The sequence below is a fragment of the Manihot esculenta genome, chromosome 9 (genome assembly GCF_001659605.2).
Source record: "Manihot esculenta cultivar AM560-2 chromosome 9, M.esculenta_v8, whole genome shotgun sequence".
NCBI classification, from domain to species: Eukaryota; Viridiplantae; Streptophyta; class Magnoliopsida; order Malpighiales; family Euphorbiaceae; genus Manihot; species Manihot esculenta.
This window is the reverse complement of record NC_035169.2, coordinates 6213340-6320464: the sequence shown is the minus strand read 5'-3', so window position 1 is coordinate 6320464 and position 107125 is coordinate 6213340. Positions and strand designations below refer to the sequence as shown.

At 28.8% G+C, this 107125-nt stretch overlaps 10 protein-coding genes across 15 annotated transcripts; 6 read left to right on the top strand and 4 right to left on the bottom strand.

Annotated features, from left to right (window-relative positions):
* Nucleotides 1-11111: 11111 nt before the first annotated feature.
* Nucleotides 11112-16254, top strand: LOC110622715 (transcription factor bHLH48). Of its 3 annotated transcripts, XM_043959875.1 has the most exons (7): nt 11112-12016; nt 12132-12260; nt 12366-12431; nt 14118-14186; nt 14746-14817; nt 15400-15607; nt 15839-16254. In XM_043959875.1, the coding sequence occupies exons 1-7, from the start codon at nt 11471-11473 to the stop codon at nt 15874-15876; spliced, it is 1128 nt and encodes a 375-aa protein (XP_043815810.1). In that variant the 5' UTR covers nt 11112-11470; the 3' UTR covers nt 15877-16254. The 3 variants fall into 3 exon arrangements, 2 of the variants coding, with proteins under 2 accessions (XP_043815810.1, XP_043815811.1); XM_043959876.1 differs by lacking the exon at nt 14746-14817; XR_006352016.1 differs by lacking the exons at nt 14746-14817; nt 15400-15607; nt 15839-16254 and adding an exon at nt 13626-14029 and having other exon boundaries at nt 14118-14158.
* A 1665-nt stretch (nt 16255-17919) lies between these two features.
* LOC110621915 lies at nt 17920-18595 on the top strand. Its single transcript, XM_021766210.2, has one exon. It carries the CDS (start codon nt 18009-18011, stop codon nt 18363-18365), a length of 357 nt encoding a protein of 118 aa, XP_021621902.1. The 5' UTR covers nt 17920-18008; the 3' UTR covers nt 18366-18595.
* Nucleotides 18596-22838: 4243 nt separating this feature from the next.
* LOC110621913 (putative pentatricopeptide repeat-containing protein At3g13770, mitochondrial) lies at nt 22839-25827 on the top strand. The gene is made up of 2 exons (XM_021766209.2): nt 22839-23689; nt 23795-25827. The coding sequence occupies exons 1-2, from the start codon at nt 23305-23307 to the stop codon at nt 25237-25239; spliced, it is 1830 nt and encodes a 609-aa protein (XP_021621901.1). The 5' UTR covers nt 22839-23304; the 3' UTR covers nt 25240-25827.
* Nucleotides 25828-37548: 11721 nt separating this feature from the next.
* Nucleotides 37549-43037, top strand: LOC110622744. Of its 2 annotated transcripts, none has more exons than XM_021767353.2 (8): nt 37549-37698; nt 39273-40406; nt 40499-40790; nt 41085-41294; nt 41489-41662; nt 41904-42101; nt 42210-42323; nt 42445-43037. In XM_021767353.2, the coding sequence occupies exons 2-8, from the start codon at nt 39328-39330 to the stop codon at nt 42790-42792; spliced, it is 2415 nt and encodes an 804-aa protein (XP_021623045.1). In that variant the 5' UTR covers nt 37549-37698; nt 39273-39327; the 3' UTR covers nt 42793-43037. The 2 variants fall into 2 exon arrangements, with proteins under 2 accessions (XP_021623045.1, XP_021623046.1); XM_021767354.2 differs by lacking the exon at nt 37549-37698 and adding an exon at nt 37761-38050.
* An 8785-nt stretch (nt 43038-51822) lies between these two features.
* LOC110622195 (probably inactive leucine-rich repeat receptor-like protein kinase At5g06940) lies at nt 51823-55081 on the bottom strand. The gene is made up of 2 exons (XM_021766617.2): nt 52687-55081; nt 51823-52409 (listed from the first exon to the last, which is right to left on the bottom strand). Exons 1-2 carry the CDS (start codon nt 54974-54976, stop codon nt 52039-52041), a joined length of 2661 nt encoding a protein of 886 aa, XP_021622309.1. The 5' UTR covers nt 54977-55081; the 3' UTR covers nt 51823-52038.
* A 6840-nt stretch (nt 55082-61921) lies between these two features.
* On the top strand, nt 61922-67500 carry LOC110622199 (chaperone protein dnaJ 6). Of its 3 annotated transcripts, none has more exons than XM_021766625.2 (9): nt 61922-62193; nt 64926-65024; nt 65116-65217; nt 65569-65628; nt 65723-65829; nt 65899-65981; nt 66336-66423; nt 66514-66758; nt 66904-67500. In XM_021766625.2, the coding sequence occupies exons 1-8, from the start codon at nt 62077-62079 to the stop codon at nt 66716-66718; spliced, it is 861 nt and encodes a 286-aa protein (XP_021622317.1). In that variant the 5' UTR covers nt 61922-62076; the 3' UTR covers nt 66719-66758; nt 66904-67500. The 3 variants fall into 3 exon arrangements, with proteins under 3 accessions (XP_021622317.1, XP_021622316.1, XP_021622315.1); XM_021766624.2 differs by having other exon boundaries at nt 66865-67500; XM_021766623.2 differs by lacking the exon at nt 66904-67500 and having other exon boundaries at nt 66514-66859.
* Nucleotides 67501-67957: 457 nt separating this feature from the next.
* Nucleotides 67958-73416, top strand: LOC110622196 (serine/threonine-protein kinase Nek6). Its single transcript, XM_021766619.2, has 13 exons — nt 67958-68638; nt 68992-69058; nt 69772-69837; nt 69949-69995; nt 70813-70858; nt 70945-71025; nt 71108-71150; nt 71246-71295; nt 71409-71490; nt 71569-71618; nt 71740-71813; nt 71928-71979; nt 72057-73416. The coding sequence occupies exons 1-13, from the start codon at nt 68493-68495 to the stop codon at nt 73227-73229; spliced, it is 1977 nt and encodes a 658-aa protein (XP_021622311.1). The 5' UTR covers nt 67958-68492; the 3' UTR covers nt 73230-73416.
* A 497-nt stretch (nt 73417-73913) lies between these two features.
* LOC110622200 (arabinogalactan protein 23) lies at nt 73914-74491 on the bottom strand. The gene has a single exon (XM_021766626.2). The coding sequence runs from the start codon at nt 74452-74454 to the stop codon at nt 74197-74199; it is 258 nt and encodes an 85-aa protein (XP_021622318.1). The 5' UTR covers nt 74455-74491; the 3' UTR covers nt 73914-74196.
* Nucleotides 74492-80502: 6011 nt separating this feature from the next.
* LOC110622197 (carboxyl-terminal-processing peptidase 3, chloroplastic) lies at nt 80503-89848 on the bottom strand. Its single transcript, XM_021766621.2, has 12 exons — nt 89431-89848; nt 89178-89259; nt 88863-88993; nt 88120-88206; nt 87314-87392; nt 86242-86330; nt 85459-85494; nt 82824-82943; nt 82604-82690; nt 82354-82503; nt 81744-81851; nt 80503-81298 (listed from the first exon to the last, which is right to left on the bottom strand). The coding sequence occupies exons 1-12, from the start codon at nt 89767-89769 to the stop codon at nt 81065-81067; spliced, it is 1542 nt and encodes a 513-aa protein (XP_021622313.1). The 5' UTR covers nt 89770-89848; the 3' UTR covers nt 80503-81064.
* A 9647-nt stretch (nt 89849-99495) lies between these two features.
* On the bottom strand, nt 99496-102222 carry LOC110622198 (zinc finger protein WIP2). Its single transcript, XM_021766622.2, has 2 exons — nt 101394-102222; nt 99496-100210 (listed from the first exon to the last, which is right to left on the bottom strand). Exons 1-2 carry the CDS (start codon nt 102009-102011, stop codon nt 99773-99775), a joined length of 1056 nt encoding a protein of 351 aa, XP_021622314.1. The 5' UTR covers nt 102012-102222; the 3' UTR covers nt 99496-99772.
* Nucleotides 102223-107125: the final 4903 nt, after the last annotated feature.

Here is a 107125-nt window from a genome sequence, read left to right as displayed (position 1 = left end):
AACGTCGTGGTTCGCAAATGATGCCCGGTCCCAACTCCTTTCCTTTTCCGCTCATTCTCAAATGAGCCCAACTTGCAATTGAACATGCGGGTCAATCTGCAGAGGTACTGGACTACTTGGTGGAACCAGCTCAAGGTTTTGGATGCAAATGGGATGATCTGGAAGGAATTTGATGGGCCTGGTTCTCTCTGGAAAACTCACAAGCATACCATAAATCAAGACAGACAGTGAGAAATAGTAAAAAAGAAAGATCTTTATCAAGTTGTTCTTTTCACTCACAGTTGGGCCTGAAAATGACCAGGCCATAAAAAGTACTGGGCCCACTTTATCTTCCCACTCCAGCAAATGTCATATATCCGACAGCTTAGCAGACCCGACAGACTGTAGGCAGCTTGACAACAGCTTGCCTTTCATTATACAAAAATTTTTTTTTTAAATAAAAAAACTAATGGAAAAATAGGGCCTACATAAGAACATCAGAAGGCCCATGGGGCCCACTTATTTCATCTTTCTGAGTAAGAGGGGTCCAAGCTCCTGATGGAAAATTTTTAACCACTTGATGTGGTTGTCAAACCAATAGGTCTGCGGCCTTTAGTGGGGATGTTGGGTTGTTTTCAGGGCCTGAACTTGACTGCAGTTGTCTTGCGTATTTTCCCAATGTGGACCCACCAGCATCATCAAAGCTCTCTGGTTTCTCGATACGAAAAAAGTGGGTATTTTTATTCTTGTTGGGGTCACCATCATTGGTTTTTTGGACGATATCTGGCCGTGCGATCTATCCGTATAATTTAATCCTTGAGGACCTTTTGGGAAACTGATGAAATGATAAGGGGCGGTGGAGCCCACTTTTTCTTATCTTCTGTCTTCTGTCTTCTGTCTTTTGCTGTTGGCGCAGGATTGTGCCGTTCTGGTTTCAGTTCCAAAGTCTGCCAATTAATTGATATTTTGATTTCGTTTTGATTTATTTTAAATATTTTTTAATTATATTATCATTAAATATAGAATATAAATAATTAAAAGTAAAAAAAATATTTAATATTTATGATATAAAAAAAAGTATTTATTAGTATTTTAATTTTAAAAATATATTAAAATATTTTAAAATTTAAAAATCTATTAATTAATTTTCAATTAATTTTAACAATTAAATATAAAGAATATTTAAAAATATTTTTAATATAAAATCATTAATTAATAAAATATTTTAAAATTTTCAAAACGTTTTAATATACTATCAATTATTATTAAAATTTTTTATATTATAAAAATTATAATAATAAATGTGACAATTAATTGAAAAATTAATTAATAAATTTTTTAAAATATTAAATATATTTTAATATATTTTTTAAAATAAATAAATTAATCATGAATTTCTCATACTATAAATAGTAAATAATAATTTTCATTTAAAAATAGTGAAACAAATAGTGGAATACGTATCCGTCCTACGATAATTGTCATTTTACAGATTTTTTTCTAAATTATTTGTTAATTTGAAATTTTCAAGATAGTATTAATTTGTATTTTTAAAATATATTTTTACTAGTATTTAAATTATTCAATACTGAAAAAACATGACTATTTAAAAATATTTTAAATAATTATTATAAATTATTTTAAAATTAAATCTATTGATTAATTTTATTTATTTGAATAAACAAACTTTTAAATCACCGTCCGACAGAGGAACCGTGTAATAATAGTTTATAGACTCATAAGCTTTACTTCATTTATGCTGAAGTCATTTTTCAGTGTTGGGAGCTCTTAAACTGAAAATCAATTCAATTCAGAACCAATTGTATTTGAAAAAATATATATATATATGGAAATATATAAAAATTTTAATAATTTATTATTTAGTATAATTAAATTATTTTCAAATCAATATCGAAATTAAATTCTATTAGTATCGAGAAGTAAAAAATATTCTTAGTGAGTTTTTAACCTTATTTGAAGAAAAATAGTGTCAAATCATTCATTTCAACACTCATTGATAATAATTTATTTTTTTCATAACATTTATATTAAATGTCATAATCAAACGGTCTAATTTTCAAATGAGACATAAGTCGATCAAGTTACGTTACTTACTAAGACATAGTCTTATTCTATATCTTAATTCTGTCTCAAATTCTTAATATTAGATGCTGAATATTAGGTGGTTTCCATCTAAGATAGTCCTAATCAATTTTCATGAAAATAAACCCTGTCCAAAAGATTTAAATCACATACACATATGTTGTTGCTATCACCAATGACATAAAATCTTTCATTGATGTTCAATGCCTTAATGCATCATTATCATAACAAACTTGTTCCTTCTCCATCTTCATCGTTGAAAATGAAATGCAATATCTTGCCCTTTAAGCTTATTTTATATCCTTTTTACAATGATTTCTCCTTCTTTATGTATAAATTAAGTTTTTATTTTTATTAAGAATGTCTTATAATATATTTTGGTTTAAAACATCGATATTATATAATAATAGTTTAAAAAAATTGTTCTATTACTCAAAAATAAGAGTCTGATTGAATTAGATGATATTTAATTCCACCGAGAAAAAAGAATACCCGAATATTTTAAGTCTATCTTAGTTTAATTCAATTTGTCAAACCTCACCCTCTCAGCTACAGGGTAAAACTCTATAGGAAGGTACTGCAGATAACTACAATCTGCTGATTCCTTTACATCTATAATCACTGGAATTTTCAATCAATTAGCCAATGAGATCGCTTATCAATAAACTGGCCACATCATTGTCGATTTTAAAAAAAAATACTATAATTAACCCCTCTTTTTTACAGTATAAATACTAATGATTATAAAAATAAATATACGCAATCTTATATTACTACTTTTAAGTTCAGAATATTATATTACATTTGCTTTTCTTTTCAGTTGAATGATTTAAATTTCGAAGTGACTACGGTAAGCGTCAACCGCTCTACGTTTTTTTTCTTAAAAAATTGACCAATCGCATTATAGTTTCATTTTGACTGCTTCATACACTTCTTTTTATTTTTAAATTTTCATAATTTAAAGTTTAAGAATAGCAAATATATTAAAAAGAATGGCAAATATATTAAAAAGTTTAGAGTCATCTTAAGCTAATTTAATTTCTTGAATTATGATACTGATTACATGATTTTTATTTGGCCTCTGTTTGTTTTATAGAAAGTGTTTTCATTGTTTTCTAATATTTAGTCATTAAATAAAAATTGATTAATGAAAAATATTTTTTTATTAAAAAAATAATATTATTTTTAAGAAACAATCATCTAATTAGCATGATCTAATCTAGTCTATTATAATATGTATATGAAATTGATAACTTTTCATCCAATCAACAATTAATACCTATCATGGAAATACATTCATAATTTAAGATATATCATATATATATATATAATAAGGGTAGATATTAATTTCTTAGCCAAATGGGTATCTTTCAAATTTAACACATCATTTTCAAAGTTTTGTTTGGGTGTGAAAAATAATGAAAGGAAAATTCATTGGTGACAATATGAAGAGATAGCCATACAATTACCTAACACTAAAAAATGAGCATTACTTTAGATCATATGGGGAGGGGAAGAGGAGGGGAAGGGAAGGGGAAAGGGTAGGGGAAGGGGCAGCCACCCAATCTCTCTGCCATTGCTTACCTCCAAATATGCATTTTGGAATGTGTTGTTCACTTCTATCCCCAACTTGGGAAAGTTGGAAAATGACCTGTTTGCTATGGTCCCTCAAATCTGAATAGGACACTTGTCCCTACTCATACAATAATTATATAATGAAATTATGACACCATATAAATAAATAATATAATGAAGATATTTATATAAATGTTGATTTTTTTATTATAAAATAATTATTAGTTATTATAGACATCTGGGTGTTGAAATAATATTTTTTTTATCTATATATCTAATTTATAAATTCAACATTAAATAATATTATAAAAAAAATTTCATAGTCTATTCAATCATTAAATATTATTTTTTTACACTACTTTAAAATTATTATCCACAAGAGCCTTTCTCCCACCCAACACGTATTGATATTCTATTCACACAAATCTTAAATTTCATAACTCCCCAGCCGTAAGAAAAATATTATTAAAAATAGGAAAATAAATTTATGGGTTTTATTTATTAGGGAAGATAAAATATCCATATGGACCATGATCACGTGGTTGGCACGATTATTTTGACCCACATTATACAAGTGGATATTCTTCTAGTCCTCGTCATCTGGATTTTGGGGCTTCAGGAAAATCTTTTGTGGTCCGATTTTGTATTAAAGTTTTATTTTTTTCATTTTTTTCCAACTTCATAATCATAATATATATGAAGAAATTGATGTCCATAACTTTTTTTTTTCTGCAAATATTTCAATCTTGAGTTCATTTTTATATGATGTCTGTAATATTAGACTTCTTCACAAATTTTTACCAATAACATTTAGTCAATATAAAATAATAAAGATAAGAGGGCTAAAAATTAAAAATTTTTATTAAAAATTTTAAAAAATTAAAAAATATTTTAATTATTTTAAATAATTAAGAAAAAATTATTTATAATAAAAAAATTTTTAATATGTAAAATTATAAAAACATATAAAAATAATCATTAAAATATAAAATTAATCTTTTAAACAGTAAAATTTTTTTACTTGAATTTTATAGCAGATTTTCGGCTCTCATCACACTTTTAAACTTTGTGTGTTTCGAAATTTTCCTTTCGAAAAGTTAGTATAAATTTCCATCAAATCTCGATAGCAAAACTTAAGTTAATAATAAATTCTTATATGTATCTGATTTCACGTATATTCGATTAATACATAAATAATAAATTAATTAAATATAATAAATCTTGTATTTAAATTTAAAATAATAATATGTTATTAACCGGATGTGTGTAAGAAATTTTGATATTAATAACATCCTTGTAGGATGTTTCACATCCTAACAAAGACATGATATGCAACCTACAACCTTAATTAATGGGAAACAACAAAAATTCATCCGATCATTTATCTCAATACTAATTAATTTTATTTTAAAAGTCTTAATTATCTTAAGCAACAAAGACAAATAAAAAGAAAAGGTAGCTAGCATTTCATTTCATAGTACTCCGGTGAAAAAATTGAAGCCCCATGTCCTGTATTTTTCTTGGCAGCCATGGTGATTAGTGAGGGCAAATATTGTCTCTGGTTAAGACCTAAAGCACAAATCATAGATTAAGGTAGGTAGCAGAATGGAGAATGGTCCCCAATGGGTTGCAATTAACAACATAATGAAGGACAAAGGGTATCTTTTAGGTACAAAACTAGTTCAATTATTGTTTAATTATAAGTTTCCTTTGTTCATTTTGGACCAACCCAACTACTACTACTTTAGTTGTTGTGTCTGCTTAATCTAGCAATCGTAACTCTACTCTATCTCTTTGTCTCTATTTGGTAATTATTTATGTCACAAGTTCTCTAGTAAGATACCAGCTTGCCAATGGTTTCAGCTAGAGATTTGGCTCTATCTTTGTCGTGATTACATCAATTCAAATCCCAAGATCGATCTTTTTATTATTTTCTACAACGATATGTGATTAACTCCACCAATTTTATGCGACTTATCAATTTAATACTATAATAATTTATAAAACTTTTGGAGATTTTTTTTTCTTGAAAATAAAAATTAAGAACTGACGAATATTAGGATGAGTGGTTCAACGTTTTTCTTCTAAAATGATATTGAATTGTCGCTAAAAGATTAATTTTAACTAATGTTGTATAACATCCATCCAAAGTAAGCTGTGAGTTATCGCTATTAGAGAGAATACATAGTAAGAATCAAATATATAGGAAATGCAGATCGATGTAAGAAGGAAAAGATACGGACAGTTTATCACTCGAGTCATCATTAGAAAACTCGCTTCTTTTCAATAAGATAAGTCTTAATACGAAATTATTGTTATCATGCATGATCTAGCATATTCCAATTATGCTTGTGATCATGAATTACCTGATGATGTTTTGTATAAAGCAAACAAGCAAATCATTGCCGAATTATCAAAAGAATATCATATTCATCTTTACAGTATAAAACGAGAATAATCAGAAAAATAAAGGGACACTATTCTATAATATAAAAACTCTAAGCAATTCATTATATTTTCTCTGTCTGTCAATGTACTGACTTGAGTGTTAAAGTGACTGCCGCACACCCACCACCACCTCGCACTTTTTTCCACAATGAGCAAATTCGATACTACTACCCGCTTTGAAAAATAATAAAAGACACAACAATCATGCATACAGCAATAGATTAAAAAAATACAAGATAAACACCACATTAATTTCCATATGAATCACTTTAACTTTTAATTTTAATTATAAGCTATAATTAATATGAATTTTTTTAAAAAAATCAACTATCACTAAAAAAAGCTAAATTTTGAATTTTTTCTATTTAATTATATATATATAAATTATTTTTACAGAAGAAACTAAATCGGTAATTAAAAATAAAAGATTATTGACTTTTCAACGAAATAATTATACGTAAGAGTTTCATATTTGAAGTAACAAAAACATGTACGTAGGATCAGAATTACTCCAAAAATTTTATTCTTGAAGATAATCTTATAATTTATAATTTCCAATTAAACAACAAAATTTTTATTTTTTATATTTCCAGTCAACCAAGTTACTCTTCAATGCTAAGCTATCATTGAATTAATATAAATGTAATTTACCCATTAAGTATTTATAAAATAAATATATAATATAATTTTTTTATTCAAAGTAAATACAAAAGTTAAATATAATTAATAAATTATATAATAATTTTTTTTACTATAAATGTGAATATTTCGTAATAAATTGTTAGAAATTTTCTGTCCTTTGAAGTCTGAAATTGAGAGAGAAAATAATTTAGCATATAACAAGTGTGAATAAGTTATGTGGACAAAAGGAATTTCTGAAATTTAGAAAGAGAAGTAAAAAAATTTGGTTGCATATAAATGCAAGAAAAGGACGGGTCATCATCAATGAATAAAAACCATATGTCGGGTTTCGGTTCACGCCCGGTCCCCTCCCTACGGAACGTAAATAGTAACTTGCGGCTCAAGTTCCGTCCATTTCAGAGTTCAGTTAATGCATCTACGGTTAATTAGATAAGGTCCGGTTCCTTTTTTTTTTTAATTTTTAAAATTTCCTTCTAATGGAATTGTGATTTGTACTCGTTGATGAATCATGATTATAATTTAATAATTTATATATATATTGATGGTCGCTGAATTTCACGCGTCTAAATAAAATGTCAGGTCTGCAAAGACTGTTACGGTCCAAAATTTAAGAAGTTTTTCTGTCGGATCGGACTAATTCCTTCGGTCTAGACAGCTCAAAAAAATATTAGAGGTCACGCAGCGTAAAATATATTATTTTAAAATAAAAATTAAATATTAAAATATTTAAAATAAAAATTAAAAAGTTTATGTTGTTTGATATTATGAGATCCATATAATAGAATTTTTAGTACGTGTGTGTAAACTTGAGTATAGGAAAGGTGCCCTTCTCCCTTTATTTTTTTTTTCTTTGTCTGTCTCACAGTTACATACCACCTATCTCTGTCATATAAACCTATACATATAAAAGCGTCAAACGTCTGCCTCACGCCAGACGGTCATTTAATTTCTTTCGACCTGTATATGGACAGGGCTGCAAAGAGATGGAGCTTGCTCGTTTCTCCCTATATCCCATCATCGGGCCAACTTCCTTCTTATCGAGCTCGGGCTTGCAAATGTATCAGCCTATCATTCACGCTAGTCTTCGGGTCGAAACCTCTGGGTAGGCCCATCTAGGAGTGTTCCGATTTTAAGGCCTGATCTATTTTTATGGACCCCGACTCAATTCAGGTAGGTGTGAGGTCCTGTGTTTATTATTATTAAATAAAATATCACTTTTAATTTTATCACTAAAAGAATTGAGAAAAAATTTTCTATTCAAGAAATACCCTTCAACACTCTTTTTTGTTCAAATTCTTCTTCTTCAAATTTTATGAAATTCAATTAAATTTTATGTTTTACTTTTTTATTTAAATAGAAATTAAAATTTAGTTGGAGAAATTCAATTATGTGGCCTCAAATTTTAATTAAATTTGAAATGAATTTCACGGAATTTTAATATTTTATTTCATTTGTTTCATAATTTTTATTATTTATTTTAAAATTATCGTTCATTTTTATTTTTTAAATCATTGCAATATATAAATGGATTATTATAATTCTATTTAATTTTTTTTATTTTTAAAAAGTTTCTTATAACTATTTCTCAAAAATTATTTAATTCTTATATTATAAAAAATTAACAATTAACCCCTTCATTTATCTCTAGTTCTCAACTGTTATTTTGAAATATCTTAAATTTTTATTTTCATTGCATTTTAATTCCTTTGTTAATAATTAAATTGACTCAAAACCAATTGAAGTAATGAACAAAATCAAATATGAAGAAATAACAATATATTTTAGAATATGAAAACCAACAAAATAGTTTTTTTTTTTTTTTTAAATTAAAAACTTAAAATCATTATTGTTAGAGAAATGGCAAAAAAAAAAAAAAGTCAAACCTTCTCGATAATTGTCATTATCAAGTTTACCCTAATTTTAAAAATTATGTTAACTATAAATATATATTTTAAAAATCATTATTTAATTATTTTAATTTTTTTTTTAAATATAAATTGAGGGAGTAAAATCTGAAATATCTCATATTTATTCAGGTATACTTATTATCAAACTAAACCTATAACGTGCATTTCAACTTCATTATTATAATAATTTGATATTTATAGTTTTAATATTTATAATAATTTATTTATATATTTTTAATAGATTTTTAATTTATAATAAATAATTATTTTATTAATAAAATAAAAAAATTAAATTATTTACTACCGAAAAATAAAGTTAATTATTTTATTTAAAGAGATAATTATAAAGAAACTACTATATGTTTGACCTTTTTTGAAATAGAACAGAAATATGGTTTTACTTTATTAATAAAATGAAGTTTTTTATTTAATATTATTAATAAATATTGATGTGATATTTAAAAATAAATTAAAATATTTTTTAATTAAAATAAGTTATATTTTAATTTTTAAAATTTTATAAAACAAACCTAATCCATATATTTATAAATTTAGATATGAAATTTTATTTTATAATAAAATAATACCTTTAATCATAATCATCCATATATTCTTATAAATCAGTTCTTTTAATTATAATTTATTTATATATTTTTAGAAATTTTTATCTCTAAATAATATAATTGCTTATAAATAGATATTTATATTTTTTTAAAATTAATTTCACATATTTATTAAATTTAATATTGTATATTTAATAATAAATTAATAAAATAAAAATTAAATAAAAAATTTTGACAAAATATACATCTAAATTCAATCTAAAAAAATCTATCTGGTCTAATTTTTTTATTTTTAATAATTTATTTTTTATCTAATTAAAACAAAAATAAAAGAACATATTTTTTATTCAATTTTTATTTTATTATTTTTACATATAAAATGTTAAATTTAATATACTTAGAAATTAATTTGTAAAATATAAGAATTTCAATATTTGGGATCAATTTATAAAAATATAAAAATTTAAAAGATAAAATATAAAATTTAAATTAAATAATTAATTTATTAAAAATTTAAAAGATAAAATATAAAAATATAAAAACTAAATATAGTAAAAAAGTTTTATTTTACTGCTGTATAGTCGAATTTTTATTATAAATTAAAGGGTAAACTATAGTTTAATCCCTCTAATTTAATAAAATGTTTACTTTAATTTATGTGTTTTTAAAAATCTATAATTTAATCTTTCACATTTAAAAAAACTATAAAATAGTCCCTACCGTTAAATTTTCAGTTAACCTTTCGTTTATTTTAATAAAAATGACTAAACTACCCTTTAAATAAAAAAATCCAATCAAACACTATTTTTCACTTCCAAATCAGCCAATCTCACTGCCTCTTCTTCTCCCGATCCTTCTTCTTCTTCTTCTCCCGATCCTTCTTCTTCTTCTTCCTTTTTCTCCCGATCCTTCTTCATGCAATTGGAGAAGGGTGAATCAAAGATTCGCCATTAGCAATTAAGGAAGGGTAACATCCACAACTTCCTCTCCAGATTTATCTCCTCCTTTAATAAGAACAGATCGTCTAAGAAAAAAATTACCACAATTTAGAATCAGTAACAACTTAAAATCACAAAGATAGATATAATAGAGTATACCCTGCTTCAATGGGATGGGATTCAAGCCAGAAAAGGTAACTATAGCCACTAATGACAGTGCCCGCCTAGTCGCTTGGATGCGCTGAAGACATCGGCGGTGATTGGAGACTTTCAAGAGCCATAAGGAGTGACCTTATCTTGCATAGCAGCTGATTCTACTGGCTGCACTAAAGAAGCCATGGTTCTGGAGTTATGATGACGTTGATATGCAAGTTGATTCTACTGGCTGCACTAAAGAAGTTATGGTTCTGGAGTTATGCTGACGTTGATTTTTGGGCGAAATGGTAATGGTGATTATATAAATATGGGTAAATTTAAAGAGAGAAGAAGAACAATGATGAGAATAAAATAGAGCAGATAAGCGAATAAGAGTAGCCGCAAATAAGAAGAAGAAGAAGGATGAGGAGGAGAAGAAGGAGAGGATTGGGAAGGGGAGGAAGTGGGATGGAGTGAATAGTGTTTGGTTGAGTTTTTTTATTTAATTTGGTCATTTTTATAAAAATTAACTGCAAGTTAACTTTAATTTTGATGATAGGGACTATTTTATAATTTTTTTAAATGTGAAAGATTAAATTATAGATTTTTAAAAATATAAAGACTAAAGTAAACATTTTATTAAACTAAAAGGATTAAATTATAATTTATCCTAATACCTACCAGGGGTGGAAATTATTTTTAATGTTTTTACTTTTTGACCTGAGTTGATTCTCTGTAAAAGTTATATTTTTTTTGGTGGGCCCCCGTCAACCTTTTCTCTCTCTTTTTTTGTTTTTCCTCTCTCTCATTTACAAGATGCACTGTAGATGGAAAGTCCCCTTCTTCTTCTTCTCTCTCTCTCAAATGCACAGTTTCTCTCTCTAAGAAATTCCCGTATACGTTGCTTTCCTTATACTTCAAATGGCTGATACGTAATCTCTTTATAGAGACAATAACCATATACACACTGCAACCAAACTCCATTACCCTTAACCAAGCTCCACCTTAACAGAAATCATTCACTGCCATTGAAGCTCTCTCAAAAGCTCAACTGCTCACCTGCTTCAACCACCCTTTTCATTCCTCTTTCTGTAACAAATAATCAAAACCCACTTCTCTTTCTCTGTTTTAGACCTGGGTTTTATTCAATTTCCTCATTTTTTCGCTGCTTTTTCTCGTTATGGAGATACCCACCGGACCTGGAGTTAGATCCAGTCCCATGGTACCTCAACCTGACGAGACTGGTCTCGATTCTGTCCAATTCGGTGAAGATATCCAGCACTTAATCTCTGTGCCGCCGGAAAATGCCAGTTCCTTCACTGCCCTTCTCGAGTTGCCGCCTAATCAGGCTGTGGAGCTTCTACACTCGCCTGATTCGACTCTCAGGGCCCGAACCGTTATCGATACCCATCATCATAAACCGTATTTACAGCCGCACTTCAATGGTGCGAGTTTGTCGTTTCCTACTAACAGTGGTTTGATAGAGCGAGCTGCGAGATTCTCGGTGTTCGCCGGTGAGAATTTGAACAACACTAGTAATAATTCGGCGGAGACGAGCTCAGTGCCATCGAATTCCAGTGCGAATCTCGAGAAAGTCGTGAAGAGTGAACCTGCCGAGGCCGAATCCTACCTGAATCCATCACAGCCATTGGTTTCTGATCCGACAACAGTTGAGAACGAGGCGCAGAATCAGAGGCCGGTGAAGAGGAAGGAGCGAGAGAAGAAGGTAGACAAATTTAGGGTTTCAACGGTCTCCCTGTTCAGCAAACCAGCTTAATTTTTCTTAATTTTTTTAACTAATTAATTTTAAATTAGTTGCTAATTAACTGAGGCTATTCTAGGGTAAAGGCTCGACAAAGAAGAGTAAAAGCTCCGGGAATGATAACTCTGAAGATGCTGAGAAGCTTCCTTACGTTCACGTTAGAGCTCGTCGTGGTCAAGCCACAGACAGCCATAGCCTGGCAGAGAGAGTAATCTCATATTTAACAAATTAATTAATATCTAATTAACCTTTAATTAGTTTTTAATTGCCAAAGTTTAAGCTGATTGTGACATGAATATGGGTCGTTTTCTAGGCAAGGAGAGAGAAGATAAATGCAAGGATGAAGCTTCTTCAAGAGCTGGTCCCAGGCTGCAACAAGGTTAGTTGTCATTTGGGTAATTGATTAATTAATCATTAGTTGAGATTTTTGGGGGTTAGATTATGGAGGGTATCTCTCCAAAATTATCATTAAAAAGTTGTAATTATAAGTTTGGATTATGTGGGCTAATTACCTTTAGTGTCACTGTCACCTTTTTCACCAAAGTGGGTCTTGCTTTTCTACCAAGAAAAGTGTCGAGCTTTGTTGTCTAGGTGGGGTGGGTACTATCGTAATTTCCTTATATATGCAGTTTTCCTCCTGATGGAAACTTTTGTTTTAGCCAATAGGTCCTTTTCGAGGTTAGTTTTGTCATTTGGGGTCACCGATGCTGCGGCGCATCTTCTTTCTGTTCAAGTTTTGCCTTGGTAATCTACTGAAATTGCCTTCCTGGTTACAGTTGGAGGTATTGAAATGAAGATTGGTTTTAACCCAGAAAAAAAAAATAGATACCTTGAAAGTTGAAACTGAGGTGGCCAGACTGTTAAAGTGGTTGAACCATTTGTTCCTCCTAAAGTGGATTCATATTTGGACTGGAAATTGTCTGAAAGAATAAAGCATTTGAAGCTTGAAATTCAGTCCAGTTTCTGTAAAATGACGAGAATCCCCTTCATGGGCTAAATATCATGAAGATTGATTTGTGGGGAAGTGCTAGCTGGATGTGTCTTGAGACACTTGCTATCCTGTCTATGTGTTTGATCAAAGTTTGGGGGTCCCATCCCATGAGAAAATTTTGTTCTCAACTGGGAAGGTGCATGGTACCAACTTCTCATGCAAGTTTGGCATCCATCTTTGATGATGAGAAAAGAGGTTGAGGAAAAGAAATTCTCTGAAACAAATTTGTATGTCAAATTCCACGACCTAATTGCAAATTGGGACTATCTGATTGTGATAAACAGATATAAATTGATTTGTGGGAAAACAAAAATCTAATCCTTCGTTTCACCATGTACTTTTAGCTAATTGTAGTAAGAAGATTTATATTCATACGTAGACCTAGACATGTTTAATGTTTTTTTGTTTCTTTCTGCATCATGTGATCCAAGCTAAGAGTGAATTAAAATCATTTTCTTGTATGGGACCTCTAATCATCGTTTTCTGAAGTTTCAGAAGTTGATACATGTGTAACTGTTTACACTTTATTGGTATTAGTTGTTATATAGTTCAGTTTGATTTCATTATGCATTTATTTGATAGGTGGAGCATGTACTACACAGCAGGATAATAGCTGAATATGCGTTTCAAATTATTAGTTTGGTGGCGACCTCCATCTTTTTAAATTGCAGTGCACTAAGCAAATTGAAGCTGTAATTAATTTCATGAAAGTTACACAGGGGAGTCAATAAATGTTATCTAATGTGTACATTTCTAAGAAGGCCTGATTATGGCTTTCCTTACATTTGATCAACTGTCATATTATGTATAGTGTACAGTATAATTTGATGAATCTTATCGAATTATTAAGTACAAATTAGTCTTTTTGTCATCTTAGGAGCTGGCTTATTGTATCTTCACCAGTAATGGGAAGACCCGTATAGTCACAAACCATCCTTATCCTCACTCGGTTAAATAGCTGAGAAATCTTCTATACATGTCTTCCTGTGAGAACTTTTTAATATTGATTAAAACTTGGCTTATGCCTCTACACTATAAGGTAATTCTTTAATCAATGGTTATCTTGCTATGCAGATTTCTGGTACAGCATTGGTACTGGATGAGATCATCAACCATGTACAGTCTCTACAACGCCAAGTGGAGGTTAGACTTGCATATCTGATGCATTTATTTATTTTTATAGAAAAAAGTAAAATTCTTGAATTTGAGAGAAATTTGAATTTTGATTTTTGTTTTTGTTTTTTGTTTTTTTTTTTTTTTTTTTTGGGGGGGGGGGTGGGAGGGGAGGGTTGGGGATTTGAGAAAAATGGTTGGATCAATTATTAAATGGTCATCTCACTTGTATGGAGAAGCGTCTGTTTTCTGCACTTTGTGTTGCAGTTGTACATCAAAATGTTGGTTCAATTATGACTCATGCATGATCATTTTGGACCATATAGTTTGTTTGTTTGTTTGTTGTTGTTTTTATTATTATTATTATTATTTTGTTGCCATGTCTCTTGTGCCATTTCCTGTGAAAAGATACTAGCATCCATTGTTTTCACATCTTTATCCCCTAACAAATAGTGTACAACAAAATTCCCTCTATAATGAAGAAGCAAAACTGCAGGATTAATTTTTGCTAGCTTCAAGTATTTTGTGATTGTAATGTGTTGATTACATGCCAGTGTCTTAATCTGGTCAAATGTTTCTTTGGTTTCAGTTCTTATCAATGCGATTGGCAGCAGTTAACCCAAGAATTGATTTCAATCTTGACAGTATATTAGCTGCAGAAGTAAGGATACTTTTCACTTAAAATGTTGAGGTTTTACCTTTTTCCCAAACTATGCAAAAATCTAGATCTGTTAGGTGCATGATGGATGGGTTGTGTACCTGAAGAGATTGCTCAGTTGCATCTGCTTTAATTACTAATCATGTGTCGACTAGAACATTTGCATATGAAGGTGTGAGACACCTGATTATGTAGGCGGCCAACAACATTTTGTAATCTTTATGGGGTTGCTCTTTGAGAATTCCATCCATTTGCGTGGAAGAAAAGTTTCCTTCCATTGACAAGTCTAAAGCAGTGTGCCCATTTTGGGTCGCACGAAAAGTCACCCTGAAATGGTGGGTGCACCATTTAGTGCCCTTTGGACTGTGCACTATTTCAGCAGCATCTAAACTCGTTGGGCTGTGCTGAGGCAGAAAAAACCAAAAAGAGACTTTTAAAAAACATGTGATGCCATGCGAGCGTAGATATTATAATTTGATTTTTATGGGGACTGTATTTCCCTAATCAATATCAGCGAAGTACCACTTATGGTTAGCGTTTTATCATGCTGCTGATAACTTCTAATTGGGACTTTAAAACTTGCAGGGTGGATCTTTAATTGACAGTAATTTCCCCAGCATGGTTATGCCTTTGATGTGGCCAGAAGTCCAGGTTAATGGCAACAGACAAAATTATCAACAACAATGGCAATTTGATACAGTTAACCAACCTGTTTGGGGAAGAGAAGAAGACGGCTATAACTTCATTACTCCAGAGAACTCCCTTTTGAGTTATGACTCCTCGGCCAATTCAGGTAGATTACAATTAGCTGATTTCTGGCACGATACCTCCCGGAACAAGTTCTTCCATTGGTTACTAGGAAATATCGTTCATATTATCATGCTTTTTAAATCTTATGAATGGAAAAGTAATGTCAACTTTGGATGATGAAATCAAAATACAGAGTTTGATTTTATCATTGATGAATTTTCAGATCATTAATGAGTTTACCTTGTAACTGCAAATTTTTGATGTCATTGTGCAGCCACTCTGCATTCAAATCCATTGAAAATGGAGCTGTGAGAGCGGAATAAATCTGCATTGACTGCGTGTATATATTCAAATATTAGCAATTAGCAGCAAAGTAGAGAGGGAGGCCTCAACATTCATCTCGGGTTTCCACGTGTGGTCGATTTACCAGTGGGTTGGAGACTCGGAATTCTCTCAACTGGAGATGACAAATTTCAACATGTTATTCTCATAAATATATATATTTCTTATAGTTCAGTGCATATATATATATAATATATACTAACTCTCTGAGAGTCATTCAATCAAATACTTGAGCTTGCAAGATGAATGATTGATTGATTGATTGATTGATTCATATTGTAGAAACGCAGAATGATCCATCATCCCATTCCTTGACTATTATGGAAGTACGGCTTCTTTTGTGTTGCATAAACTGTCTACTCTTCTTCAACATTTTTCACTTCATCTCTGCATTTGTGGCCTGCGAATCCAATGCTTTCGCTTGATTAGGCTCTTTACAACTATATATAATTTCATAATCTAAGGCCTATGACCCACAACATGAAGAAACCTAGCACAATAATGAAAAAGATGAATTGGAAGGACATCTTTGTTGCCTAGTAGGCCACCAGTCTCTTGGGATTCATCTGAAAGAGAGCCTCTAGTAGTCCAATAGTAGAGAGTGAATCTATTATTGTCGAAGCTACAAGAAAGAAACCAAATAGAGTGTTCAACCACAAAGGCTTGCATGTGAGAAGTTCGTTGTCCAATCATGCATATTGGTTTAAATTCCATGCACATTGGTTTAAATTCTGATGAGATTTCATGCTACAATTAGTTATATTTGAATTTCAATGAGTTTGACTCTCTCTTCTAACATTTTTTTTTATTCAAAAGGTTAAAATTAAAAAGGTCAATACACAAAAGAGTGCTACATTAAAAATCTCTATTGTTCATTTGAGGAAAAAAATCAACATAAAATTTAAATTCTTAAAACCCTAAAACCTAAATTTGACTCTAATTTAGTAGCACATAAGGCTAAGATAAATAGGAACAGTGCTACATAAAAAATCTCTATTGTTCATATAAAGAAAAAAATCAACATAAAATTCAAATTCTTAAAACTCTAAAAACTTAATTTGAATCTAATTTAGTAGCACAGAAGACTAAGATAAACAGAAACGCTACTTCTTAGACTCATCATCTCTAGTCTGAAGAAATGGTTGGAATCTCCCTCAACAATAAGTTAAAGAACTTTATATTCACTTATTGAAGCGCGAGGAGAGGGAAGAGCACAATAAATTTAAAAAAGCATTAAAAAATAATAAACCTAATAGGAAGCGAGGAGAGGGAATAGCACAATAAATTTAAGAAAGCATTAAAAAATAATAAACCTAATAGGAAGAACGCAATCCAAATCACCATCAAATCAACTAGTATCTACACCCGCTTAGAAAAATTAAATGAGAATTAAGAGCGACATACCAGGCACCAAGTCAAAGACCATTTCTAGTGGGTGGGATTGTCTTTGTAATAAAAACTAAGTTTCTTTTATAAATTAAAGTTTAAGGGTGAACATATATGAAGTTCTAATTTTATATATTATTGATGCAATTATGAAATACGATACAATGAAAAAGAATTAATGATATTTCTAACTTTTATTTGAAATAAAAATTTTATAAAAATTCAATTCGTTTGATTTATTTTTTAATATTTTTTTATTTAATTTTAGAAAAATCACTTCAAAAAAATATAAATCATGAAAATTCCTTTGAAATTTTTTAGCAAAATGATTGATTGCAAGACAAAGATCAAAAGAATGGTGAAGTAATTGGCAAATTAATCAACACAACGATTTAAGGGTTTTACCAAAATTTTCGTACTTACCTTAAAAAATCATAAAACTGTTTTAAAATATCTTTTTTAAAAATTTTTTTAAAAATATTACAAATTATATTTAAGAGATTTCAAGTTTTAATCTTTCTATTACAATGATTTCAAAAAAAAAAATTTTCTCGTGTATCCTCAAAATGGATTAGGAGCGACGTAATTGCAATAAAATGCAAAAACGACGCAGTTTCGTTCGTAAGTTCCTCCCAACACCTACTCTTACACAAAAACGAAGTTCAGTCTCCGCAGCATCTCCCTCTCCCTCCAGACTCCATCTGTAGTTGAGAACCATGCCCTCCCCACAACCCTTCACGACGGCATCTTCCATGCTCCGACAGCGCTTAGCGTCCTCCCTCCGTATACGTGGAGGCGCCGCAGCAGGTCCCAGCCGATGGACATCTCCAGGCCACGAGGAAAGGCCCAAGGGTTATCTATTCAACCGGACCCCACTTCCACCAGGGCAGTCCCGCAAGTGGGAGGACTGGGAGCTTCCTTGCTACATCACCAGCTTCCTAACCATTGTGATTCTTGGTGTTGGGTTGAACGCCAAGCCCGATCTGTCCATCGAGACCTGGGCGCACCAGAAGGCCCTCGAACGCCTCGAGATGGAGAAACTCGGTGCCTCTGGTTCTGGGGAATCTGAGTAGAAGCATGATCTGGGGTATGACATATGACTTTTTCGATCCAAAACTTTTGTGGGTTTTTGGTGGTGAACTTTTTACCTGTTGTTGATAATGTGTAGTTCAATAAAAGATTTTTCACTCCGTTGACATTCCCTTCTTACATGGAGGTTACATTACGCAAAATTTTAGTTGTTAATTTGGATATTATTGATGTTATAAGCTTCAATAAGTTAAAATTTCCTTGTTGCAATTCAGTAGTCTCTTTAGTCATTAGATGGATGTTTAAATTGGATAATCATTGATTTATTAGTTTGATGAAAGGGTCTTAACTGAATTGAAATGCTGTTTGTCTTCAAATATATGATTTTCCTGCTGCAATTTTACTGGTGTCTTTACGTTGTGGATATATAAATTCTGAGGTGGGCAAGCTTTATTGATGCATATTGATTTTAAATTTTACTCCACAATTATTTCTAGTATCAATGTAATGATGTTGGGATCCTTGATTCTATTTGGTTGTTTATTGACTTGAGCTTGATCTATTTGAGCTTGGGACAGCTCATTTTATCTTTGAATCGTTGTCTGGAAAGCTACATGTAGTTTCATTTTTGGGATCTGTTTTATGTGGGTTTGGATTGCATTATGTTTTTGATGCTAGGTGGCTGAATAAGGCTTGTTGAATCCCATACTTTTGCATGCAGGGAACCTGGCATATCATAAGGCATAAGTTTAGCAAGTTTAAATAACCTGTTTATAATTTTTGAACTTTTTGGATTTTCATAGGATTTTGGCTTTTGTTTAGTGTTTAATAGGATTGTTTGTGTGTTTAATTGGATAACCAAACACTAAGTTGCTTGTTCCAATTTGATTAAAGAATCAACGAATTTAGAATTTGGCTATGAAATGTAATTTTCGTGGGTCCTGGAACATTCTTTTTTATCGCATTTGCAGTACTTCAATTATGGTTGTATTTGACCAGGCATTATCTGTGTGGTACTTGCATAAAATGTCTTTCATAGTATTATATGAAAGTAATAACTAATTGGTCATGAATTAGTAGTTATGTTGCAACCTTGGCAAATGTTGGGTAGGAGAGTACATACTACCATGGAAGGGAAATTATGCAAGGCCCCAGGGTAAATGGGATTTAAAATGAAAGGACATTTGAATTGAATGTTGTATTGCCATGTTGTTTGTGTTTTTTCACTTGAAAACGTAAGTTCAGGTCCAGTTTTACTTCAATTGAAAATATATCCGAATGACCTAAGGCATTTGGACCAGATGATTCAAAACGCTGGATGCATATAAGCATTCTCAAACCACTTGGATCTCATCATTTTGAGGTTTATTACCTCATGCTTTTGTTGAAAATCATTGTCTAAAATAGTCCTCTCTCTCTCTCTCTCTCTCTCTATCTCTCTCTCTCTCTCATCGTTTCATTGGAGTTTATTTTGTATTTATTTATGTACAATTTATACATTATCTTTAATCAGTTAATTATTTTGGGTCAAGTAAAACTAAAGCTTTGTAATTTATTTTGATAATATCTACTTTGATATGCATTCAAAGGTTTTTATTAAAACAAAAGTATTAATTAATATCAAGGCTGTTTGGAAGCATATCATGTTGAAGAGTGACTACTAGATTGTGGAAAGTTTCATTTCATTTTAGGAAGATGGACCAATGTTGATTGGTTAGTACAGTTGAATTTTTCACACATGTCATGACATCATTTTATTTGCTGTTATTGCATTTCGGCAAAGTTTTGGGCAATAATTTGTCATTCTTTTCCTTTTTCCTCTTCTTTTGGCAGAAGAGGAATCTTGATGTCTTTAGGCAGTACTGTTTAGGCAAATTACATCTATGATACCCTTCTTTGCACTATGACTTCAGTTTGAGATAGGTGGATTAATATTGATTTGTTGGTACTACTAGAAGCTTTCTTGCATGTGATGATGTTATTTCATCTGTTCGTGTTTTCACCTAGTTAAATTTTTAGGAAAATCCTTTAACCTTTTTTCCTGGTAGAAGAGGAATGTACTTGGGGTAAGTTACACCTATGATAACTGATCTTTGCATTAAGAAGTTAGTTTGATTCATAAAAATTACTAGACTTGACATATAGTTGCAACCAAATTCAAATACTTTAGCCTATATTTCAACCAAAGAAATGTTTCCATTTTTTGAAATGGTTACTTTGTTATACCTCGTTATTCCATTTGACATAATGGATAGAATAGGAATCAAAATATTTATCAGATAATATATATAGCAACTAAGATGGTTTTGTCATGTCCATGTTGAGCTTCAAATGCTACGGTAAGGAAGTGTGATAAGTTAGTGATGGAACGAGCAAGAATGGAAAAGAGGAGGCCTAAAATGACATAAAGAAAAGTAACATCAGAAGGTTTACAATATTTGAATGTTGATATGGAATTTGTTTCAAACGATGTTGAATGGTGAAAAAGATCCATATAGCCAACTCAACTAGTTCAGGATTAAGGTTTAGTTATTGAAATTATATGAGACGTGTTCTCTCTCTCTCCAGGTTTATTTCAAAGTTTGAGGGATAACTTTGTCTGTTCTTTTAAAAGGAAAGTTCTGACTGATGCATCAGCATTATGATCAACACTAATAATGCATTTTCGCCAGGGTGTATCTGTGACCTATTGCAATTATTTGTGATGTTAAATCATTTCTGTGAGTGAATTTGAAGGATAATTGCCATACTGATACGAAGTGCAAACTCTAGTAGCCTTATTGTTAGAATGTCAAATGGAGGCAAAAAAGAAATAGGAGATCTGTGGAGGTGTAGGAATAAGATGGGAGTAAGTTTACTACCTGTCGTTTATTAGTTCATTGAAACATTAGAATTATTGAATGGGGTTTGTTAAAGGCTGAATGATCTGCAATAAATGTCAGAAGAGCAGCACTCATTTTCATCTGATTTTTTTTTTTGTAAATACTATATTTGAAGTCTGGTGCAATTTTTAGTTCCAGTTTACTCTTATTGTGTAGGTTGAGATTTATTTCATGGTTCAAAAGTATAACGATGTAAGTCTGTTAATGGTTAGACGCACCGGTGATATATTTTCAGCTTCTTTACACACATGATCTCTAGACAAGTACATGGTGTTTACATTTGCTGAATTTAGGAGCATGAAAGAGTTCCAATTGCTGAAGTTCAGTACGAGATTGTTTAAGGTTGAATTGTTTCATACAAAAGTTTGAGCTCAGAGTTTAAGAATTAGACTTGAAGTGTTGAAACTTCAACTTCTGGTCTAGCTCGAAAGAATGTTGAACTACAAAACTGAACTAGCTTCAAGTGTGTGGTTAAATTGTGTTGGGCAGCTGATCTTTGGCTTCCTTAGAAGAACTCGGTCAAGTTGAGTTTGAGCCTATATATAAAGATAAAACTTTGCCAATATAAGCTAGATATTACAAAATATTTCATTGTCTCTTAAGCTCCAAGTAACGAAACAACAAATCTAATCCCTTCTTCTTTCTTCTTCCTCTTCTTTCTAAAAATACAAGTGGTGTTCACACTTCACAGCCTGAATGAATGAATTCTTTTGTGCTTTATATTTGCACTAGCTGTTCTTGGCCCTTGGGGCTAGAATGTTATAGTTGGAAATCTGTGGCCCTATGAGGGGATTATTTATGACATGGGCTCATGTGGGTTATGAGAAGGGATCAGAGTCCCACTTCTTGAACATGAACTTTATGGACCCCTTTGTCTCCCATTTTGGCAAATAAAAGTTCACTCTGGGAGTTGTAATGGACCATAACTCATGGGCTTATACCATAAGAAAAAGCAATTCTAAAAGAAGTGATGATACTGCTTTCGCCCTTTATCTTTGGATCTCCCGGGTGTGCCTTTAGCTTGGGCTTGGACCCATTCAAACAAACTGATGGAGATCTTTATTAGATTAAAACAATTTTACCATGAATTATTATTTATTTATTAATAATATAATATAATTTTTATTACAGAAAATTCATTGTTTTATATTTAGAAAGTGTTATAAATTAAAATTTTTATTATAAATAAAAATGGTAGAAACAACCTAAAATTGTTTTTCAAATCTTAGTTAAATTTTAAAAAATTGAAAACTTGCTTTTCAGTTTTACATTTGGAAAATCGGCAATTATAAATATGAAATTCTATGTTTTAAAAATTTATTTTAAAAAATTATTTTAAATTTCTTCGAGTATTCTATCAAGACCTTATGATTATCATAAGGTAAATTACGGTGGTATTTCTGAATTTAACTTAACTAATTAAAATATTTTTCTACTTCCAAAATTATATTAAATAATGCTTATAATTTAATTTCATTAATTAATAAAATTTTTTATTTATTTAGTCATTATTCTCTCATTAATCACTATAGAAAAAAAAAGTTTTAATTATCCTCATTCAAAACTAACTCTCCAAATATTAGGGAAAAAACAATACAAATGAATTCCAAAACCTTATACATTAAAATATTAAAAAAATTTCAAGCTTGGAAGAGCTGCATAAGAAATTCCACTTCTAGTGGACTTGGTCTTCAATTTGTAATTGGTGAACCCATGGCAGCAAGGCTTTGCTTTCCCTTCTTCATGGTTAATCATGTTTACAATAAATGAAATATAATTAGAAAAAGGGCTAAAAATACAATCAAACAAGCAACAATTTAGCTGAGGGCTCGAAATCTAATTTGGTCTTCGACGACATAGAAGCAACTTAAAAAATTTTGGTTTTCTCATCAGATTCCAAAGGTGGCTTATTGAGCAACTTGAGATTTATTCACATGCCGAAGATGACAAAATGTGCTGGTAGATTAAAGACCTGGTTGCCAGGGTTTAGCTGATCTTGTTGCAGTGTGGGTTCTCATGGAACACATGGAAGGCTTCGAGGTTGAGAACGTACCATGAGATGGTCAGATGATCAAGAAGAGCTGTGGTGATCCCCTGGAAAATGCCATTATTGAGACCAACTTTAAACTCTCTATGCACCAAAGGCCACCTGCAAGAGGCCTTACTACAAATGGCTGTTAAAGGTCCTGAAATGTTATTTGATGGTTACAACATGCTGTTGAACGATTGTGTGAACAGAAAGGCCATTAGAGAAGGTCAAAGGGTCCATGCCCACATGATAAAAACATGTTACCTCCCACCTCTTTACCTCAGAAACAGATTGGTTATTCTTTATACAAAGTGTGATTATTTGACCGATGCAAGATATGTATTTGATGAAATGCCTGAAAGGAACGTGGTCTCTTGGACTGCAATGATTTCAGGTTATTCTCAAAGAGGACTTGGCTTTGAAGCGTTGCATCTTTTTGTGCGGATGTTGAGATCAGGTATTCATTTATTTTGAGAGGGTGATTGTAACATTATCAAATTCGATCAAATTTGAGTCATAATGATGCGTTTGTGTTAGTGACGTTGGCAAGCAATTTTTGCAGGTACAGAACCAAATGAGTTCACTTTTGCTACAGTATTAACTTCTTGTACAGGTGCTTCTGGGTTTGAGCTGGGAAGGCAAATTCACTCTCTCATAATCAAGCACAATTATGAATCCCATATATTTGTTGGGAGCTCACTTCTCGACATGTATGCAAAAGCTGGCAAGATCATTGAAGCTCGAGGGGTTTTTGAGAGCTTGCCAGAAAGGGATGTTGTTTCTTGTACTGCAATAGTTTCAGGCTATGCCCAACTAGGTCTTGATGAAGAGGCTTTAGAACTATTCCGGAGGTTGCAAAAAGAAGGAATAAGCGCAAATTATGTTACTTACGCTAGTGTGTTGACTGCATTGTCTGGACTTGCTGCCCTGGACCATGGCAAACAAGTCCACAACCATGTTCTTAGATGTGAATTACCCTTTTATGTGGTTATTCAGAATTCTCTGATTGATATGTACTCAAAATGTGGAAACCTTAATTACTCGAGAAGGATCTTTGATAGGATGCCTGAACGAACTGTTATCTCATGGAATGCAATGCTTGTGGGGTATAGTAAACACGGAAGGGGCAGAGAGGTGGTTGAGCTCTTCAGATTGATGAGAGAAGAAAAAAGAGTTAAACCTGACTGTGTAACTTTTTTGGCTGTTCTGTCTGGCTGTAGCCATGGAAGATTGGAAGATACAGGACTGGAAATATTTGATGAAATGGTGAAAGGGAATAATGGGATTCAGGCAGAGATAGAGCATTATGGGTGTGTTGTTGACTTGCTTGGGCGTGCTGGCCGAGTGGAAGAGGCTTTTGAATTTATCAAAAGGATGCCTTTTAAACCAACAGCTGCCATTTGGGGTTCACTTTTAGGTGCTTGTAGAGTTCACTCAAATATAGATATTGGTGCATTTGTAGGTCAACGACTTGTAGAAATAGAGCCTGAAAATGCGGGAAATTATGTTATTCTTTCTAATTTATATGCTTCTGCAGGGAGATGGGAAGATGTGAGAGAAGTAAGGGAATTAATGATGGACAAGGCTGTAATAAAGGAGCCAGGAAGAAGCTGGATTGAACTCGACCAAACCTTGCACACTTTTCACGCAAGTGATCGCTCCCATCCAAGGAGGGAAGAGGTATTTTGGAAGGTGAAGGAATTATCAATCAAGTTCAAGGAAGCTGGCTATGTCCCTGATTTGAGTTGTGTTTTATATGATGTGGATGAGGAGCAAAAGGAGAAAATACTTCTAGCTCACAGTGAAAAACTAGCTTTGGCTTTTGGACTCATTGTTGCTCCTGAAAAAGTCCCAATACGTGTGATAAAAAACCTCCGGATCTGTGTGGATTGTCACAATTTTGCTAAGCTTATTTCCAAGTTTTATGGAAGAGATGTGTCTCTAAGGGATAAAAGTCGGTTCCATCATATTGTTGGAGGAATCTGTTCTTGTGGTGACTATTGGTAACTTTTTGAGACTTCTTCGTATGTGTGCTTAGTTGTCTCTGTGGAGAATGTGAGGCTTGTTATGACATAGGTTCTGGTTGAAACAAAAAGGAAAGGTGTATTTTCAGTCGTTAGTTAAGATGAATGGGCAACATGATTCAGAAACAAAAGTCATAACTATACTCTTATTTTCCCTTACCAACCGCAATTCAGTTACGGTGAAAGTTGAAGCCTTTTCAAGAACCTGAAACTTCCGATTTGGTTGCACAATGGCTCATTCATCAATGCAGCTGGTGGACATCTCCAGGCCACGAGGAGAGGCCCAAGGATTACCTATTGAATCAGACCCTGCCTCCACATGGGCAGTTCCGCAAGTGGGAGGACCAGTCTTGTGATTCTTGGTGTTGGGTTGAATGCCAAGCCCAATCTGTCCATTGAGACTTGGGTGCACCAGAAGGCCTTGAATGCATCGAGATGGAGAAACTTGATACATCTGGTGCTGGGGAATCGGAGGAGAATAATGATCTGGGGACTCTTTGGCTCCAAAGTTACATGGAGGTTAACACAAATTTGTATGTTTGATATGAACACAAATTAGAATTCAATTTTAGGATTCGAATTCCATTATAATTAAAGTCAATTATTTCAAGTTTTAATAGAATTTAAAATGAATTTTCACAAAATTTATATAATAATATTTTATGAGCTAAAATGCCCAAATCAAAATTTTTTGTCTCAATTATTTTACCAGTTAATTAAATAAATAATTGAAAATTAATAAATTTTAATTTTTATATTATTTTATAAATATTAAATAACAATAATAAATGTTACTAAATAACTATCCCACCTAGCTTAAACCTTCCGATTCTCTTGGATTGGTCTTATGGATAAGAGTACAGACTGAAATCAACTCTTTATTGAGTTTAAAAAAAAAATGCTAAAATCAATTCTCATATTAATTTATTTTTATTTTATCAATATATTATCAGTGAGTTTATAATTATTATTATTATTATTTTATTGTGAATAATAATTCTTTTAATAATATTAAGTTATATAATTTCTTTTTACCGTACAAATTTAATATGAGGTTAATTTATTTGAAAATTTAAATAGATACAAATCAACATATAATCCGTATATAAAATTAAAAGGATATAAATAAATTTTTAAATGGATATAATTAAATTCACAAAATAGATGTATAATTTATTTGTAAAATTAAATGAATACAAATAGATTTATAATTAGACATATAATTCGTTAATTAATTTGTAAAATTAAGTTAATGTAAACAAGATTTACAAATAAATATAAAATATATTTATAAAAAAAATTAAAGTTTTTTTATTTTTTTACAATTACACTTATATTTTTTTTAATTAAAACGTTAACTTTTAAAATTATTTTAATTATATTCTACCGTTATTTTTATCGTTAAAAACTAATGAAATTATCACATCACTTATAAAATTAATAAATTTCAAAATAAAATTAATAATAATTTAAAATTTTAGAGTAGAATTGTAATAAAACTAAAAATATAAAATTTTTTGATATATCTATTTTATTAATAATTTTTTTTAGAAGATAGAGAAATGGAGACCTTAACTTATTGAGACTAGATAAATAAATACTTAACTTATATATTATTAATTTTTTTAAATTCATTCTAAATATTAATATAATTTAGAAAAAAGTAGTGGATTAGTATTACACGTTAAAGTTAAAAAAATAATTAAAAAAATATTTTAATATTTTTAATATTTTTAAATGGAATCATGGTAAATATTATTTTAAATTATTTTTTAATATTTCATAATTAATGTATTTAATAAGGTTATTTTTTTAATGATAGTTTTAAAATAATGCTAAATATAGGAAAAAAAGAGTAATTTTATAATTTTATAATTTTATAATTCTCTAATTATATAAGTGGGTCCATTTGGTCAGATATTAAAAGCATAGAAATTAATTAGTAAAAAACATAAGTATAAGGTGAAATTGTAATAAAGATAAAATATTGAGTTTTTTTAGTGATTAATTCTAAATTTTGTTTATATGGGTAGTGACATGATGAGTGACATGATAATTTTACGTGACAATTTTATTAGTTTTTTAATGGTACAAACTTGTACAGCAAGTACAATTGGAGCAATTTTTAAAAGATTATATTTTAATTGGTATAAAAAAAGTATATAGTGTAATCATTTATATTTTAAAAAAAATATTATTTTAATATTTATTTATAAAAATATTAGAATTACAAATAAATTAAGTATTAATTTGTGAATTACATTTATATCTATAAAAAAATATTATTTTAATATTTATTTATAAAACTATTAGAATTACAAATAAATTAAGTATTAATTTGTAAATTACATTTATATTTTATTAAATTGTGTAAATGACTTTGCAGTAAATTTAGATTTAAAAAAAAAAAAAAAGAATGGAGTGTATCTGAAATTTTTAGTCTATAATATAGTTTTGACAACATTAACAGACAAGGGTATTTGGATGTTTAGCACAAGGATATATAAATTAAATAATTTAAAATTTATAATAGAGTTGAAATCATTAATTTTATTTACTTATAAATATATAATTTGAATTTTAAATAAAATAAATAAGAGAAATAAAAGTATTCATAGACTTAATCTGATGATAAGTATATTTGAGTAAATCTGAGAGGTGAGATGAGTGAATTTTGGATTATGAGAAAGGTCTCTTCGTTTCCTAATGTTATGCTTCCAATCGAATAAAATCTTAAAATTAATGTAGTTAAATTGATTAATCCAATCAAATTTTAATTGAAAATTTAAATTAATAAAAATATTTTATTCACCAAATGAATTTGATTGGCTCAATAAAGCATTAGACAGACAGAAGAAGATTTGTGAGAAACAATGCAATTTGACAAGGAAGCATACATAAATAAAGTTGCTTCCCACTTGGTGAACAGCATTATCCTCCTCCTACAAGATGCCCTCTCAGAAGAACAAATTAGGGCAATTTATAATTGTTTTATGCAAATCTCCAAACTCCAAAAGCATCTCTCATTTGCTTAATTCCAAGGTAGATGACAATGGATCATCCCTTGTTTATGCCTGCAAATCATTCATAACCATCTTAATTCTTTAATCTGGGTCTTGATCTTCTGCTACATGTGCCAGCTGGTGTTACATGTGAATTGATTTTTTAAAATTTATTATTTAATTCTTATAATATAGAAATCAATACTTTAATTTAAAAAAAATAATAATTATCCTTTTTATATAAACTGAATTTTATATATTATTATTTTAAATCCATGAAAAAACCGGATTCATATAAAAAATTTAAACATAAATTAAAATAGACTTGCTCATTTCTTGGATGCTGCTAAGTTCTTTCTTAGTTGTTGCCAATATTTCCCTTGGATGTCCTCCTATAATTTTTATATTATAATGTTTGATATGACTTTTTCACATGGGCATGTCCATGCATGGGATCACCAATCAAACGGTATCAAATGAGACAAGATCCATTCACTTTTTATATGTAATAAATATTTTTTTAATAAACTATTATATTTAAAATTTATTAATTCAATTAATTTAAATTTATATCAGACAAATCTATTAAAAGATCTTTTAAAAATCTGCATAATCAGAATTTAAATTTAAAACCATCCCATTAATTATATATAATAAAATACAACCTTACTTTTGGCTTTTCTTGCAGCTAAAGACTAAAGATGTCATTTTTTGACTTTAATCATTACTTAAAAACTGTAGTTTATGCTTTGGATTCGCTTTAGAACTTAAATAATGATTTTAAAAAAATTACTTCTTGGCGAAAAGTCTACTTTTGTTTATTCAACAATATAAAAATAAATTAAAATTGCACTAGGTTTAGTGATATCTATTTTGGATTTTTTTTTTCTGTTTATTTTGCCTTTTAAAGCTAGTAAAGAATAGTAAAAATCTATTTAATAATTGCAACTCAAAGTGGCAAATCTTGCAATTGAATGAGAAGAATGCTTAATTTATTTTATGTCTTCTTCCTATTAGAGTTGTGATAAGATCTCTTACCATAAACTGATAAATTTGAGTCTGGTCTATCTCGCAAGTTGAAAAGGAATATCTAAAATCTTTATAAGAGTATATAACCTCTATTTTAAATTAATGTGAAATTCAATTATCTCTTATATTCAAATTTATACTGAAATATGATATATTTACGAAATATCTAATATCAATAGAAAATTTTGATAGTATGTAAAGAATGATGAGAGAAATAAATATCACTCATAAATTTTATTATTTCAAAAGTAAAGTGTATATGTACAACGATCAAAAGCTTCTTATATAAAATTAAGAGAAAAAAAAATTTAGACGGTCCGCATAAACTGATAAATATATATAGAAAAAAAAAATTACAGTTTTACAATTAAAAAAAAAATTAAACTTAAATAGGCATTTTTAGAGCATCTTTACATAAGCTTTAAAATAACTAAGTTAGAAATTTAAATACAATAAAATTGAATTAGACATAATATGAAGGAAATTTCATTCCATTTCCTCTTATTTGTTGAAATCATCAATATCTTTGAAGTTTTTCATTTTACATCTTTCAGCTTTCCTTCTCATGGCTTTAATCCAATACTACTCTCTTTGTTATTGGTCCATTTGTCACCTACTTAATAGATGAGTCATACCTGTTTGAAAAAAGGTTGAATCTGACGTTTGCAACTATCTTAATACCCACAAGCAAAGACAATCGTTGCCCTAGTTTAATGGCTGCCCTAAAAGCTAACAAGACTTGAAAAGTAATCATAAGTCTTATAGATAAATTTTTAAGAAAATTAAGAGATGATTTAATTATTAGATTTAAATATAAACGTACAAAATCATAAGAAAACTTCATCTAAAATATTTTAAAAAACCAATTTATTAAATCTGATTGATTAATTATTTTTTTTTTCTTAAAATAGAAATTAAATATTGAGATAGTAGAATTTAAAATTTTTTAGATTTATTCAGATGTATTTACCACTAAATTAAAATGATGATTGCTAATTATATTATTTATGTAATTTTAAAGATTGATAAAAGCATAATTAATTTCTTATATCAAGGCATACATGTTTACAGACATCTAATAATACATTTAAATTATTTAAAAATTGTATTAAAATAATCTTACAGTTCCGATCAATAAGTAGCGTAAATTTTATAAAATATATTTAAATTAATTTAAATTGAGGGTGAAAATTTTTTAAATATAAAAATATAAGATGAGCTTGATATATTTTAAAAATTATTTTTCATATTTTATGAGATTTAAAATATTCAAAAAAATATTTTTTAATAAAAAAATTAAGATATTTAAAAAAATAATTTTTTTATTTTTTTTTAAAAATAATATATTATTTAAAAAAAACTATTTTCTGCGTTTTGATAAGTTTACAAAACTGATATAAAAATATTAATATGTTCTATTTTTTAAATTAAAATTAAACAATAAAAAATAAGTAAATTTTAAAAAATATTTTTTATGAAAATATTTTTTTTCACAAAAAATATTTTATATGAAAATTATTTTTAAATATAAATTATTTTTCATAAATAAATTTAAAAATTTTTACATGGTTTTATTATTATTATATTATTACTATTTTATACTAAAAGTATAAAACTATTTTTTACTTGCAGAAAATAATTTATATTTTAAAAATACTTTTTTATAAAAGAATTTTTTTTATTATTTAATTTTGATTTAAAAATAAAATATATTAATAAATTTATATATAAAAATATTAATAAAAGACTTAAAGTATAGAAAATGACTTTAAATTTTTATTGATTAGAAAAATATTTTTTATTAATTAAATTTTTTAAATATTATAAAATATAAAACATATTTTTTTGCAATAAACTGTAATCGGAAATTATGTATAGAGGTTAAAAACTCTTATTCATGTTAAATTTGAGTTAAATTTAATTTACTCAAAAATTAATTTAAAGGAAAGAAGTTTAGATGAATTTAGATTAAATTTAATTTATTTAAAAATTAATTTAAATTAGAGAAGTGTTTAAAATTAAATATATTATTTCTATTATAAAGTGATGTTTGATTTTAATATTATAAAAAATTTTAATAAAATTTTGAAATGTAAATATATATTAAACCCACTAATATTTGGATTTGTTAAGCATATTAGAATATGGTTTAATGCATCCACCAACTGCCCCCAATAAGACAACTTAAATACCATAACATCATATTTAATACACCCACCTTATTTTCTCAAATCTTCAACCAATATTGCTCTTGTATTTTTCTCAAAATTCATTAGATTTTACTTTCTTTTCTTCTTTTTAATAAGATTGCCTTAAGCTGAAGGTAACCCATATCATACCTATACTGTGTTAAATCTCACTTTCATTAATAAATATGAGACCAAATTTATTTATAATAAATGAATGACAAAAGAAAATTTTAAATTCTATCACAGCACAGTTTATCGGTATTCATTTCAAATAAAAAAAATTAACCTAATTAAATTAATTTAAAAATTCAGTTATGTTTTTTATTTATTTCGATTCGATTCGATTTTTAATTTTAAAAATTTTAATTATTTTATTTTGATTCGATTTTAATCATAAAAAATTAAAAAAATTGAATCGAACCGATTAGTATAATAATATATTATTTTTAATAATATAGAGAGATTATATCATATTAAAATTAAAATATTTCAATTAAATTTTAAAATATTAAAAATAAAATGTAAAAAATAAAAAAATTTATTAAAAATTTAAAATGATTAAACTAAATCGAATTGAACTGAATCAGACTAGTTTAATTCAATTTAATTTTTAATTAAAATTAATTTGATTTCTTACCAAAATAAGTTTGATTGATTTTTATAAATACTAAAATTTTAATTTTCGATTTATTCAATTCGATTCAATATTAAACCGAACGATCCAATACTAACCCTAACCCCAACAACAAATATTAAAATCAGAGTAAAGATTTTTACAACAACTTTAATTTTACTCTCATAAAAATTAACATACAACAATATTATTAATTTATACATAAAAATATATAATAATAATTAAAATTATAGTAATTAATAAAAAAATCTTTTAACCATAATATTTATTATCGGCAATAATTATTTTATAGTATTAATATGCAATAATTTTATAATATTACTTATAATATAAATAATTTTTTTAATAATTAATGGGAACTGGGCAATTTATCTTATTTTTTAATAAAATTATCATCTTAACTATATTAATTTTTCCCCTCAAAAAATGAATATGAGTTCAGACTCACCTCACTCTGATAATTATACAATTGATAATAATTTAGAATATAATTACTAGAAAAGTAAGAAAAATGTATAAAATTTATATTTTTAGTTATTTTCCCATTAAATTCTTATATTTAAATAGCTTTACTCATAATAATAGCAATAAGAGAAAAATGTGGAAAATGCAAATGTTTGTATATAATAAATGATTTTTTGACTTTTATAATTCATCATAGGGAGGCTTCGTTGTAATGTTTGTATTGTTTTGGTTGGTAAGCAGTGAACGTTTGAGCTAATTTTGGCTTCTCGTAAAGGTGACGACAAAGTGTATTTATTTATTTATTTACCCATTCAAAAAAAAAAGTGTATTTATTTATTTATTTACATTAAACAAAGTTTTTTTAATAATATTATATTAATGTAAAAAAACTTTATAATCTTTTCATCTTATAATTCTATTATTTTTTTATTATTTTAAAATTATTATTTTATTTTATTTTAAAGAAATTTTTAAAAATATCATTTAATATTTAATAAAATTTAATTTGATTTAAAATAAATATAATTAATAAAAAAATAATATATATAAATAACAAAATAAATAAAAATTATAAAATTAAAAATAAATATAAATTATAATTCATGAAATTTATTAATTACGTGTATATTACGAAATGCGTACAAAATTTTTCCATCAACAGTTGAAATTATATAAAGAAGAGCAAAAGATAACGTCATTCCAGGTGGTGGCCATTTCCCCTGTGGATATCTGCGTACGAGTCGTTGCCTCTTTCTCCCTCTCCTCCACATTCGCAAGCTGTTCTACATGAATTTTTTTTTAAATGAAAAAATAAAAAAAATAATTTTATCAATTTTTTATTTTAAAATTTATAATTTAATTATATTAAAAAGTAATATTTCATAGTTTCTTATCGATAATAAACAATGGTAATTTATAAACTCTATTTTATTGTGAATTTATATAATAAAGTATTTTTTTTATGTAATCTAAATTTATTATTATATTTTTTTAATTTTTATATGCGATTATAAAATTATTATTTTAATACTCCTAAAATATTAATTTGATATTGATTTAAAATTATTATAAACAAAATTTATCTTTTTTACTATATATAATAATATATTTTAATAAAAATTTTATTTTATATTTAATAAAATTATAATTATAATTATAATTATTTTTTATTTATTATTAAAAAATAAATAAATTATTATTTCATATTCAGCAACAAAAATAAATACTGTAAATTTTAAATTGTTGTTATTAATTTACTGGCTATAATTAAAATATATAGAATAATAATTTTTTGTTATTTTTTAAAAATTATTTTTATAATAATTATTATAGACTTTTAAATAAAATAATGATGAAATTATATGATTTTTTTTATATTTTTTATTTTTTTAATCATATCCGATTGTATTAAAAATTCATGTAAGACATATTGCATTTAAGGAAGAGAAGTTTGATCTTAAAAAACTAGAAATCAAGCCTAATGTTCTTTATAAACTATGCCGTTTTTAATTAGATGATAGGAATATTTCTAGGTAGGAAATTCACTAGTTAATTTTTTAATTTTAAAAAATATATTAAAATATTTAATATTTAAAAAAAATTATTAATTATTTTTTTATTAAATATTTTATTATTTAATTTTTATAATTTTAAAAAATTTATTAATTAATCTATCATATTTGTATAAAGTTTATTAATTAATTTTTATGTATTAAGAGCATTTTAAATTTTTTTTATAATATTTAATGGTTAAAACTAATAGAATTACTAACTATTAAATTTTTTAAAATGTCAAAAATTTTTCAAGAAAAAATACTAATTATTAAATAAATTTTTTAATATATTTTTTAAAATTGATAAATTAAATTAATAAATTTTTTCGTATCATAAATATTAAATAATAATTTCTCCATATTCTCCCATACTTTTAATGCATATAATGATAGGATCTTTCATTTTGGATGTCACAGAGTTTGCTTCTGTTTTAATCTTTCAAGTAATTTTACAAAAAAATTGGTTGGGGTTGGGTGATTTTTGGTTTTTATTTGGTTTTAGCATAAGGTGAGTCTAGAAATTGAAATCAAATTGAATTTTGGGCACAATTTAGTGTTAACTTGTTTAAGATTCTATTTGTTTCTCAAATACTTCCATGTAAAATAAATTTTGTAGAAAATTATTTTTTTTTTAAATTGCTTTTTATTATTTGATTGTGATAGTAAAAAAATACTAATAAATTTATATATAAAAGTTTAAGATTCATAAGAATATACTTGAATACATTTAAGATTATAAAAAAATAAAAACTATATATATATTTTAAGAATCTCGTTAACAATATTAATTATGAATTATTTTGTTTATTAAAAATAATTAAGACTACGATATCAACAATTTTAAAAATATCATCTAGCTTTTATCGAATCTCTTACTGTATTTTGCATTAATTTAATATTTTTATATATATATAATTATAAAATCTTATATTAAAAATTTATTTTTTTCATATTAACAGTTATATTAATTATAAAATTTAATAATTTTATTTTACTAATAATAGCATTTATGTAATGCAGGTAAAATAAAATAAAATAAAAGACTAAAATAAAAAAAAAAAAAAAAGTGAATCTCATGATAAAGGAGCATTAAATATTTCTGAAAAAATCAGATGCTTGAACTCGTCTTTTTGACAGCTTCACCTTCACGTGAAAGGCCAAGATACTCGGCTATTTCCCTATTTCTCCTCAAACCTCTTGCACAAGTACAATTTTGCATTAATGAATAGTCGCATCTTTGGATAAATTACTTTTACTCTCTTAAGATACATCAAAATTAATATTTACATTTTTATTTTGAAAATTTTAATAATTTAATTTTATAAAATTTAAGATTATTCTATTTAATTTTTCATTAATTATCTTTAAAATTATTAAATATATTACTTTTAATATTTAAATTATGTGAAAATTGATGTTTACGTTAAGTATTTTTAAAAATAAATAATTTAGTCTTTATAATTTAATTTTATCAAATTAAAAATAGATATTGTTTCAATGGAATAATCTTCAACCACTTGGCAGATTCTAAACATAAAAATCAAAATATGGAGTTTTTAAAATAAAAAAATATATATGTCAATTTTAAAGTATTTGAGAAGTGTAAAAGTAATTTTTATTTTTTACATTTTTTTGTGAGAAAAAAATTATGATGAAAAATAAAGAATATTCTTTTTATTATTTTTTTAAAAATAATTATCTTTTACTCTACTTATAATAAGAGTTCGATTTCTTTTAAAATATTTATCGATACAAAAATAAAATAAATTGTAATTTATTTAATTTTAAAAAATAAAAATAAAAAACTAAATTGAAGCAATTTAATTTAATTTAATTAATTAATTATTAATCAACCCTGTGGAAGGGTCCATGCGGCTAGAGTGATTAGTCTCAATTATGGCATCATCACGTGTGGATATTATCTAGCCAGAAAACAGCCTGGCACTCCACGACTCATAATACCAAAAATACCCTCCTCAATCCTATTTCTCTTTTATTTATTTTTTTACCGATTGAATTTCATTTAATTTAATATCATTAAAACTCGTATTTATTAATTATTTATTTTTTTAAACTTTCTAATTTCTTACTACATTATAAAATTACACCAATTCCATTGCACAATAAACAGATCTAATAAATATTTTTACATAAATTAAAAAATATAATTAATATAGTCAAAATAATAAATTTTAATTATATTTTTTTAATAATCATTCACACATATTTTACTATTAAATTGTTTTTAAAATTAGTAAATTTTAGGCTTTAATATATATTAAATATAATGTGTTAAAAGTTAATAAATTATAATTTTTAAAATAAAAAGGATATATGATTTGGGATTGATAAAATAAGAACAAGGAAATAATAGCTATAAAATAGACTAATAATCTATTAATAGACGGATTGTTTATTAAAAATTAAGAAACTAAATATAATAATTTATTAAAAATAAATTCATATTTAATTTATTTATCGTAAAAATTTGAATTTTTGGAGGTGACAAGCTCTACCAGTCCTTTTCTAAGGTCCACCACTGCTTTGCCCCCACACTCTATGCATAATTAGTATTTGGCTTTGAACTCTGATCTATCGACCCTCGCCCTCTATTCTCAATATAATTTTTTTTATTTAATTAAGTTTACAATACGAAACTTTTCAGATTTAATTATAATTTGATTAATAAAAAATATATTTAAAATTCAGACCATAATAATAAAGAAAATATCAAATTTTCAAAAAATCAAAATCAAAATGCTATTTACGTTTTTAAATAAAAGTCGGAGAGTTAAAATGAGACATTTAGCAAAAGGCGAGTTTAATATAAATCGGATCTTATATGGAAATTTTAAAAATTATTAAATTGAATATTTACATCGAAATTCATACAAAATTAATAAAAATTTATAATAAATACATGAATTTCCATAAATATTTAATCTTATAAAATTAAAGTATTTATGACGTCAACTACGAGAAAAAGATAAAAATAAGTATGGCACCATTAACGACAAATGACTTGAGGAACATAAATGATGACGTATACACCTACATTGAAGTTGAATCTACACGCATAGTGACCCAGTTCCGAGTTATCACACTCGGTCGATCAAATCCAGAAAACCACCGCCGATGTTTACTCCCCACCTTCCACATATCATCATGCCCTTTCGGTTCCTATAACGGTTTATTTTTAGTAAAACTACAGAAATCGACTTTCCGGTAATTTAATCAACCCAATAATGGCAGTTTAGGTATACCAATAAAAACTTACCCGTAACGCGCTCAAAATTAACCGGCTATTCCCGGTCACAACTTCCTCCCACCGACAGCTTCTTCCGGTCACAACTCCATCCTCTTTCTTCCATCGTACAGAAACCAGTACCTTTTAAATGCCATCATCTTCCCGCACTCTCTGCTCAGAGAAAGAAGGAGGTTTCCACTTCACTTCAGTGTAATTTTAGAGAGAGAAAGAAGTGTTGGTCCCGAAGATTGTCTTCTTCTACTTGCATTTTTCTTTCTTTCAGAAGCTTCATTGGTGTATTCGAAGCAGAGCAAAAAGCTGCAGTGAGTTCACTTTTTGCTTCTTTTATTTTATTTTTTACTGTCGTTTTATTTACTGTTGTTTTGTCGTTTTTTTGCTTCTGTTGTGGCTAAGAAACAGCTAGTGAATTGACAACACGAAGCGAACTGCGATTTTTTGGCTTGTTTTGAGAATTTTTTTTGATCTAAAGATTGGAATCTTTTTCTTTTTGGTGCTAGATTTCATTTGATGAGATCTTGTCTTTCTCTGTTTGAGTTTTCTCTTTCTTTTTGGATTCTGTAATTTGAAAATTTTGTGTATTGCAGTATTCTGGTGGTGTTTGTTTTCTTTCCTTTTGCTTTCTGCTTGAGCTCAATTTTGTTTTTCAGTTTCCAGGTTTGTTTTTAAGCTTCATATTTTGGTTTCAGGTAGATTTTTCAGGTTTTTTTACTTGAATGCTTGGTAACTGCCATTTTTTGATAGATCTGATTTTTGAACCAGTTTCATTTGGTAATTGAGATGCTAAGATTAGAAAGACGGTTTGATTCCCAATGAGAATCCGTTAGATGCTTTTATTTTTCTTTCTTTTTTTTTTTTTAAAAAAAAAAACTGCTTGCAACTATTACCATTTGATTGTACATCCAAAGATTTTGTTAAATGAGCTCCAGCTGTCGCTTAGAAACTGTAGATTTCCATGCTTTTTTCTTAATTTGTAAATTTTTAACATTTATTGTATATCTGCCTCTGGTTTCATGGCTGGCAATTGTATGTGTCCCAGAAGATTTAATAGTAAAACACGTCCTTTGAACTACTTGCTGCTTTTCCACAGTTGACCTTTTTCCTTCCCACTTATATTTGCCTCCACATGATATATTCTCTCTGATTTTATTCCATTTGTAGAGATAGTGTAACCGCTAATCAGCCACCAAGGTTAAGTTGATTTATCTGTTTGTTACTTTTAGTAAGTGGTGTGACTTTTGGTTATTGTCTACTGTAGCGAGCATTTGTTCATGATTCCTGCGACTGTTATTTTGCTCTTGTTTGTCCTGTTTTTATGGCTTCTACATATAGCAGTGAGGGCATCCCATAAATGGTTCTAGGACCATCATCTTTTTTCACCTTGCACTTTAGATTTTAAAAGCTAAAGATCCTTATTGTAAGTGTCACTAGATAAACAGCTCTGAAGTTTTTCAGTTTTCTTGCCATGGTCCTGCCAGATCAACTGTATCCTTTGCTTCCCCTCCCGTAGTTATTTTTCATATAATTTAATGTGTTATGGGCGCTGATGCTGCATATTTCAACAATAAGTGGTTAGTCTTGAAATAGTTCTGAGGCCCGGTTAATGATTGTTACATATTAAGCGTCCTCCTAAAACTACATAAAGTAGAGATAATGCGTTTGGTTTAATTTGTTACCTAGTGCACCAAATTGTGTTTGCACACTCAATCTTGGAACATTTCAATAACAAAGTAAACGGGCAGAACAAGTTTTGTAGAATGTTAAAATTTCAGGTAGTGAGCACTTGATAGGTGAAAATGCATGAACTAGTTCATCTAGTATTGGCATTTATCGGAATTCTAGTGAGGATATCAACTCCTTTTTTTCCTCTTCACAACAGGTTGCATATTCATTTGATTATATTTGGATTTTGGAAGAGGTCAAACAACTGAAGTATGAAAGAGACTGATAAGAGGAGAACTCCAAATAACAGCCAATCAAAGAGATCTGGAAAAACTGAAAAGAGAGACCGCAAACCACATCAAACATTGAGTGGAAAGGAAAATGATTCTAAGCATTTGCATGCTAAATCAGACTCCAGTACTTTAGTAAGTGATCCCAACACGGGCTCAGAGCCCTCTGAAGTTTATGAAAACTTGGTTATACATTATGTGGATGATGTCAACAGGTCTGAGGAGGCACCTCAAGATCCAAAAGCCAATGCCAAGATTGCAAAAGTCAACCAGAATGAGATCTTAGATGATCGTTTGAGTGACCTAGAGAAAGAACCTAAGCAGGGTAAGGAAGAGGAATCAGATACTGAGACAATAAAAGATTCAGTATCATCTCAGGGGGATTCATTGACAGCTGATGATGAGAAAGTAGAAAGAGTTTCAAGAGTACCTAAAAGTGTTAGCAACAAGGATTCCTCAGAAAGTTCTCGTGGATCAAGAGTGAGATCTGATAGTGGAACTGGTAAATCTCAAACCAAAGCAGCAAATAGCACTCCTAAGAAACCTGCAAAATCAAATAAAGCATCATCTAGAGTTGGTAGCAAAAATTCTTTGGATAAAAATTCTAAAGATATGAAAGTTCCTACTAAAGCTTCATCAGATTCTTCTGAAGGAGTTTCTGATGATAAGCCTGTTGAAGATATAAAAGGATTAGATGTTTTGGATGAGGCCTCAAATGGTACTCAGAGTATTGCAAGTGACAATGAAACTGTTGATGCTGAAGAAAATGGTGAACATGAGGATGAGGCAGTTTTAAATCAAAGAATTGAAGAGATGGAAGTGAGAATTGGGAAACTTGAAGAGGAGCTCAGGGAAGTTGCTGCTCTTGAAGTTTCATTATATTCTGTAGTACCAGAGCATGGGAGCTCAGCACATAAGGTGCATACTCCTGCTCGACGCCTTTCTAGACTCTACATTCATGCTTGTAAGAATTGGACTCAAGATAAGCGTGCTACAATTGCAAAAAACAGTGTATCAGGACTTGTTTTGATTGCCAAGTCCTGTGGTAATGATGTTCCGAGGCAAGTAAATTATCATATGTTTTTGACAAAGCTGTTTTATATTGTTGTTCCCAGTTGTTGTAGCCTAAAAATATTATCTTTTGCATGTTAAGGTTAACCTTCTGGTTGTCCAACACCATTGTGCTGAGGGAGATCATTTGTCAGGCATTTGGAAGTTCACGTCACCCAAACCCACTTGCAAGGTTTGCTGAGTCCAATGGAGGTAGCAAGAAAAGTGAAGGAAAGACGATGACACTTAAATGGAAGGGTGGTTCTGGAAGTAAACAGGCTAATGGTTTTTTGCAGCTTGTGGACGATTGGCAAGAGACAGGAACATACACAGCTGCATTAGAAAAAGTTGAATCATGGATATTTTCTCGAATAGTGGAGTCAGTATGGTGGCAGGTAAAGACTAGCTATTATGAGTTACTATTTATTTTGATGCTTTTGAGAACATACATCATCTAGTCAGAGTAATCAGGCAAACCGTCTCTCCAAATTTTTAGTTGGTAAAATTGACTCAAGGCTGTGACTTCATTTTTTTTTCTCTAACTGCAATGCGCCAATTGTTAAAAAAGATACTCTAGTTGATCTAGATCATATTAGTTTTTGTATTTAGTACCATGAAAAGGTTCAGTAAGATTATTGCTTCTAAGTAGTCCTTGTAAAAGTCTTGAATGTGTTTTTTCATGTTTTCAGGCTTTGACTCCACATATGCAATCACCAAGTGGAAATTTGTCCTCCAATAAGTCGTTTGGAAGGTTGTTGGGACCAGCCTTGGGGGATCAGCAGCAAGGAAGCTTTTCTGTCAACCTTTGGAAGAATGCATTTCGAGACGCATTTCAACGGCTTTGCCCTGTTAGAGCAGGAGGCCATGAGTGTGGTTGCTTGCCTATCATAGCACAAATGGTATATGCTCCATATTTTTTCATTTTTTCTACTCACCAGTATATTCAATTTCTGTGGTTACACAGGCATGGCATTGTAATTGTGTCCTGAAATATCCAATGGTAGACAACTATTATTTAGTGGATTCTAATTTGGTAAACTTTCTTATCAACTCTTTGCTTCTGTTAGCTGATTAGATATTATTTCTTGATCAGGTTATGGAGCACTGTGTTGCCAGACTAGATGTAGCAATGTTTAATGCTATATTGCGCGAGTCAGCACATGAGATCCCAACTGATCCTGTCTCAGATCCTATTTTAGATCCAAAGGTTCTGCCTATCCCAGCTGGGGACTTGAGTTTTGGTTCTGGTGCACAATTGAAAAATTCTGTAAGTATTCACAGTGCAAAAAAGTAGTGTAAAAAACAATAAATTTCATGGTCACATATTTCTACTGTTTCTAGGATGTGTAGATTAATAGAATAATTGGCAATGGGAAAGAAGAAAAAATCGATTTTTGGTGCATGTCGCCTTGAGTATTTGCTAATTTACTGATTGCATCTCTGATCCATTTCAAATGACATTGCTACAATGATTCTGGAAATAAAATATGTGAGATATTCTCTTTCAGGTTGGTACTTGGTCCAGATTGCTTTCTGATATGTTTGGCATGGATGCGGATGATTCCTTGAAAGAAGACAAGCACGGCAGTGATGATGATGATGACAGGCAAGATGGTAAACCTAAAGTTTTCCATCTTCTGAACGACTTGAGTGATCTTTTGATGCTTCCAAAAGACATGCTTATGGATCGATCAATAAGAAAGGAGGTTGATTTGAAAATCATGGCATATATCTAGATGAAAAAATACACATTTTTTTTCCCTTCTTAAATAGATTGAATTTCTGACTTGCTTCTCCCTCTTCACATTTCAAAGGTGTGCCCATCAATAAGTCTCTCATTAGTTAAGCGGATTCTCTGCAACTTTACTCCAGACGAATTCTGTCCAGATGCTGTCCCTGGAGATTTATTAGAGGCTCTGAATGCAGAGGTATGATTTTGCTTTGCCCTAAATGGGATCCACATTTGCACACTAAAGAAAACTGTTGCTACTTGAAGAATTGAAGAACTGACGCAAAAATCTATTCTGTTCTGTTCATTGCTTGTTTTAGAGTATTGTGGAGCGGAGATTATCCGGAGAATCTGCACGAAACTTCCCTTATACAGCTGCCCCAGTTATGTACACACCACCATCATCTGCTGATGTAGCAGAAAAAGTTGCAGAGGTAGGATCAAGATCTCAGCTGTCCAGAAATGTATCTGCTGTGCAGAGGAAAGGATATACCAGTGACGAAGAACTGGAAGAACTGGATTCTCCTCTTACATCCATAATCGAAAAATTGCCATCCTCTCCAACTGTCGTTTCAAATGGAAATGGAAAGCACGCGGAACATACAGGGCATGCGATCGCAAATGCAAGGTATGAACTCCTTCGTGAGGTGTGGTCTGCTGGAATGTGAAGAATTGCTCTGTTGTACATTTTTTTAAAAAAAAGAAAAAGTAAATATGAAAAAAGAAAATGAGAAAACTAGGAAAATAATCAGTACAAAATATGTGGAAGTGATTTCACGTCCAGGAATTCCCATATCACTTGAAGACACGAGGCTTCTTTTGTATATTCCACAAGAGCTTGCTATCAAGCAGTATCACGTGAGGAAAAAAGAAATTCTATTTTGTTTAATTAAATATCATTTTGTTTTAGAAATTCTAAATTCTTGGTTTTGACGAGATATTTGAGTGTTGGCACTACAGCATCTGTCACACGGCCTGAGATTTCATAAACTGCATAAAAAAGGATTGTTTTTGAGCTAGGAAAAAAAAAGCTTTTAACAGCAAAAAGGTGGATTAGTCGTTGTCCTTTTTGATTCTGGACTGCGATCAAGCGTCGATGTTCTTGATTTAAGCCATTTCGTTGGAAGCACTGTTTCTTGATTTCAGGATCATAGGTACCCAGCCCATAGAGTGGAGTCTCAAACTTGAATCTATCCTTGTAGGAACACAACGAGAACGATTATCAATGTTTAGACTCAAAACATATCTTTAGTCTCAACCTATATACTGGAGTCCATATTTAGATGGAAACAAATGAGAATTTAAGAATCACAATAATACCTAAATTTTATTTTAAATTAGTTAGGGTTACTCATATGGATCATTTGTTGCCTTTAAATCTTTACGCTATTCAAGTTTATTATACAATCAAGAATTCAGGAATAAAGATACTTTTAAAAAAAGCTTAAATATTTAAAAAATTCAAATCTCTAGCAAGTTTGTCAATTTTAGATAATTTCTTCTCTTTTTTCTTCTATTTGAAATTTTTTTATTTATTTTAGCCAATACTAAAAATTAAACTTAAGCATTTGCAAACATCGTGGCAACTGATATAACATAAATATTATTATTTTATTTATGTTACTAATGTAGTTAAAAGTCTTTTACTAAAAAAATTTATAACTTTTTGATATTTTTCAATTAATCCAATGTCAATTTTTTTTTTAATTATAAGCATTATTTTTTATATAAATTAATCAAAATTGATGTTCTATTGTAACATATATAAGTATATTTATTTATTTTATATATATTGTACCAAGTAAAATAAATACATTAATTTTATCATCGTACAATGCATGATGCATATTGGTATTATTTAATTCTAAAATGCCAACTATTATCAATTTTATTTTTTAATTAAAATATGTATTAATTAATAGTTGCAATTATTCAATTTTTCTAAAAAGTAATAATTCTTTATTAATTTAAATTAAAATTAATCATCTGACTATAATTGAAATAAAATTATAATCGATAAATATTAAAAAGTTTTAATTTTTTTATTATGAAATTTTAAATTAAGTTAATAATAAAATATTAATATTCCTGTCAGTTATTACATTATTAATCTCTAATTTTTATTTTTATAATCAGTTGAAAAATAAAATTATTTAAAATTAATAAATACACTAAAGTTTTAATTTTTTAAACATTTAAATCTTTTAAATAAAAGTGGAAGGATAGAGAATAAAAATATGGAAAAAAGGCAAATAAGTTAAAGTTGGAGGGCAAATATGGTAAAATAATCTAATAATGCACATGAACAAATTAGCATGTTCTTCTGTGCATAAGAGGGGTGTCCACGATTTTGAGGTTCTTGAATGAATCGAATTAAATTTATTTTATGATTTTACTTTGATTTTTATTATTTATTATGAATTGAATCAAAATTGTTTTATAATTATATCATATCCATATCATATCACAACCAAATAAAAAATATATTTTTTATATATATTTTTTAAAAAATTTAGTTATATTATATACTTTGAATATTATAATGTGTTATGGACCATTGTTTTCTGTTATTCATCTAGCTTTTCTGGTTAGATCACTTTATTGTTCTTCACTACTAATTAATGTGCTATTATATTTGTATAATTTATAATATAATATTTGAGATTTAATAAAATTTATAATTTATTTTTACATAATATAGTTATTAAAGTTTTATTACATTAATAAAATAATTATTATATTAAAATTAACCCTTAGATTATATCAATTTAATTATTTAAATTCATTTTTTATAACATTTAATCTCTTTAATCTTAATATTTATAGTAATTTAATCCTTTATAATTTTAATATTTATAATAATTTAATCTCTTCAATTTAGTAGATTATTCAATTTATAGTTAACTCACAGTAAATTTAACAGTATAATTATTTTGTTAATAAAACAAAATTTGAGAGATTAAATTGTTCACCATTAAAAAATATAGAGATTATAATTATAAATTTTGCTAAATCTTAAAGTCTATATAGTAAATTACCTTATTATATTTATAATATATTTAATTATTTGTTACATATATAAACCTATAATTAATATTAATATGATAAGAAGTAATTAAAATATATGTTAAATGAGATGTATTCATTCGTCATTTTTCATATATACTTTTATGTAATTTGTAAGAGTATGTAATTTGTAAGAGTTTGCATATGTATGTATAATTTGTATTAATATTTAAAAATAAAATTAGAAATTGGGGATTGAGAGAGTAAAATCTAAGATCTCTCGGATGCACTTATCACCAGATTAAATCTATGAGTGCTGTGATAACGAACTTTAAATTTAAATAATTATTTAAGTAATATTTTTTTAAAAAAATTACATAAATTTATTTTAAAAATTGAGAATCGAATTAAATGGAAACTATACTATATGAAATTGAAATTAAAATAACAAAAATTCAAATGGAACTGTACAAAAATTTTCATTTTTTTCTAGATTCTAGTTAAACTCCAAACTGAAGATAGAATTAGAATGGAAACTACACACCCTGATACCAACAAGTATGGAAACGTGGAATAGGAACAGAATCCATGTTGTTATAATTATGACCCATTTGTTACTTTCAATTTTACTCACAACCATGATTAGGGTATTAAGCTAAATGTCATAAATTAGAATTAAACTTTCATTTCTTGAAGATTGCTAGCGTTAAGGCTATTGATTCATCAAAACTTGCTAAAAGAACTTTGGTACCTTGATGCAATGTTGCAATCCCCTTCCTCTACGGTTCCAACAAAATTGACAAAATTAAATGCATAGTATCACGTCCCTTGCGAAATTGGCAGCGTAATTGCACCAATTTCTTGGTTGAGGAGAGAGGTCAACTAGCAGGTGTTTTGGGCTTGTGGGTGCCATCTGTGATTGGCAACCTCATTTTTCGCCTGCCACAGGCCTGCGCGCTGTGCACGCCGCATGTCTCAGTGCCTAGAAGCTTCCCCCGTTGAACCTTATTTGCACATGCTACCGTAGCACCGCCTTACTGCTCACACCGCTTTACTGTAAACCATGCGCCATGAACCTCAAACATAATTAAAAGAAAAAAGAAATACAGTTGATACTACTGTATCCCAAAGCATTGCTACAGATTTTGGCAATGTGCAATGCTTAATTGTTTTGTTGTTTATTCAATGGTTTTATTAAAATAATTGGCATATAGCCTAACGATAAAAAAAACCAAATGAATTGGCATTCCCTTTCTTCTGAACGTCGTCGTTTTCGTAAGGCTTGAAAGCGCTTCCGCTGGCATGTTTAAACTTCAATCCTCCTTGAGCTCTCGACCACCATTGCATCCCGTGGCTTTTCTGATCACAAGGCTGCAAGAATGTGCTCTTTCTTCTTTTGTAATTCTCAAGGGGACTAAAACTCGCTTGTCCAGATCTTATAAAAGCAGAAGCTCTCTGCTTTCCTGGGTAGTATCTGAAGGGACTAAAAGCTCCATGCTTGAATCTTGAGGCTGATGCATTGGCTAGCTCTTTTCTTGTCTTCTGAAGAGCCCACATCTTGTAAAGCTTTAGTGCTTCTTTTGATTCTTGATTTTTAGGTTCTTCAAGAGCATGCTGAAGGGCTGTTGGCCTTTTTACGAGGTTTTTGCAGCCGCCAACACCAACGCTTAGGTTTAAGCTGAGAGGATCGAGCCGCTCCTCCTGGGTTTTTGTTCCCGTTTGCATTTGGTTTTTGTTCGAGTCAAGGTAGCTCATCTGTTTCTTTTCTTTCTGCTCTGTGCTTGCAGTGTCAAAAGCAGCTGAAGCTTCCTCTTGTTTGTGTTGATTATCTATGCATTTTATTAACTGGGTGTATTAGTTTCTACAAAAATGGAAAACAACTAAACCTCAATTTCAAACTAATTCAAGTCGGCTTTTGCCATTGAATTCTATTAGATATCAAAGCCACATCAACACCCAGATTCTACAAAAAAATTAGATTTTTTTTTGTTTAAAAGCTAAATTTACCTCTGAAATATAAACTTTTAGGCTAGCTTTATTTCATAAGAAAATATATTTTAAAAAAATATTTTTTATATTTTTTAATATTTAAAGCAGTAAAAAAATATTTAGCCAATCATAAAATTACTAACTATTTAACTGTAAAAATTTATAACTATATTTTTATTTTTTTTAGTATTTGATCTTATTTCGATTTATTTGACTTTCTAATAATACTTCAATAGTAAATTTAGATTAAAAAATAAAATTTATTATTTTTTACTCATTATATAATTCAAATAAATTTGATGATTTTAAAATTTTTCTTAAATTTTTTTTTTTTTTAGTTAGAAGGATGATAGATAACTGACCAAATATTCCCAGGAAGCAATGATCTTCGGCAGGACGATTCCTAGCTTGATACGTCCGAAAATCAGCATGCCTATTATTTCAAAGCTTTTAGCTATGTGCATGTGAGATAGAAGAAGAGAGGGATTCATTAGTATTTCAGTACCTTGCAACTCCAGAATATGCAGATTTGCCTCTTGAAAAGTTTTCGATTGACCTATAGGATCATGAGAAATAAAACAAGGTTAATTGTCATCTTTTGACTCACACTAAAATAAATATTAAAAAATTTTACAGCGATATTACTATAAATTTTAATATATAGTAACAATATGAATAATTGATATTAATGATAAAAATATATAATTACAACGAAAATTAAGTATTATTGAGTGGTAAGTACTGAAGAGCATGAGCATGAGATGGATACTAGTGATGAACATTTACTAATGATATGCATACCTTCTGTTAGAGGCTAGAGCATCTTGATCAGTCCTCTGAGACATCTTCTCCATTGCGTTGGCATAATCATTAATTTGCTATAGTATTGAAGTTTCATTACCAAATTGAATAGTGTCTCAATGTCATATGATAAAAATAAATAAATAATCTACAAACTCAATAAAAAATTAATTTTAAAAAATTCAATTGAAAGTGTTAAATCGTATAAAAAATTTAAATAAATGATGTAGAATTATATTAAATCATATTAAACTAGTTGAATTATATTTAATTATATTAAATAAATAAATTTATATTAAAACGTGTTAAATGAGTATTATCATATTGAATATGATATCGTCCTATTAGATTATTTAATTCGTTCTATTAAAATTAACCTCCTCTAGATTAAGTAATCTCTAAAATGAATTATCTAAAGTTTAAACTTTAACCAAGCCAAACAAACTCAAGAAAAAAAAAAACTTTTGTGTACGAACATACCAGAAGATTTAGCTGTGTATAGGATCTGAAATAGTCGATATAAGCCATATACTGAGCTTTAGCTGCATGTTCTTCTTCCTCAAACCTACCTGCTCAATCATTAAATCATGAATCCTGACTCTGAAATTTTCTTTTTTTTGCAATTAATCACAGAAAAATTTTAATTAATTAATTAATTACTTGTCGGCTGTTGCACGAATCCATTCTCAAATACATTAGCTGCATATGGTGTTCCTTTCTCCTTCATTCTGCATGATCCATTAACAAAGCTTATTCATCAGAATTAACGGTCAAGGACTTGGCTGACAAAATCCAAAAACTAAAGGAGCAAAAGGGAAATATTACTGACCTGTTGAGGAATGGAGATTTTGATGATTTTATAGCATAGGGCATAGCTTGCTGATTTTGTAAACTGAGGTCCAAGCTTGGGTTGATGAAAGGCATCCTTATTTTGTTGCATTAAAAAATTCCTGAGAATTAATCTTTTTAAAAATAATATAAAATAGTTAACATATATATGAATTTTGTTGTATTTATATTTTATACAGATAAATATGACGTCAAATATGCATATTAAAGAAATTAAATAAAATAATTATATATCAAAGAAATTTAAATAAAAAAATAAATAATTTACTAAAAAATGTTGTTTTGAAGTAAAGGCAATAATCTAATTATGGTAGGAAACATAAGACAGCATTCATTGTACAGCCAATTTCTACTAAAGGCTGCTATTATTTGGCTTGTATTGCCATTTTTATTCTATTTGTATTTATTATAGGCTCATTTATTTTGATTAGATGAAAGTATTCCTAAAAAATATTTTTTAATAAAATAATTTATTTTTTATTTTTTAATTTAAAAATAAAATTTATTAAAAAATTTATTATATATGTCAAGATATGAAAAATGGCCTTTTTCTTTTTAAAAAACATTAATTTTCTTAATATGATTTGTTTTTTTAGTTAGAAAAATATTTTTTATTAATTAAATTTTTTAGAAATTTTAAACACTAGAAAATATGAAAAATATTTTTTTATAAAATAAATAGAGCCTAAAACTCTAGATAAAATTTATTAATAAAATTTAATTTTTAAATTAAAAATAAATAATAAAAAATAAATTATTTTACTATAAAAATATTTTCTATAAAAATATTTTTTAAATATAAATTATTTTCCACACACAAACAAACAGTAACTAAGTGAGATATAAAAATTCCATTAATAGATTACATGATGAGAAGTAAATTTTTTAATTCTAAAAAAAAAAAAAATATTTCATACTAAATGAATAGAAAAATTCAAATTTGAAAATTCACTGATTTCCTACCCTTTACGCTATTTCTAATTGCCCAATTGTGAAGACATTTAAAATAATAATAATAATAATAATAATAATAATAATAAATTTTATTTTTGAAAGTGTTAATAAAATTTAAAATTAAAATTTTAAAAAATAATAATAACAAAGATGAGGATGATAATGACTAAGGCTAATATAGCATTTGAATTGTGTTGCCATGTGTGGTGTATTTATATTTATTCAACCTTTTTCCATGCTAAGATCTTATTGGGATGAGAAATAATAATAATAATAAAAAGTCAATCAAATCAAGTATTTAACCGGTTTAATTTAAAATCAATAGATTGAATAAATTAAAAATTAAAATTATAAATATTTATAAAAATTAAAATTGAATTGATTTTAAATATAAATTAATTTAAATTAAATCGATTTAATTTAATATAATTCTATTCCATGGGTTAAATTTTTTAATAAATTTTTTTATTTTTTATACTTTATTTTTAATATTTTAAAATTAATTAAAATATTTTAATTTTAATTATAGTATAATATTTTATATTATTAAAAATAATATATTATTATTATTAATTAATTTAATTTAATTATTAAATTTTTCTTAAAATCAAATTAAAATAATTAAAATTTTAAAAAATAAAAGTAAAATTGAATTAAAAAATAAAAATTTAATTTAATAAATTTTTTATTTTGAATCAAATAGCCCTAACTCTGTTTAGAGGTAGCAAATGGACTAGTTTTAATTATTTTGAATTAATAGTTATCATTTGAATTTTTTTTTTTCTGAAACAAGCTAGGTCAAGTCATTTCAGATCGTATGTATACGTTTTCAAATTATGTTGAAATTCATATTGATATTATTTGTTTTATCCACATAATATGTATGTTTTTTATTATTTTATTTATTAATTATTGATATTGCTGAAATTAAATTAATGATATTAAATTGATGATATAACATAACAAAATTGTGTCATGATTGATTAAACCTATAAGGAAAAAGTCTTAAAGTGGTGGTGGATGTCTACAATAGTCACTCTAACGTTTAAGTCAGTATATCGATGAATAGAGAAAACGTAATGAATTACTCATAGTATTAGTGTTTTATAATACATACTTTGGTCTATACGTTTCTTCTATATTTACACTGTAAGAGGTAGAGATAAATATAGTGTTTTTCTGATAATTTGATCATAATGTGGTTGTCTGCTTGATACGGAACATCGCTAACTATTAGGTGGAAATTCTGGATTCACAAGTGTAATGGAGATATGCCGGACTGCATTTGATAGGTAACTTTGTGCCGAGACTCGTCTTAAAGGGCGAGTCTTTTAGCAATAACTCATGTGTTAGGGTCCATATCTCCCTTATCTCGGAATAGACTGCATCTCCTACTCGCCTAATCCCTTGCCACGTGAACTTGTCTCGTGTTGATAGCTCATGCCTCATTTTGGCAATTGTTATGTAGTATTAAAGGTTTCTCGCTGGTCTTTGATTCTTTAGATTCGAAGGTGATGTTTTAACTTATTGACCATATAGCGTAACTTGACTGTTTGTTCGCTTTGCCCTTCCTTAATCATAAGGGCGCCCTTAACCCTCAAAGGTCTATTCTTTAATTTTCTTTTTTTCAGGGAAAGCAATCCATCATTCCTCTCGTTGCTGAAGTACTTTATCTAAGTAGTTGGAAAATAGAACAAACCTGACTACTAGTCAATAGAAAAAACAAAAGAAAAAAAAAAGGAAAAATCCTAGAATTAAGAGAAAGAGAGAGGTGTCTCTTTACGAATCTCACTCTGGTTTCGGATATTTACAGTAATGAAAAAACATCTTGTTCTTCCGTTGTATATTAATCATAGTACTGTTTCAATATGTAAATTTTTTTTTTTTTTTCTCTTGTGAAAAAATTTCTGAGATTTTTAGTAATATTACACTTTGGTCCTTATTATTATAAATTTTATATTTTAATCCTTTATTAACGACTAGATATTTAATTCTTATTACAGAAATTTCGAATTTAATTGTTTCTAACATCTTAAATTATAGTTACTGGAGTATCAGTTAATTTCAAATCTGCAATACAACAATTACATAGTGTTGCATGTAATCAACCTTATGAACTTTCTTGCATTACCGTCAACCAATTTGGTCCAAAAATCCAAACTTAGAACAGAAAATTCCATTCAAACACTTTTTCTTTCCTCAATCAGAGGATAGCTAAAATATCATATGTGAAATCAAGTTGCAATTTTTTACATATAAAGACATGAAACAAAAAGAGAAAAAAAAAATAAAAAGGGTAATTTATTGTTGAACATTCAAACTGGAACTGAATTCTCCTCCTGCATTGAGAAATCTGAACATGGAAGTTGAGCTTTTGAGCTTAGAGATACAAGTTCTCTAACAACTTCGACCATTGATGGCCGTTTCTCTGGCATTACAGACGTGCAACGAATAGCAATGTCTAGAGCTCCTAGCATCTCTTGTTGGAAAGTGTTTGATATCTTAGAATCTAGAACTTGAATTGCTCCATTTGTTATGTTGATCTTCCTTCGAACCCACTTCACGATATCGAGTGAGTCGGCCGGTTCAGCCTGCTCGACTTGACGCCCGGTTACGAGTTCCAGTAGCACAACACCAAAGCTGTAAACATCCATTTGCTCTGTTGCTTTCTTGCTGTATCCAAGTTCTGTAACCAAGAATAAGTTAAGCAACTCCAATGCATATTGAAAGAACATATGCTCATCAAAGGGAGAAATAACTTTGACTTTCCAGAAAACCAAACAGATGGAATTTTAACACTTTCTCGTAACTTAAAAGCACCTCAGTCGAGTTACTCCAACCAAACAAGATCATAGTTTAGTCAATATTTGATCATGGTAAAGCTTCTTAATTTTATACAAAAACTCAAAGCAATCGACATTTTATATCTAATGCAAATTAATATGCAACTACAAGAAGTTTACCAGGAGCATTGTAACAAGAATCTGCAGATTCTGAAGCAATGGTTGATCGGAATGCAGCTTCGCCAACGAGTCGATCAAGAGCAAAATCAGTGAGCTTTGGTTCAAACTCTGCATCAAGAAGAATATTTTTCGACTTGACATTTCTGTGAAGTAAATGTGGAACATAATCCTTGTGAAGGTATGCTAATCCTTGAGCAACTCCAATGGCAATCCTCAGTCTAACATTCCATTGCAACTGACAATCCGGTTCTCCAATTAAATCCCCTAAGCTTCCCTTTTGCAAGTATTCATAAATTAGAAAGATTGATTCGTCTGAATGGCAAAATCCAAGAACTTTAATGATGTTCTTATGTCTGATCTTGGCTAATGTCTTGACCTCAGCCTTCAGTGCTTTTGAAGTTTGGTTCCCAATATTGACTAGCTTCTTTACAGCAACAAGTTCTCCACTTGGTAAACTTATAATATATACTCTGCCAAAAGCTCCACTACTTCCTGCAGCAGTTTTCTCATCCATTGCCATAACAAGATCATGCTCAGTTACTCTAAGAGGATAGAAAAACACCGAGTTCCAGCCACCCATTTGCGATTTCCACTTCGAGGATCGATGGAAAACGAAGAAACCAGCAGCAACAAGCAAAATGCCAATTCCAACAGCTATAGAGATTAGAGCACATGCCATTGCACTGAGGCCAACTGAACTGCGGTGTCTAGGCAGCTCATCCGAGCACGAATTAGGCAATCCCGGGCCACAAAGGTCAGGATTTCCTTCCAAGAATGAAGCAGGGAGACCCGAGATTAGAGCAGAAGGGACTCTGCCAGAAAGTTTGTTAAAAGATACATTGAAGAGGGCAAGCTTCAAATTTTGAAGCCCTTGAGGGATTGAACCGGTGAGATTGTTATCAGAAAGATCAAGATAAGTTAACACTGGCAAATCAGCAAGGGATGGTGGGATTTCTCCAGTAAGACTATTGTCTGCCAAAGACAATGAAACCAGTTTCCTGCATTTTTTCAGTTCAGGAATTTGACCAGAAAGGGAATTATGGGAGAGATTTATAATACTCATAACTGGAGAATCACAAAAATTAGGAGGCAATTCACCATAGAAACCATTAAGTGATGCAGAGAATCTGTATAAGCTCTTAACCAAACCAAGACCCTTGGGAATTTTACTAGTGAAGCTGTTGTTGTCAATCTGAACTTGCTCTAATTGAGCTGCCATTGATATTGAATCTGGTATTTTACCAGAAAATCTGTTGTTTTCAGCTCTAATGAGCTTTATTTTGCTCAATGACCATAACCCATCTGGGAAATCACCAGAAAACTCATTGTTTTGAACTTGAAACCTCTCGAGGTTCAAGCATTCATTGATTGAGCTGGGTATTGGACCTTTGAAGAAATTAGCATGGAGGCCAAGGTTTCTGAGCCCTTGTGCACCGCATATGCCGTCTGGAAAAGGCCCTGAAAGCTTGTTTTGTGAGATATCGAAAGACACTAGGCTCTTGAGAGAAGCCCCCAGTGTTGGAGGAATCACTCCACTTAGATTGTTCTGAGACAAGTCCAGAATATTTAAACTTTGTAAACCCAAAAAAGAATCAGGAATTTGACCACGAAAACCAGAGCTTTGCAGAAACAGTTTCTCAAGCTTCTTGAGCTTGCCGATATCAGCAGGAATCTCACCCACCAGATATGCATTTTGTGACAAATCAAGAACAAGAAGCTCTGTGAAATTCCCAAAAACAGAAGGAACACTACCTGAAAGCAAGTTGCTTCCCAAGTTGAGAACTTGCAGCTTCACCAACGAGCCAATGCTTTCTGGGATTTTTCCCTCTATATGATTCCTGCTAAAATCAAGAACTCTCAAAGACTCAAACTGCGAAATCTGATCTGGGATAGTACCCCAAATGAGATTATTACTGAGATTCAAAGTCACCAAAGAACTACACTGAGACAAGTGTAGAGGAATAGGCTGGTTAAAAAGATTATCAGAAAGATTCAACAGTGTCAAATTGGTCAGTTCACATAACGTAGAAGAGATTTCACCAGAAAGATTGAGACTTGGAAGATTGAGAGAAGTTACAGTAAGAGAAGATGGGGTAGCACATGAAACTCCAGTCCAGTTACAGTAATGGAGATTTGAGCTGCTGGACCAGCTTGAAAGAGAATCCTTCGGGTCTTCAATGGAAGTCTTGAAAGACAGAAGTATATCAGCTTCAGTCAATGCTGAACAAACAATGAAGAGAGTGAAGCTGAGAGAAAGAAGGAAACTGTATCTGTCGAAAGCAGAAGCCATTGAAGAACCCTCTGAGAGAGAGAGAAAGGAGCTTGGTTATGTTGTATTCAATCTTTTGTATATATGAGTAGAGCTTTGAGACTGAGACAGAGAGAGAGAGAGAGAGAGGGAGAGAGAGAGAGAGGCTCAGAGAAATGGATGGATAGATGATGATGTTGATGGATTGATGGCATCTGACCTTTGTAAACAAGCCATTATAGACTTTTTGGAATTTTTCAGAAAGTTGTATCATTGTACATTGAATTTAGGGTTAATTATAAATTTTCACATTATGCTTTGTTTAAATTACACTTTAAACCCAAAACTATTGATTTCTTAATTACCAGTTTTTTTTTTTTTAGTTTTATTCTATTATTAATGAAATACAAAAAGTTTGACAGAGCAAATTGTCTTTTGCAGTATAAAAGTCAAGGCTTAAAGACTAAGGATAGAGATCAAGTGTGTTTTGTAATTACATAATTAGGGTTTTGCATTTTTCCCCCTAATACAAAGAGAAATAACAACAAAATTTTTTATATTTGTATTTTATTTATTGAATCAAGAACCCTTATTTAGAGTTAAAAATTTTATAAATATTTAATATTTATAAAATTATATTATTTAATTTTAAATTTTATAAAACATTAAAAAAAACTATTAGTTATCCTTTATATAAAAATTGAAAGAAAAAGAAAATATAAATATATTTGGAGTTCTGTGGAGTAGGGGGAGAAAAACGCAGAAGACAGGCTCTGACCTTCTAACCACTAATCAGAGGGAGTAACTACGTTTGCCTCTTCTTTTGTAATTCTGTATTCTGCATTTAATGACTTTGTTTTCCGCTTTCTAGCTATATTTTCCACTTTTTCTAAACCAGCATACAGTGAGGCTTGGGATGGAAACTGCCAGTGTATCTGTGAAAATTGTATGAATTAAAAATTACCTTAAATTATTTAAAACTGATGTTCTGAAATTAAAAAAAAACAATAGCTTTCAAACGAGTGTTTAAATTTAGTTTAAAAAATTATATATTTTTTTTTATTATAGTTTAATTTATTTTTATAATGCAGTCTCATATGTATGAATATATTTATTAGTTCATACTTGTCAGATAATCAATTAATTTTTATTCGGTATGCATACTAGTATAGTCGGAGCGTAGTTGAATCTGTGTGCTAACCTTTTTTTTAAAGAGTCTAGATCTTTTTTTTAAGAGTCGATCTTAAATCAGTCAAATCTTCTTTAATCGTGGTGTTAAGATTCCAATCTTCTTCAATCGTGGTGCTAAGATCTTTTTTAAAGAGTGCAGATCTTAAATTGGTTCAATCTGCTTCAATCATGAGTTGAGTGGTACGCTCTGACTTTTATTGAATTTTATGTCTATTTTTTTCTTCTAAATTCACCCTCGGTCCAAATACTAAAAATTCAGGCTTCATCAAAATCAATTTTAAATATTTTAATTAATAATTTATATAAAAAATATTTTTATTAATAATTTTCGCTTTAAAAGTAATATTAGTAATAATAACAACAACAAAGCATGACAATCTTCAAAAATTTCTTTGTACATGATCAACGGTCATCCACGATCGCAGTTTTTTTTTTACAATTTTAAAAAATATATTTTTTGGTTGGTATAACTGCAAACCTGCCTCTCTTGGCAGCATATTGGGTGCATTAAAAAAAAATATGTCCTTCTCTGAAAATATAAATTATTAAAATTTTCAACTAATATATTTTTTATTTTATTATTTGGATTCTCGTACTGATGTATATTAGATAAAGTATAACATTTTAACTTAAACAAAATTTACTATATAGCCACTAAACTTTATTATAATTAAAGTTTACATCCTCATATTTTAAAATTAAATTATACATAAAGAAAATCATAAGCTAAATTTTTTAAAATAAAAATTATTATTTAGTACTAAAATTCATCACAAACTTTTAATTTTAAAAAATATATTAAAATTTTTTAAAATTTTAAACAGTCTATGAATTTTTTTTATTAATTTTAATTATTAAAAGTGGATTAAAAGTAAAATACACTCAATTTTTTTAAATAAACGGATACTTAATTAGTTTAGAATTTAGAATTAGTTGTTGTATTATTAATAAAGTATTTGGAGGTAATTTTATTTATAGGATATTTTAGTAATTTTTATTTAAATATATAAAAATAAAATAAACGAACATAAACTAGAGAGGTCAGACCTATAATATTTTTTTAAAAATAATAAAAAAATAAAATAAAAGGCACAAAACACCGAGAAAAATAAAAAAAAAATAAAAAGGAAGACTTCTCGTGAGCAAGAGCGAGTAAGGACAAAAATGGTCCGAGAAGAAAGAGACAAAAGTCCACATCGCACGTGCCACACGTGAGAACTCAAAATTTTCTTTTTTTTTTCAACGACATATTTATGTATTATAGATAAAAATAGTAAAATTGTGCAAATATTATTATTATTAATTGAGGCTGTAATTATGTGTGGTCGTTTTCGAGTTACAGTGCCGTAGATTTGGACAATCTTCTTTTTCTCTGTTTATCCCCGTAAAGAGCACCCGCTTTTACCGCTGAGCTTGTTGCTTGCCTATTGGTTCTCTGATATGATCTATTATAATCTAACGGTTCAGATCTTATCAAGTCCTTTTTTGACTGACAGTGGAATCTAATCTTGGTCCCAGTCAAACCTGCCCGTTCACAGATTACAAGGACGCTTTCCCGCTCCATATACTGTCCGTATTTTCTTTTTCCTATTTTTGTAAATTAGGAATAATTGCTTGCTCTGAAATATTCTCAATTTTAAATGCTAAAAACAATTAAATTATTTATATAAAAATCTTTATAAAAAAATATTTTTTATGATTTTTACATTTACAACACTCAAACAAATTAGTTAATGAAAATATTTTTTAATTAAAAAATTAAATCATTTAAAAAAATATAACTTCTATTTTTCTAAAAAAATTATTTTTTACAATTCAATAAATTTAAGTAAATTTTAAGCTAAATAATTATTTAAATCAACTCATAAATTTCTTAAAATATTTTTATCTCTTAAAAACTTGCCATATAGCATCTCATAAAGATAATTTAATTCACCAAATATTAAAATTAATATTTTTTTTAATGTTAAATAAAATTAAAATATAAAAATTATATTTTTTGTTTTAAAAAAATAAAGTGTATAAATATTAATTTGAATATAATTAAGAATTAAAGTATTATTATACATTTAAGAGTGTTATTGTTATTTAAAAAAATTAATAAAAATTTAAATAGAGAGATCTCTATTTTAACGAGTCAAAATAAAAAAAATAAAATATATTAAATTTTAAAGTGAATTTTTACATAACTCATATTCATAAAAATAATTATCTTTGTATAACTATTATATTGTTATTTTTAAAAATTATTATTTAATTTATAAATATTAAAAAATTTATTAATTAATCGTTAAATCATAAAAACTACATTAAAATATATTTTAGATTTCAAAAAATTTATAAATTAGTTTTTTTAATAATTTTAATTATTAAATATTATATATATATATATATATATATTCTATATAGAATGACTAATTAATAATATTTTCATAAAAATGAAAAATTACAGAATAAATTTTTTATATCATAAAAATTAAATAAAAAAATAATGGTTAAAATTAATAGATTACTAATTAATATATATATTTTTAAAATTTTAGAATTATTTTAATTAAAATTGATGAATTAACTAATTAAGTTTTTTATATTATTGAAAATAAATACTTTTTTCATCCATAATTTTTTATTTATTTTTTATTATTTAAAAATTATTATACACTTTTATAAATAAACTATTATACTCTTATTTAATTTTATTTTTAAAAATTTTAAAAAAAATATTTTTTAATATTTAGTAAAATTTAATATTTTTAAAATAATTATAATGAAAAATTAATAAAAAATTAATTTTTTATTTTATAAAAAAAATAAAAATTATGAAACAAATGAAATAATAAATTTTCCATTTGTTTTTAACTATTCCATCCTAATGTCAAAGGCGCCTAAATACTAGTAAGCCCTTTTTGCTCCTTTTTTTTACCACAAACGGTGACTTTTTGCAGCGATAAAAGCTACCACTATTGCCTGTGGAAGGACACTATGTATTCCGTACAGAGTAAAAGATGCAATCAAGCGAGCAGTAAAAAATTTAAAAAAAAAAAGTAATAATAAAAAATTAAAATTAAACAAAAAACAAAGGCCATTGAATTCCAGCTTCGCATTAGTTGACTTTTTGATGTTGGTTTTGACTTAATAACATAACTGGAAAGTGAGAGGACAGCCATTATTGCATCCTCTAAGAAAAGACTGGTGAAAATTTTCACTGTCATTTCTACTTTTTGTATTTTTTTTTTAAGTTTTTGCTCAAAAGCATCCCAAGAATGAAACTTCTTTTTCCAACACAAATCTCTCTTCCCTTTAATCTAATCTTATTTCTCATGCCATTACTAATTACACTAATTAATTGCATGTAATAAAAATCTTTTCAAAGCATGATTATTACATCTTTCTTGATTAGGGCAGGATCTGTCGGTTCCTTTAAGCAATTTTTCAGCCATGTTAGCCCATTATTTTTAATTCCTGTGCTTTAACCTCAAACATTTTTTACTCCTCCGACAATCTTGATTATATATTATTTAAATTTATTTTAATTAAATAATACACACTTCACTATGTGTTTTGCTTTGAAATTGTGATCTTTTAGTAGTTTTTAAATTTGATTTTCATTGAAATTGTTTGGTTTAGAATGTCAAAATATTAGAATGAGTATATTATTGAAGCAATAGGCATGAGCTATAAGAGATTGATTGGGAGTATAAAAAATTATATATGATGCACTTAAGTTTGTTATGTTCAAAAAGTTCTTTTGTTTGCATATTCTCTCATGCTTAATGGTCAAACTTTAAAAATAGCTGAGAGGGGAAAAGTTTGAAGCATCCAAAGACATTGAAAAGGGAAAAATTACACCAATTTTTTATATTTCAATTATATCTGTCACTGATTTATTAGATATAATGAATCGTGTTTGTAACGAGTTGATTCAATAAAAGATGAAGTGCTCGTAGCATGTATTATTGATACTATTCTATATATGAGTATAAATATTGGACTTAAATTTATAAATGAGAGAATTTCAAGTGGTTAGTTATAGACAGTTAAGTCACGAAGTGATTTATAATAAATTTTAAAATAAAAATTAAAAAATATATTTAGAGGTACTGTCTTATAACTTTTATTGATTAATTTTTTTTAGAGTTATGATTTCTCGTGGAATTCATCTCAATTTTGGACTATTTTAATAGAGATGGACCAAAAATACTCTATTAATATAAAAATGAAATTTATATAAAATTCGATGTCTTAAAAGTTGAAGGATTTTTTATTTTTCAATATTCAATTTAAGTGTTCAAACTCTAATGTCTATCCTGTTAGAATTGGATATGAATTTAAGATTGTTGTCCGAATTACTATACTATTTTCCATGTCTCGTCGTGTGATTCAAATAGAATTTTAAAAATTTCGGTCCAGACAAGTGTGTGGATGTATTTTAATGGATTTTAGATTTTAGATTTTATTCAAAATTTTTTATCATAGAATATATTAATTATTTGTATGCATAAAAATTAAACAATCAAATTTTATTTAAAAAATAAAATTATTCACATAAAATACATATTGATAGCTAAGTTTTATTTATAAAAGTTTGGTATGTGTGAGTTTGTGAAGAGAGAAGGGGATGGTAGATTATGGGTGTTAGTGTTAGAAATATTCCCAAGATAAGAAGAGCAGCCAAGTCCCAACAAAAGGAAATGGAGGGGAGACATGATGTGTTGGGTGGTGGAGATGGAAAGAAAGTTGGCATTATCAAATCTTCACTTATTGCATTGAAGAAAGCTATAACAACAAATTTATTACACTCTCAATACCAACATTGCTTTCAGCAGACGGTGAAGAGATAGTATTAGTAGGGACACCACACTCACTCTCCTTTTATTTATTTTCTACTCTGCCATCTTCACATTCTCCCCTAGCTGCTCTTTCTTCATCATTGCTGCAGCTATCTTTCTTTTTCTAACATGTGCGTCCATAATTTTAACCTTATAAATTAAAGGATATTTTACGATATCTAATAAATTAGAGTTCAAATAATAATATTTTAATAATCGCATATGTATGAATAGTATTATTAATTCTCAGATTTAATATAGTGTAAAATAATATAGATAAAATATGTTATTTATTTTTTAAAAATTTTCTAATGTTAATATAATATATAATTAAAATATAAATTTGATAAATAAAAAATTGTTATAGTTACCATAAAAAGCCTCAGTAGGTGAGTTTGAGAAGGCTTCCTTGGGCCTAGGGCAAGGCCTTGCAGTGTGCCTTAGTTCTCGGCCAGAGTGTATATTTCAGGCCGTAACTCTATCAACGGTATCTCTTGCAATGAATCGAACCTCATGCTTAGGCCTGCCCACTGAACTGGCGGTTCAATATGATTTGCATACTGAACAAGAATCAGTTCAATTTTAGCAATTCAAAAGTAGTTTCGATTTTTTAAATAATTTTGTTATGATTTGGTTTGATTTTAAACGGTATAATTATTTTCAGTTTCGATTACATTCAAATTAAAAACTATTAATTTTGTTTGATTCAAAATAAATTTCATGTTATTTTCTCTATTTTATGTTGTTTAATTTTAGCTTATTTTATGAAAAAGTAAATTTTATTTTACAAATAATTATTATTTGATAAATTGATGAGCTTTAGTTTTATGGTAAAAAAAAAAAAATAAATAAAAGAGCGCAAATCAAATACCATGATATGGTTGGAACCAGTGGAAAGTAACGGCTGAGATCCTACACCGTGACTCGGAGTCACCATAGAGGCATGGACTATCTCTCATCAGATCAATACGGCGGGAAAATGGGGAAAGAGGCGGGAAGAGTTATGCTGAATTTGCGATATAAAGGATCCTCACGGAAAATTCGATTACCCAAAGGTTTGTTTCACTGATTTCGAAAGCTATTCTCTTTCATTTCTTTGTTCTTTCTCTGTGTACGCTCAACATGGGGAAGAAGAGTAAATCGAGGGTTTCTCGCGATGAAGTAGAACTGGAAGAAGAAGAAGAGGGACAGAATGAGAATCTTAATCAATCTTCCACAGATGAGAAGAGTCTCTATGAGGTTATTCAATAATACCCAAAGGCTAGAGTATTTCTTTTCATGATGTCTTGCCCTAAAATTGGGTGTCGGATTTAATTATGGGTTTGAATTTATCTGTCTAAATCGTTTTGTTTTGTTTTGTGGTTTCCCGTTGCTTATTGTATTTGGGTAATTATGCTCGTTTATTTATATGAATTGGTTTTGGGTAAAGGTACGTGGATTTTTAAAAAAAAATTAAATTAGGGTTTGTGTTGATGTTTTGAATCCGAAACTAGAAAGCTATGCTGCGTTCTGATGGGAATCTATATCTGATGCATAAGTTTTTCATTGAATAAGCAATGAGGATTAAAACAGCTGGTCATTTATATTTGGATAATGTTTGGGCAGGAACACAACGTTGCAGCTAAAGTTGATAAAATGTGTAGATTTACCTGTAATTAGAAGAGGTAACACGTTAGGAAATGTCACTGACTGTTGTTTCCATTGCCTAGTGGAGGCAAATTGTGATATTGGAAATCCGTAGCATTTGTATTGTCACAAGCATTTGTAATGTTGTCTGATTGTTTTGTAGTTGATAACATATGTTCTTGGGACTAAAAAGTCGTGTGAAGAGATGAGCGGCACTATTTGAAGTTGATTATGACAATTTTTCTTTCAGTTTTATCTATAGTTTTCTGGACTTGTTGAGGCTACTTTGGGTTGAACATTAATGATGTCATTGCAACTTGTTTAGGCAGCTTTCATCTTGTTTTTGGAGATTAAGGATTATACTTGAACTTTCATTTGATTTATGGTTTTCTAACTCATTGAGTGCTGCCTATAAGTTGTAGCTAGGTGTTGAGAGAATTTGGTTTTTGTCATTGTTCGAAGGAAATAGAGTTTTAAAATCATTTGCAGTTAGATTCAAGTTATAGTCAGTGAATACACCCTCTTCTCATCGAGTGAATGATGTCATAATGTTATGCTCCTGATGGGACTGATTACATAATCTGGCTTTTGGGAGTCAGTTGTCCTAAGGCACTTATTAGCACTTATCACATAATCTGTCAAGCTTTTGAGTCCTAAAAACATCATCTTGACCTTTCAATCTATTCATCTATGTTCTTTGTTAGTCTCCATAATCTAAAGTCTCTAGTAATAGGTTTACCTTTTATTCATTTACAGTTGGCACTTTGCCTTTCCTAGTTTCGATATGTGCCAAACACTGGTATGGCAATTAGTTTCCTATTGAATGTTTATCTGTGGATTTCTGTGCACAGTTCTGGGTTTTGGTTCACCTAAATTTCATTGTCATTTCCCCCTTTTTGAATGTCTTATTATTGTTCAGTAATGAATAATTTACCTGCCAGACTTGCTGTGCAATGCTATAGAAAATAAAGGAAAGATTAGTGGGTCAAGGAAGGTTTGAGATGGCAATAGTGACCGCATATGTGGAAATCTGGGATAACTGTTGATTATTGCACTTCCTCCAGTTAAGGGTAAAAAGGGTTTATAGCATCTGGTTGATTTAGTTTGGTAACATTGCGTGTTGATTTTGCCATTATTTCCCCATGTGTGCAATTTCAGGAGTGAAGACGATGTTGTTATAGGTATTTTGACAATGGGTTTTTTCTTGATAATTTGTATTTATGGTGTTGTAAAATTGTTTTTGATGTGGATGAGTTTGTTTGATGCTACTGATAATCTTGTTTCTACTTGCATTTTGTTGTGTGATATTTGAAGCCTAAAGTCCCTTGTACTTGAATTATAGAAAAATTCATCAGATGTTGCAGTTGTTCTTATCAACTTCTATGCTGTCCCTATTTAGCTGATTAATAAATGATATTTTTGAATACAAATGCCGTTTCTGGTGCTATTACTTTTTGCTGATGTTTTGAATTACTGTTGATATTATGAAATACACAATGTCACCTCCTTTCCCTCCATACCAGCTATTGAAGTATGTGCTATGCATGAACACATATATTCTAGAGCATGTGATCAAAATTTTAAGATCTTAGATTTCTCTGCAGAAGTTCCTTTCTAATTGGGTGAAATTCATTGTCTTGCAATGATAGATACCTTCCTCTTGTACTTGTAATCAATGAGGTTAAAGGCCTTGTATTAGACTTGAGCCTGAGAAGCTACTTTTATTCTGAAGACTAGGACTATTTCTAGAGTTCTATTTTGCTGGGATAATGGCTAGGTAATGGTCTATAATCAAATTGAAGGATTATTATATAAGCAGGATTATTATATAAGCAGAATGAAGAGATCAAAATTTAGTGGTTATGGAAACATGTTTAGAGAGTTGTATTGAATACTATCCATGATTAGGGAATGAAGTGTCAAAATAGGAGAGTTTTATTCTATATTATTGCTGACATTGTTTCCTTTATTCACTTTGAGGTTTCTAATCTTTTGGGTGTGCAAGGGGCAAGCTTGTGCTTCATTTTGCATGCATTGGGAATAAATGTTGTGCAACTACTTTCTCGCTTTTTTTTTGGAGAATTCTATTCTGTTTGCCAAGTTCCGGAGGGTTGTTAGGATAACTTCACTGTGATTCCTACTTTGCTAATTAGGTGACTGCTGTCTTACAATTTGCATCCTACATACTTTGTAGATCCTGTCAGCTTAGTCTAGTATTTAAAGTATTTGGCTTTCATTGTATTTTTTTTTTATCTAATCTGCTCAATTAACCCCTGTTGTCATGGTTATATAAATTTTAATTTTTTGCTGGACTGAGATGTAGCAAACAACCTGTTTTCTTATAGGTTCTTGGACTTGAGCGGACAGCATCTCAACAGGAAATAAAGAAAGCCTACTATAAGTTGGCCTTGCGGCTACACCCTGACAAAAATCCTGGTGATGAGGTGATTTTTCCCGATGACAGGAAATAAAGATTTTCTCACTTTTATGATACACTGCTGTTTGTTTATGCTTTGTTTGTTGATCTTTCAATAGGAAGCTAAAGAAAAATTTCAGCAATTGCAAAAGGTTATATCAATTCTTGGTGATGAGGAAAAACGTGCTGTCTATGATCAGACTGGTTGTGTTGATGATGCTGTAAGTTTTTACATATGTGCTGTTTTTATCCTTAATTTGAATTGGTACAGTCCTGGATCACAGGGTGGATGGTCTATGGGATGAAAAATATTCCATCTATAGAAATTGAATACCAAGAAAGCATGCTTATCCTGTGCAAAAGAGGCAGCCATAACCAGCAATACTACATTTTCCTACCGACCAAGATGTGCTAAATTTCATTGTTAATATAAAGAAGGTTGTTTCAGGTCTATGAGAAAGGAAATCAATCTGTGCATTTGTTTTGTCAAAATGAATCCTAATCTGGGGAAGTAGGAAATTTCCCTTTTCATTAGCATTCTGCATCTCATTTCTGATCTTCTTGTTAAGCAGGATCTTGCAGGGGATGTCGTTCAAAATTTGAGGGATTTTTTCAGAACCATGTACAAAAAGGTTAAATATATTTTTGGTCATACATCTTTCCTTATTTCATTTATTACTTGGGTTTCTATTCACTTAAAAACTGATGGTCATACATCTAATTCAGGTCACTGAAGCTGATATAGAAGAGTTTGAAGCAAATTACAGGGGATCTGATTCAGAGAAAAAGGATTTGATTGACCTCTATAAAAAGTGCAAGGGTAATATGAACAGGTATGCAATAGTATACCTGCCTGCTTTTCTCCAGGCTGGCTTGTTTGATTTTGAAATTTTCCTTCTTAGGCTCTTCTGCTCGATGCTCTGTTCTGATCCTAAGCTTGATTCTCACCGATTCAAGGATATTCTGGATGAGGCAATATCTGCAGGTTAGAGCTTATTCTAGCTTCTATTATATATTTTGGCTAATAAAATTTTGTCCAGACAACTTTTAATAGTCTATTCTAGTTTATGTTTATATATTTTGCTAACAGAAATTTTGTCTGGATATTTTCAAGAGTTGAAGTGTTGTTCTGAACTTGTATTTGTTTTGCTGGTTGAGAATATAAATTGGGACCATCTTGCATATTGCTTTTGTTTCATTGTGAAAGTGCTATCCAAGTAGATTAAGGATGAGCATATGCTGTCTTGGATTGTATTTATATGCCACCTTAGATGCGGTGCATCTGACTGCATATTAATTAAGGTTTCCTGATGCTAAGTTTCCACATACTCTTATATAGGGGTAGTGAAGGCAAGCAAAGCATACCAGAAATGGGCTAAGCAAGTATCTGAAACCAAACCACCTACTAGTCCCTTAAAAAGGAAGAAGTAAGTCTTCAGCATTGTTTTTTGTTTATTTTGTGAAAAGCTTTTGCCCATAATATTGTATGGATAACACTCAAATATGTCTTTTCGCAGATCAAATAAACAATCAGAAGCAGATCTACTTGCTATTATATCTAAGCGGCGAAGTGAGAGAAAAGACCAATTTGATTCCATGTTCTCATCTTTGGTGTCCAAATATGGTGGTAGTGCAGCTTCTGAACCCACAGAAGAAGAATTTCAAGCTGCACAGAAGAAAATTCAAAGCCGTAAGGCCTCCAAAAAGTCAAAGCAAAAGTAACTATATATTGTGAGAGAACAAGGCCAGAGGACCTTATTTTGTATGCGAACCTTTTTGTGTATGCTGTAGTTGCAAATACCTTTATCTGGTCATTTAAAATTGACTGCTCACTATATGGATTTCTTGATGCGTTTTTCTTTATCCAGGTTTAAATGGAAAACAAGATCAACTTGTTCTTTATCCAGGTTTAAATGGAAAACAAGATCAACTTGTTCTTTATCCAGGTTTAAATGGAAAACAAGATCAACTTGGAGTCTATGGTTCTGCATTTTTCTACCCCATTCTGCGTATTCTCCGCAAAAAATCATAATACATCTAGCACAAGGCCATAGATGCATATTTTCTTTGGACATGGTTGAACTTTTTGATTAGGGAGTTGAGAAATCACATTGACTTGCGTAATTTATTTGAGCAAAGAGAATATTAGATCGAATCCTTGAAGGGCTAAAGGTTCGAACGTGGCATATTGATGCAATAAAAACATGGGGAGGGGTCTGCTATCTGTTATCCAGCTGTAAGATTGGCGTACAAGTATCGGTGGTGCATAATGAGCCAAAGTTTAACCAAGGCATGCGTCAATGCCGGAAAAAAGTTTATAACTTTCAAAGGAAAAAGGTGTGTGGAAGACCCAAAGGCAAGGTGGTCCTCTTATATAAAATTTTACTTGGTTTGTGGGGTTGTGCAAAAACATTTGAAGTTGTAGGTTGTAGGGTCCAATCCCAACCTCAATGTATTATGCTTATTTAGATGTTGTTTGATTCAGTGGATTCTGATTCTTTGCACGAGGTGGAATTGACTGTTTTCACTCTTGCCTACAAAATCACTCTACCCCCTATCATCATTAAAGCTATCATATTCATGGCCATCTTTCTCTTTTTCTTTTTCATTGCAATTAAAATTTGGGCACATACGGATGGTGTACCAGCTACCAGAGCACCAATGAGGATCTGGCCCCAAAACTTTGGTTACAAATTGTGATTATGCCCCATGAAAAAGAACGCATATGAAAACCCATGATTATACCCAAATAAAAAATGCAAAAGTATGATATCATAAAATACTTTTGGTATTGAAACATAGTTAAAAAATATATTTATGATGTGATAACAGCACACCCTTTACCTACTACTCATAATTAATAATAATAATCTACAAATCTAAATTCTGATATGGATTTTTTTTTTTTTAAACTTAATTGTAATTCTAATTAAGTTGGAAGGATGGAGACATCACAACTGCATGCTATGAAACATTCTTCTATAGCATATGAGTAATTTGATCTCCCTTCACTTGAATCTGTAAATGCAAGCAAATCCAAGCCTATCCTTCTCCTTCTCTCTCATTTTCTAGTTGGTGAATTTATCAACTACCAATTGCTAATAATAAGTCATCTAAGTCTTTTAATTACTTCTGCCAAATTAGTGCACTGCCACTTTACTTGACTTTGTCCTCTCTCTCTCTCTCTCTCTCCCTCTCCCTCTCAAGTTGGAAAATGGAAGCTCATAATTATGGAATGTAGCTTTACTCAACTTTTTTTTTTTATCTCTCATCCTTCAGGCCCTCTTCTCATTGTTTCAGGGTTACTTCAATAGTCTCTTCTCTAGATTCATCTCTTATCAATTTCGTTTACTTAACCGTTAATTAATTATTGCTCTACTAGCTGTTGGGTATTAGCCTTTTCTCTTCTCTCCTTCCCTCTCCCCTTTGGGAATTCAAAAGATTTGTGAATTTGATCTTTAAACTTGACTTGAAGCTGTGACTTTCTACTGCTGTCATGGATTTTGGGTCTTTAAGGTTTTCAATGGAGGCAGATAACAGCGAAGGGAAATCCAAAATGGAAGATTATGAAGTCATTGAACAGATTGGTAGAGGAGCTTTTGGTTCTGCTTTTCTTGTTCTTCATAAAGCTGAGAAAAAGAAGTAAGAAGCTCTGTTTTTATTTTTTTTGCAAGCTTTGTTTCTTCTTGTTCTTTATCTCTGTGGATCTTCTTGAATATGCCCACTGAAAAGCTCAATTTCTGGGTTTTAACAAATTGAAGGAGATGAACTGATTTTGCTATTAATGATTGAAGTGGACTTGATAGGAAATAAAATTTTCAAGAAAGGAAATGTAAACATCCTTGTGGTCGGTTATTAATTGATTTCAATTGCGAGCACGAAGTATCTGAATCAAATTTTGATTTGGGATTTAAAAGTGGTAGGTAGTGGTCCTGTCGGCACATTTCTTTGTCTGTTAGCTCATTGATTTTTGGGTTTTTTTCTCTGCCTGTTAGGTATGTTTTGAAGAAGATTCGCCTGGCCAAGCAGACTGAGAAGTTCAAGGCAACAGCTCACCAGGAGGTCACCTTCACTAACCATATCATTTAAAGTTTATTATTATTTGAGCAAAGAATTACTTGTTGTTAATTTATTTTCTTGTTTAGAATAATAAAAGAATTGAGTTTTGGATACTTCCATAGTTCCATGAGATTGGTTATAGGATTTGCTCAGTTATTTATTTATGTATTACTGCATTCTGCTAGAAATCCAACTATGGCGTTTAATGCAGCCCTCTTCTTATAATCATTTCTCCAGTGCTGTAATCTAAGCTTTTGAACCATGGAACCTCATGCTAGATTACCAAGAAGACGAAAATATGCGTTAATGCTAATTTTTTCTTGACGTTATTATGTAGGCAAATTTAATACATCACTGTTTTTTTTTTTGGTCTGGTTGCTGCTGTAGATATATTAATAACGTATATTGTTTAAACTTCTTCTGCCTTCAGAACATGCTGAATGTTCAACATTAATGATCATATACACAACTTTCACTTTTAGGGTTGAGTTGATAACTAGAATATGAACATTCTGTTTTAGTTTCTAGCTCTGCCATCAAGTATCCAAGAAGTTAACTTCCGAACATGACTATTTTGAGGGCAAAATAACTAAAGATGATGTTCGTCCCCCATACAACCAAGAGAAGTTAGTTCTATTAAAGAATATATTTGGCTCAAAGTAGGAGCATAACTTGCTCTGAAGAAAACATTGTTGATTTCATGATTCGTGTTGCAGATGGACTTGATTTCAAAGCTTAGCAACCCATATATTGTGGAGTATAAAGATTCTTGGGTGGACAAGGTAAATAATTACATATATATTTTCTTTACAATGACATAGGAATAATCAATGGCTATTAGATTGCATCGACTCTAAACAAATGTGCTTGCATCTTTATGCTTTACTATGCAGGGAAGTTGCATATGCATAGTAACGGCCTACTGTGAAGGTGGAGACATGTAAGTTACCATGAATTATATTATATTTTCTTCAATGATTTTGGCTGGTTCAGAATGTTAAAAAATGTTTCATGCTTTAGAAATGAACCAGAATACATATTTTTCAATCTTCACTACTCAATTGTCTCAGAGCAGATCATGTGCATAGGAAATAGGAAGTAAAATTTTCCTTTCTGGGGAGAGGAACCAAACTGACAGTTATTGCATTTGATAGTGGAAGGTTTATATGCTTGTCTCATAAGATACTCGCTCTCTGTTTGGATAATTTATGGGGGAGGAAGGACGATAACATAAGGATTTTTTTTCAAAATTTTTTGTTTTCTCTTCTTTATTTTATCCTTTGTGTTGGGATAAGTAGAGAATAAAAGGAATTAAAAAGGAAAATAATTTAGTTTTTTTTTCTTGTTTAGAAAGAGGACTGAGAAGAAAATAGTTGAATTTACCATTTTACCCTCATTTATTGTATTTACTCTTTTACCCAATAAAGAGTATAATTTTACACATTTCAATGCACAAAACCCACTTATTATTTTTTTCTCCAAATTGAAGAGAAAATAAATAGGGTAAAATTACCTTATTTTCCTTCCTCCTTTTTTTTTTCTTGTCCCTCTCCAAACAAAGAAAAGTGAGAATTCTTTCTTATTTTCCACCACTTATTTCCGTTCCTAACACTTTCTCCATATCCAAACAGCGGATTAAGCAAATGAAAATTCTCATCTAGAATATATATACATATATATGGTAAAAAAAAGTATATCATAACACTTCTCATTAAGATTGAATTATCCTTTCTTGCCCTTTCCTCTCATTCAATCAGGGCTGAGATTATAAAGAAGGCCAGAGGCATCTTTTTCCCAGAAGAGGTAACCTGTAAGATTTTCATGTAAGCAGTTCTTTATTTGTTCCATCATTTTATCAACATAGATAGTTACTGTGCTGTGCTCTTCAGAAGCTCTGCAAATGGTTGACTCAGTTATTGCTAGCTGTGGACTACCTACACTCTAACCGTGTCCTTCACAGAGATCTTAAGGTTCAGAATTATACATTGATTTATGCAATGAAGGGAAGTTTTTGTATTGTTTTGTTTCTTACATAATCTTGTTCAATTCCAGTGCTCCAACATATTCCTTACAAAGGAGAATAATATCCGCCTTGGTATGAAGAACTTCTAACTAGAAGGATTTTCATCAAGTTTGGCTTCTTTGTCTTAAAGCCTTCTAAGAATTGCTCATTTTTCATGGACTGAACAGGTGACTTTGGACTTGCAAAGCTGCTTAACACAGAAGACCTTGCATCTTCGGTATGGATTCAAATATATTTCATGCCTTAAGAGCTAATGTTTGAACTACTTATCCCCCATCAAGTTATTTATTTGTTCACATCTTTTTGGTTTTCATGCCTCGTGTAACCTAGGTTGTTGGCACACCTAATTACATGTGTCCTGAGCTGCTAGCAGATATACCTTATGGCTACAAATCCGACATATGGTCACTTGGTAAGAAATCTGAGATCATGCTTATAGATTTATTAAATTTCCTTCTTCATTAGGAGTAACATCTTCCTGCTGTTTCAGGCTGTTGTATGTTTGAAATGGCAGCTCATCATCCAGCATTTAGAGCTCCTGTAAGTACAAGCCTGAGTAGTATATATAAGTAGTACACTACTATTTAGTTATTGGTAAATAATCTGTTTTTTGCTTCAATATGAATTTCAAGTACCATAATTAAATGAATAACTTCAACAGGATATGGCTGGACTAATCAACAAAATAAACAGATCGTCCATTTCTCCTCTTCCAATTGTGTATTCATCCTCACTGTAAGTACTTTCTTCATAAATGGAAAATGCTGGTGACGTGTTTTTTTTTCATGATTAATAAATCTTATTCTCTTTAATGGCCTAACTATATGTGTGGTGAGTTCCATGTCACAGGAAACAAATTATTAAGAGCATGCTGAGGAAGAACCCAGAACACAGGCCAACAGTGAGTTTGCCTATAGTTTTAATCTATTAATTTCAGCCCCATGATCCATTCTAACATGAGCATGACTTGACATTTAGGCTGCAGAACTGTTAAGACATCCTCATTTGCAATCATATTTACTTCGTTGCCGCAATGCATCTTCTGTGTTTCTTCCAATAAAGCCCATAAACAATTCAAAGGAGAAAACAAAGAGAAAATCATTGTCTGGCAAACCTAACGGTGGCAAAGCCAACAAGGACAGAGAAGCTGGGCCACATAACCAGCCAGAAAATTATCATCCATTTGAAAGAAATGGTGTTGTGCAGCAAAGCAATCAACCTCACATTGGCATCCCGACATCAACATCAAGTGCAGAAGACAACCTTGAGACCAAGAGGGTTGATCCTACAAGCTGTGCTGTGGAAATATCAGATTCTATGACTGTTCCAAAGGACAGTCCTACTGGTTCTGAAACTAGTATTTGCAATGGAGACAAGCAAGTTGATTCTAGCAGTCTACTTCAAAAAGATAGCACTGAAGTTGAGTTTACTTTGAAGAGCTCATGGAATTCTGAACGTGAAGGTGAAATTGCATCTGGGCATTTTCAACAATTGCAAGATGTTAAGATCAAGGTTGTTACTGCAAAAGATCAGCCAACCTTTTGCATCCAAAAAGTTGCTGAAGAAGCTGAAGCAGAGGGACAGGCTGTGACAGCAGTAGATAGCAAGGGATTGGCAATCCTTGCTCTAAATTGCATTGACAAAGACGCTTCCCTTGATGACAAAAGCACAGTGTCACCTATAAACAAACCTTGTGAAGACTCGGAATGTCGTTTAAAGAAACCAGAAAGCCCTGATGTATACAAGGAAGGAATTCATATGGAATACTTATCATCTGAAAGTAATGATATCCTTTCATGTAAAGATGAAATTGGAGCAAAACAAGATAAGAATAAGCGCTCCATGCAAATGGAGAAATATGATGCTTATGAGATGAAGGTACCAACACCAGGTGAAATTTCATTACTCAATAAACTTGCTGCAATGCATATTGACGAAACCAAGAGTGAGTGGGAGAATGCTGGACTGCAAAGAGCTGATGCTCTAGAGTCTTTGCTTGAGCTATGTGCACGGCTACTTAAACAGGACAAAATTGATGAGCTCGCCGGTGTCCTAAACCCATTCGGGGAAGAAGTGGTCTCGTCTAGAGAAACAGCAATTTGGCTGACAAAAAGTCTCATGTCACAGCATAAATTTAATGGAGGAACCTGAACATGAGGTGATTGCCACTAATTTATTATTAGTACAGTGAGAATATGTATCTATAAATTGTGTTGACATAAAGATGTGTTTCTTCAGAGTGTTGTTTGATGAAGTGCATGACTTATAAACATATTTTATTTATTGTTTCACTCTCTGTTAACTTTTGAATGTATGAGATATGTGCTCATTTGGATGAGATGGCTGTTAAGAGTTCTTAGAGATACAAACAGACCAAGCTAAATTTCTCTTGTTCTTGGTGCACTGGAAATTTCTAGATTGTTCTAAGAAATGCAAATAGAATATATCAAATTTCTCTTTTCTTGTTACATTGGAAATTCCAGGAAGGAGACTCAAATCATTGGATTCTTGGCCTTATGAGGACTATGCTAAAATTTTATACAGATGCTTTAATCATGGTGCCTGCTGTATAACAACTTGGGACCAAGTTCATCCTTTTGAGTTAAAACAATGCACCAAATTCAGAACTACAAACACTTATTTTTTATGACACTGACTATTGAATTATATATGATTTTGTAAAAAAATTATTTATTTATTTATTTTTATTTGTGGGTTTTCTGTAAGTAAAAAGAAAAATATTTTTTCCCATTTTTTTTTATATAATTCCGGATTGTAAAACTAACTATTAGAGATGGAAAAAGCCTGCAATACTCTATTAAAGAAGCAAAATAGTGAATCAGAATTTTTGTTTTAAATTTTTTACCTTTATTGCAACGTATCAGCTAGCAAAATATATATGACAAAACAGAAATTAATTAGTTAAGGGGAAATTTCTGCAACAAACTGAAAAAAATAAATTCCGAGAAACCAAACAGATTTACAATTATCATCTGCTCTTCTCTTATCAATCTCTTCATTGAAGAAAATTGTTTCTACATATTCCCCAGTAACTCATTCCTTTTTTTATATATTATATATTAATTATCCTGTTCTCTCCTTCCCTCTTAAAAAAAGCTTACTGCAAATAGTAGGCAAAGAAGGACAAAAGGAAAGCTCCGATCAAAGACCCAACAACCGGGGATGTCACGGCAGCTCCGCTGGTGGGGGCCACAGCAGAAGCGCCGGGGCCTGCAGCAGCAGCAGGGCCCTCGGCGGCAGGGCCCTCAGCAGCAGGGCCCTCGACGGCAGGGCCCTCGGCGGCGTGGGCTATCAAGGCTGCGCTCATAGAGGCGGCAACAATGAGGACGGCAAAGGAGATCTTCTTCATGTCCATGATGAAAATGGATGCCTACACTTGCCTTGTAGATGAAGTAAGGGTTTTTATTTTTATGTAGTTTTTCAAATTTTTTATTAAAAAGAAAATTTATTATTTTTTGTTTTTTTTTTCAGTGAAGAACATATGGTGGTGAATAGGAATTTATAAAAATAATTTATGGCTATTTTTAGATTATAATAAAAAGATGAGTAAATATAGGTCTTACTGTTTTTTTTCCCATTGAATTTGTGGTGCAAAATTAGTGCAGCTTCTGCTTTGAATCAGTCAAGAACCTCTGAATCTCTCTCTCAATTATCATAAATAAGATTTAGATTTAGAATTCGACTTATTTAGATTTTGAATTCGAATTTCAATCAAAATTAATTATTTAAAATAAATAGAGAAAATGAAATAATTAAGCATAAAATGATAGTTGAGAGTTGGCTTAATTCTAGGGGTGTAAACGAACCGAACCGAGCCGAGTCGAGCTTTGAAGAGCTCAAGTTTAGTTCGTTAAAATTTTTTCGAACTCGAGCTGAATGCGAGTTTTACTCATATCAAACTCGAGCTGAGTATTAAGAAGTTCAAACTTGGCTCGTTTAGCAAACGAGCTTAGACGAGTCGAGCTTTTATCGAGCTGAATCTCGAATAGTTCACGAGTAATTTAATTTATTTACATGTATAATGAGTTTTAGTTTAAAACTAATAAGTTTAAAACTAAAATAATTTTAGTTAAATAAGTATATCTACAAATTAGTATGTAAACTTATAAAGATGAGTTTTTAAATCTTAATGATCCAAATATATGCAAGTTTAAGAGTGTAACTAAACTATATAGAGCTAAATTTTAAAAAATTTAGATTTGACTCATTAAAGTATATGCAGAATTTGAGTTTATTTCTCTTATAATAGTAATTTCAGTTTGCTTAACGAGACTGTTCACGAGTCTATTCGCGAGCCTGCTCATGAACTCAGAAACGAGCCGAACTCACGAGTCTTAACGAGCCGAATACTATGGAGTTCAAGTTTGGCTCGTTTACCAAACGAGCCTAAAAATTAAGCTCGAGCTTAGCTCGTTTAGAAATCGAGTCGAGTTCGGTCGAGTTTTTATCAAATCGAACCTCGAATAGCTCACGAACGGTTTGGTTCATTTACACCTCTACTTAATCGTAATCTCAAATGGAAAGTTATGAAAAATAAGAAAGGGGTAACTGAAAGATTAATTTATAGTTTATACTATTTTGTTATTTGACTATGCCAAACCAACTTTCCTTCTCATTACTAATAATTGACATTTTTAAAGCTTACTTCTCAACTCTCCATTTTGACACACCACCTTTCCTTTCTAAAATTTATATTTCAATTTGAAAAGAAATTTTAAAAAAAAAAAAACCAAAAATGCTCAAATCCAAAGATACTTCAGATCAAATATTAAAATTTTAGACCTCATTTTGTATGTTTCGGTCACTAATAAGCACAATATTTATACTTAGAGCGAAAATATTTATTAATATAATATTTACACTTACTAAAAATAATTCATTTATATATTTAACAAGTTTAAATTTAATATAAAAATAACCTTTACAATAAATTATTATCTTATATATTAAAATTGTAATTATAAATTTATATATTAAAATTTTAAAAATTATATTATAATTTATTATTAATTTTTTAAAATTTAATTTAATCATCTTGATTATAATTATTGCAAATTTGAAAAGTTTTACTTTTATTATCCATAATATAAAATTTTAAAGAATATATTATAATTTATATTTCTAAAAGAGTTAAAGATTTAACCATCATTCTATTTCAAAAAAAAAAAAGATTTAACCATCATTTATATTTCTAAAAATAAATTTATTAATAATTAATTTAAAAAATTTAATGTGTTTGAACAGTTAAAAAACGTACAAAGAATTCATTCACTGCCTATAAATGCTTAGTTTGATATAACTCTCTCCCACAACATCCCATTACCTCTCTCTCTCTCTCTCAAAATTGTATCACCATAAGTTTTCAGACAAGAGAATGGCAGAGTTTGGAGCTTCATTTGCTCACATGGTGATGCTACTTGTGCCATTATTTTTAGTGTACACTCGTGGAGTAATGCCACAGGATATTGCTCCGTCACCGGCGATGGACACCGGAGCTGCACTGGCGTTGCCGGTCTCTGTGGCTTTGATGTGTTCTTCTTTGATAGTATCTCTTTTTGCCATTTAATTTCTTACAATAATAATAAAAAAAAGAAAATGTAAAATTTTTTTATGGGATTTGATCCTTTTTTTTTCCTGAGGGTTATAGAGGACTTTTTATATTGGAGACTTAATGGTTTTTCATGCATGTGGTTGCTGGTTTTGCTCTTTTTTTTTTAATAATTTCTTGTAATATATATCTGTTTTTTTTTAAATAATTTCTTGTAATATATATTTGGGTTTTTTTTAATAATTTCTTGTAATATATATATCTGTTTGTGTTTTATATCTTATAATAAATGATAAGACTTTTTCTTTATAATAATTTCTTGCAGTATTATACGACAGTAAATAGTAAAAAATTAAATAAATTATTATTTTAAAATACAGTAGTAAAATAAACGTAATATTTTTTAAAATATTATTATTAATTTATAATTATAATTTAAATATATAAAATAATAATTTATAGATAATTTTAAATTTATTTTTATAATAATATAATTTAAATCATTAAAAAAAAGTAAGCTTGGAAACAGAACAAACTCCACCCATACATGTAGTCCATATGATAATTTTTCTTGGGAAATTTATAGAAGTTTCCAAGTGTTAAAAGCGCTTTGATTACCCAAGAAAAGAATTATAAATCTTACAATTTGGACCATTTCCTCTTTGCTGCCTCACATTTCATCATCATTATCACTCATTAATTTAATTTGATATTTGGTTTTTTAATTTGATTTGATTAGATTTATAGAATTGATATTTTTTATTTAGAATAATATCGCTTTTTTTTAATTAAAAATTTTAAATTTAAATTTAAATATAAAATATTTTTAAAAATTTATAAGAGAATATTTTATTTTTTTAATTAATTTATCCGACGTAAATTATAATTAATCGAATGGGTAAATCTCAGATATTTTGAATACTGAATGATTTATTAAAAAAATAATTTTTTGAAGTATACTTATCTTTATATAAGATGATGTAATATATAATTTTTTTTAAATCAAAGTAAATTTTACTTTGATGAAGTTATGTCCCAAGGGAAAACATTGAATTGGTCAGACAGTGGGCCGATTCAGATATAGATGTGTTGGTAGTCAGGGGAGGTGTCCCATCTCCATATGGAAACCTCACAACAGACTTAAAATTGAGATCACAACTACTCCATAATCTCATCAGGACAATGGAAAATTTGAACTGTTCATAGTTTTGTAGTAATTATTGTTATTATTATGGTGCAAGTTCCTATGTTCGTGCAGACTCGGTGTTGATCGTTGCTGTCTTTTCATTGGCTGCTACTGCGTCACCTGCGCCCCTGCCCCGCACCGTCTCTGGCCACCGGTGCTGTCGAGGAGTTAACACTCGATTTCATAATCGAGCTGAATGGAAAATTAAATTTTAATTTCTTATAAAAACTAAAATTTAATTTTTATAAAAATTAAATTGAATTAAATTAAATAAAAAATTAAATTAAATTGAATAAATAAATAAAAAATTAAAATATTTATAAAAATTAAATCAAGAATTTAATCTGAATAGAATAATTTGAATAAGTTGAATTCAAATTGATTCGATGGTTAGACTTTTAATAAGTTTTTTATTTATTTTTAATATTTTAAATTTTAATTAAAATATTTTATTAAAATTTAATATTTTTATATTATTAAAATGACATAATATTATTAATTATTTAATTTAATTTTATTAAATTCTTTTTACTAAAATAAAATAAAATCAAAATCACTCAAACTTTTAAAAATTAAAATCAAACTGAGAAAAAATATAAAACATTACAGAACTTCCAAATTAAATAAGTTAGATTGATTATTTCGGTTTCACCAAATATTCTCACCCTCAGCAGCTGCACATTATTTGTCGTGGTTTCACATTTTCTACTGATTCTTTTGCTTTCTGATCAATTAATTACCCTATTGTTTTCACTTTTTTTAATAAGTGAAATATTTTAAAATTTTTAATTAAATTTATTGTATTTATATATAATTTTAATTAAAGACTAAGTTTTTTTTATTAACATTTAGTATGTATATATTGTAATAATCTATAAAATATTAAACTCTCAAAACACATATCTATGGTCGGACAAAATCTTAGCCAATAAAAAAAATATCGACATTAGCAAGAGCAAATAAGAGATGAGAGCAAATTACCAATATGATGATTGGCTCCTTAACCTACTCCAAAGCCCAAAGCCTTAAATGTATGTGCTCACCATTAATTGGTTTTGTATTTATTAATTGGCTATTCACTATTAATAAATAACTATCACACTTATTAAAAAATATTTCTATTAAATCACATAAAAATAGAGTGTATAAAAATAAGACGAATGAAATGTCAAGACAATTAGAGTATATATATCTCTCAACCAAATTCAATAGAACACACTTTAAACTTTTTTTGAAAATCTCATACTAAGACTATCCAAAAACCTTAGCATTCCCGAATCAATTATGTTAACTCTTCGACTACTAATTTCGATACATTAATTTCCTGATAAGATCAAATTTTAGCTACAATGTCATGTTTTATTCCGGTGAATCAATTGGATTAACTCAAATAATCTAAACGTTATTGGAAATTTATATTTATAATCTAAATTAATTCTAAATAATTAAAATGAAACTTTAAAATTTAACCCAATTTAACCATTAACTTAAATTAATTTTAATTAAAATTTAATATAATAATTTATCATCTGTCGTATTATTTTTTTTAATTAATTATATTTTTTATCTATTAAATAAAATAATTCAAATCTTTTTTTAAATTCACATTTATATTCTAACTTTATTTGTCTATTGAACAAATAATTAAAATATATTGGTCAAGATATTGACACAGAAAAAAAAAACTAAATTGATCAATGATTTTTTTTCAACTCACGGCAAAAGAGATGATATAGTCTAAACAAACATAGCGGCAATAAAAAAAATAAATAAGAAAGATTAGTTTAGAAAAAAAAATTTTTATTTATCTATTTCTAATAATCTTTCTTTATCTTTTATCAATTAAATTTTTTATTGTCATTTTTTTAGATTTTGCTCTCTATTGCAACAATAATTGCAAAAAAATTATCGATTAATTTGATTTATTTTTATTAATATTTTCAAAAAAATATAATTATTAATTTTTTAAATGTCTTATATAAAATTTTAGAAAGGTTTAGATTGTTTTATTTAAACGGACCAATAAATTAAACAGGGGTATTTACCATAAAAATAAGGCAGTAGAGATATATATATATATATATATATATATATATTATTCTCTTCATTTTTTTTAAATAAAATTCTTGTAAACTTGAGTTTCATAATAAAAAATCCCATTATAAAAAAATTAAATAAATAAAAAAAATCTAAGGGGTTGCAGAGAGCACATGGATCCAGTGTGAACAAATGATGATTCCTCTCTGTCCCAACCCAATCATATCTTTATCCTCAATCAGAGATCCAATTGGCATGGTTGGTTAACAACGAATAATTAAATAATAATTCACTATTAATTTTTTTTATATAAAATAAAAATTAGGAAAAATGTAAAAGGCCTGACCTGTTCGTAGGCTGTTCTTGCACTTCTCGTCTGGAAATATCCCAACAAACACTACATTGCCAAGCCAACCACCACGAAAACGTGTCAACATCCTATGAGCCACCGTCCACAACAGTTACCAGCTATTCCTCAATGACCCTTTCAAGCTACGCGCACTGGAGTGGACCACTCGCTTTCTTCACAGCTCAGCTTCTGGGTTCCAAACCCACACCCCCTCTATATATGCCTTAGCCACTGTCCATCTTCTCGCACCACTACCTGTTTCTTGCTTACCCTTACCATTCTCTCTCTCTACAGTTCTTCACAACAAACTCATTTCAACTACTCTTCTCATCGTTCACTAGAATGGCTCAGATTAGAAGCTTCAACGCCTTTGTTGTTGCCTCTATGGCTGCCATCTTCCTGGCAGCTACTTGTGTATCTGCACAGACTGCAGCTGCTCCTGCTCCTTCAATGGATAATGGAGCAGGGTTCTCTCTACCAGTGTCCACTGCCATTGTTGCATCTTCTCTTGTTCTATCTTTTGTTGCTCTCTTGAGGCATTGATTTCTATATATTTATGTAATAGGATTGGCTTTTGATGGTCTGGGATTTGGATGATTTCTTGGTTTTGTGAGTGGTTGAGAGTTGCATTGTATTCATTCTTTCATGTTGGTTATACAGAGCTAAAATGAAATAATGGATAAATAATTTATTTGTGTGATTTTTTTTCTTTATTTGATTCTAAATTTCTTATCTAACTTAAATTATAATACAAATGCACAGTTAATGTGTATAGAATACTTTCTTCTTTCATATACATCTAAATTCCAACTAAGGAAGTTGAAGAATAGCAGAATCCTACCTTCTCAAGATGCAGTCCCTCTGGACTCTTGAATATCCAACTCATGTTCAGCTACCATGATACAGGAATCTGCTTCAAGAGATGAGGCTGAGCTCTCATCCTTCGGTGAATTGAGCATCTCTGTTGTGCACTGCACATCAGGCATTATCCCGACCTGATCTATGTCATGAAGTGCAGGTGATAGATACTTAGCAACTGTGACAAATAGAGCTGATCCATCATGCAACTCTGTCACACTCTGCAAAAAAAAAAAAAGTCATATGAATTAATGCATTTATGAGTAGCTATTTGAGCTTTACAAAATCAAATACATAAAGAATGTCATCAGAGAGATAAATTGGAAAGGTTGCTTCAGAATTCCACCACAGACACAAAGGTTGATGTTGGCTGGAATCGATTTTCAGAAAAAATTTTCAACCAAGAATAAGGTCCATGCATCGTACACCTTCTTTATTTGCAAACATTTTGGTTTAGGAGTCTTTGATTATCTTTCCACCAATTGTACTTAGTTATTCTTATACACCAAGTGGAAAATGTTAGATTTATTGAGTACGGGATACTCGTATACCTAACAGAAACATGTCTTCTTTCATTTCCAGTTTCACTTAATAAAGTTCCTTGGTAGATAAAAAGGATCCGAAACTATACCATGTCACTACCACGATGTTAATGACAAACAGTACCTGGATTTTTCCTTTGCCAAAGGTTTTGTGCCCTACAAGGATGGCCCGACCATTGTCGTGCAGTGCTCCAGCTAAAATCTCACTTGCGCTTGCACTTCCCTCATTGATCTGTTTCAAGTAATAAAGATTTGAAGTCATTACATAGAAGACATAATAACAATATAGAAAAACCATTTAAAGTCCATTTGTGGATGCAAGTTTCTAGTTTCCACAAAACTAAAATCTACACCAGAACAAACCGGAGTAAAATTTAGCTCGTGTGGCTGCATAGAAAATTTTCTTGGACTGGTTAAAGAAGATCAAACTTGAAGCCAAACCTAGAACCTTTGATTTAACATAATTGAGTTTATAGTAGTACTGGACAGGTTGATTATATTTTGCCACTTCTACTTTCCTGGGAAAGTTTTTAAAAATTTTCAAATAAGCTAAAATCAAGGTCTATATCTCCATATGTATATGTCTAGCTGTTAGTGCATTTGTGATGGGAAATGCTGAAAAATTTATGCCACGTCGTCTTTGAACTTAATTTCTTAAACGTAGTAGCATTCATAGGATACTAATAATTGTTCAACTGCTTGCAAGTAAAGGAAAATTATCAGTCAATTCTTACAAGAACAACAAGTGGATCATGTGTAACGGCATGCCCATCCACCATACTAATGGGGAGCATATTTCCATCTCTGTCAATGGTGTTCACAAGAGTCTCATCCCCATCCAGCCATATTTGGGCAACATCAAGTCCGGCTTTTACCAGACCCCCCTGTAAGATGAATTGGAGGAAAAATGAGAATTAATCTAAAAACCGAAGCATTGAACATTTTGAGTTTCTGTTTCAATAAACATGAGAGCAAAAAACATACTGGGTTGTTCCGTAAATCAAGAATGTATGAATGTACGCCTTGCGTTTCCATTTCATGCACTGCATTTGCCATATCAGCAGCAGCACTCTGTTAAATTGGAATAGAAAGAAAATTTCATGTTTAGAACCGAGAATTGCTAGAAATTAAAAATCGGGACCACAGAAAATTAATAATATCCATTAAATTAATAAGCGAATTATCGCAGTTCTGTTACCAGTACCTGAGAGAAAGTTGACAGCTTCACATAACCAGTCTTTGTTTGACGGCCATCTGGTGTTCTATGTGGGATAATGGAGCTGGCTATTGGGGATAGCTTAATGTACTCACGAGGCAATTTGACCTTCAAGCAGATGGCAGATGTTTGTATATCAGTCCTCAGAAATATATTTAAGGATGATGTAAATGAAAGAGTGAAGCATTCAAATGACTAACTAATTAGTGTTGCTAACTTGAAATTAATTTTAATTAACAGTTTTCTTCCCCATAGATCTCCATTATGTTGCCAAGGGAAGTCTTGGCAGTATGATATATTCAAGAATAGCTGAAACTTTTTATCCTAGAATATACATGCTGCTGTCAAATTTCTTTTTGTCGTAGTGTTGAGAGACTGATTTTTGTATGCTAACTTCTGATATAAACTCTATTCCCCTGTTTTGGCTGATGGTGAGCTCCTACAAAAGCCTAATAAGAGAGGAGGAAAAAAGAAAAGGATTTCTTCATCCTTAGTAATTATGTATTTGTTCTGATATAACTAGGTTAGAGCACCCACAAAATATTATCCAAAACTATGGCTATTTACTGAGAAACCCATGCAGAAATTGGCTCTGAGTTTGAGCTGGGATGATAAATTTTGAGCTATTATGTTGTTATTATACCTAACAAATTTTCTCTCCCTCGCGTGCAATTCCAAACTGGCATCTCTAATTTGATACTAATATGGTCTTCACATATGTGAATTCTATGAAATTTTTGGGCAACTATATGTTGCCAAGACTATCTAATTAAAAGCCAGAAGCATGCACGTGTGATTTTTCTATCTTAAATTATTGACATATTTTGCTTAACAAAAACAGAAGTTATAGTATGGGAACTCAATGCCAACTAAACAAGTTGCATATGAATTTATGGATTTAAAATCATGCATGTTATGGTAGATAAACATAATCTAACTTAAAATCATTGCTTTAACTTTTATTTAAAACAAAATTGCGTTATTTTTCTCCTTGAAGTTTGAAATTTTAAAAATATAGAATTTGATGCTTCTCAAATAACTCCAAATCAAATAGCTTCAATCATACTTCTTCTAGAACATACATAAATTCAAATTTTGACTATAGATTATATATTTATACTTGACAAATCAGATATATCACTAACAAGCTTAAGGGAAATGTACAAAAAAGTAATATGTGATTTCATTGGTTTTTCATTTTAGAGTTTGTAGTTCAATTAAAACATACATAAACTCAAATTTTGACTATGGATCATATCTTTAATTCTTTATACTTGACAAATCAGATGTATCACTAATAAGTTTAAGGGAAATGTACAAAAAAGTAATATGTGATTTCATTAGTTTTTCATTTTAGAGTTTGTAGTTCAATTGTGTTGAAGTAATATCTCGTGGTATCGTACTATTAGCAAACAACAATAAATTTTTAGATGCCATCAAGAAATGCTAACATAGAAATCATGCCAGGAGATACTATTTTCACATAAATTGAACTATAGGGTTGAAAATGCAGGGAAACACATAATGCACTTTTCCTAACAATCTCCGTAGAGTAAATTTTCATATGACATAGATTTATTTTCATAATTAACTTGCATCAACATATACATATATATAATGTACCATATATAACCATTGTGTTAGAATTGATGAGATTCTAAGTTACAATTAAGGGAGAATATTATGAAAAGTTGAATTTATTTAATATAGGATTTATATTCCTAAATCGATAAAATAATTATGTCTATATATTTCTATGTTTGTGAGATTTGATATATTCCTATTATAGTTGGAGAATTGCTTCATTTATAGTATCATACTATATATATTTTGGATCTTCCATTATAAATAGGGAACCCTAAATAGAGAATCCTTTGTATTTGTGAGATAATTCAATTCAACAAAGATATAGTCTTTTGAGGTTTTATATCCGTAGATATAGGCTCTCGTAGCTGAACCACGTAAATTTTCTTGTGTCATTTTCTTCTCTCTTTTATTATTCTAAATTTAACACAGTGCAACATATGTAATGAAATCTATTAAGTGCTCTTTGGATGGCTTTAGCATCAAGGAGCAGAATTATTTTTTTTTTCCCACCTTTAGATATTACTATGTAACATTGTTGTAACAGTTTGGCACTTTTGGATGATAAGATAAAAATCCTAATCCTTTAGTAGTATTAATTCCTCAATTCCAATTTTGCATAAATTGCAATATATAAAGACTTTGTATATTGCCATAACCTTTTATGTTCCAAGAAATACCAAACTGCATTGATGCATTGTCTACAATTAAATATAAAATCAAATGCAAATAATTTACTAAATGCAATGCATTCAAATTGAACATATGGTTTGAGAATTGCTCATGGGTTTGTTACAGTGGATAATTTGCATGCGTGGTGCTTCTTTTTTCTTTCTTTCTCTTTCTTGTTCAAATGAACACCACAATTTTCACCATGTAGAACTAATAAATAGGAACAGGATAAAGAACTTCACATATAAGCACACACACACAAAGCTTTAAGGCACTCCAACAAACTGGTCTCATTACACTATTAGTATCTACATAAACGATAACAGATGTCACTGCATGGTATACAAAACAATAAAAGGTTTAATACCTCTTTGATACTAGAATCACTTGTTGAATCTTGCACCTGGAGAAAAGAAAACTAAATCAATTATCTTAATCGGTTTGCAATTATTACACATATCAGATTTTTGCTAAAAAAAGTACCAAAGCAATAAAAGAAAATCATCATTATAAATAAAAGAACTCATACAAAGGGAAAATGACAAAAAAAATCATTAAGTCACTCCTTTTGCATGTTCACAAACATTCAACATAATCAACTTCAACTCTCTTTGCAAGAAATATTTTATTGAAAGAAAATATCATAGTATTTATTCTTATAAACAGCTAGAGATAAAACTTTCATTTATTAGCAAAACATTGTATAGAACGTTCATAGCTGAGATGAAACCAGATTACTGGGATAAAGTCCTATAAATAAATTTCACAAAGCATAATTACTCAGTCTTATTAGCCACATGTGACAATTATCCAGGTGCTCCATATGTAGGATACAGTAAAACTTATCAAACTGGTCCGTAAATTTGAAAGTCTAGAAAGGACCACAGTTTTTTGAACTAGCATATGTCAGCTCCTTTTTTATGCATTTTTATAGATAATAACTAATTCAAATACGTTGTCAACACAAATGTACCAATGTCATACTGTTAAAATAAACGCATAAGTTCCATAATAATATGAGAGCATAAACTATAAAATGGAATTGCTGATATAAAATGCTTAGAACGTTTCAGCAGTTATCCTTTATGATAATCATTTGGCAGAAAATACTTGCTCATTTGAAATTACTAAGATAGATAATGATGATTACGCTGTGGACTTTTACTGTAACAGATGTTCCAACACGCCCTCTCAGCTTCCGTGCTGCAGCTTCACTGTCCAGACCATCAAGCCTCTCCCCTATTATTGCATGAAAAAGAGTTTAAAGTTAAAAATACTTAGACTGTTGAATTTGTGGAATGTCAAATGTGAAAAATAAGATGGTAACCCCTAAGATGCCTTTTGTAAGTAACATCCTGGCTCTAGAAACAAATTGATTTCCTTTGTTTATTAGGTGAAACTGAAAAAGAGAAAGGCTGATCATAGATTGCATGATCAATCAATGCGGAGGCAAGAGTTTTCCAACGTGTTCAATTGTTGATGCCTTAGCATTTTAAACAACTAAACTACATGCCTGAGTTGGTACTCCATAAATTCTCTGATAAGACCAACAGCGGAACCCCTAATATGCAATTAACTCAATTATGGACTTCCTTGAACTCTTTGATATCTAATATAAAGCAGAAATAACATGCAATACATTTTTTTAGTAAAGACATAAATTAGCCCAATAAAATGCCGGCCTCTATGGGTATTAGAAATCACTGAAGCCCTTAGTGACCTGGCTTTGCATCATTCCCACTTCTTTTCTGATAATAGATAAGACATTCAGAATGCCCTTTTTGGGAATAAATCTTTCAAATCAGAGACCTCAAGCCACCTGAATTTGCTAGCAATGTACTGAAACTCATCAAACATCTCTTGGCATGATTTGATAATGTAACTATTTCAAAATTGGAAGCACAGTTTCACATGCACTTTTACTGATAAGGCATGAGGACATTGTATCTTTAGCACCGACAAAAAGGAAACGTAAAAAGACTAGCGATAGACATGCAAATTTAATTATCTAAGATCAAAAGCAATGTTAATCTCATTGATCAAAAAATTTATTAACCCTTTGGTGGGTGCTTTCAGCATAAGACTGGTAATTATGGTGTGTAGTGACAAAGCTGATATTGCGATGTACAATGTCAAAATTTAGCCTAATTTAAATTGCTAAGCAGTTAACAGGACCACATTGTCAGTATCAGCAAAGTTTAAATGTATGATTGTAAAAATACCATTGATCTCAATCAATTCATCTCCTCCATGTATGCCAGCACGAGCAGCTGGGCTACCCTCTACGCAAGACAAAACAACCTACAATACCAACTTCTGGTAAGCGAGAAGTATTGTAAAATAAAATAAAATAAAATACATGGAAAAATATAACATGGAGGAATAAAATAAGCAACACCTTGCCCAATGATCAATATAAATCAATTACAATAATCTTTAAGATATTTTCTCTTAGAGCAGAGAAAAATAAATCCCAAAAAATATTTCAAGAGAAAAAAGAAAAAGTAATGGTGAATGCTTGAGATCTTCTATCAGGAAGACTTGGTTATCATGTCATCAAAAAACAAAAAAGCCATATGTATCAAGACCTAATGCATTGCAAACTTGACTAAACCTTGGGTTTCAAAAAGAAGTATTAGATTACTGTATTTAACAGCATAAAATGGTTTTTCACAAACAAAGAATGTAGATCTGTTGTAGGAATAGGAGTATAATAATACTTTCATGAAGAACAAACCATGAAACTATGGCAATGTGCATAATTGTAAGTCATTGTAATACTGTATTAGACTATTAGCACATTTTATAGTACCAGGAGTTTTTGTGTCTCTAGCAGAGTAAAGACACTTTTTAACAGGGAACTTAGCAGTTGATATGAGATGAATGAAACATGAGAACTTTTCACAGCAGAATGTCAAGGCATATTAAATATCCTATGAATAAGCAACTCAATATCTCAACTCCACAAGTAATTACTAGACATAAAAATGAATAAATGGTTAAAACGTCTCTCATGAATATCACTGACCAACTGGCCGGATTTTGGTTCAACATTTATAAAAATTCCAACTCCTTGCAAATTTCCATCACTTCCAATTCGAAAACTCTGGTACTCCTGTAATTTAGAAACCAAACCATGTCAATAGGATTATAGATGTATCATTTCAATATAATTTTTTTTTGGAATAAAAAAGAAGCCATTAGAGCATTAAAAAATAATGGGAAAACTAAGAATAGGAAATGAGATAATTTTTGACACGAGTAGACTACTGTTTTTCAACCAGAATAGTATGGAACTGCCAGATTAAATCAACATAAACTTGACATGCGCTGAAAGAATTAAACAATAATAATAATAATAAGGGTAATTTACAATAAAATCCCCTAGTTTTGGCAAAAATCAGAACTTTTGAAGCTTGCTTTTTTTAATGAGAAACAATTTAATCCATGAGATTTCATTATGTTAACAAAATAATCCTTTTGTTAAATTAACCATTAACCATGCATCGAAGAAGTCAATCCCAATCAAAGGGAAGACTTATTACAAATATTAGAACTACAAGGACCAAAATGTTACAAAAGTGAAATATGATGGACTAAACTGTTACAATTTAACAATGAAATTTAAAAAAAGAAATATTTTTATTAACAAAATGAACCTCTGATATTGATTATTTCTTATAAAAAAATGGTGATTCAATTATAGTTTTTACAAAACCTACTAAATTAAATTACTCTTTAATAATAATAATAATAATTACTGCAACTCGCCTTTGGACTTATAATCCGAGTAAAGGGATCCCCAAGAGTGGAAAGCATCGCACTGATTTTAGTATATGCAGCATCTGCTGAATTCAAAGGAAACATTTCTACCATCGTTTGCTGCAACTTCAAATCCCAATCTGCAAAATAAAAGAATAATAAAAACAACATCTTTAAAGTTCATTAAAAAAATCCGATTAATTGACAAATAAATATTTAGTCTGAGAACAAGATTAACCACTAGGACAATCACAGTAACTCCTTTACCCTTCAAATATAATCAATATAGAATTTGCAAAGGAACTCCAAACTAATTAATTATACCTTGATGGTTAAATGTTGGATCTACAAATGTTTCTCTAATCAAACCCCAAGCCTCAACAAGCGTTCTTTGAACTGTATTCACCTAACAAGAAAAACATATGTACTCAGTAATTCACCTTAAAAAAATCATCCAATTGGAATCAAACATTTTTATTAAAAAAAAAAAACACTAAATTATCGCAGTGGACAATATAAGATAGACCAACAATCTAAAATAAAATAAAATAATTTAACATAAATGAGGAGGTGTCACCTCCCGAGCTCGGGAAACAGGAAAAGCAACCGTTACAGACTCAGCAAACGCGGGAGAGTCGCAACAAAGCGAGGCTAGAGCTGCAGCGCCGGCAGCAAAACCAATAAAACCTCTTCCGACTGATCTGAAGAAATCTGGAGCATTGGATTGGGGTCCAGGCTTCGTCTGCTTAATGGTGTGAAGAGAGGAAGCACAGTAAAAGCTCCATTTTCTGGAAACATGAGGCCTAATTGAGGTGGAAATCCGACGGGAAGAAAATAGAGGTAGTAAAGCAGGTTTTGGAAGCGCCGATGAGATGGGAGAGAGATCGAAATTTGAGCGCAGAGGCAGAGGCTCCATTATTTCTTGGTGGCAATCGGAAATTGGGAAGCAAATTAAAGAGGAGCGAATCAGATGAATTAGCGGCCAAATTTTTAAAAGTTTATTTTATTTTTTGACATTCTAGAAATTGTTAACCGTTATTTGGTGCTGGGATTCTGGTAGGGTCCACGAGAATCTAATTACTTGTGGTAATGGGATCTGTTGCGTTGCGTATTTGAGAATCTGAGTGGGAAATAGTAACAAGACTCATTGTTGGCGGCACGACGTCCGCAAGTGAACAAAATAAGAAAATAATCTTCTTCCTTTTCATTACAAAAACGCCCAGTTCACACATTTTTATTTATTTTCATTAATAAATAAACTCTTTTTTAAAAAAAAACATTAATAAATAAACTCTTTAATTAGAGATTAATTGAGAAAAATTACCCTATGTCCACAAAAATTTATAATGTAAAATTATCTAGGTTTAAATGAAATTTGTTTAATTTAATTTCTTATTTAAAGGCCACAACCATTCAAGAGTAACTATTCACTTAATTCAGTTTAAAATCAAATTAAATTAAATAAATTAAAAATTAAAATTTTAGTATTTATAAAAATCAAATCGATTTTAAATAAAAATTGAATTAAATTGAATCAATTTAATTTGATTTAATTTCATTTAATTCAGTTAAAAATCAAACTAAATTGAATAAATTAAAAATTAAAATTTTAATATTTATAAAAATCAAATCGATTTTAAATAGAAATTGAATCAAATTGAATCGATTTAATTTAGTCAAATTGATCTATTAGTCTTTTTAATAATTTTTTATATTTTATTTTTATATTTTTAATTTTAATTATAATTTAATTTATTTATATTATAAAAAATAATATATTATTATTAATAATTAATTTGATTTGATTTTTTTAATTTTTTATTAAAATCGAATTAAATTAAAATAACTGAAAATTTTAAATTAAAAGTAAAATTAAATTAAAATAAATAAAAAATTAAATTAAATTTCTAAATTAATTTAATTTGATTAATTTTTTCAATTTAAATTAAATATTTTTCACGGTTGAAAAATAATCTCAATTTATTTAATTTATATGGATCATGATTTTTATAATTATTTTATCTGGTTGAAGTCTATAAAAATAGCATTTAATTGAGTTTAAAATGAATTTAAATTTTATAAAAAATACAGTCACATATTTAATTTGATGATAAATGCATCTGATTAAATATGAAAATTCTCAAATTCTACTCTCTCAATTCCTAATTTCTCATTTTTAAAAAAAACACACTAAATAATTTTTATTTTTTTGACCATTAACTTATATATAAAATTTAATTTATTATTTTTTTAGATCCATGGTGAACTCGGTCCTCCTAAAAATTTCTAAACCAAAATAATATTAAGGGTGGACTCTATATTATGGGCTTTTATTAGTCTATGAACTCTGCTCAAATCATTTTACAAGCAATTTAAAACTACGAAGGAACTTCCCAACTGTGGGTGAGAAATTGAATGGTGAGAAATTGAATTCTGCGTTTCGTTTCTTGGATTTCATCTCATGAGGCTTTCAATTTAAAGTATTTTTAAAAAAACTAATTCATAGAAAATATATTTCCTGATTTAAAGAGAAATTAAATTATGTTTAAGAAAAATAATTTGTTTTTTTTTCAACAAATCATGTTTTAAAATTTAAAATTTTATTTATATTATTTAAGTAATTAAATTTAACATAAAATACTTACTTAAATATAGAATTAGAATGGAGGAATTATTTTGTTAAATAAATAAGACTTTTAAATTAAACATAAAAATAGATTTAGACAAAAAAAATGATGAAATCAATTTTTATACACTAAATTATTTTTTATCATTCTCCATATTTTAAAATTTTTATTAAGACTTTTATATATAAATTTATTAATAAATTTTATTTTTTAAATTAAAATTAAATAATAGAAAATAAATTATGAAGAATATTTTCAAATTTTATATCTATAAAATAATTGCTTAATTTAAAATTTGTAAATTAAATTTTTAAAAAAAATATTTATATCTACACCCCACGTGTGAAGGCTCTTGGGCCTAAGAGCCCAAGAGTAGATTCTATATGTACATGGGCACTTTGAAAATCATCAACGGTCATATTTGGATGTATAGAATTTATATTTCAAATATTGAATTGAAAATTTAAAATTTAAAATTTGTAACTTTTTTTTTTCTCTTTTATAAATGGAAATTAGGGATTGAAAGAGTAGAACATGAGATATCTCAAATTTATTCAGATACATTTATTACTATGTTAAGCCTGTGAGTATCAAATTTTTTTTTTTTAAATTATGATTTGAGCATAGAATATGAAATCTCTTAAATTTATTCCAATATATTTATCACCAAACTAAAATTGTGAGTGTGTGAATGCCAACTTTAAAATTCTTTTATTTGGCTAAATATAAAAAATTTAAAATTTAAAATTTATTGTAAAATAATAAGCTAAAAGTAATATTGCTGATATAAATTTTATAATAATAACATATATTTTTATATAAATTTATAATAACACGATCTTACGTGCATTAAAAATAAATATTTTTAAAAGTAATTGCTAGCATTAATCCAACTCTAGTAGATGAAACCCTAATCACCAAAAAGAGAAGAGCTTTTAATATTTTCTTTAATTGGATTACCAATTTTAGTAATGATTTTTTTTTTGTAATAAGACACTTATGGAGTAAGATGTCATCCCACATTCCATGTGCTAGCTATCAAAATTATACTGAAATCTAGGATTGAATGATTTTGACAACAAGAAAGAAACTCACAATGAATTTTTTTTTTCAATAAAAAAAACCCTACATCACTAATTGATTGCTCATATAAGGCAAGAGATGCATCAAATTCTGGACCTTGAATTTATGAAAGCAGAACGTCATTTACATCCCAAATTAAATTTGAAAATAACATTCTAAATGCACAAAATATTTAATTTAATAGTTATTATTAAATTTTACGTCGATTTAAAATAAAAATAATTTTTTTAGTTATTTTTTTATTTAATTTATAAATAAATTAGATCTGATCTAAATTTAATACGATATCGGTAATTTATTTTTCGTATGTTATTATTTCAGTAAAAATAGTGAAACATTTGAACTAAAATTGTGGTTTTTATTCAGCCATATTTTCCACACATAATAAAGATGAGATTTTGATTGGATTTCCCAAAGTTACTTAGAAAAGGGTATAGGCAAAAGAGGGATATAAAGACAGACACCTTAACTTGAAAGCTAGAAAAAGAAGCAAGAGATTGAGAAGTTCTTATGTGGGTCATAAACAGTTGTGAAAAGACAATATTGACCTTGTTTTATTGCTGCTTTATTGCAAATTTCATGTCTTGTACAAGCCCTTTTTAGGGTATGAATTATTGGGAAGAGAGACTGCGTGGTAGATAAAAAATATCACAAGTTTAAATTGATTGGATCGTACACAAAAAGAAAGTTTCTTGAAAACACTCAAGCATAACAATCAAGAGAGAAATGATGATAGGCAGAGATATATCCTTAATGGGTAAGAAATGGTATGAATAAGGTTAATTTATTGGTACGTTCTTCAGATTTGTTAAATTCTATAAAGTATTTTTTTATTAAATTTTTAATAATAAATTAAATTTTAAATTTAATTTTTATTTAATAAAATAACTTTTTTAAATATATTTATTTTATAATGATTGCATTTAAGTAAATTTGTAAAATTTTAAATTTTATTTTTTTGATCTTTAATTTTTATTATAAAAAAATATATATTTAAAATATATTGACGAAAGGTTAAATATATTTAAATGATCAAAATATCACTTTAAATGACTATTTTTTTAAGAAAAAAATAATTTTTATTTATTATTTTAATAATAAAAAGTAAAAGGTTACTATTTTAATTTTGGAGATCAGTGAATTTATGAATTTTATTTATTATTTTTTATTCATTATCAGAGTAAATAATTTTATTTTTTAAAATATAAAAATTAACTTTTATTTTTTTATTAAATATAAAAATTAAATTTTAATTTTTATACCTACAGAACATAAAAATTAATTTTTAAGAAAAATTAAAATTATTAATTTTAATTTTTAATTTTTATGCTTACAAAATATTGATTTTTGTATTTTAAAAATTAAAATTATTTATTATGATAATTTTAATTTAATAATTATATTTTATAAAATTTAAAAATTAAATAGTTAAATTTAATAAAATTTAATGATGGGAGTAGAATTTGAGATTTCTCATAATAGTTATATTTTAAATAGTTTTTTTTAATGAGAGTTATAAAGAAATTAAAAATTAGAACACTTGCAGATTTAGTTTGGTGCTAAGTGTATTTGATTAAATCTGAGAGGTTTTAGGTTCTATTCTCCCTATTTTCAATTTCTATTTTTTAAAAAATAAATTAAAAATTAGAGAATGGAGGAGTATAACTTAATATCTCTCAAATTTACTCTGATTCATTTACTATTAGACTAGATTTTTTAGTGCATTCAGAAGTAAGTTTAATAGTTTTTTTTTTAGTTTATTAATTAAAATATTTGTGATTTTTTAAAAAATAATATATTATTTGAAATTATAGTATAATTATTATAAATATAATTATTTATAATTTACTATTAAATTATTTAAAAAAATAAGTCAATTAATACTATGACTATATGAAGAATAACTTTAGTATGTTAAATAATAAATATATCCTTAATATAAAATAATAATATTAAATAATAAATATTAAGTATAAATTTTTTTAATAAAAAATTATAAATACTCTTTTGACATAAATAATATTAAATGATAAATTTGTAGTTATATTTTTATTTTAATTAATATTATTATTGATATTTGGTATACTAGATAAAAATATATTTTTAATATAAAATAAAAATATTAAATATTAAATAACAAATATTTTTTTATTTTCAATAAAGGTAAATTCATGTAAATTTTTTATTTTTATTCAATAAATATTTATTAAGAATAATTAATATTAATTTGGCAAGTAGACTCTAATAAATCATGCAAATCATTGGGACCTCTTCACAATTATCACATAATCCAAAATTAATAAAATTTATATTATAACAGCATATCATATATGAACTTTAGTCATATCATTGCTCATCCTTTATGAGACAAATATTTCACTGTAATTATTAGGTATGATAGAGAATTTTTCTTTTTTAAATCCCTCATAAAAAAAGTATGAAATTTTCCTATAAAATAAGTTAATTTTACTATATATAGTATAGGGACCAGATCTCATTATTAGTTTATATTTAAAATTAAATTAAATTTGATAAAATACTATTTAGATTTCGTCGGAAATTTTAATTAATATCGTTTGACTAAAACGAAATAAGAGAAAAATAAGATGAAATAAGATAAAAAATAGGTTAAAAAATGAAAAATTTTATTGAAATTTTTTAAAAATTAAAAAAAGTGTATTTTTAATAGTAAAGAGAGATACTATTTATAATATAAATAAAATTCTAATATGTAAAATTATGAAAATATTTAAAATATTTAAAAAAATAATTAAAATGCAAAATTGATTCTATAAACGATAGAAATTTTTATATTGAATTTTGTGATGAGACTTGTGACTATCATCACACTTTTAAAAATCGTGCGGCTCGAAAGTCTCTTTCTAAAATGTTATTATGAGTGTTTATTGAACGTCGGCAAATTTTCTTTTCGAAATGTTATCTTGAGCCTCTATCGATAATAAAAATTAGATTCGATTCAAATTCGTCATAAAATTAAAAACTAAATGATTTATATCAAAATGAATGAAATTTTTATTTTTAATTTTAATTAATTTATATTACTTTTTATTTTTTTTAATCGATTTGGATTAAAATTTTTACAAAATTAAAATGGATTGTCCTGCACAGTGTGTCGCAGTGATAAGGCTCGTATTGATGATTCCGAAACAGATTCTATTTGGCAATGTGTATTTCTTTCAATTGCTTTTTTTTTCTTTCAATCAATGGAATGTTATGCAATAATGTGTACATATGTATATTGGTTTATACCTATTTGATTTGATTTTTGATAGCAAAGAAGGTCAAAGAAGACTTTTTTCACTGACCATGAGCAGAGAGAAAAGCCTACATATGCTCCTCTCTCTCTCTCTCTCTCTCTCTCTCTTAACTATGCTATCTTTCTTCCTTATGAAGTTTTTTCTCTCTATATTCTCTGTAACAAGAGAATACCTACAACTTGGAGAATCTGCAGGCCCCCAAAGCACCCTTACTTTACCACACAAATATATCATCAAAGGAAGCATATGTCATGGATCATCATCCCTCACCAAAAAGATATCTCTACCTATAGTCCAAAACAAGGATTTTTGGACCATCTACTTCTTTTTTTCTATTTTTTAATATTTTATAAAAAATTAATTAATACTTTTTTATATATAATATATATAACGGTCAGTTCTCAACTCGTGAAATTTCGTCTCAACATATACGAAATAATGCAATTCTGAATTGTATATAATAATTAATACGAAACTATTAAATAATTTGATTAACATTTTAGAAAAAGTGAAAAGTGAGTTTAAAAATTATTTATATATATATATATACGTATGTATTTTTTTTTTTTGAAATAGGGGGTTGGGGGAGTCGAATCTTAGACCTTTCAAGACTAAGGGATGCACTTTCCACCAGGCTAAGTCTTGGAGTGCATATATACACGTATGTATATATTTTTGTTTTTGAAAGGTACATGATTATGGGTCAATTTTATTTTTGCCTTTTTGCCTTTTTCTTTTGTTGATTGGGTCCTCTCTAAACAAAGTTGTCTCATATACTTTGAGAATCAGGCCAAACCCTTGATTTAATTCCTTCTTTGCATTTGGTCCATATATAAACTATAATTCTTCAACATCATTAATTTCCTTTTCCTTTAATCATACCTTCATTAATTAGGGTATGCTTATTTCAAAATAATTATTATAATAATAATAATTTGAGTTTGGTATTTTTTTTATAATATCACTCATTTTTCACCTATATTATATATTTTTTCAAGGAGAAAAAAATCATCAACTGGTCCAGTAATAATTATATAAAAAAAATTATATATAGGTCCTCTGGATATAGAGAGAAATGGTAGTGATTCGAGCCAAGGGAGACAAGACTGTCCCCTTTGTATTGGAATATGAATACAAAGGAGAGAATAAAAATATTAAAAATATTCCTTCTCATCATGTATTCTATGGAGGATGCTTTGGTTTCCTTGACAACCTCATTCCAACGCTCTTAGTTATAAATAATAATGCACTTAATTAATTATAAAAGGAAAAATAAAATTTTAATTAAATATAAGACAATTATCATCAACGCTCTATCCACTGTTGACCTTAGTTTAATTTTAATCATTCACAAAACAATTTTTAATAAAATCTGATTCATGATTGATTCGAAATATAAATTGATGTGAGAAGATAATCATTTAGAGTGATTTATAATATATGGTAAGAGTGTGATTAGTGGACATACGATTTCATTCGACGAACTAAAGATTCGGACACTTTATCATCTGATCCACCATCAAGATTCGGCCTCTACTGAATAGGTCGTTATTGACATAAAATCACTGTTAGCCGGTACACTTCAGTATATTTCTGTTATACCTGTAATCACAGGATCTCCAATCAGTTAATCCAGCAAAATTTTTTTATCAAACAGTCGATTATCAAAAATTATTATATTTATTTTTATTTTTTTATTTACAGTATAAATATAAAAAGAAACTGTCACATAAATAAAAATATATAATTTTTATATTACTTTAAGTTCTAAACAATTCTTTACATTCATTATATTCTCTAGTTTATTTACTTTAATGTCGGAGTGAGTACCATAAATATTCATTAGTATTATCTGATATCCTCTTTCTCATATATTTTATTCAATTACAGTATAATTTCTTTTTAATATCATAAATAAATGAGTGTTTATAATTTATTCATACCTTGATTTCACGGTGAATCGGATTTAGACAAAATTTCTGCATAGGATAGGATGGGTTAGGTATGTAGATGTAGAGGAGAAAGTGGGGCATGAAATGTGTGGTAGGGTTTAGCATGGGTAAGATATTGATTGTGAATAAATGCAGGTGGTCTCTAAGATTTATAAATGAATGAATGTATGTGAAATGTTTGGTTGATATGGATTATTGTATATATTGCAGGGAACAGTGTAGAGAAATCAATTACAAAACCCCACATGTATGCCCATCAGCTTGAACAATAATGTCAGAAGTTTCCAATTTATCAACTTTGTTATTCTCATTTGATATTTTTATTTTTATTTTTTTAAAAAATTTATGTATATGCTCATGCTATTAAACCCAAGAATTTTTCTCATTTTATTTTGTAAAAAAAAAAAAGATATTTATTATTTTGTTTCTTTATACTCTGGGTAATTATTATTGCATGTTGTGAGGAATGCAGAGATATGGATTTAAGAGAGAGATGGTCAAAGAGAGGCATTGATATGTCGTTTCAATGTACAGTAAATCCCCTCTGAAGAGGTCTGCATGCACTGTAGGAAGCATCAGTCTTTGTTGCCAAATTGCCCAACCAATAGAACTTGCCCTCCACACTCTTATGGTTTTTGCCTTGTTTTTGCCCATCCTCTCTCTCTCACATATACGGAGAAGGCTGCCAACCAGATCCAATAAAAAGAGAAAAAAATCAAGAAGAAGAGAAAAACGAAGGCAAAAAAATATCTATGAAAATTTATTTAAATTCAATTTTTATTAAAATATTTATTTTTTTTTTATAGAAACCCACATATTTTTATCTTTTCATAATGAATTAAATTTAAATAAAAATTATCCTTAATTATTTTTATCTTTTGAATTTTCGTAACAATAGTGAATCTCAAATGGTATTTGTTCCATCCATCAATAGACATATCTCCACTAAGCAAAGCCAAAAAAAAAGGGCATCATATGCACTTCCCTCAAAAAAGCTGATGCATTTGCAGCATGAAAAGCCTATCTCAACTACATTTGGAACAAAATATACTCACCCACTCACTTATTCACCTCTCTTGTATTATCCATTCATCTTTCCCTTTCTTCTTCTTCTACATTCTTCTCTTCCCATTTCCCAACTCTATGCATTACATGACAAATTACATTTTTACACATAAATATTCCATGGAATTCATCATCCATGCATACATATTTATATCATCATCATCTAAGACCAGAAGATGTGACCTTCTTGCTTCATGGAAGCTTCTCTTGACTAATTCAAATTTCGCCGGACACATTCATTAAGAGCTAAACGCTCCCTCTCCATGCTAGAGTTCAAATTCGAAACCATTAATCAAGGGATAATATATTGTTGCTAAACCATCTCACTAGGGTTTGAACTTGAAACCACTTATCAAGGGACAAGATGCTACCATCTCATCTCAACGCAGGCTTGGGGACTAGGGAATTAATTTCAAGCATAGTTCTATGTTAGTCAATAACAATTTTTCATCATAATTTTTAGGTTGAAAATCATGAACCATAGATCTCACTGTGTGTCTCTACATGCACAGAGTTTCTCATTGTGAACCTGTGAAGTGTTTTCACATTTGCAACTGTATTTTCACCTAAAGTACAAAGATTCAGGACTTTCAAAGTAATAACAAAAAAACAAAAAGGAAAGACAAGCCATCAAAAATAGTTGAAAAGAAAATTTATTTACAGAAGTTAATTACCCTAACATGATGATCAATTATTTTTAGAATCCTAGAATTCTAAAAAGGAAGAAGGAAAACTAATAACGCATAAGACTAAAAGAAAGAAAGAAAGAAAGAAAGAAAGAAAGGTGGCTTTCCAAGTAAATATGGATGCTTTTACAGTTCTTACTTCAAAAGCCTGAGCTATATATATATGAATTCCACTATAAGATCATTAAAAATAAATTAAGATAATTCTTTTGCTAATGATCTTCTACTTCACTGCATGGATTCATTATCTTGTTCTACTTCAGATGCAGGTTCATCTTCTTCTTCAAATCCATCGATGCCATAAGCTGCATGGCCATTTCCAAAAGCTTTGATATGATCTTTAAGTGATCTCTTGTGCTTAAAATCAGATCCACAAATACAATACCAAAGCTTGCCACAGTTCTTCTCATGGGTTCTCCAATCTCCCCTCACTGCGAAAGATTTACCACATTTTCTACACATGAAAGGCTTGATTCCATGTTTTCTCCTGTAATGTGTTTGAAGGGTTCTAAAATCTTTAAGTGGCTTGGCTCTTGGGTGATCAATGTTGTTTCTGCAACCAGGAGCACAGCAGTAACAAGGAAGCCTAAGCATTCCTGTGGGTTGAGTTCCTCTTAGAGATTCAGGCCCTTTTCTGTACTGAGATCCATGCCCCCACATATGCATCTACAACAATTTCAATCACAATGCATTGAATTATAATTTGTTGAAAACCAACAAAACAAAAATTACCCAAGAAAATAGAAAAGCAAAGACAAAATGGGAGTGCTTTCTAATCATACACTAAATCCAAAGCAAAAAATTTTTGGAAGCATTTCAACCTCATATAACAAAAGCAGGATTTACTGGTACATACAAATCTTAATCATCTTTACTCTAAAATTTTTGAATTGAAAAAGATCATATTTTGAGTTCAAACAGAATTATACTAATTGTTTTCTGAATATATTTATATTTATTTGTATGGATAACAAAGGCATAATTGTAAAGCAAAGCCTTTTACTTTCTTTTTGTAAAGAACAATTGCTGTGATTTTGTTTAAATTTAAAAAAGAAAATAAAATGAAAAACACTACATAAAGATAAATGAATTTGCTTTGGTGAAAGTATGGACACAAAATTTTTCTTTTTTCTCCCTTTTTTCTCCTACCCAAAATGATAGATCACTGGCTAGGTTTATTGATCTTGCTATAAGATCAGCATAAATTGCAGAGAAGAAGGGAAGCTGCTCTTGCAAATTAATTAATTATTAAAAGAGAGAAAGAAGAAAAAGACTTAAAAAGTTTAATCTTGTGTACATTTCTTAGTCTCAATAAATAGAGATAGAGATATTGAAGATATAAAATTTTCCTTCTGGTGGGGTTTTGATGTCCTTGAAATCTTTGTTGTTTAATTTATTATTTGATTGAGATGATCTTAGACCCTGATAGAACTGCAAAATTTTCAGTTCTACACACACAACCTGTCATTGTTTAGAGCACAAACTTCTAAGTACTAAAGGCACAAGGAACATTGGTTGAGTTGTTTCAATCACATAAAGCAAGGTACTGATCTTAGTCTCAGTTTGATCAGAAAGACTCATTGGAAATCCAAAACCCATAACCATGCAAAAAAAAAGAAAAAAAATCAAGAAAAACCAGAAAATAAAATATGGTTTCCAGAAAACCATGAAGAGAAACAGAATCTGATTTTTCCTCTTTTGAATCCAAGCATACTGGAAACAGTACTTAAAGATTCAAATCTGGAAACAAAGTCATGGGCTCTTTTTCTTTCTTTTTTTTTTCCCCTTAAAATTTAAGGAAAAAAAGGGCTAGAAAGGAGGAGTCTTTAGAGAGAGACATGAAATTTACCTGCATGTTGTTGTATCTGTTGAATGTTTTGCAGCAAACAGGACATGAAAACTGAGTTGGACCAATCAAAATCTGTGTAGGGGTAGGGATCCAATACTGACCCTTATTGAGTCTACTCATAGGGAACACAGATTCATCGCCGTCTCCATCTTTATCAGTGATCTCCGACGAAGAAGACAACACAGAGGCCATCTCTGCAGCACTAGGACTTGGCAACCCTATATGCAGTGCAACAGTAACAGTCTCATCATCATCTTCATTGTTAACACTAGACGAAAACAAACTCATCCCACGATCTTTGTCAGTGCAACTCATTTGCTCTTGATCTTCATCGTCACCTTGTTCTTGTTCTTTGTCATGATCCCTTGGTGGGCTTAATCTCAAGAGGGGTAGGGCTTCTCTGAGAGGAGGAGAAGGAGGTGGATTTTGATAGTGAGGAGAAGGAGTCTGATTTTGGTTTAGAGTAAAGGGATTTGTGTACAAGTTGTGATGAGTGTAGGAGAGCTGTGGAGGAGGAGTTGATGGGGTTGGATTCAGAGATGGGGATTGGTGATGAAGAGGGTTATTATTATTGAACTTGAACCAACCAGTGAAGAAATTTGAGTAAGGGTCAGCCATGGTTGAAAAAGTTTGTGAGAGGAATAGTTTTGCTTGGTGGGTTTGCTTTTATAGAGAGAGAGAGAGAGAGAGAGAGAGAGAGAGAGAGAGAGAGTACAAGATGACTGAAGAGAGTTTGATGGTGGAGACTGCAGAGTGGAGAGAGAGAGAGAGAGTTCACTGGTACTGCATAGAGTAAAGGCGAGAGAGAGAGAGAGAGAGAGAGAAAATCACCTTATCAAAGAAAGGGTATAAGAGAATAGTGTATTATATATTATTGTAGGTTCTTTTCATTATTAGAATGAGAGATTCTAAGCATTTAATTAATTAATATATATATTTTATATATATTAAAATTATAATAGATTTATTTATAAAAATATAATGTGTCTAGGATAAAATTTTTTTAATTAATAATTTTATAGCTAAATTATTATTTTTTTATAAAATTAGTTACTTCAACTCTTTAATTTTTTATTAAAAAAATTATTTAACTCTTTTGAATTATTTATAATATTTAATTTCTATAATTTTAGATATATATTATTTAATTTTTCTAATTTTTAATAGTCATATTATTTAGTCCATCCAATAAAAATTAATTGATTTTAATAATATTTTTTATAAAAAAATTAAAGAAATTAATAATATAAAAATTTCAATTTTTTTTACAATGTTAATTGAATGATTTTAAAATAAAAATAAATTAATAATTTTTTAAAATTTACAAATTTAATAATAATTTTTTTAATTTTAAAAAATATATTAAGATATACTAAAATTTTAAAAAATCTATCAATATTTCTCCGTTAGTTTTACCGGTTAATTATTATAAAAAAGGTCTAAAATATTTTTAATATAAAAAAAATTATTTAATTAAAAATTTTAAAAGATCAAATAATAAATTTTTTAAAATTATAAACATTAATTAATAAATTTTCACGATTAAATAACAATTTTTCTTAATTATTAAGCTGCTTTAAATAAAAATAATTATAAAAAAATATTTATACAGTATTTTATTGTTTAACAAATTTTTTTTCTAGTGTTAGTAATAAATAAAATAATTATTAATCATTTCAAAATTAATATTTTTATATCTCTTCTTGGCAAGTTTTTCTTGCCATAATTGGACAAGGGTTTTGTAACAGTCTCCCACTTAACTTTTTTTTATGTATTCTATACTTTCCAAAATTGGACTATTAAATATTATAGTTTATTAATATTTTGAATAGTTTTATTTCGTCTTACTGATAATTTTTTCCTCATAAGTTTATTAGCTTCAAATAATTTTTTAATTAAAGTAATTTTGATATTAATTATTTAAAAATTCAATTATTATTATTATTATTTTTAGCATTTAAATGGTTTAAAAAATTAATTAATAGAAAATATTTTTCTGTTAATAAAAAAATTTAAGTATTTCATTTTTTTACCCTTGAAGATTTTTCTTAACATTTTTATATATAAATTTATTAATATATTTTATTTTTAAAGTAAAATTAAATAATAACAAATATTTTTCTAAATTTTTTTTATAAATACGAATTATTTTCTGCACATAAATAAATTCTTAATTTTATTTTCAATTCAATAATTCTACTTATATTTGCCTTTCAAATTTTCTTTGTGATTTTTTTTGGTTAAGCCAAAATTTTATATATATTTAATTTTTTTATTAATTAAACATATCCATCTAACGGTTAATAAGAAATTTATTTCTTTAAATTTTTTTTTTAAATGGGGAGTGGAGATCGAATTTGAGATCTCTCAAATTTACTCAGATGCACTAACCACCAGACTAAGCCTGTGAGTGCTATCTCTTTAAATTTGTAACTCTCCCTTTAATAGTATATATAATTTTTTAAATTAAACTTTAATGTTTTTTTTTCCATAAAAATAAGTAATTTTTTTAAAATATAAAATTAAAAAAAAAAAACTTAAATCTGAGTCTTTCAAAACGCTCATAATTAATATTCTTCCAACTCCTACAATATGAGCTTTAGCTTCCTTCCTTCCGTACTATAATTTTTACTTATTTTATTTTTTTTATTAATTTTTTAATTATATTTTTTAAAAATATTAAATTTATTAAATATTAAAAAATATTTTAATAATTAATGTGAATTATTTTAAAATAAAATAAAATTAAATAGAATTATAATAATCGATTTATATATTAATTATATATAAAAAAATAATAATAATTTTAAAATAATAAAAAAATAAATAAAAATTATAAAATATTATTTTTTTTCACTTTTTAATGAATATGTATTTATACCTCTCCATATATAAATATAAATATAAAGTTGGTTATAAACTTTTGTCTTATCAACTTTAATTAAATAAGGATTAAATTAACAGCTGTATGATTGAGTGTTTACTTTATAATATATATAATATAAAATTGAAATTTTCATAATTTTTTTTTTAAAAATATTAATTTTTTTTACAATGTGTGATCGTTATTTATATTCGTTATCATAATTTTTATCAATTATTTTGTGTATTATTTTTATATATAATATAATATTATAATATAATAACTAATTAAATTTGATTATTATTATAATATATTATTATAATTATGTTTTACTTAACTTATTAATTCTTAAAAAATAGAATATTTTTGTCTTTTATACCATTTCTTTTAATTTTAATAGTGTATATATATATATATATATATATATTAATTATTTATATTAATTTTGAAATGTAAATAAATAATTTTGTTTTTATTTTTTTAAAATTAATAAAGACTGAAAATTAGTTTCTTTTTCATAATAAATTAAATGCTATACATCAAAATTAATATTCCTGTTCAGATATAACTATTCATTTGTTGTTACTAGATTATTAAATCTTATAGAAAACGTACTTACAAACTTAATTAGATAATAAATGTATCTGAATAAATATGAGAGATTTAAAATTCTATTCTTTCAATTCTCAATTTTCACTTAAAAATTTTTTTATAAAAAATAAATTTAATGAAACAAATAGAAAGTTAAAGTAAAATTTTATTCTAAAAAATAATAATTTTTTTAAATCGAGTCCGAATATCACCAATTAATTTATAAATTAGGTTTTAATTATACGTATATTTTAATTTCAAATGATTAAATAGGTTAAAATTATCATCACTATATATTAATAATTTAAACAAAACTTAACAAAAAAATAAAATTTTTATTAAAATTTTTAAGTTTTAATTGAAAAATAGGAGAGAATTGATTGATCACATATGGAAACTGCAGCAAATTCCAAAAAAAATAAAAAATAAAATCCTCACTCTATGGCCGACGTGTGCCGTGTGACGTATGCGTGCCTTGCATGCTCCTTTCGACCTCCACCTCCACCGCCGCTTCGTCCTAATTTAAATGCAAAGAGACAGTTAACTAGGCAAAGAAATTATTACTACTCCTATTAAATTTAAAATTGCATTAACTCACTCTAAAATTTAAATTAAATTGTGTATAGAGAGATTTTAAATTTAAATTATAATTATAATTAATTATATAAAAAATATTTAACATTTGGAATTAAGATTTTTAGATGTGGAGAAAAGAAAGGGGAATAGAGATAGAGAACTGCTCCCATCCCAAGCAATTGAGGAGAGAGAGAGAGAGAGAGTTTGGAAGGAAGAAGCAAAATAGTTTGAAAGAAAGCCAACATTTGTCATTGGCATGCGTACGGTGGTCGGATTTGGCCTTAGGTTTCATCCCAATGGATTGTCTCAATCCCCACAACTGTTTCACTTCTGCATATCTTTTTTTTTTCCAATTTCTTTTACTACACTCTTCTCATTGGATTCCAATCCATAAATATATACCAACAAATTGGAGGGAGGTGTGAAGATTAAGGTGCAGCGTAGTGGAATGCAAGCCCAAGTCAATGTCCAAATGTTTTTTGTCGTTTTAGATTGCCTTTGAAAAATACTTATTTAGATTAGATTTATAATATAAAATTATCGTAGACGTATAAAATTTTATATATGACATGAAATAATTAATTTTTAATTTTACGATAGATTTAAATTAAATCTAATTTTTTTTATCGATGTGCGATAAAAATTTATAATAATTTTTCGAAAAAAAAATTTTCAGACGCACAACTTTTAAAATGTGACGATATCGTAGGTCTGTTACAAAGTTTAATATAAAAAATTTAGTCAATTTTATATTTTAATTATTTTTTAAATATTTTAAATATTTTCATAATTTTACGTATTAGAATTTTATTTATTTTATAAATAATTTCCCTTCACTATTAAAATTTACTATTTTTAATTTTTAAAAAATTTTAATAAAATTTTTAATTTTTTAATTTATTTTTCTCTTTTATTTCGTCTTAACTAAATGATATTCTTAAAATTTAAGAGTTATCAATATATTTATATGACAGACTCATATAAATTAAATAAAAATTGTTTTTAACTAAAACATTATAATCCTTTGTCTCTCCAGTATATATGTAAAGAGAAAGAGAGGGTGGGAGATTATTGTTGATAAATTGTACACTCAATTTGTGATGTGAAATAATTTACCAATGGAATTTTATAAAGTTGACAAATGGTTGGTCTTTGTCATTTACTTGGCTTGATAGCTTGAACAGTCCTTGTTCAAAACCCTACAAAGAGATAAGGCAAAAACTGAAGCAAGTAAAAATGGGTAGAAAATCAGAAGGAAATGTAAATTCCAAAATTGGTGAAGCAAAATCTAAGGTAAAAGAAGCAAATCTAATTCTCTTGGAATGCCAACAGATGTGGGCTATAGTTTGTACAGTGACAAAAAGAAATCTAACACAAGATTTCACATAAGAAACAAAGTACTTGGACGAAGGAAGAGAGAAAGATTCAAACAAACAATTTCCTCCGGCAAATTTTTATACAGACGTTACCCTATACGTATGAAAGTGAGTCTCGTTTACCTGTATTTTGAGTTTATGGTGGATTGAGTCTAAATAAAATTTTCTCTTTCTTCCCTGTATTGTGGGATCCACTTGTGTCAGTTGAATTTGGGTATGTGTAATGTGGGCTAAAGGAGACAATGCCTCAGAAATTTGGTATTTCTCTCTGCAAATTGTGGCCATAGGAAAGAAATGGTTTCACCTTAATTTAAGGCTTTTGCAAT

Excerpts from the sequence above, each read along its gene's own strand:
- LOC110622195 (XM_021766617.2), bottom strand. The coding sequence starts at position 54,976 with ATGGCTTCTGCTTTCGACAGATACAGTTTCCTTCTTTCTCTCAGCTTC. Across the intron at positions 52,410-52,686 it reads TTCTTGTTACAATGCTCCTG|AACTTGGATACAGCAAGAAA; the intron begins GTAAACTTCTTG and ends TCTTGGTTACAG.
- LOC110622196 (XM_021766619.2), top strand. The coding sequence starts at position 68,493 with ATGGATTTTGGGTCTTTAAGGTTTTCAATGGAGGCAGATAACAGCGAA. Across the intron at positions 69,996-70,812 it reads TACTGTGAAGGTGGAGACAT|GGCTGAGATTATAAAGAAGG; the intron begins GTAAGTTACCAT and ends TCATTCAATCAG. Across the intron at positions 71,619-71,739 it reads ATCCAGCATTTAGAGCTCCT|GATATGGCTGGACTAATCAA; the intron begins GTAAGTACAAGC and ends TAACTTCAACAG.
- LOC110622199 (XM_021766625.2), top strand. The coding sequence starts at position 62,077 with ATGGGGAAGAAGAGTAAATCGAGGGTTTCTCGCGATGAAGTAGAACTG. Across the intron at positions 65,218-65,568 it reads CTGGTTGTGTTGATGATGCT|GATCTTGCAGGGGATGTCGT; the intron begins GTAAGTTTTTAC and ends CTTGTTAAGCAG. Across the intron at positions 65,830-65,898 it reads TGCAAGGGTAATATGAACAG|GCTCTTCTGCTCGATGCTCT; the intron begins GTATGCAATAGT and ends TTTCCTTCTTAG.
- LOC110621915 (XM_021766210.2), top strand. The coding sequence starts at position 18,009 with ATGCCCTCCCCACAACCCTTCACGACGGCATCTTCCATGCTCCGACAG.
- LOC110622198 (XM_021766622.2), bottom strand. The coding sequence starts at position 102,011 with ATGGCTGACCCTTACTCAAATTTCTTCACTGGTTGGTTCAAGTTCAAT. Across the intron at positions 100,211-101,393 it reads ACAGATACAACAACATGCAG|ATGCATATGTGGGGGCATGG; the intron begins GTAAATTTCATG and ends AAATTGTTGTAG.
- LOC110622200 (XM_021766626.2), bottom strand. The coding sequence starts at position 74,454 with ATGGACATGAAGAAGATCTCCTTTGCCGTCCTCATTGTTGCCGCCTCT.
- LOC110622744 (XM_021767353.2), top strand. The coding sequence starts at position 39,328 with ATGAAAGAGACTGATAAGAGGAGAACTCCAAATAACAGCCAATCAAAG. Across the intron at positions 41,295-41,488 it reads TGCCTATCATAGCACAAATG|GTTATGGAGCACTGTGTTGC; the intron begins GTATATGCTCCA and ends TTTCTTGATCAG. Across the intron at positions 42,102-42,209 it reads ATCGATCAATAAGAAAGGAG|GTGTGCCCATCAATAAGTCT; the intron begins GTTGATTTGAAA and ends CACATTTCAAAG.
- LOC110622197 (XM_021766621.2), bottom strand. The coding sequence starts at position 89,769 with ATGGAGCCTCTGCCTCTGCGCTCAAATTTCGATCTCTCTCCCATCTCA. Across the intron at positions 82,504-82,603 it reads TTGATTTACGGAACAACCCA|GGGGGTCTGGTAAAAGCCGG; the intron begins GTATGTTTTTTG and ends TTCATCTTACAG. Across the intron at positions 81,852-82,353 it reads ATGATCCACTTGTTGTTCTT|ATCAATGAGGGAAGTGCAAG; the intron begins GTAAGAATTGAC and ends TACTTGAAACAG.
- LOC110622715 (XM_043959875.1), top strand. The coding sequence starts at position 11,471 with ATGGAGATACCCACCGGACCTGGAGTTAGATCCAGTCCCATGGTACCT. Across the intron at positions 12,017-12,131 it reads GGAAGGAGCGAGAGAAGAAG|GGTAAAGGCTCGACAAAGAA; the intron begins GTAGACAAATTT and ends AGGCTATTCTAG. Across the intron at positions 14,187-14,745 it reads CTCTACAACGCCAAGTGGAG|TTCTTATCAATGCGATTGGC; the intron begins GTTAGACTTGCA and ends CTTTGGTTTCAG.
- LOC110621913 (XM_021766209.2), top strand. The coding sequence starts at position 23,305 with ATGCCATTATTGAGACCAACTTTAAACTCTCTATGCACCAAAGGCCAC. Across the intron at positions 23,690-23,794 it reads TGTGCGGATGTTGAGATCAG|GTACAGAACCAAATGAGTTC; the intron begins GTATTCATTTAT and ends CAATTTTTGCAG.